This window comes from Coregonus lavaretus (genome assembly GCF_964263955.1).
Source record: "Coregonus lavaretus genome assembly, chromosome: 8".
Lineage (NCBI taxonomy): Eukaryota > Metazoa > Chordata > Actinopteri > Salmoniformes > Salmonidae > Coregonus > Coregonus lavaretus.
The window spans coordinates 32,838,499-32,982,677 of NC_139995.1; the positions used below are offsets into that span (position 1 = coordinate 32,838,499).

The 144,179-nt window shown below is 44.7% G+C and overlaps 1 protein-coding gene across 1 annotated transcript; it reads right to left on the bottom strand.

Moving 5' to 3' along the window:
• Positions 1–15,995: 15,995 nt before the first annotated feature.
• Positions 15,996–95,226, bottom strand: rad18 (RAD18 E3 ubiquitin protein ligase). Its single transcript, XM_084167986.1, has 12 exons — positions 95,028–95,226; positions 94,626–94,704; positions 94,446–94,507; positions 94,248–94,318; positions 80,380–80,813; positions 79,515–79,614; positions 73,834–74,021; positions 72,749–72,819; positions 72,499–72,559; positions 60,980–61,120; positions 52,687–52,858; positions 15,996–16,371 (listed from the first exon to the last, which is right to left on the bottom strand). Exons 1-12 carry the CDS (start codon positions 95,076–95,078, stop codon positions 16,272–16,274), a joined length of 1,530 nt encoding a protein of 509 aa, XP_084024112.1. The 5' UTR covers positions 95,079–95,226; the 3' UTR covers positions 15,996–16,271.
• Positions 95,227–144,179: the final 48,953 nt, after the last annotated feature.

Sequence of the window (144,179 nt, forward strand, 5' to 3'; positions counted from 1 at the left end):
CGTGCTCGTTAAAGGCGTTTTTGATCGCCAGCTGAAGCATGTGAATGGGGCATCTCAGATGTAAATTTGACAAAGTAAAGTACTGATTTATCATAGTTTCTTGGGGGGGTGTAGCCCGGTTGAGCTGCGCTGGCGAAGTGTTGCATCCCTTCACGTTCTCCTTTACTCAGCGGTTCATAGTCCATGAAAATAATTTCAAAAAATGCTACATCCAGCTCTCTTTTTCTCTCCCTTGTTATGGTTGGGCCTTTGCGTGCAGTGAATAAACTTTTGAATTCCTCAACCCTTTTCTCTTGTTGCTGCTGCTGCTCCTCTCGCTCTATAAAATACAAATTCATGGACGACACAAATTAAATTAAACAGATGGATTCTGGGTCAGGCTTGAGCATGCTTCAGACTCGTGGTGTGAGCGAGCGAAATTGGAGCGGGACATAGGGCGACGCTCCGTCCTTTTAAAAATGCCGCTCTGCGCTCTGTTCAAAATCCGTCCGCTCACGCTCCACGCTCGCTCCCGCTCCACTCCGCTCATATGCTCTGACCCCAACCTGTGCACTACGTTCTGCCACCTCTGTCTCTTGGCTCTCCCATCCCTACAGCAGGGCAGCTCCCGCTTAGACCAGTCCAAGCTCTTCTCTGTCCTGGCACTCCAATGGTGGAAGCAGCTTCCCCCTGAAGCTAGAACAGTAGATTCCCTGCCCATCTTCCGAAAACATCTAAAACTCTACCTCTTCAAAGAGTATCTTAAATAATCCCACAGCACAACCCCTCGCCCCACAAAAAATAATGCCTTGTGAACGAACACTCGCACTTGACTTTCTTCGCCCATTACTAGCTCTGACTTTGCTGATAGTAAGTACATTTTTCCTCAACAATGTAGCTATGACTGTGATATGTGGTTGTCCCACCTAAAATGGGGAAAAAAAGTATTTAGTCAGCCACCAATTGTGCAAGTTCTCCCACTTAAAAAGATGAGAGAGGCCTGTAATTTTCATCATAGGTACACGTCAACTATGACAGACAAATTGAGGAAAAAAAATCCAGAAAATCACATTGTAGGATTTATGAATTTATTTGCAAATTATGGTGGAAAATAAGTATTTGGTCACCTACAAACAAGCAAGATTTCTGGCTCTCACAGACCTGTAACTTCTTCTTTAAGAGGCTCCTCTGTCCTCCACTCGTTACCTGTATTAATGGCACCTGTTTGAACTTGTTATCAGTATAAAAGACACCTGTCCACAACCTCAAACAGTCACACTCCAAACTCCACTATGGCCAAGACCAAAGAGCTGTCAAAGGACACCAGAAACAAAATTGTAGACCTGCACCAGGCTGGGAAGACTGAATCTGCAATAGGTAAGCAGCTTGGTTTGAAGAAATCAACTGTGGGAGCAATTATTAGGAAATGGAAGAAATACAAGACCACTGATAATCTCCCTCTATCTGGGGCTCCACGCAAGATCTCACCCCGTGGGGTCAAAATGATCCCAAGAACGGTGAGCAAAAATCCCAGAACCACACGGGGGGACCTAGTGAATGATCTGCAGAGAGCTGGGACCAAAGTAACAAAGCCTACCATCAGTAACACACTACGCTGCCAGGGACTCAAATCCTGCAGTGCCAGACATGTCCCCCTGCTTAAGCCAGTAAATGTCCAGGCCCGTCTGATGTTTGCTAGAGTGCATTTGGATGATCCAGAAGAGGATTGGGAGAATGTCATATGGTCAGATGAAACCAAAATATAACTTTTTGGTAAAAACTCAACTCGTCGTGTTTGGAGGACAAAGAATGCTGAGTTGCATCCAAAGAACACCATACCTACTGTGAAGCATGGGGGTGGAAACATCATGCTTTGGGGCTGTTTTTCTGCAAAGGGACCAGGACGACTGATCCGTGTAAAGGAAAGAATGAATGGGGCCATGTATCATGAGATTTTGAGTGAAAACCTCCTTCCATCAGCAAGGGCATTGAAGATGAAACGTGGCTGGGTCTTTCAGCATGACAATGATCCCAAACACACCGCCCGGGCAACGAAGGAGTGGCTTCGTAAGAAGCATTTCAAGGTCCTGGAGTGGCCTAGCCAGTCTCCAGATCTCAACCCCATAGAAAATGTTTGGAAGGAGTTGAAAGTCCGTGTTGCCCAGCGACAGCCCCAAAACATCACTGCTCTAGAGGAGATCTGCATGGAGGAATGGGCCAAAATACCAGCAACAGTGTGTGAAAACCTTGTGAAGACTTACAGAAAACGTTTGACCTGTGTCATTGCCAACAAAGGGTATATAACAAAGTATTGAGAAACTTTTGTTATTGACCAAATACTTATTTTCCACAATAATTTGCAAATAAATTCATTAAAAATCCTACAATGTGATTTTCTGGATTTTTTTTCTGTTTGTCTGTCATAGTTGATGTGTACCTATGATGAAAATTATAGGCCTCTCTCATCTTTTTAAGTGGGAGAACTTGCACAATTGGTGGCTGACTAAATACTTGTTTTCCCCACTGTAGCTATCTTAAGATGAATGCACTAACTGTAAATCGCTCTGGATAAGAGCGTCTGCTAAATTACTCAAATGTAAATGTCTGTCCCCCCTCATGAAGTCGGAAAATTAGGCATTTTTCAAACACCTGAAACCACTTTTTCCTGTAATCTAGAGCCATAATCATTATGCCTAATTCTATGTCAAAAATGTATATTTTTCTGCATAGGTTATCTAAGCATACTGTGACGACCCTCCCACTCTGTCTGCCGTATTCTCTCTTTGCTCTTGTTTCCTTATTAGGATGCCGGTGGGCGGAGTTGGGAGGGTCGTCAGCTACATGGGAAACACCTGGGCCGGGTGTGTCCCAGCATAAATGGACCTCTTCCACATTCATTGAGGAGACTCTCTCCAGGCAGATACTTTGACTTTGGTTGTGGTATTTTTGTGGCCTTTTTGGTTGTTTGCTTTGGCACCTCAACACTTTTCCATATTACATTTATGCATGCAAACACTCACTTACACTACTGATTACTGATTACACACACCATTGTTATTTGATTTAGTTTACTTTAGTTAATAAATATATACTTTGAGTATTCCTTGTCTCCACGTGTCTCCCTTTTGTTACGAACTTGAGCCGGTTCGTGACAAGTGGGGGCTCGTCTGGGATCTTGAACTGGTTGTGTTTGGGAGAACGTGGAGTTAATGTCCAATTCTGTAGGGCCTTTCTTTGTAAATTTTGTTAGTTTGTTTGCGTTTGATAGGCCCAGTATTGGTTGCCTTTGGGTTGTGTACTGCGTTGGAGAGAGTACATTGGTTAGTTTCCAGTCCCTGCCCAGCCTGGAAACTCTTGCTCGACTCGCTGTTGGGACATCGGTCTGAGGAGGTGAGTACAATCGGCTGCGTACCTCAGTGGGAGATTGGGTAGGGTAGTGACATTTTCTACCCGGAGCTATAGCTTTTTCCCCTGATAGGCTTAGCGACGTGTTTTTGTTTTGGGATACGTTGGGCATGGTTAAATGTTTGTTATTTTTGTGTGGTGTCTGTGGACTGAGCAGTTGTCTCGGGGGCACATCTGTGGCTTGGGGGAATCTACCAGCGTGCTGGGGGGTTTAATTCCTTGCCAGCGGGCTACAGTGCGTAATTACCCACCGCGAATCTGCACGAAGACTAGGGTTGAGTTATTGTAGGTTTTGGGGAAGCTCCATATCCCAGCTCTCTTCTGTGGTACTCGGTGTGATTGTCATTTCTCTTGTGTCTGGTGTGCTCAGCAGATGGGTTGAGCAAGATTATTATGATATATATATATATTTTATTTTTTTTCCTGATTATGGCATCTAATGTAGACGAGTTCATTCGCTTTCCATCAGAAGAACTGTTAGAATTATGTACTAAAGAACAGCGGTTGAAGGTTGCTGAACACTACAAGGTTGAAATTAGTGATAAACGTCTAAAAAATTCTATTAGGTTAATATTGAAGGCCAATTTGATGGAGAGTGGTATTCTGGATGTTACCACTGGGGCAGCCTCTGCTGAGGACACGTTGTCTCCCCGATATGTTACAATGACCGCTCCATCGGTTAGTCATAGTAGTCTTCTTTTTGAACAGCAGAAAGAACTGCTTCTGTTACAGCTAGGGCATGATCGGGTAAAATATGAAAGGGAATTGGAATTTAAACAGGATATGGAGCGTGCTAAAATCAAGCTGCAACAAGAGCGACTAGAGTTGGTTAGGGAAGGAAAGCTCTCAGGGGAGAGTTTGCTCTGGGAAGGGGATCCAGAGTTACCTAGGGGTCGTTCCTCTTTTGGTCGTAATCCAGACACATTTGATATTGTTGGGAATTTACGGTTGTTGCCCCAGTTTAATGAAATGGACCCGGAGACATTATTTTCGTTGTTTGAGCGTGTTGCTGACGCTAGGAGTTGGCCTGATTCTGATCGCACTTTGATGTTGCAGTGTGTGCTGACTGGTAAAGCGCAAGAAGCATATTCAGCTCTTAGTGTAGCAGACAGTGTTAGTTATGAGAAGGTTAAAACGGCTGTGTTACAGAGTTACGAATTGGTCCCTGAGGCTTACCGCCAACGATTTAGAACTTTAAAAAGGGATGATCAGCAGACTCATGTTGAGTTTGCGCGAATATTATCTTCACAGTTCAATCGCTGGTGTTCCGCCTCTGCAGTTATGACTTTCCAAGGGCTGTGTGATCTGATTATGTTAGAACAATTTAAGGACACAATCCCTGATCGTATAGCGACGTACATTAACGAACGAAAAATAAAGACTGTCGCTGAAGCTGCGGTTTTGGCAGATGAATATGTGTTGACTCACAAAAATGTTTTTGCAGAACCCCGTATTCGGAGTGAGTGGGGGCGTTCGCAGAGATTTGGGCCTCGCTCGCCGAGATACTTCGGTTCCCGGGCAGAGTTTCATTCAACTAGGGTTGAGCCTGATACCCGTGGTAAAACTGACTTTGGTCAAGAGTGTCACTACTGTCAAGAATTAGGTCATTGGAAAAATGAATGTCCGATTCTTAGGTCTAGGGGTAAATTCAGTACAGGTGCTTATGGTAAATCGAGGCCTGCAGCGTTAGCAGCGCCTGTTCCACATCAGTTCACTCCTGACGCATTGTCTCATGCCCAGAGCCAGGTGAAGGGCTACATTGATCCCGACTATTTACCTTTCGTTACGGAGGGTTTTGTGTCTATGGTAGGAAGTAAGAACCTAGTGCCAGTAAAGATCCTAAGAGACACAGGTGCCTCTGAATCATTTGTGTTGGAATCTGTGTTACCCTTCTCTGCGGAGACTGATTCGGGGAATAGTGTTCTAATTAGGGGAATAGGTTTGAACACTCTGTCAGTTCCATTGCATAAACTGAGGTTGGATTGTGGACTGGTGAAAGGTGAGGTTGTTGTGGGGGTGCGTCCTTCATTGCCTATTGAGGGTATTGACGTGATCCTTGGAAATAACTTGGCTGGGGAGCGTGTGTGGCCTATCGCGTTTCCATCTTTAGGGGTTTCCACTAAGCTGTCAATTGTAGGGATTCCTGATGAGAGTGCGCAGAATTTCCCAGAGGTGTTTTCTGCGTGTGCAGTGACGCGTTCTATGATCCATGACGACCTGGTCACGGAACTGGCTAACGAGAATACCACAAAGAAGTCGGTTACTGTTTTCCCTGTTATCCCGTTATCTATATCCCGCTCCGATTTAATCGAGGCGCAACGGACTGACCCTACATTAGAAGAGTTGCGGGACCAAATTGTGCCTGTGGAACAGTTGGGAGATGTCGCACAGGGCTATTTTCTCCAAGAGGAGGTCCTGATGAGAAAGTGGATGTCTCATGGTAGTTGTTTTCTGGGGGAGGCGATTAGTCAGGTGGTGGTACCAGTTAAGCTTCGTGAGTTGGTGCTAACAACTTCTCACAATGACGTTGCTGGGCATATGGGTGTGAGAAAAACCTACAATCGTATATTACGACATTTCTTTTGGCCAAGATTAAAGAGGGATGTTTCTGATTCCATCAAAACTTGTCACACCTGTCAATTAACTGGTAAACCTAATCAAGCTATTAAGCCGGTACCACTGTTCCCTATTCCTGTACTCAGTAAACCTTTTGAGTATTTGATTATTGACTGTGTTGGTCCTCTGCCTCGTTCTAGAAAGGGTAGTAATTATTTGTTGACTGTGATGTGTCAGACCACTAGGTTTCCTGCTGCCTATCCTCTCCGGTCTATCACGACTAAGGCTGTGTTAAAAGCTTTGACTCAGTTTCTCTCACTGTTTGGAATCCCTAAAGTCATTCAAAGTGATCAAGGATCTAATTTCACCTCTAATCTCTTTGGTCAGGTTCTCCAACAACTCCATATTAAACACAACTTGTCTAGCGCCTATCATGCCCAAAGTCAAGGAGCACTGGAACGTTTCCATCAAACACTTAAGTCGTTGTTGAGAGCTTATTGTACTGAGATGGAAAAGGATTGGGAGGAGGGGTTGCCTTGGTTATTGTTAGCAGCTAGGGAGGTTTCACAGGAGAGCACGGGTTTTAGCCCAAATGACCTAGTGTTTGGACATCGGGTGCGTGGGCTTTTATCTGTTCTCCAGGATGATTGGAAGTCTCCCGAGCCTCCTCAGTCCCTGTTATCATATGTGGGTGATTTTCGGCGACGCTTGTATGCCGCTGGTGAAATGGCTAAAGAGAAGCTATCATCTTCACAAGACAGGATGAAGAGCATATATGATCGCCGAGCTGAGCCTCGTCACTTTAGTCCAGGTGATCAGGTTCTGGCTCTGCTGCCAATTGTTGGTTCTCCTTTTCAAGCCAAGTTTCAAGGTCCATATACAGTGGTGCGCCAGTACACTGAGCAAAATTATCTAGTTGCCACTCCAGAACGGAGGAAAGCAAACCAACTGTGCCATGTAAATTTGTTAAAACCCTATTATGCACGTTCCTCTGAGACTGAACAGGGGGAGTCTACAGAGGACGGTAAGGCTGTTATTTTGGCTGATACTGTTTATTCCCTGAGTTCTGGTCATGCTAGGTCTGTGCAGGAGCAGGAAGATGTTTCTGGTCCTGACGATTGCATACTGCAGGGTAGATTGAAAAATTCAGAGACACTGGAGATTTTAGATAGCCTTCTTACTCATCTACCTGTTGATGAGCGGAAAGAGATGGTTGGTTTGATTCTGAGATTTCCAGGGTTGTTTTCTGATACACCTACACGTACAAACTTAATAGAACATGATATTGACATTGGAGATGCTGACCCCATTCGTCAACGGTTCTATAGAGTTTCTTCAGAGAAACTGCGTTGTCTGGATGCTGAGGTCAGGTACATGCTGGAGAGTAAAATAGCCGAGCCTTCTTTCTCCAGTTGGGCTTCTCCCTGTATCTTGGTCAGTAAATCGGATGGAACAAATAGATTTTGTACGGACTACCGTAAGGTAAACGATGTCACTAAGCCGGATTCATTTCCTCTTCCTCGGATGGAGGACTGCGTTGATCAAGTCGGCGCAGCTAAGTTTGTGAGCAAATTTGACCTGTTAAAGGGGTATTGGCAGGTGCCACTGACGAGTAGGGCACGTGAAATCTCTGCCTTTATTACACCTTTTGGTCTGTACTCGTATTCGGTTATGAGTTTCGGACTGCGTAATGCGCCTGCCACTTTTCAGCGACTTATGAACAGGGTTGTCTCTGGTCTGGCCGGGTGCGCTGTTTATCTGGACGATGTAGTGATATATGCAGATACTTGGGAGGAACATCTGTCCCGTATTCAAGCCTTGTTCGGACGTCTGGCTGCGGGTCGCCTCACGATAAATTTGGCTAAATGTGAGTTTGCTCAGGCGACTGTTACATACCTTGGAAAGGTGGTTGGGCAGGGTGAAGTGCGTCCTGTTCGGGCTAAAGTGGTAGCTATTGATGCTTTTCCACTACCAACTACTAAAAAGGAACTGATGCGTTTCTTGGGAATGATTGGGTATTATCGTGGTTTTTGTAGGAACTTCTCTACTGTGGTCGCTCCCTTGACAGTATTGATGTGACCGACCATTGTTTGATTTTGTCATGTTCTATCTTTCCTGTTTGTCCCCTCCTAGTCTTGGGTTCTTCTTTCCTCTTAAAGGTTGCTTCCTGTGTAAAGGTTGCTGAGGTCTGGAGAGGAGGATGATGGGTGGGGCAAGTGGAGGTGTGAACATGTACAATTTGTCGGTTTGGGACGCAGGGGCTGGTACGTTGGTCCGGGGTCCTTGTTGGTCCCCGGTCTTATGGGGGGGGATGTGACGACCCTCCCACTCTGTCTGCCGTATTCTCTCTTTGCTCTTGTTTCCTTATTAGGATGCCGGTGGGCGGAGTTGGGAGGGTCGTCAGCTACATGGGAAACACCTGGGCCGGGTGTGTCCCAGCATAAATGGACCTCTTCCACATTCATTGAGGAGACTCTCTCCAGGCAGATACTTTGACTTTGGTTGTGGTATTTTTGTGGCCTTTTTGGTTGTTTGCTTTGGCACCTCTCAACACTTTTCCATATTACATTTATGCATGCAAACACTCACTTACACTACTGATTACTGATTACACACACCATTGTTATTTGATTTAGTTTACTTTAGTTAATAAATATATACTTTGAGTATTCCTTGTCTCCCTTTTGTTACGAACTTGAGCCGGTTCGTGACAATACCTCTTTATCTGTTAAAGAGATTCTCCGGTACTTTTGTATACTTTTTAGCCAGTAGTTCTGAAAGTAGCCATAAGTGGTCCCCAAAAATAGCGTACTACTGTGCATTCGGAAAGTTTTCAGACATTTACATTTACATTTTAGTCATTTAGCAGACGCTCTTATCCAGAGCGATTTACAGTTAGTGAGTGCATACATTTTTTATAATTTTTTCAAACCATACGCCATGGCCGTCTCAGTCACCAGATCTCAACCCAATTGAACACTTATGGGAGATTCTGGAGCGGCGCCTGAGACAGTGTTTTCCACCACCATCAACAAAACACCAAATTATGGAATTCCTTGTGGAAGAATGGTGTCGCATCCCTCCAATAGAGCTCTAGACACTTGTAGAATATATGCCAAGGTGCATTGAAGCTGTTCTGACTCGTGGTGGCCCTAATAAGACACTTTATGTTGGTGTGTCACGAATTCTGCCGAGACTGCTCCTCCTCCTTGCTCGGGCAGGCTTCGGCGTTCGTCGTCCCCGGAGTACTAGCTGCCACCGTTGAATGTTTCGATGTGCGTTTGGTTTGGTCTGTCTGTTACACCTGTGTCCGTTTGAGTCTGATTATGTGCCCTATAAGTTTCCTGTGTTTTCGTTAGTTTGTGTGTTATTGTCCGCCTGTCCGTTGGTGTAACCTGTGCAGTACTCTGGACTTTGTTTATTGTTACGCACTGTGTTGCGTTGTCGCTCGCCTCCTTTGTTGAGGCCCTTTATTTTTGGTACTGTTTTACAGTTAGTAAAGTCTTGTTTGACTCAGCCTATGCGTCCTGCGTCTGACTCCTCAACCGCATCCACATCAACACTGACATGGTGTTTCCTTTATTTAGGCAGTTACCTGTATGTCCAAATGAAGACTATGGCAAGGATTACACCTTGCCATGTTTAGCTGTGATGACTTTAAAGATGAACTTCCCCTTTTCCACATTTTGTTATGTTACAGCCTTATTCTAAAATATATGAAAGTATTTTTTTCCCTCATCAATCTACACACAATACCACATAATGACAAAGCGAAAACAGGTTTTTAGAAATGCTATTTACATAAGTATTCAGACCCTTTGCTATGAGACTCGAAATTGAGCTCAGGTGAATCCTATTTCCATTGATCATCCTTGAGATGTTTCTACAACTTCATTGGAGTCCACCTGTGGTAAATTCAATTCATTTGGAAAGGCACACATCTGTATATATAAGGTCCCACAGTTGACAGTGCATGTCAGAGCAAAAACCAAGCCATGAGGTCGAAGGAATTGTCCGTAGAGCTCCGAGACAGGATTATGTCGAGGCACAGATCTTGGGAAGGGTACCAAAAAATGTCTGCAGCATTGAAGGTCCCCAAGAACACAGTGGCCATCATTCTTAAACGGAAGAAGTTTGGAACCACCAAGACTCTTCCTAGAGCTGGCCGCCTGGCCAAACTGAGCAATCGGGAGAGAAGGGCCTTGGTCAGGGAGGTCACCAAGAACCGGATGGTAACTTTGACAGAGCTCCAGAGTTCCACTGTGGAGATGGGAGAACCTTCCAGAAGGACAACCATCTCTTCAGCACCCCACCAATCAGGCCTTTATGGTAGAGTGGCCAGACGGAAGCCACTCCTCAGTAAAAAGCACATGACAGCCAGCTAGGAGTTTGCCAAAAGGCATCTAAAGGACTCTCAGACAATGAGAAACAAGATTCTCTGGTCTGATAAAACCAAGATTTGGCCTGAATGCCAAGCATCACGTCTGGAGGAAACCTAACACCATCCTTACGGTGAAGCATGGTGGTGGCAGCATCATGCCGTGGGGATGTTTTTCAGCAGCAGGGACTGGGAGACTAGTCAGGATCGAGGGAAAGATGAATGGAGCAAAGTACAGAGAGATCCTTGATGAAAACCTGCTCCAGAGCACTCAGGACCTCAGACTGGGGCGAAGGTTCACCTTCCAACAGGACAACGACCCTAAGCACACAGCCAAGACAACGCAGGAGTGGCTTCGGGACAAGTCTCTGAATGTCCTTGATTGGCCCAGCCAGAGCCCGGACTTGAACCCGATCTAACATCTGGAGAGACCTGAAAATAGCTGTGCAGTGACGCTCCCCATCCAACCTGACAGAGCTTGAGAGGATCTGCAGAGAACAATGGGAGAAACTCCCCAAATACAGGTGTGCCAAGCTTGTAGCATCATACCCAAGAAGACTTGAGGCTGTAATCGCTGCCAAAGGTGCTTCGACAAAGTACTGAGTAAAGGGTAATACGTAAATGTAATATTTCTGTTTTTTTAACTGTTTTATACATTTGTTCTTCATGGTGTCGCCCCTTGCTTAGTGGTGTTGCAGACTCTGGGGCCTTTCAGAAAAGGTGTATATATATATATTTTTTTCATTTCACTTCACCGATTTGGAATATTTTGTGTATGTCCATTACATGAAATCCAAATAAAAATCAATTTAAAATTACAGGTTGTAATGCAACAAAATAGAAAAAACACCTAGGGGGATGAATACTTTTGCAAGGTACTGTAGCCCTTTTGCTTTACTGGTGTAGTTGAGGCTTGGATAGTGCAGTCATGCCATTGTGTTGTAAGCATCTCAAAGAGTGAGAGCGACAATCACACACATCTATAAGGTTGTTAAATGTCATTCAAATGTCATGCCTCTATTATAGACCAATGCACCCATAAATCCTTGATTAATTGAATATAGGCTAACAATGAATTCGAAAATAGTGAGACCAACATCAAGTACAGAACAAATGCCTTGTGATTGCAACCAACGCATTTCCAACAAATGAGTAGAATGTATAAGCCCCTTAGACCTAATACTTAACACCGGAACACTAAGCATATACAGTGGGGAGAACAAGTATTTGATACACTGCCGATTTCGCAGGTTTTCCTACTTACAAAGCATGTAGAGGTCTGTAATTTTTATCATAGGTACACTTCAACTGTGAGAGACAGAATCTAAAACAAACATCCAGAAAATCACATTGTATGATTTTTAAGCAATTAATTTGCATTTTATTGCATGACATAAGTATTTGATACATCAGAAAAGCAGAACTTAATATTTGGTACAGAAACCTTTGTTTGCAATTACAGAAATCATACGTTTCCTGTAGGTCTTGACCAGGTTTTCACACACTGCAGCAGGGATTATGGCCCACTCCTCCATACAGACCTTCTCCAGATCCTTCAGGTTTCGGGGCTGTCGCTGGGCAATACGGACTTTCAGCTCCCTCCAAAGATTTTCTATTGGGTTCAGGTCTGGAGACTGGCTAGGCCACTCCAGGACCTTGAGATGCTTCTTACGGAGCCACTCCTTAGTTGCCCTGGCTGTGTGTTTCGGGTCGTTGTCATGCTGGAAGACCCAGCCACGACCCATCTTCAATGCTCTTACTGAGGGAAGGAGGTTGTTGGCCAAGATCTCGCGATACATGGCCCCATCTACCCTCCCCTCAATACGGTGCAGTCGTCCTGTCCCCTTTGCAGAACAGCATCCCCAAAGAATGATGTTTCCACCTCCATGCTTCACGGTTGGGATGGTGTTCTTGGGGTTGTACTCATCCTTCTTCTTACTCCAAACACGGCGAGTGGAGTTTAGACTAAAAAGCTCTATTTTTGTCTCATCAGACCACATGACCTTCTCCCATTCCTCCTCTGGATCATCCAGATGGTCATTGGCAAACTTCAGACGGGCCTGGACATGCGCTGGCTTGAGCAGGGGGACCTTGCGTGCGCTGCAGGATTTTAATCCATGTCGACGTAGTGTGTTACTAATGGTTTTCTTTGAGACTGTGGTCCAAGCTCTCTTCAGGTCATCGACCAGGTCCTGCCGTGTAGTTCTGGGCTGATCCCTCACCTTCCTCATGATCATTGATGCCCCACGAGGTGAGTCTTGCATGGAGCCCCAGACCGAGGGTGATTGACCGTCATCTTGAACTTCTTCCATTTTCTAATAATTGCACCAACAGTTGTTGCCTTCTCACCAAGCTGCTTGCTTATTGTCCTGTAGCCCAGCCTTGTGCAGGTCTACAATTTTATCCCTGATGTCCTTACACAGCTCTCTGGTCTTGGCCATTGTGGAGAGGTTGGAGTCTGTTTGATTGAGTGTGTGGACAGGTGTCTTTTTATACAGGTAACGAGTTCAAACAGGTGCAGTTAATACAGGTAATGAGTGGAGAACATGAGGGCTTCTTATAGAAAAAATAACAGGTCTGTGAGAGCCGGAATTCTTACTGGTTGGTAGGTGATCAAATACTTATGTCATGCAATAAAATGCAAATTAATTACTAGATTTTTGTTTTAGATTCCGTCTCTCACAGTTGAAGTGTACCTATGATAAAAATTACAGACCTCTACATGCTTTGTAAGTAGGAAAACCTGCAAAATCGGCAGTGTATCAAATACTTGTTCTCCCCACTGTATAGTCTCTTGTGACAGACTTAACATTAGCTGGCCAGTGCGCACACAAGATTTGGTTCTGGGTGCCGAGATTATAATGTATAGTGAATAGTAATGCTGTCCTACATACTAACTCACCTGTCCTCCTGACCCAATCAATCTAACCTAAGCACATCTACACCAGCAGTTAAGAGGCAATTAGCATCTTTCATTGCCAAAATTAACCTGTCAGCACACACACTCTCTCAACACACTCACTCTCTGTTGGTGTTATGAAGGGATAAGGCACCAGACAAGCAGATTTAATTGATCTGTCTTCTACAACGCCAGTGTTAGGGCTGTTGAGCCCAGCTCCCCCCAGGGCAGTAAAGTTCCCACCATGTTTACTTTAACCTCAGCCTATGGCTTTATAATGAAGCACACACTGGGAGCACAGTATCCCTCACAGGGACTTAGCATGCAAAGCCTCCTCTATTTGTTTTTTATTATATGTAAATACTTCTGCATTAGTTTCATCTGAAATATTTATTACAAAGTTAATATGTATGTACACCCAACAGTACATGTAAAGTAAGAACACTTAGCATCTAGACCATGAAAAAATACAAAATTCTAAAAATAAATCAATACTTGGGTCATTCCACGAAATGAGTGCCTTTTGCGTCCTTTTGATATTTTAAGTAGAAATTGTGCACAAATATTGAATTTTAAAAGCCTATTATATTAAATGAAGTGCCCTTTAATATAGACCACATGGAAAATTCAATAAAACAGATTGCTACTCTGTGCATCATCTGTGACTTGGAAGATTTTAACCCACTTAATCCCAACATTTACCCAACTTTTCACCATCATTGTAAAGCCCTAGTTACTGTGTTGCTTTGATTAAGTCATTTCTGAAGATTATTATTTATTTTATGTGATTAGTGATTCATTAAGGTAAAAAAAAACGACCTGTCCCTCATTTAAAGGTCAATCCTGTTATGTGAATTGAACTCTCGTTTTAATATGGTGAAACTATTACTTAAAAAAAAAGATTTTCTTTGAAGAAACATCAAATAGTCAAATCACAATCATAATCATGTAAAAGCAGGTAGGTTGGTTCCATTTTCTGGTATTTTGTGGTAGAAAACTGAACAGGTGGAGCATAACACATCAACCTTGTTACCCATAGATGGATAGGCTTGAAATGTTAACAATAAAAAAATGTGTGAAGCTTGCATTCAATTGCACCCAAAAAGCTTCCATTCCCCGTCACAAGGGGATTTATGGATGATTTAAGACGAAGTCATCAACTCTGTTACAGCCAACCTGGTTACTTTATTTGGAACTTTAAAAAATAATACAATAAGTGCCTATTATTTAACCTTTTGAGATGGGAAAACATTATTTTTTATTAAGTTGAATACAGTGAGGGAAAAAAGTATTTGATCCCCTGCTGTTTTTGTACGTTTGCCCACTGACAAAGAAATTATCAGTCTATAATTTTAATGGTAGGTTTATTTGAACAGTGAGAGACAGAATAACAACAAAAAAATCCAGAAAGACGCATGTCAAAAATGTTATCAATTTATTTGCATTTTAATGAGGGAAATAAGTATTTGACCCCCTCTCAATCAGAACGATTTCTGGCTCCCAGGTGTCTTTTATACAGGTAGCGAGCTGAGATTAGGAGCACACTCTTAAAGGGAGTGCTCCTAATCTCAGCTTGTTACCTGTATAAAAGACACCTGTCCACAGAAGCAATCAATCAATCAGATTCCAAAATCTCCACCATGGCCAAGATCAAAGACCTCTCCAAGGATGTCAGGGACAAGATTGTAGACCTACACAAGGCTGGAATGGGCTACAAGACCATCGCCAAGCAGCTTGGTGAGAAGGTGACAACAGTTGGTGTGATTATTCGCAAATGGAAGAAACACAAAATAACTGTCAATCTCCCTCAGCCTGGGGCTCCATGCAAGATCTCACCTTGTGGAGTTGCAATGATCATGAGAATGGTGAGGAATCAGCCCAGAACTACACGGGAGGATCTTGTCATGATCTCAAGTCACCAAGAAAACAATTGCTAACACACTACGCCGTGAATGACTGAAATCCTGCAGTGCCCACAAGGTCCCCCTGCTCAAGAAAGCACATATACAGGGCCATCTGAAGTTTGCCAATGAACATCTGAATGATTCAGAGGAGAACTGGGTGAAAGTGTTGTGGTCAGATGAGACCAAAATCGAGCTCTTTGGCATCAACTCAACTCGCCGTGTTTGGAGGAGGAGGAATGCTGCCTATGACCCCAAGAACACCTTCCCCACCGTCAAACATGGAGGTGGAAACATTATGCTTTGGGGGTGTTTTTCTGCTAATGGGACAAGACAACTTCACCGCATCAAAGGGACGATGGACAGTGCCATGTACCGTCAAATCTTGGGTGAGAACCTCCTTCCCTCAGCCAGGGCATTGAAAATGGGTCGTGGATGGGTATTCCAGCATGACAATTACCCAAAACACACGGCCAAGGCAACAAAGGAGTGGCTCAAGAAGAAGCACATTAAGGTCCTGGAGTGGCCTAGCCAGTCTCCAGACCTTAATCCCCTAGAAAATCTGTGGAGGGAGCTGAAGGTTCGAGTTGCCAAACGTCAGCCTCGAAACCTTAATGACCTTAATGACTAGCCAACTACAAGAAACGTCTGACCTCTGTGATTGCCAACAAGGGTTTTGCCACCAAGTACTAAGTCATGTTTTGCAGAGGGGTCAAATACTTATTTCCCTCATTAAAATGCAAATCAATTTATAACATTTTTGACATGCGTTTTTCTGGATTTTTTTGTTGTTATTCTGTCTCTCACTGTTCAAATAAACCTACCATTAAAATTATAGACTGATCATGTCTTTGTCAGTGGGCAAACGTACAAAATCAGCAGGGGATCAAATACTTTTTTCCCTCACTGTATGTGCTCTTTATGACAGAATGTTAAATTAGGTAGATAAACTGGGTTTTTCTCCACCAAGTTACACTACTCAAAATGCATCTAATTGGTGGAACAACCCACTTATAAAATGACAAATATGTATAAAATGTATTGCGTAACTTGCCATATCCTGAAAATTAGCTTAACGTAATTAGATAGAAAGGTGAAGGCATTTAACAGAGTTCAGCTCGACTCCTTCCTGTCCTCTTCCCAGCATTCCTCCTCAGGTTTTCCGGGCTCGTTTTCCCAGGACAAGTGGCGGAGAAGAGTCTTCCTCCTTGGAGCAGGAAGCCCGCTTCCCACTCGAGGCGTTCTCCAAAACTCTGGGGAGAGAAATTCTCAGAAGTGAGTCTGGGGCCTTTGATCATATATCAAGCCCCAGGTTAATGGAGCACAAAGGCCAAATCACATTATTAGAAAATAATAAAGTAGGACAATTCATGACTTCTATGGAGATATTCTCTCACAGACAAATGGAACAGCAACAGGTGTCTATTTTAGCCGGATGAGTCCTGGTTCATGTGGTTGTTCCGGGGGAAAGAACAGTAGAACATTATGGTTCTCTCTCCCATCCCTATGTATATCACCACTAATGATATAGCTAGATTAAAGCACTACTTGACAACAGTGTGTTTCCAGGGAAACGGTGCTGATGTGTTGAAGTGTTGGTCATGGTGGTCTGGATGCAGTTTAGTGCAGATCCTAATTGACTGTCTACGGTCACTGCAGATGGCTAATAACATAAAGGATCTCTCTCTCTGTTCTCTTCTCACATTCCCCTTTGGCCACATACCCATGAACACAAACAGAAGGTCAAGTCTCTGCAGGGGGCAGCAGGTCACAGACCCCTCTACACTGTCAGGCTCAGTATGGCCCTGTGGGGTGCATATAAAAGCATCACTACATGTAAAGCAGGGATGGGCATCTGTGATTGGGTGGGGGCCACAGAAAAACGGAACTCATCATGAGGGGCCGCAGTGGCTCATGGGTCTGCGTACCCACATCCATACACCCCTCATGCAATTCAACACATTTTGCCATGGGGCAGAGAGAAGATTAGCAATTTTATAACACATTTCATGCAATTGTACTCAATTTGCCATGGGGCGAATATTTTTTTTGCAGTTTTACAGCTAATTTCCTGCAATTCTACACATTTTGCCATAGGGTGGATGCAAATGTTTGCAGTTTTTAATATGATAACTGATGATCAATGGGCTCCACCCCGGTTGGTAATTCAACCATTCTTGCTACAGGTTTACATAGCTGGCCGCTGGACTAACTTACCAATCTAAAATTGTTTTTCTGACATGGGCTAATTAAGTGACTGCTGATGCACAACCAAATTTCGAAATTGCACCTTGTGTATTCTATTATTTTAACTCTCAACAGTAAGTTATTAGTCCACAGGCCTACAAAAGGGGGGCCGCCAGTTGCCCATCCCTGATGTAAAGCATCGGCCTGGCAGGGTGCTGCAGGTCAAAGGGCACAGTCTCAATAAGAGCTATGGTGACCCTTCAGGTCACCCTCCTAGGATTATTTGTATTCTATTTCACCTTTATTTTAGCAGGGAGTCCAATTGAGACCAAGGCCTCTTTTTCAAGGGAGCCTTGCATGAACACAATATATAAAATGTACAACATACAAACATACAATGTAATAAAAGCATTCAATACTACAATCAATTTAAGAAGCAAACACATTCCTCAACAATGAGGTCCTCCATTATGAACTTCAACTGCCCTAAAGGCACCAGAGCATCAAGGTGCAGAGGAGCTCTGCAGATCATTCCATATACAGGGCGCAAAAGAACTATGCAGATATACTTAATTCCGAAGAGATCAACGGGACATCTAGAGTTAACCATCCCTGTGATCGGGTCTGCTGACTGGTATGTCTGTAATTTAACAAGAAGCCTTTGTGACCACTGCTATAAAAGAAGCCCATTTTAATTCTTAACTAACTCATCAATATGCTTTTTTCAAAGTTAGCTTTTCGTCAATCCAGATACCCAGATATTTATAAGCCGGGACATGAACAATGTGGGAACCATCCAAATTACATATGCATAAACCAGCTTTTAGGAAAATAACATATACTTAATTTTACCTGCATTAAGTACCTAGTCCAGTTCAACAAAGGCTTTCTGCAAAGCATAAAAGGGAGAATGTAGTTCTGAAAGAGCCTGGTCAACAGAAGGGCCAACAGAATACACAAAAGTATCATCCGCATACAAGGGGAGGTTACAATTTCTTACAGACAAACCAATATTGTTTATATAGATAGTAAAAGTACAGGGTCCAAAATCGACCATTGGGGGACACATTTAGGTAATATCAAGAAAACCTAATTTAACATCATCAGAAGAAACACATTGTGTCCTGTCTGTCAGGTAGTTGTGCTCCAGGGAGCACATGAGGAGCCTTCCAGACCCTAGGGATCACACCCGAAATACAGTCAGGTCCATAATTATTATGTCCAAGACCAAAGAGCTCTCCAAGGATGTCAGGGACAAGATTGTAGACCTACACAAGGCTGGAATGGGCTACAAGACCATCGCCAAGCAGCTTGGTGAGAAGGTGACAACAGTTGGTGCGATTATTCGCAAATGGAAGAAACACAAAAGAACTGTCAATCTCCCTCGGCCTGGGGCTCCATGCAAGATCTCACCTCGTGGAGTTGCAATGATCATGAGAACGGTGAGGAATCAGACCAGAACTACACGGGAGGATCTTGTCAATGATAAGGCAGCTGGGACCATAGTCACCAAGAAAACAATTGGTAACACACTACGCCGTGAAGGACTGAAATCCTGCAGCGCCCGCAAGGTCCACCTGCTCAAGAAAGCACATATACAGGCCCGTCTGAAGTTTGCCAATGAACATCTGAATGATTCAGAGGAGAACTGGGTGAAAGTGTTGTGGTCAGATGAGACCAAAATCGAGCTCTTTGGCATCAACTCAACTCGCCGTGTTTGGAGGAGGAGGAATGCTGCCTATGACCCCAAGAACACCATCCCCACCGTCAAACATGGAGATGGAAACATTATGCTTTGTGGTGTTTTTCTGCTAAGGGCACAGGACAACTTCACCGCATCAAAGGGACGATGGACGGGGCCATGTACTGTCAAATCTTGGGTGAGAACCACCTTCCCTCAGCCAGGGCATTGAAAATGGGTCGTGGATGGGTATTCCAGCATGACAATGACCCAAAACACACAACCAAGGCAACAAAGGAGTGGCTCAAGAAGAAGCACATTAAGGTCCTGGAGTGGCCTAGCCAGTCTCCAGACCTTAATCCCATAGAAAATATGTGGAGGGTGCTGAAGGTTCGTGTTGCCAAACGTCAGCCTCGAAAACCTTAATGACTTGGAGAAGATCTGCAAAGAGGAGTGGGACAAAATCCCTCCTGAGATGTGTGCAAACCTGGTGGCCAACTACAAGAAACATCTGACCTCTGTGATTGCCAACAAGGGTTTTGCCACCAAGTACTAAGTCATGTTTTGCAGAGGGGTCAAATACTTATTTCCCTCATTAAAATGCAAATCAATTTATAACATTTTTGACATGCGTTTTTCTGGATTTTTTTGTTGTTATTCTGTCTCTCAATGTTCAAATAAACCTACCATTAAAATTATAGACTGATCATGTCTTTGTAAGTGGGCACATCTTACAAAATCAGCAGGGGATCAAATACTTTTTCCCCTCACTGTATGTATGTATGTATATGTATATATACAGTGGGGAGAACAAGTATTTGATACACTGCCGATTTTGCAGGTTTTCCTACTTACAAAGCATGTAGAGGTCTGTAATATTTATCATAGGTACACTTCAACCGTGAGAGACGGAATCTAAAACAAAAATCCAGAAAATCACATTGTATGATTTTTAAGTAATTAATTTGCATTTTATTGCATGACATAAGTATTTGATCACCTACCAACCAGTAAGAATTCCGTCTCTCACAGACCTGTTAGTTTTTCTTTAAGAAGCCCTCCTGTTCTCCACTCATTACCTGTATTAACTGCACCTGTTTGAACTCGTTACCTGTATAAAAGACACCTGTCCACACACTCAATCAAACAGACTCCAACCTCTCCACAATGGCCAAGACCAGAGAGTTGTGTAAGGACATCAGGGATAAAATTGTAGACCTGCACAAGGCTGGGATGGGCTACAGGACAATAGGCAAGCAGCTTGGTGAGAAGGCAACAACTGTTGGTGCAATTATTAGAAAATGGAAGGAGTTCAAGATGACGGTCAATCACCCTCGGTCTGGGGCTCCATGCAAGATCTCACCTCGTGGGGCATCAATGATCATGAGGAAGGTGAGGGATCAGCCCAGAACTACACGGCAGGACCTGGTCGATGACCTGAAGAGAGCTTGGACCACAGTCTCAAAGAAAACCATTAGTAACACACTACGTCGACGTGGATTAAAATCCTGCAGCGCACGCAAGGTCCCCCTGCTCAAGCCAGCGCATGTCCAGGCCCGTCTGAAGTTTGCCAATGACCATCTGGATGATCCAGAGGAGGAATGGGAGAAGGTCATGTGGTCCGATGAGACAAAAATATAGCTTTTTTTTCTAAACTCCACTCGCCATGTTTGGAGGAAGAAGAAGGATGAGTACAACCCCAAGAACACCATCCCAACCATGAAGCATGGAGGTGGAAACATACTTTTTTGGGGATGCTTTTCTGCAAAGGGGACAGGACGACTGCACCGTATTGAGGGGAGGATGGATGGGGCCATGTATCGCGAGATCTTGGCCAACAACCTCCTTCCCTCAGTAAGAGCATTGAAGATGGGTTGTGGCTGGGTCTTCCAGCATGACAACGACCTGAAACACACTGCCAGGGCAACTAAGGAGTGGCTCCGTAAGAAGCATCTCAAGGTCCTGGAGTGGCCTAGCCAGTCTCCAGACCTGAACCCAATAGAAAATCTTTGGAGGGAGCTGATAGTCTGTATTGCCCAGCGACAGCCCCGAAACCTGAAGGATCTGGAGAAGGTCTGTATGGAGGAGTGGGCCAAAATCCCTGCTGCAGTGTGTGCAAACCTGGTCAAGACCTACAGGAAACGTATGATCTCTGTAATTACAAACAAAGGTTTCTGTACCAAATATTAAGTTCTGCTTTTCTGATGTATCAAATACTTATGTCATGCAATAAAATGCAAATTAATTACTTAAAAATCATACAATGTGATTTTCTGGATTTTTGTTTTAGATTCCGTCTCTCACAGTTGAAGTGTACCTATGATAAAAATTACAGACCTCTACATGCTTTGTAAGTAGGAAAACCTGAGAAATCGGCAGTGTATTAAATACTTGTTCTCCCCACTGTATGTATATATCTATACACAGTGGGGAGAACAAGTATTTGATACACTGCCGAATTTGCAGGTTTTCCTACTTACAAAGCATTCTTCCATTTTCTAATAACTGCGCCAAAAGTTGTTGCCTTCTCACCAAGCTGCTTGCCTATTGTCCTGTAGCCCATCCCAGCCTTGTGCATGTCTACAATTTTATCCCTGATGTCCTTACACAGCTCTCTGGTCTTGGCCATTGTGGAGAGGTTGGAGTCTGTTTGATTGAGTGTGTGGACAGGTGTCTTTTATACAGGTAACGAGTTCAAACAGGTGCAGTTAATACAGGTAATGAGTGGAGAACAGGAGGGCTTCTTAAAGAAAAACTAACAGGTCTGTGAGAGCCGGAATTCTTACTGGTTGGTAGGTGATCAAATACTTATGTCATGCAATAAAATGCAAATTAATTACTTAAAAATCATACAATGTGATTTTCTGGAATTTTGTTTTCGATTCAGTCTCTCACAGTTGAAGTGTACCTATGATAAAAATTACAGACCTCTACATGCTTTGTAAGTAGGAAAACCTGCAAAATCGGCAGTGTATCAAATACTTGTTCTCCCCACTGTGTGTGTGTGTGTGTGTATATATATATATATATATATATATATATATTATATATATATATATATATATATATATATATATATATATATATATATATATATATACACACACACACAGTGGGGGGAAAAAAAGTATTTAGTAAGCCACCAATTGTGCAAGTTCTCCCACTTAAAAAGATGAGAGAGGCCTGTAATTTTCATCATAGGTACACGTGAACTATGACAGACAAATTGAGAATTTTTTTCTCCAGAAAATCACATTGTAGAAGAAATCAACTGTGGGAGCAATTATTAGGATATGGAAGACATACAAGACCACTGATAATCTCCCTCGATCTGGGGCTCCACGCAAGATCTCACCCCGTGGGGTCAAAATGATCACAAGAACGGTGAGCAAAAATCCCAGAACCACACGGGGGGACCTAGTGAATGACCTGCAGAGAGCTGGGACCAAAGTAACAAAGCCTACCATCAGTAACACACTACGCCGCCAGGGACTCAAATCCTGCAGTGCCAGACGTGCCCCCCTGCTTAAGCCAGTACATGTCCAGGCCCGTCTGAAGTTTGCTAGAGTGCATTTGGATGATCCAGAAGAGGATTGGGAGAATGTCATATGGTCAGATGAAACCAAAATATAACTTTTTGGTAAAAACTCAACTCGTCGTGTTTGGAGGACAAAGAATGCTGAGTTGCATCCAAAGAACACCATACCTACTGTGAAGCATGGGGGTGGAAACATCATGCTTTGGGGCTGTTTTTCTGCAAAGGGACCAGGACGACTGATCCGTGTAAAGGAAAGAATGAATGGGGCCATGTATCGTGAGATTTTGAGTGAAAACCTCCTTCATCAGCAAGGGCATTGAAGATGAAACGTGGCTGGGTCTTTCAGCATGACAATGATCCCAAACACACCACCCGGGCAACGAAGGAGTGGCTTCGTAAGAAGCATTTCAAGGTCCTGGAGTGGCCTAGCCAGTCTCCAGATCTCAACCCCATAGAAAATCTTTGGAGGGAGTTGAAAGTCTGTGTTGCCCAGCGACAGCCCCAAAACATCACTGCTCTAGAGGAGATCTGCATGGAGGAATGGGCCAAAATACCAGCAACAGTGTGTGAAAACCTTGTGAAGACTTACAGAAAACGTTTGACCTGTGTCATTGCCAACAAAGGGTATATAACAAAGTATTGAGAAACTTTTGTTATTGACCAAATACTTATTTTCCACCATAATTTGCAAATAAATTCATAAAAAATCCTACAATGTGATTTTCTGGATTTTTTTCCCTAATTTTGTCTGTCATAGTTGACGTGTACCTATGATGAAAATTACAGGCCTCTCTCATCTTTTTAAGTAGGAGAACTTGCATAATTGGTGGCTGACTAAATACTTTTTTTTACCCCCACTGTATGTATGTATGTATGTATATAAATATATATATATATATATATATATATATATATACACACAGTGGGAAGAACAAGTATTTGATACACTGCCGATTTTGCAGGTTTTCCTACTTACAAAGCATGTAGAGGTCTGTAATTGTTATCATAGGTACACTTCAACTGTGAGAGACGGAATCTAAAACAAAAATACAGAAAATCACATTGTATGATTTTTAAGTAATTAATTTGCATTTTATTGCATGACATAAGTATTTGATCACCTACCAACCAGTAAGAATTCTGGCTCTCACAGACCTGTTAGTTTTTCTTTAAGAAGCCCTCCTGTTCTCCACTCATTACCTGTATTAACTGCACCTGTTTGAACTCGTTACCTGTATAAAAGACACCTGTCCACACACTCAATCAAACAGACTCCAACCTCTCCACAATGGCCAAGACCAGAGAGCTGTGTAAGGACATCAGGGATAAAATTGTAGACCTGCACAAGGCTGGGATGGGCTACAGGACAATAGGCAAGCAGCTTGGTGAGAAGGCAACAACTGTTGGCGCAATTATTAGAAAATGGAAGGAGTTCAAGATGACGGTCAATCACCCTCGGTCTGGGGCTCCATGCAAGATCTCACCTCGCGGGGCATCAATGAACATGAGGAAGGTGAGGGATCAGCCCAGAACTACACGGCAGGACCTGGTCAATGACCTGAAGAGAGCTGGGACCACAGTCTCAAAGAAAACCATTAGTAACACACTATGCCGTCATGGATTAAAATCCTGCAGCGCACGCAAGGTCCCCCTGCTCAAGCCAGCGCATGTCCAGGCCCGTCTGAAGTTTGCCAATGACCATCTGGATGATCCAGAGGAGGAATGGGAGAAGGTCATGTGGTCTGATGAGACAAAAATAGAGCTTTTTGGTCTAAACTCCACTCGCCGTGTTTGGAGAAAGAAGAAGGATGAGTACAACCCCAAGAACACCATCCCAACCGTGAAGCATGGAGGTGGAAACATCATTCTTTGGGGATGCTTTTCTGCAAAGGGGACAGGACGACTGCACCGTATTGAGGGGAGGATGGATGGGGCCATGTATCGCAAGATCTTGGCCAACAACCTCCTTCCCTCAGTAAGAGCATTGAAGATGGGTCGTGGCTGGGTCTTCCAGCATGACAACGACCCGAAACACACAGCCAGGGCAACTAAGGAGTGTCTCCGTAAGAAGCATCTCAAGGTCCTGGAGTGGCCTAGCCAGTCTCCAGACCTGAACCCAATAGAAAATCTTTGGAGGGAGCTGAAAGTCCGTATTGCCCAGCGACAGCCCCAAAACCTGAAGGATCTGGAGAAGGTCTGTATGGAGGAGTGGGCCAAAATCCCTGCTGCAGTGTGTGCAAACCTGGTCAAGACCTACAGGAAACGTATGATCTCTGTAATTGCAAACAATGGTTTCTGTACCAAATATTAAGTTCTGCTTTTCTGATGTATCAAATACTTATGTCATGCAATAAAATGCAAATTAATTACTTAAAAATCATACAATGTGATTTTTTGGATTTTTGTTTTAGATTCCGTCTCTCACAGTTGAAGTGTACCTATTATAAAAATGACAGACCTCCACATGCTTTGTAAGTAGGAAAACCTGCAAAATCGGCAGTGTATCAAATACTTGTTCTCCCCACTGTATATATATAAAACATGGGGGATTGGAAGTGATGCAGACAATTACATTGATGGAAGTTACAATCTATCTGCAATATTAAGCTGATCTTACCCACATCCCCCCCAAAAAAGAAAAAATAAATGATTAATTGGCCACAAAATGTACATTTTGAAATGGCCATCTCAGTCTGAAAACAGGGGTGTCAATACGTTTGACCCCTACCATTGAGGAAAAAAAAGATTACTTGTTAAACAAAATATTTTTCTCTTAGCAATTGTATTAGTATAAAATTGTACACTGTGTGTACAAACATTAAGAACACCTTCCTACTATTGAGTTGTACACTCAGTGTATAATTCCCAATTTTTTTAGCCTACAATATAGCTCATTATTTGAATAATTTATTTTATACAGTCATTTATGCTCATCTTTATCAAGGGTGTCAATAATTTTGGACCCCACTCTATCTGTGTTCCAGGTCTGAATGAAATCGCCCCACCTGACCTTCCAAGGCCTGATTTCAAATGATGAAATCTCAGAGACGGCGTGCATTTCCTATTGCTTTCTCCTGAACTTTCTCACCTCTTCCTCTCCATGTCTGCTCGGCCTCTTATCGCCAGGGTGATGTAGAGAAACCTGAGAAGCAGTCACACGATGTTCTCTCCGAGAAAAAACGCATTTAAATTAATTAACACCAAGGGTAAGCTGGTTTTCGGGTCGACAATCTGCCCAAATAATTTTCCACCATCTACGTTTCATGTGGAATAACCGGAATAGACTGTCGCCTCTAAGAAGAGAAGTTATGTGCTCCCCTCCCTCTCATAGCAACTTTGTTACAATGAGAGAGGACACTTGCCAGGAAAAACTCAAATTAATAGTTCATTTTGAACGCTGCCTAGTTTATCACATTTTGTAGGCCACCTCCTCATCATACCAATTATACAAAGTTTTACTCTTATACACCAACACAAACACACACTAGAGTCCTGCATCGTGTCGGATACCCACGGTTCCCTGCAGCCATATCTCAGACTGCCCATCTTAATGTTTTATTTTTATTGGCCAGTCTGAGATATGGCTTTTTCTTTGCAACTCTGCCTAGGTCAGCATCCCGGAGTCGCCTCTTCACTGTTGACGTTGAGACTGGTGATTTGCAGGTACTATTAAATGAAGCTGCCAGTTGAGGACCTGTGAGGTGTCTGTTTCTCAAACTAGACACTAATGTATTTGTCCTTTTGCTCAGTTGTGCACCGGGGCCTCCCACTCCTCATTCTATTCTGGTTAGAGCCAGTTTGTGCTGTTCTGTGAAGGGAGTAGTACACAGCGTTGTACGAGATCTTCAGTTTCTTGGCAATTTCTCGCATGGAAAAGCCTTAATTTCTCAGAACAAGAATAGACTGACGAGTTTCAGAAGAAAGTTATTTGTTTCTGGCCATTTTGAGCCTGTAATCGAACCCACAATTGCTGATGCTCCAGATACTCAACTAGTCTCAAGAAGGCTAGTTTTATTGCTTCTTTAATCAGCACAATAGTTTTCAGCTGTGCTAACATAATTGCAAAAGGGTTTTCTAATGATCAATTTGCCTTTTAAAACGATCAACTTGGATTAGCAAACACAACGTGCCATTGGAACACAGGACTGATGGTTGCTGATAATGGGCCTCTGTATGCCTACGTAGATATTCCATTAAAAATCAGCCGTTTCCAGCTACAATAGCCATTTACAACATTAACAATGTCTACACTGTATTTCTGATCAATTTTATGTTATTTTAATGGACAAAAAAATTGCTTTTCTTTCGTAAACAAGGAAATGTCTAAGGGATCCCAAACTTTTGAACGGTAGTGTATGTATATGTATATATATATATGTATATATATATATATATATATAGTTTTTTTAGGAACTCAGTCGGGGTGTCGACTTACTGTTGAGAGTTAGAATAGTAGAATGCACAAGGTGCAATTTCTAAATTTGGTTGTGCACAAGCAGTTTTTATCTTATGTCAGTCACTCAATTAGCCCATGTCAGTTAAAAAATTTTAGATTGGTAAATTCATCTAGCCAGCTACCTAAACTTGTAGTATTCATGGTTGAATTACCGACCGTGGGACCCCCATTGATTTAGTTAGTCCCTCTCACTCATATATGATTAAAAACCGCAAATAAAATCTTCACCCAAGGCAAAATGTGTACAATTGCAGGAAATTATCTGCAAAACTGCATTTTTTTTGCAACTGAATGAAATTTGTTATAAAATTCCAAAGAATCTTCTCTGCACCCCATGGCAAAATGTGTAGAATTAGAGCAAACTTGCTTTAAAATGCACAATTTTCTCTACACCCCATGGCAAAATGTGTAGAATTGCAGGAAATGAACTGTAATACTTCAAATATTTCCTCTGTGCTGTCAAGAGGGGGACCGCTAAAATGTTTTGCCCCAAAAGGCTAGGGCCGGCTCTGACTGCATGTGTGGGTATGCAGACCCGCGAGCCACTGCGGCCCCTCATGGTAAGTTCAGATTTTTTGTGGCCCCCACCCTAATCAAAGTTGCCATCCCTGAGCTAGATGGAAGGAGCTATTGATAGCATGCAGCAAAGACATGACGTATATAAACTTAAAAAAATACAACTATAGTGTAGCAGTTTGGTAATGGAAAAAGCATTCATTTGTGTCAAGTCAAGCGAGACAGCTGTCCTGGCAGATGCCTTAGTAATTTCACAAGGAGGCCTACAATTACCTGCTTTTGGTAATGGTAATTTCCCTGCATCAGCTAACTCCAAATGACAAAAACCCAGCAGAGTGAACTGAGCAGAAGAATGCATTTCTCCAACAGATGACAACAGTGGCAACATGGCTGGAGCTGACATGGATGATAATGATGATGAACATCAGGAGTGTGTTTTGTTATTAACTTTGTCTGAAGAGCAGTCACTTACTCAAAGCATCTGCCAGCGAAGATGTTGGAGACTGAGCTGAAAAAACAGAACATACCATTAATAAACTTCTCAGAGCATCAGTCAGTCATCACAGAAGAGCATCACTTCATTGGAACAAAGAGGTGAGAGAGCAAGCTAGCACCTGATAGCAACGCAGTACAAAAGTACCACTGAGAGAGAGAGAGAGAGACAGTCATTGGCACCAACACCACCAGGCTATAGGACCATAACACTCCTGAATCTGTCACTGATGTCTGTGGACTTTCACTTCTCTTAGCTCAGCATTTATCACACATCTCATCAGCAGCCCTCCCTTGCCATAGGAGGGTGGGGATGAATCAGCAGGTCCCTCACTGCAGCCGGCTGAAGACTGGGTCGGGCTGAGGAGGCAGAAGACCTATGCTCAGGCAGAGGTTGGGCTGGGCTCTGTGACCCAGTGGGCTGGGCTGAGGGATCAAGGCTCTCGGCTAGGTTGGCCTGTGAGATGATTGCTTTAATGAAAAGCCCAGGAATAATGAGCAGCAGCCCTGCGGTGGAAATTGGCAAGCTGGAGGCCGCATCCTAACGAGGTACAGCCTGCCACAGGGAACACTGTAAAACGTTGCTAAAAAAGTCATGCCTCTAAAGGCCATGGTGACTCACAGCTCTGGGTCTGGGAAAGAAAGGGCATAAGCTGTAGGATTTATACCAGCCAGGCTTCACATGGCTGACTGAACCTGGGGGATGATATGGGATTCAGAGATCAGTGAACCTGGGGGATGATATGGGATTCAGAGATCAGCATGGGGCACACAAACAAGATAAAAGGTCAACCCAGCTTTCAGGAAATGTTGGATCCTACGCAAACAAGAGGAAAGTGTAGGTACAAAGTAGATTTTCTTCCACTCTCTGGCATTCCTTATGGCCAGAGGTGATGACAAAAATCACACTTGGCGATGCTAACCCTTTCGATTTTATCATGTTGAGTTCAAATATCAGGAAAATGAAAGCACTTCACAGAGTAATTTCTTCCCTGGTTTCTGTAGAAGCACCTTTGGCAGCATTTACAGCTGTGTGTCTTTCTGGGTAAATCTCTAAGAGCTTTCCACACCTGGATTGTGCAATATTTGCCATTATTCTTTTCAAAATTCTTCAAGCTCTGTCAAATTGGTTGTTGATCATTGCTAGACAACCATTTTCAGGTCTTGACATACAGTTTTAACTTAAATCTACTTGAAAATCTAACTCGGCAGCTCAGGAACATTCACTGTCTTCTTGGTAAGCAAATTGTAGATTTGTCCTTGTGTTTTAGATTATTGTCCTGCTGAAAGATGAATTCATCTAACAGTGTCTGGGGGAAAGCAGACTGAACCAGGTTTTCATCTAAGATTTTGCCTGTGCAAAATTCAGTTTATTTTTTATCCTGAAAAACTCCCCAGTCCTTAACCATTACAAGCACACCCATAACATGATGTAGCCACCACCATTCTTGAAAATGTGGAGAGTGGTACTCAGAGTATTCCCCAAACATAACACTGTATTCAGGACAAAAAGTGAATTGCTTTGCCACATATTTTGCAGTATTACTTTAGTGCCTTGTTGCAAACAGGATGCATGTTTTGGAATATTCTGTACAGGCTTCGTTCTTTTCACTCTGTCAATTAGGTTAGTATTGTGGAGTAACTACAATGTTGTTGATCCATCCATCCACTAAACTCTGCAACTGTTTTAAAGTCACCATTGGCCTCACAGGGAAATCCCTGAGTGGTTTCCTTCCTCTCCGGCAACTGAGTTAGGAAGGACGCCTGCATTTTTGTAGTGACTGAGTGTATTGATACACCATCCAAAGTGTAATTAATAACTTACCCATGCTCAAATGGATATTCAATGTCTGCTTTTTTTTTACCCATCTACCAACAGGTGCCCTACTTTCCAAGGCATTGGAAAACCTCCCTGGTCTTTGTGGTTGAAATTCACTGCTTGACTGAGATACCTTAAAGATATTTGTATGTGGGGTACAGAGATGAGGTAGTCATTCAAAAATCATGTTAAACACTATTATTTTACACAGAGCGAGTCCATGCAACTTATTATGTAACTTGTTAAGTACATTTTTACTCCTGAACTTATTTAGGCTTGCCATAACAAAGGGGTTGAATACTTATTGACTGAAGACATTTCAGCTTTTCATTTTATTTAAATTGTAAAAAAAATTGAAGGGCATCCCGAGTGGCGCAGCGGTCTAAAGCAATGCATCACAGTGGTTGAGGCGTCACTACAGATCCGGGTTCGATCCCGGGCTGTGTTACAGCCGGCCGCGACCTGGAGACCCAGAAGGCGGTGCACAATTGGCCCAGTGTCGTCCGGGTCAGGGGAGGATTTGGCCGGCCGGAATGTCCTTGTCCCATCGTGCTCTAGCGACTCCTGTGGCGGGCCGGGCGCATGCACGCTAACACGGTTGGCAGTTGTACGGTGTTTCCTCTGACACATTGGTGCGGCTAGCTTCCGGGTTAAGTGAGCAGTGTGTCAAGAAGCAGTGCGGCTTGGCAGGGTCGTGTTTCGGAGGACGCATGGCTCTCGACCTCCGCCTCTCCCGAGTCCATACGGGAGTTGCAGCGATGGGAAAAGACTAACTACCAATTGGATACCAAAAAATTAGGGAGAAAAAGGGGTAAAAAATTAAAAACAATTTGACATTATGGGGTATTGTGTGTAGGCCAGTGACAAAGAATCTCGATTAAATTTTTCAGGATGTAAAAAGTCAAGGGGTGTGAATACTTTCTGAAGGCACCGTATATAAATACTAGTGCATTATGCCACATGGAAGACACACACTGAGTATACCAAACATTTGGAACACCTTCCAAATATTGACACACACCGGTGCGCCTGGCACCTACTACCATACCCTGTTCAAAGGCACTTAAATATTTTGTCTTGCCCATTGACCCTCAATGGCACACATACACAATCCATGTATCAATTGTCTCAAGGCTTAAAAATCCTTCTTTAACCTGTCTCCTCCCCTTAATCTACACTGATTTAAGTGGATTTAACAAGTGACATCAATAAGGGATCATAGCGTTCACCTGGTCAGTCTGTATAATGGCATGAACAGGTTTTCCTAATGTTGTGTATGGGAGTCATTTTGGACAGGAGGAATTTAAGGGCCAAGAGAAACCGAGCACCCCCCAGGCCAGACTTGAGGGTCTTTAGAATTGTACAGCTCCCAAATATTTATCAGGAGTGATCATTATGACGTACCCCAACATCAACACAGTATAGCCCGAGGCCCACATACAGTGCATTCGGAAAGTATTCAGACCCATTAACTTTTTCCACTTTGTTACGTTACAGCCTTACTCTAAAATGGATTAAAGATAAATACAGTACCTGTCAAAAGTTTGGACACACCAACTCATTCAAGGGTTTTTCTTTATTTTCACTATTTTTTATATTGTATAATAATAGTGAAGACATCAAAACTATGAAATAACACATATGGAATCATGTAGTAACAACAACAGTGTTAAACAAATCCAAATATATTTTATATTTGAGATTCTTCAAATAGCCACCCTTTGCCTTGATGACAGCTTTGCACACTCTTGGCATTCTCTCAACCAGCTTTATGAGGTAGTCACCTGGAATGCATTTCAATTAACAGGTGGTGCCTTCTTAAAAAAGTTAATTTGTGGAATTTCTTTCCTTCTTAATGCGTTTGAGACAATCAGTTGTGTGGGGGTGGGGGGGGGGGGGGGGGGGGGGTGGGGGGGGGTGTATACTGAAGATAGCCCTATTTGGTAAAATACCAAGTCTATATTATGGCAAGAAAAGCTCAAATAAGCAAAGAGAAATGACAGTCCATCATTATTTTAGGACATGAAGGTCAGTCAATACGGAACATTTCAAGAACTTTGAAAGTTTCTTCAAGTGCAGTCGCAAAAACGATCAAGCGCTATGATGAAACTGACTCTAATGAGGACCGCCACAGGAATGGAAGACCCAGAGTTACCTCTGCTGCAGAGAATGTTCAATAGAGTTACCAGCCTCAGAAATTGCAGCGCAAATAGATGCTTCACAGAGTTCAAGTAACAGACACATCTCAACATGTTCAGAGGAGACTGTGTGAATCAGGCCTTCATGAACGAATTGCTGCAAAGAAACCATTACTAAAGGACACCAATAAGAAGAAGAGACTTGCTTGGACCAGTTTAAATTTGTTCTTTGGTCTGGAGTCCAAATTTGAAATGTTTGGTTCCAACAGCTGTGTCTTTGTGAGACGCGCTGTGGGTGAACGGATGATCTCCGCATGTGTATTTCCCACCGTAAAGCATGGAGGAGGTGGTGTTATGGTGTGGGGGTGCTTTGCTGGTGACACGGTCTGTGATTTAATTAGAATTCAAGGCACACTTAACCAGCATGGCTACCACAGCATTCTGCAGCGATACGCCATCCCATCTGGTTTGGGCTTAGTGGGACTATCATTTGTTTTTCAACAGTACAATGACCCAACACACCTCCAGGCTGTGTAAGGGCTATTTTACGAAGAAGGAGATTGATGGAGTGCTGCATCAGATGATCTGGTCTCCACAATCCCCCGACCTCAACCCAATTGAGATGGTTTGGGATGAGTCAGACCGCAGAGTGAAGGTAAAGCAGCCAACAATTACTCAGAATATGTGGGAACTCCTTCAAGACTGTTGGAATGTCAAGAGTGTGCAAAGCTGTCATCAAGGGTGGATATTTGAAGAATCTCAAATATAAAATATATTTTGATTTGTTTAACACTTTTTTGATTAATACATGGTTCCATATGTGTTATTTCATAATTTTGATGTCTTCACTATTATTCTACAACATAGAAAATACTAAAAATTACTAAGCTAAGGATCTTGGACTAAACACCTCCCTCTGCAACTGGATCCTGGACTTCCTGACGGGCCGCCCCCAGGTGGTACGGTAGGTAACAACACTGCCACGCTGATCCACAACACGGGGGCCCCTCAGGGGTGCGTGCTCAGTCCCCCCCTGTACTCCCTGTTCACCCATGACTGCATGGTCAGGCACGACTCCAACACCATCATTAAGTTTGCTGACGACACAACAGTGGTAGGCCTGATCACCGACAACGATGAGACAGCCTATAGGGAAGAGGTATGAGACCTGGCCGTGTGGTGCCAGGATAACAACCTCTCCCTCAAAGTGATCAAGACAAAGGAGATGATTGTGGACTACAGGAAAAAAAGAGGACTGAGCACGCCCCCATTCTCATCAACAGGGCTGTAGTGGAACAGGTTGAGAGCTTCAAGTTCCTTGGTATCCACATCACCAACGAACTATCATGGTCCAAACACACACCAAGACAGTCGTGAAGAGGTCACGACAAAGCCTATTCCACCTCAGGAGACTGAAAAGATTTGGCATGGGTCCTCAGATCCTCAAAAAGTTCTACAGCTGCACCAGAGAGCATCCTGACTGGTTGCATCAACGCCTGGTATGGCAACTGCTCGGCTTCCGACCGCAAGGCACTACAGAGGGTGGTGCGTACGGCCCAGTACATCACTGGGGCCAAGCTTCCTGCAATCCAGGACCTCTATACCATGCGGTGTCAGAGGAAGGCCCTCAAAATTGTCAAAGACTCCAGCCACCCTAGTCATAGACTGTTCTCTCTGCTACTGCACGGCAAGCGGTACCGGAGTGCCAAGTCTAGGTCCAAAAGGCTTCTCAACAGCTTCTACCCGTACTATTTGCACTGCCCACCCACCCCCATCCCCCTCTTTTACGCTGCTGCTACTCTGTCTATTATTTATGCATGGTCACTTTAACTCTACCCACATGTACATATTACATCTTTAGTTATTTGCAAAACATTTTTTTACTTAACACTTCAAAAAAAACAAATCTTTAAAAAATACATTGCTGGTTAAGGGCTTGTAAGTAAGCATTTCACTGCAATGTCTACACCTGTTGTATTTGGCGCATGTGGCAAATTATTTGATTTGCTTTGATATAAAGAAAAACCATTGAATCAGTAGGTGTGTCCAAACTTTTGACTGGTACTGTATATTCTCATCAATCTACACACAATACCCCATAATGACGAAGCGAAAACAGGTTTTTATAAATTGTTGCAAATCTATTAAAAATAAAAAACAGAAATACCTTATTTTCATAAGCATTCAGGCCCTTCGCGATGAGACTCGAAATTGAGCTCAGGTGCATCCTGTTTCCATTGATCATCCTTGAGTTGTTTCTACAACTTAATTGGAGTTAATCTGTGGTAAATTCAATTGATTGGACATGATTTGGAAAGGCACACACCTGTCTATATAAGGTCCCACAGTTGACAGTGCCAAGAGGTCGAAGGAATTGACCGTAGAGCTCTGAGACAAGATTGTGTCGAGGCACATATCTGAGGAAGGGTACCAAAACATTTCTGCAGCGTTGAAGGTCCCCAAGAACAGAGTGGCCTTCATCATTCTTAAATGGAAAATGTTTGCAACCACCAAGACTCTTCCTAGAGCTGGCTGCCCGGCCAAACTGAGCAATCGGGGGAGATGGGCATTGGTCAGGGAGGTGACCAAGAACCCGATGGTCACTCTGACAGAGCTCCAGAGTTCCTCTGTGGCGATAGGAGAACCTTCCAGAAGGACAACCATCTCTGCAGCACTCCACCAATCAGGACATTATGGTGGAGTGGCCAGATGGAAGCTACTCCTCAGTAAAAGGCACATGATAGCCCGCTTGGAGTTTGCCAAAAGGCACCTAAAGGACTCTCAGATCATAAGAAATAAGATTCTCTGGTCTGATGAAACCAAGATTGAACTCTTTGGCCTGAATGCCAAGCATCACGTCTTGAGGAAAGCAGGCACCGCTCATACCATCCCTGCGGTGAAGCATGGTGGTGGCAGCATCATGCAGCAGGGACTGGGAGACTAGTCAGGATCGAGGGAAAGATGAACGGAGCAAAGTACAGAGAGATCTTTGATGAAAACCTGCTCCAGAGCACTCAGGACCTCAGACTTGGGGCAAAGGTTCACCTTTCAACAGGACAACGACCATAAGCACACAGCCAAGACAACGCAGGAGTGGATTCGGGACAAGTCTCTGAATGTCCTTGATTGGCCCAGCTAGAGCTCGGACTTGAACCCGATCGAACATCTCTGGAGAGACCTGAAAATAGCTGTGCAGTGACGCTCCCCATCCAACCTGACAGAGCTTGAGAGGATCTGCAGAGAAGAATGGGAGAAACTCCCCCAAATACAGGTGTGCCAAGCTTGTAGCGTCATACTCAAGAAGACTCAAGGCTGTAATCGCTGCCAAAGGTGCTTCAACAAAGTACTGAGTAAAAGTGATATTTCCGTTTTTTATTTGTTATAAATTTGCAAAAATTTATAAAAACCTGTTTTTGCTTTGTCATAAAAAAAAAAGATTTAATACATTTTACAATAACGCTGTAACGTAACAAATTGTGGAAAAAGCGAAGGGGTCTGAATACTTTCCGAATGCACTGTAAGTAATTGAGTAAGAGGGAGTTGCATGCACAGATCTGTTATCAAAGAAAATATTGACTGAAATGTTATTGGTCGCATACACATATTCTGCAGATGTTATCACAGGTGCGTCGAAATGCTTATGTTTCTAGCTCCAACCGTGAAGTAATACCTAACAATACAAAACAATACACACAAAATAATAAAGAAATGTCAGAAAGAGCAATGTCAGAAATATCAGAAAGAGCAATGTCAGAGTCAGGAATATAAATATATCAGTGGGCTGCTGAGGAATGGTATCAAACACATCAAACACGTGGTTTCCATGTGGTTGATACCACTCCATTGATTCCATTCCAGCCATTATTATGAGCTGTCCTCCGCTCAGCAGCTTCCACTGATGTATATGATGGTGTGTATAGACAGTATATGAATAGAAAAGTTGTGTACAGCAGTAGTTACAGTGAGGGAAAAAAGTATTTGATCCCCTGCTGATTTTGTACGTTTGCCCACTGACAAAGAAATGATCAGTCTATAATTTTAATGGTAGGTTTATTTGAACAGTGAGAGACAGAATAACAAACAAATAAATCCAGAAAAACGCATGTAGAAAATGTTATAAATTGATTTGCATTTTAATGAGGGAAATAAGTATTTGAACCCTCTGCAAAACATGACTTAGTACTTGGTGGCAAAACCCTTGTTGGCAATCATAGAGGTCAGACGTTTCTTGTAGTTGGCCACCAGGTTTGCACACATCTCAGGAGGGATTTTGTTCCACTCCTCTTTGCAGATCTTCTCCAAGTCATTAAGGTTTCGAGGCTGACGTTTGGCAACTCGAACCTTCAGCTCCCTCCACAGATTTTCTATGGGATTAAGGTCTGGAGACTGGCTAGGCCACTCCAGGACCTTAATGTGCTTCTTCTTGAGCCACTCCTTTGTTGCCTTGGCCGTGTGTTTTGGGTCATTGTCATACTGGAATACCCATCCACGACCCATTTTCAATGCCCTGGCTGAGGGAAGGAGGTTCTCACCCAAGATTTTACGGTACATGGCCCCGTCCATCGTCCCTTTGATGCGGTGAAGTTCAAGTACAATCTTGTCCCTGACATCCTTGGAGAGCTCTTTGGTCTTGGCCATAGTGGAGAGTTTGGAATCCGGTATGTAAACATTATTAAAGTGACCAGTGATCAATGACTATGTACATAGGGCAGCAGTCTCTAAGTGATAGCCGGCTAGTAACAGTGACTAAGTTTAAGGCAGGGTACTGGGCAGAGGCCGGCTAGTGGTGACTATTTAACAGTCAGATGACCTGGAGAAGCTGTTTTTCAGTCTCTCGGTCCCAGCTTTGATGCGCTTGTACAGCATGATCATTACACAGGTGGACCTTGTGCTGTAAAAGGCCACTTTAAAATGTGCAAGTTTAGTCACACAACACAATGCCACAGGTGTCTCAAGTTGAGGGAGCGTGCAATTGGCATGCTGACTGCAGGAATGTCCACCAGCGCTGTTGCCAGAGAATTTAATGTTCATATCTCTACCATAAGCCAAATCCAATGTCATTTTAGAGAATTTGGCAGTACATCCAACCGGCCTCACAACCGCAGACCACATGTAACCACACCAGCCCAGGACCTCCACATCCAGCTTCTTCATCTGCGGGATGATCTGAGACCAGCCACCCGGACAGCTGATGAAACTGTGGGTTTGCATAATCGAAGAATTTCAGCACAAACTGTCAGAAACTGTCTCAGGGAAGATCATCTGTGTGCTCGTCGTCCTCACCAGGGTCTTGACCTGACTGCAGTTCGACTTCGTAACCGACTCCAGTGGGCAAATGCTCACCTTTGATGGCCCTGGCACGCTGGAGAAGTGTGCCCTTCACAGATTAATCCCAGTTCAAACTGTACTGGGCAGATGGCAGACAGCGTGTATGGCGTTGTGTGGGCGAGCGGTTTGCTGATGTCAACGTTATGAACAGACAGCCCCATGGTGGCGGTGGGGTTATGGTATGGGCAGGCATAAGCTACGGACAACGAACACACTTGCATTTTATCAATGGCAATTTGAATGTGACGAGATCCTGAGGCCCATTGTTGTGCCATTGATCTGCCGTCATTACCTCATGTGTCAGCATGATAACGCACAGCCCCATGTCGCAAGGATCTGTACACAATTCCTGGAAGCTGAAAATGTCCCAGTTCTTCCATGGCCTGCATACTCACCAGACATCTCAACTATTGAGCATGTTTGGGATGCTCTGGATCGACAGCGTGTTCCAGTTCCCGCCAATATCCAGCTACTTTGCACAGCCATTGAAGAGGACTGGGACAACATCCCACAGGACACAATCAACAGCCTGATCAACTCTATGCGAAGGAGATGTGTCAAGCTGCATGAGGCAAATGGTGGTCACACCAGATAATGACTGGTTCTCTGATCCATGCCCCTACTTATTTTTTAAAGGTATCTGTGACCAACAGGTGCATATCTGTATTCCCAGTCATGTGAAATCCATAGATTAGGGCAGAATGAATTTATTTAAGTTTACATGGCATTTTAAAACAGCCCAGTAGGATCAAGCAGCAATTCATCAGGTCTATGCAGAGTGCCATAGGGCAGACTATTTGACTGGCTGCTGGCGTTGGTTTGTTTAGCTCATGACTATTCCTGATGATAATTATCGCCAATTGAGCGTCAGTCCCTCTCTGGAGAAGATCAGTGGCCTTTTAGCTTTATTGGATGGTCTTACATCTGCTGATCAGACATTACAGGGTGCAGTGCAGACTAGCTGCAGCGGCCCTCAGCTCATTTACATTTACATTTTAGTCATTTAGCAGACGCTCTTATCCAGAGCGACTTACATGAGCAATTAGGGTTAAGTGCCTTGCTTAAGGGCACATCGGCAGATGTTTCACCTAGTCGGCACAGGGATTAGAACCAGCGACCTTTCGGTTACTGGAACAACAGACATGGGGATGTTTATTTTCTCTGCAAAAGACCAGCTCCAGTCAATGGTAGTAAATAGCAAGAGGCATGGGCAATATGGATCCTAAATAGTTATATAAGGCAGCTATTACTCAAAGTGAAACACCACAGCTGCATAGAACAAGTAAAGCAGCAGCATTAAAGGGAGAATAATCACTCTAGCAAGTTTCTGCCACAATCCAATAAGATGTCTATTTCATTGGTCTGCTTTACTCATTACTCTCCACAGACAATTCAACGGTTGCCACTTATGGTAACCTTCTCACCTTTTGAGACAGAGGGGAAGGTGTATGGGCGCACATGCGTGTCTCCTGCAATTGTGTGTGGAAAAATCTAATTAAAAGATACAAACTAAGTAAAGCTAGTTGTCAAGGCTAGGACAATACAAGAAAGTAATGCAATCTTTTCCAGGGTGCACCTAAGTAGATGTAGATCAGATTTTTTATATTAAAACATTGCACTGTTTGTCTCTATGAGGTGACTCCTATATACTGTACACTCTCCAGCTCCGACAGACGGAGACCAATGATAGACGAGATGGCTAAACTGAAAGGAGCAGGTCTGAGCCTACTGTTTAGGCTCATTCAGTGTCGGGTCATCTCACTGGAACCCAGTATTTTCCATTAGCACCGGCTGACGACTAATCAGCCGGTTACAGACTCATTTTCAGACAGCTACTTTTTCCACTTCATATTAACTAGGCAACTTTTCATTTAAAAGTTTCAATTCGCTAGTTGGTCGAACCCTCTCCAGCTAGAATGAATGATATGCATCTTCTAGCGATTGATAGGATAGGTGCCTGTCAAAGCGAGTGATAACAGGGAAACACAGTGCGCTGTCTGTCCCGCCTCCTGGTACAATTTACGTGTGCTGTGGTTGGTTGCAGTCAAATTTCTTTAAAGAGAGATGCTCGTGAATTTGCACGTCCCATGTAATGTAAGTGTTAACGATGAGTTGAAATCCATGACTTAATTATTGTTTTCTGGCACATTCATTTATTTTATTTTGCGTGTTTCACATAGCCAACCACATGGAGTCGTGGCGCATAGTAGTCCATTTACTGTGCTTTGATTGATAACTGAACAGCAAGTGTTGACTAGTTTATAAAAGGGGTCGAACTGACTGAATAAAGTCGATCTCCTATATCCCTTTGTCATTCATAAATCATGCAACGTGGTTATATGTCCATAGTATAGCATCAGGACAAATAAACCAAAGGATTTCCTAAGTTTCCTTCCTAGGATGTCGGGGCTTGCCAGACAGTGACGCAAAGTGAGTGACTTGTCTGTCAGTGTCGCCGACCGAATCGCATTGGCTACCGGTAGGCCTTTTTGTCAATTATCTTCAGATAATTTATGAAAACATTTGATGAAGATGGTGAATCATCACTGCAGGAACAATAGGTAGTGGAGAGCCTCATTCTGGTCCAAATATGATAATTAGGGCCCTCACAGAATCCAGGCATTAAAACGGAATTCAACAATATAAAAAAATGTATTGACCTTAGTAGGGTATCAACTAAATGTATTGAAAATTAATTAATTAGCCCAAGTTTATCATAAGACATGAACATAATGCATCAGTGATTCGTATTTCCTGCAACTTTCTGAAGAGGCAATGTGAATGCCCCTGTCTGTGTGTGTGCGGTGCGCTACTTTGTGTAGCCATGAGCGATTATGCTAATTTAAACAGTCTTCTGGTAGATGTAAAGGCTTTCCCAAAAACCTTCTAAATTCAATGTTAACTAGAAAGTAGCCTTACTTGGCAGAATGATGTCATGATTATTTTCATAATACCAGTGGGTATTTGTTTAGCAAACTCTGCCATTACATGTGCGCTACAAAAACGCAGCTAAACAACAGCCTCTTGCTTGGTGCACACTTTAATTGAAGGGTAACTAAACCCAAAAATCTAAATTTCTCAGATTCAATATGTAACTTTTTGGGCGAACAGATCAAATTCATATAGAAATATGAGTTATAGATCTGTAATTCTCATTGAAAGCAAGTCTAACAAGCAGTATATATGTTCTATGTGCGCTATTTCTATGCTTCCCGTTCTTAAGTTTTGTTTTTGCGTCTTTTACATTCGGTTTTGTACACTCAAACAGCTGAAAATACAATATTTTTGGTTGTGGAAAAGACTTTTCGCAGCGGTTTGGACGGTACAATGATTCCCTACACTATACTTGCTTGTTTTATCACATATACTGAAATTAGGCGAACTACTCAAATTTTTGCAAACAGGAAATGGCAGAGCGATTTCTGCATAGTGCACCTTTAAGCATTGTTGTAGACTTAGAACATCCAATTTTGTTGTTATTCTATTTTAAAAAGTGTGATTTTGAGAGTGAAAACGGAAACCTGCCAAAAAAAAAAACTATTTGATTTTTCAAGATAGTGGTTTATTTACTTAATTTTTCTGTTTTAATAAAATACATAATTTGAAGAACAAACATCACAAATAATACTTTAATCTCAAGAGAAAACAGGTTAAAGGTTTCATGTTCTATTAGAAAATATCCAAAAATAACTAACAATAGACTGAATTCATACATTTGCTGCCATTTAAATTCTAAAGTCATGTCTTCCCACACAATATCACAACACATTTTTCCAATCTGGGAGGTAAACTCAATAAAGTATTCAATAATTTCTCTGTGTATTTTTGATGGAATCAAGGCATTAGAATGTACCAGAGGCCACCAAAATAGATCTCCTTCGGCAAAAATAGAGCACCCCCTGCCTGGCCACTTTTTCTATTTGGCTGGCTTCTCTATGTACTTGTGGAAAACACTGGGAACCCTAATGCAATTAGATATCTGGGCCATTTCTCACCACTCAGAACTTCAACCAGATTGAAAACGCCTATGTGACCCCCATCGACCTCAGAAACAAATGAGTTATATGCGTGTGGGGAATGTGCTGGGAGGAAAGTGACATCCAGCAGCAAACATATCAAAATGAAATCAAGCAAACAAAAACGAAGGAGAATAAAAATAAAAAAAACATTTTGGAATAAAATGACCTCCAGCGGTATGACAGTCTGTGTGTGGAAGGGGTGCGTTATAGAGTATGTGATATGATTTTTTTTCATGGTGCGCATCCAAAAGAGTTTCTGAGATCTTCCAAGGACACATGCCAACTGCGGACAGACAACCATATCCCATGGTCATCATATCAAGCAGATAGTTTTTGTCTGAATGAAATAGAAAAGCCGGGATGATGTGAGGTCCACTGAGTACTTTATCCCCAAACAGCAGCTGAAATGATGAATCGAACTTGGCCGTGGAACAGAGAGTGTGTGGCACGAGGCATAATCAAATATGACCCCTTATCTACTGAGATCAGTGTCTTGGAGCCACGGAGGGCCTGGGAGGCAGGTAAGGACAACCAAGGACTAGGAGCACGTCTGGGGATTTAAGCAAGTCTTTTTGAAGCTGGTTCCAGTGTCATTGGAAAGCTATTAATAATGAAAAGACCAGCGTGAATGCTTCGAGGCCATACATTTTTATTTATTTTATAAATGAACTAACAGAGAGGAACCTCTAGTGAACTACTGAGTGCTAATAAAGCACACTTCTTCAGGGGATTAACTCTGGCTTTGTAAAAACGACAAAGTCCCTCAGAGTCCATTAAATGAATGAGTCGTTATACTGGGATGGGAGGTGTTAACACATTTTGATTGCCTAATTCAAAGAAACCTAGGTGATTTGACATATACTGTATATTACATGCATATACTGTACACTCAATGGCCAGTTTATTAGATGCATCCAGCTAGTACCGGGTTGGACCCTCCTTTGTCTCCAGAACAGCCTGAATTCTTCAGGGCATGGAAACGTTGCTCAATTGGTATCAAGGGACCTACCATGTGCCAGTAAAACATTCCCCACACCATTACACCACCGCCACCAGCCTGTACCATTGACGCCAGGCAGGAAGGGGCCATGGACTCATGCTGCTTACGACAAATCCTAACTCTGCCATCAGCATGACACAACAGGAACTGGGATTCGTCGGACCAGGCAATGTTTTTCCACTCCTCAATTGTCCAGTGTTGGTGATTATGTGTACACTGGAGCCGCTTTGTCTTGTTTTTAGCTGATAGGAGTGGAACACGGTGTGGTCATCTGCTGCAATAGCTCATCCGTGACAAGGATCGACGAGTTGTCCATTCCGAGATACTGTTCTGCATCTGTTTGTGGCCCGCCTGCAAGCTTGCACGATTCTTGCCATTCTCGAACAGTAATTGAATGCCTTGATGCCTGTCTTCCTGCTTTATATAGCAAGCCACGGCCATGTGACTCACTGTCTGTAGGAGTGAACCATTTTCGTGAACGGGGTGGAGTACCTAATAAACTGGCCACTGAGTGTATTTCACTAAATTGTTGTTTGGTTTTATCTTCATACAGTGGTACATCCCTGAGAGAAATGTATCGGTAAAGTTAATCTTTATCTTACATTGTGTTGCCCATGCTGCTCATAAGTAGATTGAAGAGGAAGTCCTTGGCTTAAGCTGGCCTTTGAACTCAGTCATTACTCTCTCAACACTGAAGCGGTTTCGTCTTCATGTTTGATGAATGTGTTAGGCCCTCATTATAAACTCTTACCGAAGGCCAAAAGGCTAACATTTACACATTCTCTTTTATTTTAACTTTCAGTCTCCAAATGTTGTGGAAGAGACAGTCTAAACTTCCCTGTCATGCAGAGTGTAGCATGACCACAACCCTGATGGAAGACCTGACAGGATCCTACTGTAGTTGGTACCATGCTCTGTGGACCAGGTATCAGACAGACAGACAGAGTGAGAGTGGTGAAGAACATCAGGGTGTGTCTATCTGCTGTGACTGCAGGACATACACCTCCAAGCATGATGGCGTTCTGCCCTCCTGTGTGTTCCCTGCGGGCTGTGTCCTGATGTGACTGCTTAGACCCTGCTTGGATGCACTGCAGATATACTGAGAGCTGATGTAACACAATGACTGAGGGCTTAATACTGACTGTGGAAATAGTACTTTGCAGAAGCTTAAGCTGGCTATCTAAGTTCAAATGATTCCAGCTCTAAGTTGGCCTTATTCACCTGGCTATAATTGTTGAAGCCTATGCCTACTCACTGTTTGTGTTATTTTTGCATGCTCTTTGCTATATTACTCTCCTCTCTGCTCATGGAAGTAAATCAATGCATGTCTGGGGAGCGCAACTTAAAAGTAAAATCAATAAAGCAAATGTAGGCAGAAGAATCTGCAGTAGTGCCCAGAGGGAATGAGATTCACCAGAAAGAAAAACCGGAGAGAACCACAAAAAAGCAAATACATTGGATCAATCTATTCCTAACAGCTGCTGTGAGCATCCCTGATTTATCCCATAATGGGCAGAAAGCTGGAAGTAATGAGTCTCTCCTAAACATTCAATCAAAACCAAACAAGGCCCTGCTTTTAGTACGCTTAGTATGCACCTCCCTAAGATGGCCTTTCTATGATTAGAAGACTGCATTAAATGGTCTCTTCAGAGACACTCTAAACACCCAACACCTGCGGAGAGCTCAGTACCACTTCTATGGAAACTTCAACAAAACCCACCACCACTCCAAGCCTATGCATATTGAATAAATTAAAGGGATAACCCACTTCAGAAATGAACCCTCCTGGCAATTAGGTAATAGTCTATGTTCTATGAGTGGGTAAAATAACTATTTCAACCATGATTTAACTTCTAAGTGGTTTGTCTGTGAAATAAGGAAATCGTGTAGTAATGCGTCATCACATTAATGTTCTTGTCACTAGAGATAGGGAATAACAAACTATGACATTTCATAACGCTTTTAAAACAATTACCTGCATTCCAGATCGCCAAATCAACCAATAGATGGTATGGGCATACTTGTCTAGAACACATCCATCGGTCTACACTACCCGTCAAAAGTTTTAGAACACCTACTCATTAAATGTTTACTATTTTCTACATTGTAGAATAATAGTGAAGACATCAAAACTATGAAATAACACATATGGAATCATGTAATAACCAAACAAGTGTTAAACAAATCAAAATATATTTTAAATTTAGATTCTTCAAATAGCCACCCTTTGCCTTGATGACAGCTTTACACACTCCTGGCATTCTCTCGGCATTCTCTCAACCAGCTTCATGAGGTAGTCACCTGGAATGCATTTCAATTAACAGGTGTGCCTTGTTAAAAGGTCATTTGTGGAATTTATTTCCTTCTTAATGCGTTTGAGACAATCAGTTGTGTTGTGACAAGGTAGGGGGGTATACAGAAGATAGCCCTATTTGGTAAAAGACCAAGTCCATATTATGGCAAGAACAGCTCAAATAAGCAAAGAGAAACGACAGTCCATCATTACTTTAAGACATGAAGGTCAGTCAACACGGAACATTTCAAGAACTTTGAAAGTTTCTTCAAGTGTAGTCGCAAAAACCATCCGGCACTATGATGAAACTGGCTCTCTTGAGGACCCCCACAGGAATGGAAGACCCAGAGTTACCTCTACTGCAAAGGATAAGTTCATTAGAGTTACCAGCCTCAGAAATTGCAGGCCAAATAAATGCTTCACAGAGTTCAAGTAACAGACACATCTCAACATCAACTGTTCAGAGGAGACTGTGTGAATCAGGCCTTCATGGTTGAATTGCTGCAAAGAAAGCACTACTAAAGGACACCAATAAGAAGAAGAGACCTGCTTGGGCCAAGAAACACAAGCAATGGACATTAGACCGGTGGAAATGTGTCCTTTGGTCTGGAGTCCAAATTGGTTCCAACCGCCGTATCTTTGTGAGACGCAGTGTAGGTGAATGGATTATCTCCACATGTGTATTTCCCACCGTAAAGCATGGAGGATGAGGTGTTATGGTGTGGGGGTGCTTTGCTGGTGACACTGTCTGATTTATTTAGAATTCAAGGCACACTTAACCAGCATGGCTACCACAGCATTCTGCAGCAATACGCCATCCCATCTGGTTTGGGCTTAGTGGGACTATCGTTTGTTTTTCAACAGGACAATGACACAACACACCTCCAGGCTGTGTAAGGGCTATTTGACCAAGAATGAGAGTGATGGAGTGCTGCATGACCTGGCCTCCACAATCCCCTGACCTCAACTAAATTGACATGGTTTGGGATGAGTCGGACCGCAGAGTGAAGGAAAAGCAGCCAATAAGTGCTCAGCATATGTGGGAACTCCTTCAAGAATGTTGGAAAAGCATTCCAGGTGAACTCCTTCAAGACTGTTGGAAAAGCATTCCAGGTGAAGCTGGTTGAGAGAATGCCAAGAGTGTGCAAAGCTGTCATCAAGGCAAAGGGTGGCTATTTGAAGAATCTCAAATATAAATATATTTTCATTTGTTTAACACTTTTTGGGTTACTACATGATTCCATGTGACTTCACTGTTATTCTACAATGTAGAAAATAGTAAAAATAAAGAAAAACACTTGAATGAGTAGGTGTTCTAAAACTTTTGACCGGTAGTGTATATTATCATGACAAAGTATATAATGGGATGTCCCTACCCATTGAAGTTTAAAATGGTTAAGTCAGTGCTTAATTTGACCAGGATCCGGCACCTCTCTGTTTTGGACTGTTTTGTTCCGGAACCTATTTGGCCGGATCCGGTACCTCTCGTCACTTTTTGCAATGAAAAAATTCAAAATAAAAGCAATCAAAGTTCATTCAAGTTGCGTCTTCATTAATTCTCCTGCCGCCACAAAAAAAACATAATGTGAAAAAGTTGATTTTCAGCCCGGGCCTAATATTCTATTTCCTTGGAAAGATAACTGCCCTGTGCCTACTCCATTTAATTGAGACCACACCGCACCTGATCACGCACATACAGTGAGGGAAAAAAGTATTTGATCCCCTACTGATTTTGTACGTTTGCCCACTGACAAAGACATGATCAGTCTATAATTTTAATGGTAGGTTTATTTGAACAGTGAGAGACAGAATAACAACATAACATTTTTTATAAATTGATTTGCATTTTAATGAGGGAAATAAGTATTTGACCCCTCTGCAAAACATGACTTAGTACTTGGTGGCAAAACCCTTGTTGGCAATCACAGAGGTCAGACGTTTCTTGTAGTTGGCCACCAGGTTTGCACACATCTCAGGAGGGAATTTGTTCCACTCCTCTTTGCAGATCTTCTCCAAGTCATTATGGTTTCGAGGCTGACGTTTGGCAACTCGAACCTTCAGCTCCCTCCACAGATTTTCTATGGGATTAAGGTCTGGAGACTGGCTAGGCCACTCCAGGACCTTAATGTGCTTCTTCTTGAGCCACTCCTTTGTTGCCTTGGCAGTGTGTTTTGGGTCATTGTCATGCTGGAATACACATCCACGACCCATTTTCAATGCCCTGGCTGAGGGAAGGAGGTTCTCACCCAAGATTTGACGGTACATGGCCCCGTCCATCGTCCCTTTGATGCGGTGAAGATGTCCTGTCCCCTTAGCAGAAAAACACCCCGAAAGCATAATGTTTCCATCTCCATGTTTGACGGTATGGATGGTGTTCTTGGGGTCATAGGCAGCATTCCTCCTCCTCCAAACACGGCGAGTTGAGTTGATGCCAAAGAGCTCAATTTTGGTCTCATCTGACCACAACACTTTCACCCAGTTCTCCTCTAAATCATTCAGATATTCATTGGCAAACTTCAGACGGCCCTGTATATGTGCTTTCTTGAGCAGGGGGACCTTGCGGGCGCTGCAGGATTTCAGTCCTTCACGGCGTAGTGTGTTAGCAATTGTTTTCTTGGTGACTATGGTCCCAGCTGCCTTGAGATCATTGACAAGATCCTCCCGTATAGTTCTGGTCTGATTCCTCACCGTTCTCATGATCATTGCAACTCCACGAGGTGAGATCTTGCATGGAGCCCCAGGCCGAGGGAGATTGACAGTTCTTTTGTGTTTCTTCCATTTGCGAATAATCGCACCAACTGTTGTCACCTTCTCACCAAGCTGCTTGGCGATGGTCTTGTAGCCCATTCCAGCCTTGTGTAGGTCTACAATCTTGTCCCTGACATCCTTGGAGAGCTCTTTGGTCTTGGCCATGGTGGAGAGTTTGGAATCTGATTGATTAATTGCTTCTGTGGACAGGTGTCTTTTATACAGGTAACAAGCTGAGATTAGGAGCACTCCCTTTAAGAGTGTGCTCCTAATCTCAGCTCGTTACCTGTATAAAAGACACCTGGGAGCCAGAAATCTTTCTGATTGAGAGGGGGTCAAATACTTATTTCCCTCATTAAAATGCAAATCAATTTATAACATTTTTTACATGCGTTTTTCTGGATTTTTTGGTTGTTATTCTGTCTCTCACTGTTCAAATAAACCTACCATTAAAATTATAGACTGATAATTTCTTTGTCAGTGGGCAAACGAACAAAATCAGCAGGGGATCAAATACTTTTTTCCCTCACTGTATGGCTACTGAACTGGAAGCAGCAAGAATTATGAGATCGGACACTTGCACTTTCTCTTGAGCTACGTTTTGCATATAGGATATGGCCTACGTTTTAGGATTATTTGCAGGCAGAGACAAATAAATGGGTAATAAATATTTAATGAAAATCAAAATGCGCCACGCTCGCTCACCATGGTAGCCTATGCACGCGTTGCGCCTTTTCCTGTTCAATGATGATCACATTTTTTTATTGCACCTTGACTGACGTTGGTTGAGCGCCCTCCACTTTTTTCCATTATCCATATTTATTTACAGACACTGTAGTAAAATATAGTCAGCCTACTCTATTTTATTGAGACCACACTATTACTAGGCACACTTGATCTCACAAGCCCAACTAGGAAAGGAGAGGTAGGCTACTTAACTTCAAGCAGCAAATTCTGCAAGTGTGTGAATAATGTGACAAAGATGTGCTTTTAATACAATAAGTAGGCTAACACATACAATGCAGAAAGACGACCATTTCCAAATAATCTGCGGGACAACAAAAATATTTTAATCCCAAAATTGTCAGTCTGACTGCCCACTCCCAACCGCAGCATGAAAAATGTTGACCGTGCTGAAATGTTCCACGGGCATCCAGCGGGAATGCAGCCCTCTACCTCAGACCTTATTTTCGGCATTTATCCCAAAACCCTATTCTTTCCCATTCAATTGATTTCCCCATAGGAATCGCTGAACGAACCAGAGGTAACTTCATTTCAGTTTTTTTGTAAAGCAAACTCTTTGCCCAGTGAGAGAGCATTGCATTTTGGATTTTATAGGTCGACTTGAGGTGCAACAGATTTCCACATGTTGCTACCAACCTTATTATTTAACGACAAAATGAAACATGTTGAACAGAGTGGTATGTTCAACAAGTACAGTAACTTTAGTATTCAACTAGCCCACGTTGGAGCGTCTTTCTAAAGTAAAGTCAATTTGAACTATTCTGGGCTATAGTGCAGGCAGGCTGTGGGGGTATGATCCTGATATAACTATTTCCAGAGGCCCATGTTGAGCTGTGTGTGAGCACCAACAAAATACTCCTGCTGGGAGTCCAATTTAAGCTTCATTCAACATTTCTCAGTAATACTACGCACAGGACAGCTCTCCTGTTTTGAGAAGTGTGACGCACTGACACATAGAAACCCTGAAAAGACATGTAAAATGTCTGCTTGTTGAGGAGCGGAGCATCAGCTATTCAGCTTGCACAGGATAACGTTTCCCCAAGGTACAGATCTAGGATCAAATTCAGGATATCCTCCTAGGGCTGTGGCGGTCACAAAATTTTGTCAGCCGGTGATTGTCAAGCAAATAACTGGTCGATCTCACGGTAACTTACCATTCATTAACAAACACATTTAGCATCTCCTGGCTTCCACACCAAGCCACTGATGCAGACCTTTGGAACATCTACATTTTAAAAGTTTACTAAATCCATGTAATATAGCCTACACCTTAAAAATAAATCCATTATTTATTTTAGACAGGTCTAAAGAAACATGATATGAAGAAAATGTAGTCTATTTCAGAAGAACAGAATAGCATACTCTGAGTTGTCCTTATGTTAGGTCCTGATCTGGCTATGCCTTATGGCTGTGGGCTACACTAGTTCATTTAGCAGACAAGATTTGCTTAGAATTCTGTGGCATTATTTTATAGTATGAAGAATACAATTGAACAAAGCTGAATAAAATAGAAAGGATATTTTCTCCAAACGATTTGAGGGAGTGCGCACATGCGGCTATTCTGTGTTGAGCGGTTAACAAAGAAATAGGTACTCCTATATGCTTAATTTAGTTATTAATGTAACTTTAGATGAGTAGGCCTAACGAACAGCAAAAGCACTAGCCTATGTAAATCTACTTTCCCTCATAGTACAAAAGTTGACCTATTATATTCTGTGAGAAATAAATATTCCAATCATAGCCTGGGACAGTTGTGGGATGTGATAGATCCCAAATTAATACAACCATTAGCATCCCAAAAACTTTTTTTACGCAATGACGCTAACGCAACAGATCAGAATGTTTAGCTTAAAATGTTGATCAACTATTAGGCTATTTCTTCACATTATAAGTGCAGCAAAGCGCACACGGCAGTAGGCTATAAGCGCGAATGTTCCATTAGCGGGAAAACACCATTCTCAAAAGTGACCACAAAGGCGATTATGCATGTAATGCTTTTATCATAAAGGTGCATTTTTATGGTGAAAATTATCTTCCCCAAACTTGAAACTCAAGCGCTACTTATGTATGCCAGTTAGACTCTACACCCCTTGTAAAGCGGATTTTAAAAAGTTATTTGGCCACTTTAGTTGTGATACAAACCTTATCAAAACATATAGGCCTATGGGCTAGGCTACATGAGGTGTGCGACTATGATTCGAGATTTAATTTTTTTTTTTAATTGCATTGTTTCTTGCCTTAAGTTGGGCATCATTCACAAGTGATAATATATAATTCACAAGTGATAGGCTAATATTGTCACCCATCAGACTATTCTTGATTTAATCTTGTCTTTAAATATACTAAATAATATACAGTGGGGGGAAAAAGTATTTAGTCAGCCACCAATTGTGCAAGTTCTCCCACTTAAAAAGATGAGAGAGGCCTGTAATTTTCATTATAGGTACACGTCAACTATGACAGACAAAATGAGAAGGAAAAAAATCCAGAAAATCACATTGTAGGATTTTTAATGAATTTATTTGCAAATTATGGTGGAAATTAAGTATTTGGTCAATAACAAAAGTTTCTCAATAATTTGTTATATACCCTTTGTTGGCAATGACACAGGTCAAACGTTTTCTGTAAGTCTTCACAAGGTTTTCACACACTGTTGCTGGTATTTTGGCCCATTCCTCCATGCAGATCTCCTCTAGAGCAGTGATGTTTTGGGGCTGTCGCTGGGCAACACGGACTTTCAACTCCCTCCAAAGATTTTCTATGGGGTTGAGATCTGGAGACTGGTTAGGCCACTCCAGGACCTTGAAATGCTTCTTACGAAGCCACTCCTTCGTTGCCCGGGCGGTGTGTTTGGGATCATTGTCATGCTGAAAGACCCAGCCACGTTTCATCTTCAATGCCCTTGCTGATGGAAGGCGGTTTTCACTCAAAATCTCACGATACATGGCCCCATTCATTCTTTCCTTTACACGGATCAGTTGTCCTGGTCCCTTTGCAGAAAAACAGCCCCAAAGCATGATGTTTCCACCCCCATGCTTCACAGTAGGTATGGTGTTCTTTGGATGCAACTCAGCATTCTTTGTCCTACAAACACGACGAGTTGAGTTTTTACCAAAAAGTTCTATTTTGGTTTCATCTGACCATATGACATTCTCCCAATCCTCTTCTGGATCATCCAAATGCACTCTAGCAAACTTCAGACGGACATGTACTGGCTTAAGCAGGGGGACACGTCTGGCACTGCAGGATTCGAGTCCCTGGCGGCGTAGTGTGTTACTGATGGTAGGCTTTGTTACTCTGGTCCCAGCTCTCTGCAGGTCATTCACTAGGTCCCCCCGTGTGGTTCTGGGATTTTTGCTCACCGTTCTTGTGATCATTTTGACCCCACGGGGTGAGATCTTGCGTGGAGCCCCAGATCGAGGGAGATTAACAGTGGTCTTGTATGTCTTCAATTTCCTAATAATTGCTCCCACAGTTGATTTCTTCAAACCAAGCTGCTTACCTATTGCAGATTCAGTCTTCCCAGCCTGGTGCAGGTCTACAATTTTGTTTCTGGTGTCCTTTGACAGCTCTTTGGTCTTGGCCATACTGGAGTTTGGAGTGTGACTGTTTGAGGTTGTGGACAGGTGTCTTTTATACTGATAACAAGTTCAAACAGGTGCCATTAATACAGGTAACGAGTGGAGGACAGAGGAGCCTCTTAAAGAAGAAGTTACAGGTCTGTGAGAGCCAGAAATCTTGCTTGTTTGTAGGTGACCAAATACTTATTTTCCACCATAATTTGCAAATAAATTCATTAAAAATCCTACAATGTGATTATCTGGATTTTTTTTCTCAATTTGTCTGTCATAGTTGACGTGTACCTATGATGAAAATTACAGGCCTCTCTCATCTTTTTAAGTGGGAGAACTTGCACAATTGGTGGCTGACTAAATACTTTTTCCCCCCACTGTATGTGTGAAATTCGTTTTGATTTAGAATGGACCATTATCATGCACCTGTCTCGAAACAGGGGCAGGGGAAAAAATGCACGTCATCTCTGCACTTAAATAGCGAATGGAGGATGCTTTCCCTGTGGTTCATTTTCATGCCAGCCAGGTAGGCTATACTCCTGTTGTAAAGATAAGCAATGTGTTTAATATTAGGAAAGTTGAGAAATAAATATAGAAGGCCTAGCCTATAGAAAGCTGATGGGATCCTCCTCTTTTTAATAGAGGCCAACACTGTTTTCTCGCGCAATTGCATAGCCTATAGAAATGTTGCGCAACATGAGCTCATGGGCTTTCATGACGTGTTTGATTAGATTTTTGATTACATTTGCATTGATGTCAGAGTGATTAGAGGGACAATAGAGTGCTGAGTTCCAGGCAGTTAGCAAGTTTAGTAGGCTACTAATGACCATCAGCAGCATCAGAGCTTGGAGAAGCTAATTACCATGACTAAACGGTCACATGGAATTTGACTGACTTCATGACTCCATGACTCGTGAACGCCGGTGTGGCGGTAATACGGCCACCGCAACAGCCCTCCCCCAATCCTAACCTTAACCATTAGCGGGGAAAATGCAACTTCACCCTACTCAATTCTGCCATCTCCTGGGCTCCCTCACCTGCTGATGGACACGTCACTGAGACAGGGGCTGGGTGACCTGGAGATGACCTCTACAACAGAAGGCTGCTGCTGCTCCTCAGAGGGCTCCTCCACTGGTGATGTCATCAATACACAGCAGGCCTCTGAGTCACTGAGACTGGGATCACTCTGTTCCTGTTCTGCTGCCTTATCTACAGGAAGGAGGGAAAAGAACATGGACTGTACACACGATCAAGTCATAAAACTGATAGAAAATAATTTAGTGGTGAAAATGAGCTATGAGGAATATGTGCTGGGAAACTGTCCTTGACATCCATGTCATGGCTTTTAATCTGGATCGGTCCTGTTTTAACGTTGTACACATGATTTGAGCAGACTGTGTGATAGATGCTAAAGTCATCCATGTCAAATTATATCTTATCCCACAGCATGCTAGGTAGTGCTAGGTATCAACAGCCAATCCAGCCCAGGCAGGAAGCTATAGCGAGCCGCGATTAGTCAATCTTGCTTCCATATTGCCAATCATTTGCAACTTGAAGCCTGCACTGTTCATGCTCTGTTTGACGAGCTCCACTAGCTTCAATCACTTCGGCGCTGGTTTTGGCGCTAGGTCTTGCCTTCCATTGCAAATTACTAGGCACCATCATTTTGTGACCAAGTGTGACCTTTTTCAAGACATACTGGGCGTGAATCCCAATAGAGCTCTTGGGTGTGATGCATGTCAGCAAAAAATCATATACATAATAAATCATGTGGCAATATGTTCCCAAATGTTATGCAATGCATATGTTTATTTCTTTGCTTGCGTGCCAAAGATGAACAACACATGCAGAGGTAACAGTGTGTGTATTGTCTTTTATAATGAATTGTACTCTGGGGCTGTAATTCCCTGCACCACATGAAAAACAGGGCATGGGTATGGTGGTGTCATGAATCTTTAAAAGGGGTATGACTAATGCCCACATTGAGACAACACTATGACAAAACACGGATCAGAGCCAATATGAGAGGGCTGGCTGGGGTCATAGAGGTTCGAATAAGCTGCCTCCTAATAAAGAAGAAGCATTGGATTAAAACAAATCTATTGGCGCAAACAGCCTTGTGGCCATGCTGCAGGGTGTAATGTTGAACCCTGGCCCTGATTAGGGCTGTTGTGGTGATCGTATTACCAAAACACCGGCGGTCACGAGTCATGAAGGCAGTCAAATTCCACGCGACCGTTTAGTCAAGGTAATTCTCCAAGCTCTGATGCTGCTGATGGTCATTAGCAGCCTACCAAACTTGCTAACTGCCTGGTATTCAGCACCCTCTAATCACTCTGACATCAATGCAAATGTAATCGTAAATCTAATCAAACAATCATGAGAGACCATGAGCTCATGTTGCGCAACATTTCTATAGGCTATACAATTGCGTGAGAAAAAAGAGTGACGGTCTCTATCAAAAAGAGGAGAATCCCATCAGCTTTCTATAAGCTAGGCCTACTATATTTATTTCTCAACTTTCCTAATATTAAGCACATTGCTTCTCTTTACAACAGGAGTGGTTGTCATGAAAATTTACCACGGGAAAAGCGTCCTCCATTCGCTATTTCAGTGCATAGATTACATGTATTTTTTCCACTGCTCCTGTTTCGAGACAGGTGCATGATAATGGTTCATTCTAAATCAAAACAAATTTCACACATATATTATTTAGTATATGTAAAGACAAAATTAAATCAAGAATAGTCTGATGGGTGACAATATTAGCCTATCATTTGAGAATGATATACAGTGGGGAAAAAAAGTATTTAGTCAGCCACCAATTGTGCAAGTTCTCCCACTTAAAAAGATGAGAGAGGCCTGTAATTTTCATTATAGGTACACGTCAACTATGACAGACAAAATTATAATTTTCTTTCCAGAAAATCACATTGTAGAATTTTTTATGAATTTATTTGCAAATGATGGTGGAAAATAAGTATTGTCAATAACAAAAGTTTCTCAATACTTTGTTATACAGTGATCCCTCGCCACTTCGCGGTTCACTTATCGCGGATTCGCTATTTCGCGGATTTTCATAATGCATTTTTTTTTTTTTTTTGGTGCATTGTGCTCTGCATTCTGATTCGCTAAAAACTCACTCCCGCTTCTTGTATCAAAACATGCTACGAATTGTGCTATCATTTTGTCGTCTCGTGCAGTTATGTGTACGTACATAAAACAGCTTGGCAAATTTACATTAAGTTGGCCAAATTATCTTGTAATTTCGAACATCTTCTAAACCCATAATGTCGACGAAACGGCCTACACGTGAGTCACTGTATTTGTATACATGTAATAGTTGCTAATTGTAAAAAAAAAAAAGTTTTCTATTTCGCGGATTTCACTTATCGCGGGTCATTTTCGGAACGTAACCCCCGCGATAAACGAGGGATTACTGTATACCCTTTGTTGGCAATGACACAGGTCAAACGTTTTCTGTAAGGCTTCACAAGGTTTTCACACACTGTTGCTGGTATTTTGGCCCATTCCTCCATGCAGATCTCCTCTAGAGCAGTGATGTTTTGGGGCTGTCGCTGGGCAACACAGACTTTCAACTCCCTCCAAAGATTTTCTATGGGGTTGAGATCTGGAGACTGGCTAGGCCACTCCAGGACCATGAAATGCTGGTCTGTTACGAGCCAGAAAGTTACAGGTCTGTGAAGCCAGAAATCTTGCTTGTTTGTAGGTGACCAAATACTTATTTTCCACCATAATTTGCAAATAAATTCATAAAAAATCCTACAATGTGATTTTCTGGATTTTTTTCTCTCAATTTGTCTGTCATAGTTGACGTGTACGTATGATGAAAATTACAGGCCTCTCTCATCTTTTTAAGTGGGAGAACTTGCACAATTGGTGGCTGACTAAATACTTTTTCCCCCCACTGTATTGCCCAGCTTAAGGCAAGAATCAATGCTTTTTTTGTGTGACTTTTTCGAATCATAGTCGCACACCTCATGTAGCCTAGCCTATAGGCCTATATGTTTTGATAAGGTTTGTATCACAACTAAAGTGGCCAAATAAATTAAATTAAGCACATTAATCCGCTTTACAAGGGGTGTAGAGCCTAACTGGCATACATGCGCAGCACGTGAGTTTCAAGTTTGGGGAAGATAATTTCCACCATAAAAATGCACCTTTATGATAAAAGCATTACATGCATAATCACGTTTGCGGTCACTTTTGAGAATGGTGTTTTCCCGCTATTGGAACATTTGCGATTATATCTTACTGCCGTGTGCGCATTGCTGCGCTTATAATGTGAAGAAATAGCCTAATAGTTGATCAACATTTTAAGCTAAACATTCTGATCTGTTGCGTCAGCCTCATTAGGTAAAAAAGGTTTTTTGATTCTAGTGGTTGTATTAATTTGGGATCTATCGCATCCCACAACTGTCCCAAACTATGTTTGGAATATTTATTTCTCGCACAGAATAGGTCAACTTTTGTACTATGGGGGATAGTAGATTGACATAGGCTAGTGCTACTGTTGTTCGTTAGGCCTACTCATCTGGTTGGCTGACGAAAAGTAAAATGTGGACAGTTCTTCCAATAACTTCAATATGCACCTCGGAATTGGAGAAGGACGCGCGCAGTTGCGTCCCCGATGTGTCTGTCTTCACTTGTAGCCTGTGAGAAAGACCCGATCATGTGACGGAGAGCCATGTGAGCGAGAGGTACTTCAGAGCAAGCAGCACTCAGGGAATTATTATTATTATTATTATTATTATTATTATTATTATTATTATTATATTTAGCCCAAGGGCACAACGGCCACTGGCTGCAAAAGGCATGGATTTTTTTTGTGTGCATTACGGCCACACAAATGGGGATGCCGCTGGGAAATTCGAGGCATTATCAAGTGCTTGTCAAAATGTGAATAAGAGACTGATGAAGTGTGTGCAGCCTGCGCAAAAAAACAAAGCAGAGCTCATGCCTTTCAAGTTCCCACGGGGGGCCAGTATAAAAAATAAAAAATGTATTCACTAACTGTAAGTCGCTCTGGATAAGAGCGTCTGCTAAATGACTAAAACGTAAAATGTAAGTGACTTTTTTCAAATCATCATTAGAGTTGCATCATGCAGCCTTACAATGTTTTAAAAATCAAAACATATAGCCCAACTTTTGTAGAACAACTGAAGTTACATTAATAACTAAATTAAGAATATAGGAGTACCTATTTCTTTGTTAACCCCTCAACACAGAATAGCCGCATGTGCGCACTCCCTCAAATCGTATTTTCTATTTTATTCAGCTTTGTTCAATTGTTTTCTTCATACTATAAAAGAATGCCACAGAATTCAAAGCAAATCTTGTCTGCTAAATGAACTTGTGTAGCCCACAGCCATATGGCATAGCCAGATCGGGACCTAACATAAGGACAACTCAGAGTAGGCTATTCTGTTCTTCTGAAATAGACTACATAAAATAAATAATGGATTTATTGTGATGGTGTAGGCTATATTACATGGATGTATTAGACTTTTTTAAATGTAGATGTTCCAAAGGTCTGCATCAGCGGCTTGTAGGCTGTGTGTGGAAGCCAGGAGATGCTAAATGTCTCTATGTTAATTAACAGTAAATTCCCGTGAGACCAGCAGTTACAGTGAGGGAATAAAGTATTTGATCCCCTGCTGATTTGGTACGTTTGCCACTGACAAAGAAATGATCAGTCTATAATTTTAATGGTAGGTTTATTTGAAAAGTGAGAGACAATAACAACAAAAAAATCCAGAAAAACGCATGTAAATTTTTTTAGAAATTGATTTGCATTTTAAATGAGGGAAATAAGTATTTGACCCCCTCTCAATCAGAAAGATTTCTGGCTCCCAGGTGTCTTTTATACAGGTAACGAGCTGAGATTAGGAGCACACTCTTAAAGGGAGTGCTCCTAATCTCAGTTTGTTACCTGTATAATAGACACCTGTCCACAGAAGCAATCAATCAATCAGATTCCAAACTCTCCACCATGGCCAAGACCAAAGAGCTCTCCAAGGATGTCAGGGACAAGATTGTAGACCTACACAAGACTGGAATGGGCTAAAAGACCATCGCCAAGCAGCTTGGTGAGAAGGTGACAACAGTTGGTGCGATTATTCGCAAATGGAAGAAACACAAAAGAACTGTCAATCTCCCTCGGCCTGGGGCTGAATGCAAGATCTCACCTCGTGGAGTTGCAATGATCAGGAGAACGGTGAGGAATCAGACCAGAACTACACGGGAGGATCTTGTCAATGATAAGGCAGCTGGGACCATAGTCACCAAGAAAACAATTGGTAACACACTACGCCGTGAAGGACTGAAATCCTGCAGCGCCCGCAAGGTCCCCCTGCTCAAGAAAGCACATATACAGGGCCGTCTGAAGTTTGCCAATGAACAGCTGAATGATTCAGAGGAGAACTGGGTGAAAGTATTGTGGTCAGATGAGACCAAAATCGAGTTCTTTGGCATCAACTCAACTCGCCGTGTTTGGAGGAGGAGGAATGCTGCCTATGACCCCAAGAACACCATCCCCACCGTCAATCATGGAGGTGGAAACATTATGCTTTGGGGGTGTTTTTCTGCTAAGGGGACAGGACAACTTCACCGCATCAAAGGGACGATGGATGGGGCCATGTACCAACAAATCTTGGGTGAGAACCTCCTTCCCTCAGTCAGGGCATTGAAAATGGGTCGTGGATGGGTATTCCAGCATGACAATGAATCAAAAAACACATTTACATTTTACATTTTCGTCATTTAGCAGACGCACTTATACAGAGCGACTTACAAATTGGTTCATTCACCTTATGATAGCCAGTGGGACAACCACTTTACAATACACTTTATTTTATTTAAAAAAAAATTTGGGGGGGTGGGGTAGACCATGGCACACGGCCAAAGCAACAAAGGAGTGGCTCAAGAAGAAGCACATTAAGGTCCTGGAGTGGCCTAGCCAGTCTCCAGACCTTAATCACATAGAAAATCTGTGGAGGGAGCTGAAGGTTCGAATTGCCAAACGTCAGCCTCGAAACCTTAATGACTTGGAGAAAATCTGCAAAGAGGAGTGGGACAAAATCCCTCCTGAGATGTGTGCAAACCTGGTGGCCAACTACAAGAAACATTTGACCTCTGTGATTTCCAACAAGGGTTTTGCCACCAAGTACTAAGTCATGTTTTGCAGAGGGGTCAAATACCTATTTCCTTCATTAAAATGCAAATCAATTTATAACATTTTTGACATGCGTTTTTCTGGATTTTGTTGTTGTTATTCTGTCTCTCACTGTTCAAATAAACCTACCATTAAAATTATAGACTGATAATTTCTTTGTCAGTGGGCAAACGTACAAAATCAGCAGGGGATCAAATACTTTTTTCCCTCACTGTAGCTTGTGAACAAAACAACGTAAATAGCCAAGAAACACAACTTCAGTAGACTTTAGTTTCAAGTAAATTAGACCCAACTTTTATGCCTGTGCACAGTGCTTCTAAAATGGAATCTTTCACTCAGCTCTTCACTTGCGCACAGCCCCCAGTCAGGCAGTGTTGCAGCGCCAGGTGGAATAGGCTTAATAGGATTCGTAGTTCTTGGCCTTTTTTTGCGATTCATTTACCAGCTATGAAACAAAATGTTGGAAATACTTTGATAACAGCAACTGCAGCATTTATTTTACTATAAATGTGATCGGACTATTTGTATGAAATGCTCGTACTGTGGAGCCCTGACCACCCGCCAACGTGGCTGGTGAAATTGACATCTTACCCGCCAATGCTAAAATCTACCCGCGGGTGTTAATTTTAGGCTCTGATCCCTTCATTGATTTTATTTCACAATTTTAAAAAACAATACAAGCACAAATGTGGATACAATTCATTTAGACTTTTTTTTTTGAATAACAGAAGTTTAAAATGTATTTCCATTGTGGTCCTCATTCAAACATCAAACATGTTACACATTTACAGCTGACCCACATGAAAAAAAACTATAGTACACTATGGTCTAAATACTGTAGTATTACTATTTATATACTATAGTATTCGCTGCAGTGTTTTGCGGACTTTACTGTAATATTCACTATTGTTTTTGTGGACATGACTGTAGTATATTACAGTGATGCGAGAAAAATCGATAGTTACATATCGGGATATTCTTTTTGACGATATATCGTCTTATTTGGACAATATCCCAATATTATTTTTGCGCTAGATGGCTGTACCTGTACCAAAACTCCAGTATTTTTCCTTCATAGTTTGTTCTCCTTTTTAAATAGGGAGACTGATTAAAACTTGTTTTCTCATGGCTCTCTTGTCCCGCTGCAGCAGACATATGATGAGCAATTAATTTTTTTGGAACATCGAATCGCAATAAAATAAGTATCGAATAGCAAAACATATAGAATTGTGAGAATCGTAATAAATATCGTATCGGCACCTAAGAATCGTGATAATATTGTGAAGTCCCTGGCAATTCCCAGCACTAGTACACGATATAGTATTCACTGTAGTGTTTTTTGCAGACATGACTGTAGTATTCACTGTAGTGTTTTTTGTGGACATGACTGTAGTATTTACTGTAGTGTTTTCATGTACATGACTGTAGTATACTGTAATATTTACTGTAGTGTTTTTGCATACATGACTGTAGTATATTGACTTGGAGAAGATCTGCAAAGAGGAGAGGGACAAAATCCCTCCTGAGATGTGTGCAAACATGGTGGCCAACTACAAGAAACGTCTGACCTCTGATTGCCAACAAGGGTTTTGCCACCAAGTACTAAGTCATGTTTTGCAGAGGGGTCAAATACTTATTTCCCTCATTAAAATGCAAATCAATTTATAACATTTTTGACATGCGCTTTTCTGGATTTTTTTGTTGTTATTCTGTCTCTCACTGTTCAAATAAACCTACCATTAAAATTATAGACTGATCATTTCTTTGTCAGTGAGCAAACGTACAAAATCAGCAGGGGATCAAATACTTTTTTCCCCTCACTGTATTTGCTTGACAATCACCGGCTGACGAAATTTGGTGACCGCCACAGCCCTAATCAAGTGACTACCTGAAGAGGAGCCATCAGAGAGGTCTGGGGCTGAATGATGATGGGAAGGTTGTGATAGCAAATCCCCTGATCAGGAATACAGAGAGGGTACGACATACAGGAACCAGCCCTGCGCCTCTATTATTTTGCAAGTTGCTTATTGACTGAGCTCTTCTGAGAAGGCTGGGGGCTTTAAGATCTCCTGTGGTGACGGTGCTAACCCTCCTGTTTCATCCCCTCGGAATGCTAATAAGGGTTACGGTGGTACCTGCAGAGCTGGAGCCCACTCCCTGGTCCTCCTCTCCTCCCTCATCCCTCACTTCCTGCTTCATCTCACTCTTCTTCGCCGTCTCCAGGCGACCCCGGACCTGGGCGATAAGGCAGGAGAACTCACTGTTATGCAGCTTCCCTGCAAGACAGAGGAGAAGGAGGGGTGAGAAGCCAGGCCTGGCACAAAGAGTATAGACATGCACATACTCAGTCACACACCCAGGCAGACATATCCTGTTTCTGAACATTCCATAGCGGGAGACCTGCATTTCGATTCCCTTTTACACTCGAAGAAAAACACACAGATGATATGGCGCCGGAGGCGATGGCTGCAGTTTTACGGGCTCCTAACCAATTTTGCTACTGTGTGTGTTATTTTGCATTATTTGTATCTTATTTTGTACATAATGTTTCTGCCACCGTCTCTTATGACCTAAAAGAGCTTCTGGATATCAAGACAGCGATTACTCACCTCGTACTGGACAAAGATCTTTTCTTTAACGAGTCAGACGCAAAGGATTTTCTTCACACACCCGACAAGGCCCAAATTCCCGCCATTTGCATGAGAAAGAGACTGAGCTAAAAGCTCCCTGTCATCCAGGACCTCTATACCAGGCGGTGTCAGGCGGTGTCAGAGGAAGGCCCTACAAATTGTCAAAGACTCCAGCCACCCTAGTCATATACATTTTAGAATAAGGCTGTAACGTAACAAAATGTGGAAAAAGTAAATGGGTCTGAATACTTTCTGAATGCACTGTATATTATAACTAGAGGCATGTGCTCTGGAAGAGAGACAATGTTAATGTAAGTCCTGGTGGGAGTTAGAATTTAGGGGCCCTCTCTGTGTACATTGTTGAGAACAGCCCTATATCCAGTTGCAGTGATGGGGAAGGACAGTGTGTCATGGGAGGTTTGGGGGGAGGTTTTTGTTTTGAATAGCAAAAGACAAAGACACTCAGGGTTTTACTAATATGACATTTCAACTGACGAGGGAGAGCTCCATAAAAAGGCCTCTCCGAGAGCTTATCAGCCTACGCAGATTCGGTCAAATGATAACTCAAATCAAATCACAAGTTCCTGCTGGAGAAACAAACTCATCAAAACACTGGCTGATTTAGGCAGACAAAGCTATTGGATCAAGTTTGCAGAAGGGATTCAAGTAGAGGGCCAAAACAGATGGGTTCAGTTCAGCAGAACAAAAAAATAAAATATGGTGGGGGGGTAAAAAATACAATAATAGAACTGAGCACAAACTCCAGAGAATGTAAAACCAAGAGTATGGAATCGCAATTTCAGGGCTGTTATGGCGAAACAATGGATCTGAGAGAAACAAAAAAGGACAACATATTTCTGCTCAGACCTCATACCTGGTTCCAGATTTAACTGAAAGGACAGTGTTTCATTCCTATGCAAATTAAACTCCTCATACCATACGTGTCCTGTCAATACAACTTAGGCCCAAAGTAGTCCAGATCACACAGAGAACACGCACCGGGACAGAATTGCATTACAACCGCCTGTGTAGTTAAGTGATTTCAACATGAGATTCCCTTCCTCTGCCATGCCTGTTATAGCCGTATTCTGCAGGACATTGTGTTCTCTCAGCCAGAGCACAGCTGACCTCCACTCATATATTGTGATCTGACTATCTGACTAAAGCAGATCCTAATGATAACTGAAATAAAATCACAAGTTCCTGCTGGAGAAACAAACTCATCAAAACACTGGCCGATTTAGGCAGACAAAGCTATTGGATCAAGTTTGCAGAAGGGATTCAAGTAGAGGGCCAAAACAGATGGGTTCAGTTCAGCAGAACAAAAACATAAAATATGGTGGGGGGGTAAAAAATACAATAATAGAACTGAGCACAAACTCCAGAGAATGTAAAACCAAGAGTATGGAATCGCAATTTCAGGGCTGTTATGGCGAAACAATGGATCTGAGAGAAACAAAAAAGGACAACATATTTCTGCTCAGACCTCATACCTGGTTCCAGATTTAACTGAAAGGACAGTTTCATTCCTATGCAAACTAAACTCCTCATACCATACGTGTCCTGTCAATACAACTTAGGCCCAAAGTAGTCCAGATCACACAGAGAACACGCACCGGGACAGAATTGCATTACAACCGCCTGTGTAGTTAAGTGATTTCAACATGAGATTCCCTTCCTCTGCCATGCCTGTTATAGCCGTATTCTGCAGGACATTGTGTTCTCTCAGCCAGAGCACAGCTGACCTCCACTCATCTATTGTGATCTGACTATCTGACTAAAGCAGATCCTATGGATAGTAGTGATGGGGACAAAATCGATACAGTTACATATCGGGATATTATTTTTGACGATGTATCATTTTGACAATATCGCAATATTATTTTTGCGCTAGTTGGCTGTACCAGCAGCAAAACTCCAGTATTTTTCCTTCATAGCTTGTTCTCCATCTTCTTTTTAAATAGGTAGCCAATTTGTTTTCAGCACTTTTATTTCCATGACTGATAAGTTCTCATGGCTCTCTGCAGCATACATAAGGTGAGCAATAGTTTTGGATCATCACAGTATTGAATTGCAATACATATAGAATCGTGAGGACCGTGAGAATCGCAATACATATCGGCACCTAAGTATCTTGATTATATCGTATCATGAGGTCCTTGGCAATTCCTAGCCCTAATTCCTAACCCCCTGGAATCTGCTTTAAATAAAATCTCATTCTGATCTATATAACATCTTGTACTGTAAACCAGTCTCTAAAATAACTCTAATAAATCCCCATAAGACAAGACCAGACAAGAGATAAGAGTTCTCCCATCGAAGAACATAGTGGATAGATACTGCAGCTGCTTAGGCCATTCTTTCGGCACCAAACATTCCAGGATGGAATTGAGGAGTGTGCGTGCATGTGCCGCTGCATGGTCCGAATTAGGCCTCCATTTCACGCCGCCTCCTTTCCCCGAACCCTGACTCAGCAGTACTGTTCTGTTTGCACATGTACTGTACAGTAAATTAGATTCACCAGGCTCACCAACCTGGGATATTCAGCGGCAGAACACTGAAAAATTTTACCCGTTTGCTTGCTTATCAGCAGGACTTTACAAAGCAAGAACGAAGAGGGCTATCATTGTGTTTTGGATTCCGAGGTATAAATATTTATTACAAAAGACACTCATTTTTCTTTTTACTCAGATTAGGCCTACAAGACCAGTGGCTGAATCAAACTATTATTCTAAGGACTGTTTCTGACGTGGCTATGACAGGTTTCCACCTTGAAGAGTCTTGAGTGTGGCTACTGAATGAAGGTCAAAGAACCCAAGTTTTATTGGAAGGTCACTGTGGTCTGATTGCGTGTAATATTTGAATATCTTTGGAGGAATGAAAATAGACTTCAGTATATTACACCACCCAGTTAGAGCAGCATTCAGAAAGCCAAGGAGAATACACACAATTCATGGGTTGATTACTTACTTGCCCGTGACTAATCTCGTTTTGGCCAGAGCTTTTGCTCTATTTAGATGTCAATACAATTCCTGCTCATAGCTATTTGTTGGGTTTGAAATCAAGACATGCATATTTAATTCTGACATTCATTCTGCATATTAGTCTACATTAAGCAAATTATAGTTTAACTGAATTAACTTCCATCACTTGTTTGTTTCGTAGACAGGGACATTCTATGTACAGAGCGAACTCTAATGCGTGCAATGCCTGCTATCAAAGGTTTGTGCCAAAAAAAATCTGTTTCATATGCAGCCCCAGAGCGGCAAAGCACTTTCTTTGGCTGTAGTTCGAGTCTAAGCTGTAATGAAAAAATGACAGTTGCATGGACAAATACTGATCATTATCAAACCAGTAATTTACATCTAAACGAGCTCAAGACCTGTTATCTGTTCCAACTACTATCTGTGTGACATCCTGTCAGCATCTGTTGAAGACCCATACTGCTGCCTTGCTTTTTCCTGTAGACTAACTGACTCAAAGCGGAGTACATCTTCCTCAGTAGCAGGAGGACTGTCTCCAGGAAATGACATGTTTGACGTGGCTCCCAATATCGTGAGAGGATCAGCTGTTGCTTCAAACAGTAAAAAAGAAAAGGGATTTAAGCTGTACATGTCGAGTTACATCAACAACTACAAGGGTGAGTATTTACAGCTAGCTAGCTAGCTGCAAGCTCTGTCTCTGCTTGACTAACATTTGCAATTTATCTCACTAGCTATACTTTACATCATTTTCTTAGTTATCTATCTAGCGGGTTTAAAACTACCCATTTGTTGTTGTGTCAGTTCCCCTTGATTTTGATATTCAGTAATTTTTCTAAAAGGATAAGTTGTTTTATTTGTATTTCTCAGTTTCCAGCAAAGATCTTGTGACAGGAGAGATCAGTGTGAGGGCAACTTGTTACAGGTCAATGAGGAAATCCGAGAAGCCACACAGTTTGAGAGTAGGATGAATATAGCAAGCACAAAGCTCATCCTGGCCCACTGCCGCTGCTCCTGTGTTGCTAGGCCTAGTTTGTGTAACCTCACAGTTGCACTGCTCTACCAGACAGCACACTACTGTCAACTTGGGATTGGTGGGGTTACCCCTGTCCATAGTTGCACTGAGAGTGAGCAGAGGTGGCACAAGCCAAGAACAATGGTAAGGTTGTGTGAATGGTTATTGAAGGCTAATATGAATAATATAAATGAGTGATGTGAATGTGAGGATCTAAGTGCCCCTTGGTATTCCTAGGGTGTGAAGTCAGGCCCTGTTAACAGGATGGTGGTCCTGTCAGCAAGACCCAAAGAGAGGAGACTGGCTGAGGGAATGAGGTAAAATGTTGAGCATTTATCACAATCTGAGCTAATCTTTGACAAACACTTTAAAAATAAAAACATTTGTGTAGCCAATATGCCTCGATTACAAGAGATACAGTACATGAGATTATGCCAATCCAGAAACAATCCCTAGTGGTTCCTGAACTCTAGACACTTCTGTAGATCCAAAAGGGATAGGTAAAAGCAGCCAATCAATGGGCAAGGTGGAGTTATTAGCAAAACCCAAGGCTCCCAATTCACTGCATTATTGCCATCTTGCTTATACCTACAGTGGGGAGAACAAGTATTTGATACACTGCCGATTTTGCAGGTTTTCCTACTTACAAAGCATGTAGAGGTCTGTAATTTTTATCATAGGTACACTTCAACAGTGAGAGACGGAATCTAAAACAAAAATCCAGAAAATCACATTGTATGATTTCTAAGTAATTCATTTGCATTTTATTGCATGACATAAGTATTTGATACATCAGAAAAGCAGAACTTAATATTTGGTACAGAAACCTTTGTTTGCAACTACAGAGATCATACGTTTCCTGTAGGTCTTGACCAGGTTTGCACACACTGCAGCTGGGATTTTGGCCCAATCCTCCATACAGAACTTCTCCAGATCCTTCAGGTTTCGGGGCTGTCGCTGGGCAATACGGACTTTCAGCTCCCTCCAAAGATTTTCTATTGGGTTCAGGTCTGGAGACTGGCTAGGCCAGTCCAGGACCTTGAGATGCTTCTTACGGAGCCACTCCTTAGTTGCCCTGGCTGTGTGTTTCGGGTCGTTGTCATGCTGGAAGACCCAGCCACGACCCATCTTCAATGCTCTTACTGAGGGAAGGAGAATGTTGGCCAAGATCTCGCGATACATGGCCCCATCCATCCTCCCCTAAATACGGTGCAGTCGTCCTGTCCCCTTTGCAGAAAAGCATCCCCAAAGAATGATGTTTCCACCTCCATGCTTCACGGTTGGGATGGTGTTCTTGAGGTTGTACTCATCCTTCTTCTTACTCCAAACACGGCGAGTGGAGTTTAGACCAAAAAGCTCTATTTCTGTCTCATCAGACCACATGACCTTCTCCCATTCCTCCTCTGGATCATCCAGATGGTCATTGGCAAACTTCAGACGGGCCTGGACATGCGCTGGCTTGAGCAGGGGGACCTTGCGTGCGCTGCAGGATTTTAATCCATGACGGCGTAGTGTGTTACTAATGGTTTTCTTTGAGACTGTGGTCTCAGCTCTCTTCAGGTCATTGACCAGGTCCTGCCGTGTAGTTCTGGGCTGATCCCTCACCTTCCTCATGATCATTGATGCCCCATGAGGTGAGATCTTGCATGGAGCCCCAGACCGAGGGTGATTGACCGTCGTCTTGAACTTCTTCCATTTTCTAATAATTGCGCCAACAGTTGTTGCCTTCTCACCAAGCTGCTTGCCTATTGTCCTGTAGCCCATCCCAGCCTTGTGCAGGTCTAGATTCCGTCTCTCGCAGTTGAAGTGTACCTATGATAAAGATTACAGACCTCTACATGCTTTGTATGTAGGAAAACCTGCAAAATCGGCAGTGTATCAAATACTTGTTCTCCCCACTGTATATCCAATCCTTCTGAATCGCCACAAGTGTCTAGGCAGCAGGAACTAGGGGTTGTTTCCTGATAGGGCCTGACTGAAATGTTTTGTATTTATCACGAGTACCTTCTATAACACAGAGTTACTGTATCTCGTTAGCATGCTTCCTAGCCTGACTGCTACATCCCAAATAATAGTGTTTGAAACAATAACAGCCAAGTTTCATCTTAGCGACTGTCTTAAACAACAGACCAAACAACATGTAGGCCTGTTAGAAGAACACAACATTATGAAATGTACAGGCAAATCATTACGGAATCCTAGTCTCTCAGTCTGTATCTTTCGTGCTAACATTTGCCTGCTGCTACTGGGCAAAGGGTGACTACTTTGAAGAATCTCAAATATAAAATATATTTTGATTTGTTGAACACTTTTTTGGTTACTACATTATTCCGTATGTGTTATTTCATAGTTTTTATGTTTTCACTATTATTCTACAATGTAGAAAAGAGTAAAAATAAAGAAAAACCCTTGAATGAGTAGGTGTGTCCAAACTTTTGACTGGTACTGTATTTTTTACATTTCTTATATCTGCCACTGTACTATTTCCTTTAATGAGCATAGAACCTGTGTCTAACGTTTAGATGTTACAATTGTAATAAATATTTTATATTTTGTTAAGGTGTTGTCTGGTCCATTGCATTGCTCAGAACTGTTGACCCAACTCAATAGGTGGCCTGTTGCGAACCAGTGTTTTATGTTCTGGTTGAGGTGTTCCCCTCATTAAACAGTAACTGCCGTAGTCTGGTAGTTGTGCCTTTTTAACTAACCCTATTCAGCAGGTGTTACTACAATATACTAAAGTCATGTATGCAAAAACACTACAGTAAATACTACAGTCACGTCTGCAAAAAACACTACAGTGAATACTATATCGTGTACTAGTGCCGGAAATTGCCAGGGATTTCACAATATTATCACGATTCTTAGGTGCCGATACAATATTTATTACGATTCTCACAATTCTATATGTTTTGCTATTCGATACTTATTTTATTACGATTCGATGTTCCAAACAAATTAATTGCTCATCATATGTCTGCTGCAGCGGGACAAGAGAGCCATGAGAAAACGAGTTTTAATCAGTCTCCCTATTTAAAAAGGAGAACAATCTATGAAGGAAAAATACTGGAGTTTTGGTACAGGTACAGCCATCTAGCGCAAAAATAATATTGGGATATTGTCCAAATGATACGATATATTGTCAAAAAGAATATCCCGATATGTAACTATCGATTTTTCTCCCATCACTATAGTATACTACAGTCATGTCCACAAAAACAATAGTGAATATTACAGTAAAGTCTGCAAAACACTGCAGCAAATACTATAGTATATAAATAGTAATACTAAAGTATTTAGACCATAGTGTACTATAGTTTTTTTTCATGTGGGTCAGCTGTAAATGTGTAACATGTTTGATGTTTGAATGAGGACCACAATGGAAATACATTTTAAACTTCTGTTGTTATTAAAAAAAAAAAAAGTCTAAATGAATTGTCTCCACATTTGTGCTTGTATTGTTTTTTTAAATAGTCAAATGAAATCAATGAAGGGATCAGAGCCTAAAATTAACACCCGCAGGTAGATTTTAGCATTGGCGGGTAAGATGTCAATTTCACCAGCCACGTTGGCGGTGGTCAGGGCTCCAAAGTGCGAGCATTTCATACAAATAGTCAAGTACGATCACATTTATAGTAAAATAAATGCTGCAGTAGCTGTTATCAAAGTATTTCTAACGTTTTGTTTCATAGCTGGTAAATGAATCGCACAAAGTCAAAGAACTACGAATCCTATACAGCCTATTCCACCTGGCGCTGCAACACTGCCTGGCTGGGGGCTGTGCGCAAGTGAAGAGCTGAGTGAAAGATTCCATTTTAGAAGCATTGTGCACAGGCATAAAAGTTGGGTCTAATTTACTTGAAACTAAAGTCTACTGAAGTTGGGTTTCTTGGCTATTTACGTTGTTTTGTTCACAAGCTACAGTGAGGGAAAAAAGTATTTGATCCCCTGCTGATTTTGTACGTTTGCCCACTGACAAAGAAATGATCAGTCTATAATTTTAATGGTAGGTTTATTTGAACAGTGAGAGACAGAATAACAACAAAAAAATCCAGAAAAACGCATGTAAAAAATGTTATAAATTGATTTGCATTTTAATGAGGGAAATAAGTATTTGACCCCTCTGCAAAACATGACTTAGTACTTGGTGGCAAAACCCTTGTTGGCAATCACAGAGGTCAAATGTTTCTTGTAGTTGGCCACCAGGTTTGCACACATCTCAGGAGGGATTTTGTCCCACTCCTCTTTGCAGATTTTCTCCACGTTTGGCAACTCGAACCTTCAGCTCCCTCCACAGATTTTCTATGGGATTAAGGTCTGGAGACTGGCTAGGCCACTCCAGGACCTTAATGTGCTTCTTCTTGAGCCACTCCTTTGTTGCTTTGGCCGTGTGCCGTGGTCTACCCCCCCCCCCCCCCCAAAAAAAAAAAAGTAAAGTGTATTGTAAAGTGGTTGTCCCACTGGCTATCATAAGGTGAATGAACCAATTTGTAAGTCGCTCTGGATAAGAGCATCTGCTAAATGACAAAAAATGTAAATGTGTGTTTTGGGTCATTGTCATGCTGGAATACCCATCCACGACCCATTTTCAATGCTGAGGGAAGGAGGTTCTCACCCAAGATTTGACGGTACATGGCCCCATCCATCGTCCCTTTGATGCGGTGAAGTTGTCCTGTCCCCTTAGCAGAAAAACACCCCCAAAGCATAATGTTTCCACCTCCATGATTGACGGTGGGGATGGTGTTCTTGGGGTCATAGGCAGCATTCCTCCTCCTCCAAACACGGCGAGTTGATTGCTTCTGTGGACAGGTGTCTTTTATACAGGTAACAAGCTGAGATTAGGAGCACTCCCTTTAAGAGTGTGCTCCTAATCTCAGCTCGTTACCTGTATAAAAGACACCTGGGAGCCAGAAATCTTTCTGATTGAGAGGGGGTCAAATACTTATTTCCCTCATTTAAAATGCAAATCAATTAATAAAAAATTTTACATGCGTTTTTCTGGATGCGTTTTTCATTCTTAAATCTACCTGCCACAGTGGCTGGTGGACCAAAAAGTTAATTATATGCCCTGCAAGGGATACTACAGTGTGGAGTATAGTATACTACAGTATACTACAACATTCTATAGTAAGCACTACATGATCGAGATACTACAGTGTGTAATATAGAATTCTCCAGTATATTACATTTACATTTACATTTACATTTTACGTCATTTAGCAGACGCTCTTATCCAGAGCGACTTACAGTTAGTGAATACATATTTTTTTTTATACTGGCCCCCCGTGGGAATCGAACCCACAACCCTGGCGTTGCAAACGCCATGCTCTATCAACTGAGCTACATCCCTGCCGGCCATTCCCTCCCCGACGCTGGGCCAATTGTGCGCCGCCCATGAGTCTCCCGGTCGCGGCCGGCTGCGACAGAGCCTGGATTCGAACCAGGATCTCTAGTAGCACAGTTAGCACTGCGATGCAGTGCCTTAGACCACTGCGCCACTCAGTGTACGCACTATAGTACGCACTATACGATCGAGAGGGATACTACAGTTTGTAGTATAGTATTCTCCAGTATACAACAAAATTCTATAGTAATCAGTCCACAATCGAGGGATACTACAGTGTTTAGTATAGAATTCTCCTGTATCTTACAACATTCTATAGTAAGTACTACATGATCGAGAGGGATATTAGTGTGTAGCATAGTATTCTCCAGTTGGTACACAATTCTAAAGTAAGCACAACATGATCGAGGGATACTAGTGTGGAGTATAGGATTCTACAGTATACTACAGAATTCCATAGTAAGTACTTTAATATTCTATAGTAAACTGTAGTATTTTTTTATGTGGGAGGTTTACTATGCATGAATTCATGAATACTTTGCACCAGTGCTAATGCAAACAGAGTGAGAATACACTCAGAACCCAGTGATGCTGCTAAACTAAACTATTTCCATGCCAACCCCTCACTGGGGTAACGTCAGCTCTGACTCACCAGGAGAAATCATTCAGATTCACTGAGACAAAACAGGAATCCACGGTCAACTTAGTCAATATCACACACATCCATTGTAGACAACAATACACATCAGTGCTAAAGTCAATTGAGAAAATAAAATACCAAACACAGCGCTAAAGTCAATGGTGAAAAGGCTGTCAGAAAACAATTCTGAACTCACACAGCATGTTTCCATCCACAGTTTTTATGCGAGTCATTCTGTATAAAAAGAAATCACGACATCTGTGATGGAAACAGGACGTTTCGGTACAATTTTATAAGTGCTGACAGATACATTTGTTTGTTCGACATGCAGGGGATCTTTTTGTGTCTGTAAAATGTATTATGCGAGAAATGATGGAGGAAACACTTTTATGTGCAAATATTCATATAATAACCATCACATCGAAGTAAACTTGGAGTTACGCGATGATATGGAGTGTGATCCTCCCACTACGACTCGGGAAACCATCCAATTTCTTAGGCTACAGATGAAATAACTTATGATGAACTTCACAGGGTGGTGAAAGTGAACAGTGATCTTGATGCCTTATTACAATAAATATTGAGGGTCTTATTCTGGTGACATGATGATCGATGCTTGACTGCCGTTTGACAAATAAAAATATTCTCACTCTTATCCATAATAATCTCATCATGTAGACTAGCCTACCTACACTATATGCTGTTGGCTAGAGCAGGCACATTTGCTATTTAACGCAACAGTTTTTGTGACAGAACTATTGGTAGAGTTGAAAATGCGATGGAAACACATTGCACTTTAGATGTTTTATTTGGTACATGAAAACTTAAGGGGAAAAGTACATTTTGTGTGCACTACGTCATCACGCACTGATTTATATCCATAACAAGTCAGTTTGGTGGAAACACACCACTGGTGGGAAAATGCGAATATTTTCTTTATGCAGATTTTAGAATATTAGCATTAAAATCTGTTGCCAATTGGATAAAAACCTAGCTACTGACAACGGATCAATGGAGGAAGCGCACCAGTCAGACATGACTTACTGTAAGTTGAATGCATCTCATCGATTTCCCCCAGACTTTGGTTCTTAGAGAAGACCATGGCCTGCAACACAATTGGACAACAAAAAGACCATGTAGAGTGATCATTTGCACTTCAAGAACACACTAGACCAGGTTGTTTACGAGGGACAACACCTTTTATTGGACATACTGTCCTGTTGGGAACAACAGAAACTATCCGGTGGTCCTGTGGCGCTAGTCAATGATGCTTTGATCCTGTTTTGGTACGTACACATTTGGTTTTCCCCTGCAGTTGGTTCCTGGCCTTCTCATTGGCCTCCACTTCTTTGGCAATGTCTTTGGCTGTTGAAAGAGGATGAACAGAGACCTTTATGACCCTACGGATCACAGACATGGCTTGTTTATGTAAACTGTTGTTGTTACCACATTAAGGTCTCTGCACCGGAGACCACTACTGAGGAAATGAAGCATCCCCAGAGATGCACATTAACTATCAAGTGTTAAAACAGTTTTGGGTGATTTGCACACACACGTCTCCTGGGAATTTCATGTCTATTAGTCTGAGCAGGTGCTGTTGGATTGGAGGCCCTGTCCTCCGAGTTCAAAGATATAAAGTAGAGTGTTGTTAACAGCCTTTATCCTCTGAGATCTGTTATGCCCAACTACTGACTGGATAGTAGTACAGGCCAAGAGCTAGGAGGACATGTCATTATACACCTTGCATGATCATGTATCAAGGTCACTCACTGACATTCTTAGAGCATGTACAAGTACTGTAATAAACACCATCAAGACATCACAGAAGCATGGCTAAAATCATTTCAGCTCTAGCGAGTATTTCAAGTCTTGATAACAGTGGACTCTCAAATCATGTGCTAGGCTCAAAGCAGGCATTGGTGTTTCATTCAAACACTGCATCCCATCAGAGATGTGTCTTCTGTTCTGTTCTGTTCTGCTGAACCTCTGACCGTTCCATGCAGAGGCAGGTTCTGGGTCATCAGAGAGGACTTGGCAGGGCCGTGACATGGCCTGCAGTGCTCTCCCCAAACACAGCCGTCAGTGGGTCTGGCTCTGTACACACCACACTGGGCTGCTGTAAATTACCTCCGCTACACACGCACGCACAAACTGGAACTAGCAGGTGTGATTTCAAATTTTTCTTGTAATGGATGTCAATCGTGAATGATAGCTTGGAGTCAATAATGTCCAGAAATGTCTAAAGCTTTCTAACAGTTATACAATGATGGCTTTGAATGGAGGAAACTACATTTATGGTGGTCAGAAGATTTTTACCATGAGCCAAGGTTGACTCCCTGGCATCTTCATTATTTTTCACAGTGAAAATGGCGCTCTTACCTGATTTTGGTTCGAGGGCGTCACACTGGGCATTGTAGAAGTGTACAAAATCCTGGTGCCTCTTGACCAGCTGGTCTCTGGTACCCTGGGCAGAGAGGTGGCACTCCTTCAGCCTCCTCTTCAGCTCCTGCATGGACAGCAGCGTGTACACCAGCTTCCCCATCGGCCTCCTCTTGGCACCTACGGAGCTGTGACATATGAAGCCATAGAGAAGATCAGTTTACAACTTATAACATGGTCATTAGACTATTATTCATTCCATGATGAACTACAGTGAGGAAGTGTTGTTATTGCAGCACTCAAGACCTCTGGCTGGCCCAAAAAGAGTCCATCATAGGGAGGGCACCACAGAGGAAGACAACATTCATTTAATGGAGATGTCCGTTGTTAACCTTCCAAACTATATAAACTAGTGACCCGCAGTGTTTGTCATTATACCCTGATGAAGACAGCTTGTCTGTCGAAACCTTGGTTATTAAATGATTGCATCTGAGCTCTCCTTTTCTTTTTCATGGTTAACCTAAGGCCTGATATGCAGGGGGGAGCGAGTCTCTGTAATGAAATGATATTAGAGGCCGGAGTCACTCGGCTACCACTTGTAAGAACAGACACATATTTGGAGCCAGGCGTCTTGGCAGCAGCATATGGTATAAAGCTCTTCACTATCACTGACCCAGTGGTGTAAAGTACTTACGTAAAAATACTTTAAAGTACTACTTAAGTTGTTTTTTGGGGTATCTGTACTTTACTATTTCTATTTGACAACTTTCACTTCATTACATTCCTACAACATTTTACATTTACATTTTAGTCATTTAGCAGACGCTCTTATCCAGAGCGACTTACAGTTAGTGAGTGCATACATTATTTTTATTTTTCATACTGGCCCCCATGAGAATCGAACCCACAACCCTGGCGTTGCAAACGCCATGCTCTACCAACTGAGCTACATCCCTGCCGGCCATGCTCTCCCCTACCCTGGACGACGCTGGGCCAATTGTGCGCCACCCCATGGGTCTCCCGGTCGCGGCCGGCTACGACAGAGCCTGGATCTACAACAATGTACTTTTTACTCCATACATTTTTCCCTGACACCCAAAAGTACACGTTACATTTCAAATGCTTAGCAGGACAGGAAAATGGTCCAACTCACACACTTATCAAGAGAACATCACTGGTATTCCCTACTGCCTCTGATCTGGGGGACACCCTAACCACAAATGCTGAGTTTGTAAATAATGTCTGAGTGTTGGAGTGCCCCTGGCTATCCGTAAATAAAAGAAAAAAATAACATTGTGCTGTCAGGTTGGCATAATATAAGGAATGTGAAATTAGTTATAATTTAGTTTTACTTTTGGTACTTACGTATATTTTTGCAATTACATTTACTTTTGATACTTTGATAAAACCAAATACTTTTAGACTTTTACTCAAGTAGGATTTTACTGGGTGACTTTCACTTTTACTCAAGTTTGACAATTGGGGTTTTCCACCCCTGCGCTGACCACCCTGTAAGGCTAATACATCTATTGAGGTTTTAACTGGGCTTTCCAAGTAATTCTGTTTCAGTTCTGTTGTTGTTGTTCCCCTCTCCTACTAAGCATTATGTAGAGTAGACTTTCAAATATCTGCTTTTCAGATAGAAAGTCCATGAGGAAGATTCAGGACAGGACAAGGCTCTGCCCACATGGCATCTTTTCATCACCAAGATGCAATGCCTGTACAGTAGCATTGAAAACTCATCACCAGCTCCTATTCAGAGCTGTGTGGCAGGTCAAATGTGTTGATGAGTATAGAAACTTGTGTAATCCATCACTTTGACATCAAGGTCACGAATCAAGGGTTCCGTGCTGTCATGTACACTCCGCCTGTTTCTGATGGAGAATAAAATGGCTCAGGCCTACATTAATCATACTGTGGAACTTTGCATTAGATTTTTGCAGAAAGAACCATTTCCAGGTTGACTGCAAATTTGAAGGTAGAGTAGACAGTAATTTCAGCAGAGGAAGGGATATTACATCTCCCCAAACATAAATCTAAACATAATATACAACACAGAGACACGTCAAAATATATCAAAACATAAGTCATATACCTGGCCTAGTGCTAGCTTTACGTCAAGGTTAATATGGTGGACGTCAAGGTTAAAGGGGTGGAAAACCCCAATTGTCAATATGGTGGTTCACAACAATTCTGATTTCCAAAGGCGGAAGTTGGGAGAGTTTTTTCTTCGGGTGGTTCAGTGAAACAATTTTAGTTTCCGAGGTAGAAGTTTTGGTGAGGGAGGCCCTGCTCTCTCCACTCCCAGATGCTTAGCCCATTTCATTCCGATCTCCTCTGCATTTTTGTAGCCATTTGCTACAGCCTGTCAACTATGCCTCTGCCTATCCCTGTTCTCTCCTCTCTGCACAGGCTACACAAACGCACCACACCGCGTGGCTGCTGCCTCTCCAATCTGGTGGTCCCTGCACGCACCACCCACGTGGAGTTCCAGGTCGCAGGCAGCCTCTGGAACTGCCGTTCTGCTGCCAACAAAGCTGACTTCATCCCAGCCTATGCCAACCTCCAGTCCCTCGACTTCCTGGCGCTGACGGAAACATGGATCACCACTGAAAACACCGCTACTCCTACTGCTCTCTCCTCGTCTGACCATGTGTTCTCGCATACCCCGAGAGCATCTGGTCAGAGGGGTGGTGGTACAGGAATCCTCATCTCTCCCAAGTGGACATTCTCAATTTTTCCCCTAACCCATCTGTCTATCTCCTCATTTGAATTCCATGCTGTCACAGTCACTAGCCCATTTAAGCTTAATATCCTTGTCATCTATCGCCCTCCAGGTTCCCTTGGAGAGTTCATCAATGAGCTTGACGCCTTGATAAGTTCCTTCCCTGAGGATGGCTCACCCCTCACAGTTTTGGGGGATTTCAACCTCCCTATGTCCACATTTGACTCATTTCTCTCTGCCTCCTTCTTTCCACTCCTCTCCTCTTTTGACCTCACCCTCTCACCGTCCCCCCCTACTCACAAGGCAGGCAATACGCTTGACCTCATCTTCACTAGATGCTGCTCCTCTACTAATCTCACTGCAACTCCCCTCCAAGTCTCCGACCACTACTTTGTTTCCTTTTCTCTCTCACTCTCCTCCCACACTACTCACTCTGCCCCTACACAGATGGTAATGCGCCGCCGCAACCTTCGCTCTCTCTCTCCCACTACTCTCTCCTCTTCCATCCTATCATCTCTTCCCTCTGCTCAATCCTTCTCCCTCCAATCTCCTGATTCTGCCTCCTCAACCCTCCTCTCCTCCCTTTCTGCATCCTTTGACTCTCTGTGTCCCCTATCCTCCCGGCCGGCTCGGTCCTCCCCTCCAGCTCCGTGGCTTGATGACTCATTGCGAGCTCACAGAACAGAGCTCCGGGCAGCGGAGCGGAAATGGAAGAAAACTAAATTCCCTGCCGACCTGGCATCTTTTCACTCCCTCCTCTCTACATTTTCTTCATCTGTTTCTGCTGCTAAGGCCACCTTCTACCACTCTAAATTCCAAGCATCTGCCTCTAACCCTAGGAAGCTCTTTGCCACATTTTCCTCCCTCCTGAATCCTCCCTCCCCCCCCCCCCCTCCTCTCTCTCTGTGGATGACTTCGTCAACCACTTTGAAAAGAAGGTTGACGACATCCGATCCTTGTTTGTTAAGTCTAATGACACTGCTGGTCCTGCTCACACTGCCCTACCCTATGCTTTGACTTCTTTCTCCCCTCTCTCTCCAGATAAGATCCTGCGACTTGTGACTGCAGGCCGCCCAACAACCTGCCCGCTTGACCCCATCCCCTCCTCCCTTCTCCAGACCATCTCCGGTGACCTTCTCCCCTACCTCACCTCGCTGATCAACTCATCCTTGACCGCTGGCCATGTCCCTTCCGTCTTCAAGAGAGCGAGAGTTACTCCCCTTCTCAAAAAACCAACACTCGACCCCACTGATGTCAACAACTACAGACCAGTATCCCTTCTTTCTTTTCTTTCCAAAACTATTGAGCGTGCCGTCTTTAGCCAACTCTCTTGCTATCTCTCTCAGAATGACCTTCTTGATCCAAACCAATCAGGTTTCAGGACTGGTCATTCAACTGAGACTGCTCTTCTCTGTGTCACAGAGACTCTCCGCACTGCTAAAGCTAACTCTCTCTCCTCTGCTCTTGTCCTTCTAGACCTGTCTGCTGCCTTTGATACTGTGAACCATCAGATCCTCCTCTCCACCCTCTCCGAAATGGGCATCTCCGGCGCGGCTCACTCCTGGATTGCGTCCTACCTGACCGGTCGCTCCTACCAAGTGGCGTGGCGGGAAGCTGTCTCCGCACCACGTGCTCTCACCACTGGTGTCCCCCAGGGATCGGTTTTGGGCCCTCTCCTTTTCTCCCTATACACCAAGTCACTTGGCTCTGTCATATCCTCACATGGCCTTTCCTATCATTGCTACGCTGACGATACACAACTAATCTTCTCCTTTCCCCCTTCTGATAACCAGGTGGCGAATCGCATCTCTGCATGTCTGGCAGACATATCAGTATGGATGACGGATCACCACCTCAAGCTGAACCCTGGCAAGACGGAGCTGCTCTTCCTCCCGGGGAAGGACTGCCCGTTCCATGATCTCGCCATCACGGTAGACAACTCCGCTGTGTCCTCCTCCCAGAGTGCGAAGAGCCTAGGCGTGACCCTGGACAACACCCTGTCGTTCTCCGCCAACATCAAGGCGGTGACCCGCTCCTGCAGGTTCATGCTCTACAACATTCGGAGAGTGCGACCCTGCCTTACACAGGAAGCGGCGCAGGTCCTGGTCCAGGCACTTGTCATCTCCCGTCTGGACTACTGCAACTCGCTGTTGGCTGGGCTCCCTGCCTGTGCCATTAAACCCCTACAACTCATCCAGAATGCCGCAGCCCGTCTGGTGTTCAACCTTCCCAAGTTCTCTCACGTCACCCCCCTCCTCCGCACACTCCACTGGCTTCCAATTGAAGCTCGCATCCGCTACAAGACCATGGTGCTTGCCTTTGGAGCAGTGAGGGGAACGGCACCCCTGTACCTTCAGGCTCTGATCAGTCCCTACACCCAAACGAGGACATTGCGTTCATCCACCTCTGGCCTGCTGGCTCCCCTTCCTCTGCGGAAGCACAGCTCCCGCTCAGCCCAGTCAAAACTGTTCGCTGCTCTGGCACCCCAATGGTGGAACAAGCTCCCTCACGACGCCAGGACAGCGGAGTCACTCACCACCTTCCGGAGACATTTGAAACCCCACCTCTTTAAGGAATACCTGGGATAGGCTAAAGTATTCCTTCTAACCCCCCCCCCCCCCCCCCCCCCCCCTGGCTATAGGGTGAACGCACCAATTTGTGAGTCGCTCTGGCTAAGAACGTCTGCTAAATGACGTTAATGTGCCCTTGAGCAAGGCACTTAACCCTAATTGCTCCTGTAAGTCGCTCTGGTTAAGAGCGTCTGCTAAATGACTAAAATGTAAAATGTAAAATGTAATATAAAATGTTATGAGAATTATTTAAAGGGACCCTTTTTTGAAGTTTCAGCTTACTTCGGACGTCATTAGTGTTGTTGTTTCAGGGAAGCCGAAAATAAGTAGAAACCTCAAAAAAGTGAACTCTCTCGAACCCCTGTGAGATGTGTGTCCACTGGTACCTCCTAAGGCTCTCCTTCTTTTCCCCCTGGGTCAGACAGCTGTCCAGGTGCTTGTTGATGAACTGTTCAGGGATGCCCACAGAACACACAGGACACTCCACTGCAAAACACACACAGACAGGATTTATAGACAAACACACATATAGAAAAGGAGAGACACATTGTGAAATGGCCACAGTTCCATGTAGCATTGAAATCATCCATAATTTTTAAGGGATTATCCAGTATTTTTGTATGCTTTTTAGCCAGTAGTTCTGAAGGTAGTGCTCACGACCCAAAAGTGGTCCCCGAAAATTGGTTACTACATCACATACGTGCAGATATGTGCACCATGTCATTGCTCTCTCGCTCTGCTGTGTGTGTGTATCTTGCTAGCTGTCACTCAAATGGTGAGGGGCTGAAGCTCATTGGCTAGAACTCGAATTGCTAGGGGGCTGTCCCACATGGGGGAAAATGTAAGAAAAATGGTGCAGCACAGCTTCCAGAAAAACAGTCACTGTGGCTAATTGAGGTTAGACAGTAATTCTGCTCATAAATTATGCATGTATGAACTACACATCCCGCTCAAACTGGGAGGTTTAAGAAATACTTAGTAGTCACCAAAGGTCCGGAGCATGTCTTTAAAGGACAAGAATATTCTATGCAACTAGTAATATGAAAAACAGTACAACCAACATTGCTTTCCCTATGGAGGGCATTTCCATTTTAAGCATAGGCCCATACTGTATGCATTAGAAATACTGTATGTTTTGGCAGCCAAGTCTCTCAAATTCAAAATGTTCCAGTGGAAAATATAATTAGTGTCTCCACACACCACACACACTGAAGAATTCCTGGAGACAGTCAGTCAGCAGGCAGGCCTCACCTTTAACTAGAGGCTTCAGGTTCTGTGATGAGGACTGTGAATCAGCCAGGGGCGCCAGCCCTGTCACGGAGATGTCAATCTTCTCCATCTTCACAGACACCAGCACCTTGGCCGGTATGTCCTCAATGGGCTCCTCCTTCACAGAGACCTGATGATCAGGGTCTACTTTCACAGTCTGTGTATGACGAGGGCTCTCCTTCACAGTTTGAGTGCCAGACAGTCTATTTCTGCAGGGAATAGGCTGCTGTGCTGGCGGGGCCTCTGTAGTGAGAGACGTTGTGGAGGTGGTGGGCCCCTTTCGGAAAAAGTGACTGAGGATTGAGGCCTCCTTCTTGGTGCCCCTGGTCTGTCTGGGTGTTTTACACTTGACAGACAAGGCCGGGGTCTTCGGGGATATTGGAGGCGAGTCGAAATTAGCTTTTGACAACTGCTGTCTGGGATAAGAACATCAGAGCTTTAGTGTGAATAAATACAGTCAATCAGTCACAGCAGAGAAACAAGAGGACAGAGCTGACAAATCCTCCAGCTCCAAGTAGTCTGATAAAATTAATTCACAATTTCACACAAATATGTACAACCAAAAATTACACACACACACACACACACACACACACACACACACACACACACACACACACACACACACACACACACACACTGAAACAAACATTTTTAAAAAACAGTTGCATCTATTGAGGTGCAGGATTTCTTGAGGAGAGGTTTTGGGGCCCATTGGAAAGAGGAGAGGGTTATCTGCCAATGAATGCTGCTGACAGTAATGTGAGCCCCTTGACAGAAACTGCACATGTCCAATTATCTTGCACTTTCCTGCGAGCGAGAAAGAGTGGGCCAGTTGGCCACAATCTTGGAAATGTGGAGAGCAAACAAATACAGCTGGTGCCTGGTAGCTGCAGAGCCATTACTGGGCCATAAAGTGGAATCAATGAGGTGTGCAATGCTCTGCTTTCCATATTGAAACCCTTTTATTTGTCTTCGCTCTGAGCATTAGAGCAGGTCACAGCACACTCCTGCACACAGGGCAGCCAGCAACCTCACAGCACACACTATGTGGTGCAGGAAAAGCCATAAATCCCCCACTAGGACTGCTCACAGTACCGTACACCTTAGTTAAATACAATAGGGTTAGAGCCTTGGGCCAGTAACTAGTTCAAATCCCAGAGCCAACTAGGTAAAAAAATCTTTCAATCTGGCCTTGAGCAAGGCACTTAACCCTAATTGCTCCCAGGTCGCAGTCAATAATGGCTGATCCCATGTCGTGACCCCACTCTCCGAGGGTGTCTCAGGTGGAGTGGGATATGCAAAAAACGAATTTCCATTTCAATACACACTGTACAGGTTACACACGTGTACATGTGTGAAACAGGACAAATATAAGCACCCCCTATTTGACCTTTTTGACAAAGCCAGACACATGTAGTATTATGTACATCCAGTCTAAATGAAATGCACTAAATGAAGAGGTGGGGGGGGCTCGCTCCTTCAAATGCTCTCACGGTAAAAAAAAAAAACATCTAGTGGCACCAGTACCACCATTAGGTAAAACTGCCAGGGTATCAGGAGGGCATCTTGTGCTTTGAGGAACAGATGGCTTCACTCCAGAGACTACTGTGCAAAACAAAGTAGAGCCTTATTGAACGATACGTCTGTCTGTTCCCATTTCAGAAGCAGGGGAAAGCATACATAAACAATAAGCAGCAGTAGACTGGCCGTACAGACCATGCACAGACCAAACATATCAAACCAAAGACTGAATAAATAGAAGTAGGGAAGTGTTGAAACAGAGCCTTTAAGGTACCAAAGAAGGTCAAGGTGTTTACATCCTTTAGACATGATTGTGTCATGGTGGTTAAATAACTGCTTGCTAACTGTGCTAATGTGTTATTGTAATGGATGATATCTTACATTTCATGAAATAATTCCAATATTTAGGCCTAGGCTAATGCAATAGTTTAATAGAGGCTGACAATAAGGCTAAGTATTGACACACAAATGCAAAGCTTTTTTTCTAATTATGTTAGTTTTATTATGTACCCCTTTAAAACCAAAGCAGTAGCAGTATTGTTGTGTAAAAAGTATTGGTTACCATATCAATTTCAGTGATACTGAGCCCAACATTACTTGGTAGATATCAGATCAAAGTCAGAATTGGCAAAGTCCCATCCCTATTCAATAGTAGAAATGCCTCTCCATACAAAGAGCACAACATTGCCTGCTCTACCTAACCTCATTGAAAGCTAGTTCATCAAAATGCCAATTCTGGGGTTATGAGAGTCGATAAAACAGCATGCCACATCACAGGTAATGAGCATAGAGACCATTCAATGACTGCCTACCGCCTTCTAATCAGAGTTACATCCTAGAACTTTCGTCCACTACATTTAATACAGCACCCAATAGGAACATCGTAATACTTTGAAAAACCATTAGCTACACTTTTCAAAAGGTTGAAAGAGGCAGAGGTTGAAAGATAATCTGCCAAAGTAGAGAATAGTGAAGTTAATTGAACATTAAATAATCTCTTCCCTTTCTGCCTAAATACTGTTCATAGACTCTAAATGAATGTGTCTGTAATTAGAGGAGAGAGCCAATGAGTTATCGGTGTTATTAGCACAGTGAAACGCACACACACAGTAGAGTTGGGCGATGTCAACCTTTGTCCTATCGTGATTATGTACGTATAAAACATTGTGATATACGATAGTGTCAACCCCTATCAGCCAACCTCCCCCCCAAAAAATAAACGACCGTTGGGCTATAGAGCGAAATCGAATGCTACAACTGGACGAATCATGACGAAATAATGTTGTTGAAAGCATAGCAGGGCTCCAGACTGCAACCATTTAGTCGCATTTTGTGACCCTTTGAGTTACATTTCTAATTGGTCGCATCGATGCGAGAGGCACATTCTACATGGTCACTTCACTCAAAACGTCACATTTTTTAAGAGGCTAAAACCATGATTTGGTAAAACAGTAAAGAACATTATCCTCATGAAAGTGTCTGCCTGCCCCTGTAGGATACATGTTTTGTTGGGGCCTGCTGCTGTGTCTAGCAAGCCACACTCTTCTTCCGGGAGAAAAAAGGTATTCTGATTGTATAACATTTTAAAATCCAATTGCTGGCAAAACACAGCTATCATGTTGTCACAGTTGAAGAGAGGGTGTTCTCAGCTTTCTATATGTACAGTGCATTCGGAAAGTAGCGACGCTCCCCATCCAACCTGACAGAGCTTGAAAGGATCTGCAGAGAAGAATGGGATAAACTCCCCAAATACAGGTGTGCCAAGCTTGTAACGTCCTACCCAAGAAGATGCGAGGCTGTAATTGCTGCCAAAGGTGCTTCAACAAAGTACTGAGTAAAGGGTCTGAATACTTATGTAAATGTGATATTTTCGTTATTTAGTTGTAATACATTAGCAAAAAATTTACAAACCTGTTTTTGCTTTGTCATTATGGGGTATTGTGTGTAGATTGATGAGGGGAAAAAACAATTTAATCCATGTTAGAATAAGGCTGTAACGTAACAAAATGTGGAAAAAGCCAAAGGGGTCTGAATACTTTTTCGAATGCACTGTATAATTTTTATTTTTCAACTCTCAATTTTGTGCTCAATAGAAACGATTTTACAACCAAGATATTTGATGTGGATTTGAGATAGGGAGCGCGCAAAATGATAATTTGCATTGGCCATTGTGATAGCATAGGCCTCATTGGGCGGTATGCTACAACTGCAACGTCTTTTGGGCCATTACATTTACTGTTAGATTAATACATGTTACTAGCAGTGGATATTATACTTAGAGTTAGCGATCTCGCATATGTGTTTAGAGTTTCCATTTACTCAGGTGGTGAATTAGCCCCGAATAAATGATCCTATGATTTTTGTGCACATACAGTAAAGATGCAGGCAAATTCATCTCTACTGAACAAAAAAAACAATGACAATCACTGGGTTAGGTTGCACATTAAAATATTTAAAATCACAGGTTCTTCTCTGGATAAGAAAATGGGCTTAGGTGGTGGGCGTGGCAGGGGGCAGGGCAATGGGCCGGGTCAGCAGGTCTGAAGTTTAGAGAAAATTTAAGAGGCCCCCATCTTGGCGGTGTATGCAATTTTTAGCAAATGTTCTGCAATTCCAGACATTTTGCCATGGAGGTGAGAGAAAACGTTGCAGTTTTAAAGCTCATTTCCTTCAATTCTATGCATTTTGCCATGGCTAATGCTGTGATATTGTGCTCAAACATAATAACAAAATCAATACTACTAAATTAATTGTTTTAATTAAATTGTTTTCAATTCTCCCGGACTGTCTAGCTTTTATTTTGGTGTTAGCCTAGTGATTATAATATATACAGTGGGGAGAACAAGTATTTGATACACTGCCGATTTAGCAGGTCTTGACCAGGTTTGCACACACTGCAGCAGGGATTTTGGCCCACTCCTCCATACAGACCTTCTCCAGATCCTTCAGGTTTCGGGGCTGTCGCTGGGCAATACGGACTTTCAGCTCCCTCCAAAGATTTTCTATTGGGTTCAGGTCTGGAGACTGGCTAGGCACTCCAGGACCTTGAGATGCTTCTTACGGAGCCACTCCTTAGTTGCCCTGGCTGTGTGTTTCGGGTCGTTGTCATGCTGGAAGACCCAGCCACGACCCATCTTCAATGCTCTTACTGAGGGAAGGAGGTTGTTGGCCAAGATCTCGCGATACATGGCCCCATCCATCCTCCCCTCAATACGGTGCAGTCGTCATGTCTCCTTTGCAGAAAAGCATCCCCAAAGAATGATGTTTCCACCTCCATGCTTCACGGTTGGGATGGTGTTCTTGAGGTTGTACTCATCCTTCTTCTTCCTCCAAACACAGCGAGTGGAGTTTAGACCAAAAAGCTCTATGTTTGTCTCATCAGACCACATGACCTTCTCCCATTCCTCCTCTGGATCATCCAGATGGTCATTGGCAAACTTCAGACGGGCCTGGACATGCGCTGGCTTGAGCAGGGGGACCTTGCGTGCGCTGCAGGATTTTAATCCATGACGGCGTAGTGTGTTACTAATGGTTTTCTTTGAGACTGTGGTCCCAGCTCTCTTCAGGTCATTGGCCAGGTCCTGCCGTGTAGTTCTGGGCTGATCCCTCACCTTCCTTATGATCATTGATGCCCCACGAGGTGAGATCTTGCATGGAGCCCCAGACTGAGGGTGATTGACCGTCATCTTGAACTTCTTCCATTCCCTAATTATTGCGCCAACAGTTGTTGCCTTCTCACCAAGCTGCTTGCCTATTGTCCTGTAGCCCATCCCAGCCTTGTGCAGGTCTACAATTTTATCCCTGATGTCCTTACACAGCTCTCTGGTATTAGCCATTGTGGATAGGTTAGAGTCTTTGATTGAGTGTGTGGACAGGTGTATTTTATACAGGTAACGAGTTCAAACAGGTGCAGTTAATACAGGTAATGAGTGGAGAACAGGAGGGCTTCTTAAAGAAAAACTAACAGGTCTGTGAGAGCCGGAATTCTTACTGGTTGGTAGGTCATCAAATACTTATGTCATGCAATAAAATGCAAATTAATTACTTAAAAATCATACAATGTGATTTTCTGGATTTTTGTTTTAGATTCCGTCTCTCACAGTTGAAGTGTACCTATGATAAAAATTACAGACCTCTACATGCTTTGTAAGTAGGAAAACCTGCAAAATCGGCAGTGTATCAAATACTTGTTCTCCCCACTGTAGGTCTATTACCTCTTCTACATACTTTAGATTGTTCAAGTTAACACTGAAATCATTTTTCCATCCGAAAAAGATATACAAGTCGGAAGTTTACATACACCTTAGCCAAATACATTTAAACTCAGTTTTTCACAATTCCTGACATTTAATCCTAGTAAAATTTCCCTGTCTTAGGTCAGTTAGGATCACCACTTTATTTGAAGAATGTGAAATGTCAGAATAATAGTAGAGATAATTATTTATTTCAGCTTTTATTTCTTTCATCACATTCCCAGTGGGTCAGAAGTTTACATACACTCAATTAGTATTTGGTAGCATTGTCTTTAAATTGTTTAACTTGGGTCAAAGATTTTTGGGTAGCCTTCCACAAGCTTCCCACAATAAGTTGGATGAATTTTGGCCCATTTCTCCTGACAGAGCTGTGTAACTGAGTCAGGTTTGTAGGCCAACTTGCTCGCACATGCCTTTTCAGTTCTGCCCACAAATGTTCTATAGGATTGAGGTCAGGGCTTTGTGATGGCCACTCCAATACCTTGACTTTGTTGTCCTTAAGCCATTTTGCCACAACTTTGGAAGTATGTCCATTTGGAAAACCCATTTGTGACCAAGCTTTAACTTCCTGACTGATGTCTTGAGATGTTGCTTCAATATATCCACATAATTTTCCTTCCTAATGATGCCATCTATTTTGTGAAGTGCACCAGTCCCTCCTGCAGCAAAGCACCCCCACAGCATGATGCTGCCACCCCCGTTCTTCACGGTTGGGATGGTGTTCTTCGGCTTGCAAGCAACCCCCTTTTTCCTCCAAACACAACAATGGTCATTATGGCCAAACAGTTCTATTTTTGTTTCATCAGACCAGAGGACATTTCTCCAAAAAGTACGATCTTTGTCCCCATGTGCAGTTGCAAACCGTAGTCTGTCTTTTTTATGGCGGTTTTGGAGCAGTGGCTTCTTCCTTGCTGAGCGGCCTTTCAGGTTTGGAAATTGCTCCCAAGGATGAACCAGACTTGTGGAGGTCTACACATATTTTCCTGAGGTCTTGGCTGATTTCTTTTGATTTTCCCATGATGTCAAGCAAAGAGGCACTGAGTTTGAAGGTAGGCCTTGAAATACATTCACAGGTACACCTCCAATTAACTCAAATTATGTCAATTAGCCTATCAGAAGCTTCTAAAGCCATGACATCATTTTCTGGAATTTTCCAAACTGTTTAAAGGCACAGTCAACTTAGTGTATGTAAACTTCTGACCCACTGGAATTGTGATACAGTTAATTATAATTGAAATAATCTGTCTGTAAACAATTGTTGGAAAAATTACTTGTGTCATGCACAAAGTAGATGTCCTAACCGACTTGCCAAAACTATAGTTTGTTAACAAGAAATTTGTGGAGTGGTTGAAAAACAAGTTTTAATGACTCCAACCTAAGAGCATGTAAACTTCCGACTTCAACTGTATGTGTGAAATTTGTTTTGATTTAGAATGGACTATTATCATGCACCTGTCTCGAAACAGGAGCAGGGGGAAAAAACACTTAATCTATGCATTTAAATAGCGAATGGAGGACGCTTTTCCCGTGGTTCCTTTTCTTGCCAGCCAGGTAGGCTATACTCCTGTTGTAAAGAAAAGTGCTTAATATTAGGAAAGTTAAGAAATAAATATATTGGGCCTAGCCTATAGAAAGCTGATGGGATCCTCCTCTTTTTAATAGAGGCCATCACTCTGTTTTCTCACGCAATTGCATAGCCTATAGAAATGTCGTGCAACATGAGCTCATTGGCTTTCATTAAGTGTTTGATTATATTTTCGATCACATTTGCATTGATGTCAGAGTGATTAGAGGGACAATAGAGTGCGGGGTACCAGGCAGTTAGCAAGTTTGGTAGGCTACTAATGACCATCAGCAGCATCAGAGCTTGGAGAAACCTAATTACCGTGACTAAACGGTCATGTGGAATTTGACTGTGGTCATGACTCGTGACCGCTGGTGTGGCAGTGAGTAATATGGTCACCGTAATAGCCCTAGTCATGCCCCTCCCTACACACTGCCTGCCCTCCAGGACATCTACAGCACCTGGTGTCGCAGGAAGGCCAAGAAGATCAAAGACCTCAGCCATCCGAGCCACGGCCTGTTCAACCCGAAGGCGGAGACAGTACAGGTGCATCAAAGCTGGGACCGAGAGACTGAAAACAGCTTCAATCTCCAGGCCATCGGACTGTTAAACAGTCATCACTAGCCTGCCTCCGCCCAATACTCTGCCCTGAACCGTAGAGACTGCTGCTCTATGTACATAGTCATTGAACACTGTACAGTATATATTGTATTATAGTCATGGCTAATTCTATACAACTTTTTTTTCTTTCTGGATTATGTGTGTATTGTTTCGTTGTTTTGCTATGTATAACTGCACTGTTGGAGCTAGAAACACAAGCATTTCACTGCACCTGCGATAACATCTGCAAATCTGTGGACATGACCAATAAACTTTGATTTGATGATGGAGGAGTGACAGTCTGATGAGGAATGGGCTCTTACCGTAGTGAGTTTGTTTCTATCAGCCAATGATGTATAACCTGTCTACCGTCTTCAGAACTGGAAAATAATTGCTTTATTTGCCTCAAAATAATGCTGTTTGTTCTATCACTTAGTTTAGTTTATTAATTTGACCATTTTAAAAAACAAGCACACAGAAAACTTGAAAAGCCATACATGCACATGAGTAAAATCATGGAGGATAACACACAATAAAGTCTGAGACTTATTTCCATTGTGGTCCTCGAGACAAGATGGCTAGGCAAGATCCAACACGGTTGCAAACAGTATGACAGCGAGATAATAAAACATAAAAACAAAGAAGAAGAACATCTATCTCATCATTGCAGTTATATCGTAAGGTACATTCAAATGAGCACAGAAGACAAACAGTTTTTTTTACTGTATTTTTAAAGCTGCTCCGAGAGGACGTATTTTTTATGGGCAGAGGCAACACATTCCACTCTGAAGCTCCAGCATACAAGAAAGTACCTTTCCCAGCATTACTCCTGAACCTGTACAGTGAGGGAAAAAAGTATTTGATCCCCTGCTGATTTTGCACGTTTGCCCATTGACAAAGAAATGATCAGTCTATAATTTTAATGGTAGGTTTATTTGAACAGTGAGAGACAGAATAACAACAAAAACATCCAGAAAAACACATGTCAAAAATGTTATTAATTGATTTGCATTTTAATGAGGGAAATAAGTATTTAACCCCTCTGCAAAACATGACTTAGTACTTGGTGGCAAAACCCCTGTTGGCAATCACAGAGGTCAGACGTTTCTTGTAGTTGGCCATCAGGTTTGCACACATCTCAGGAGGGATTTTGTCCCACTCCTCTTTGCAGATCTTCTCCAAGTCATTAAGGTTTCGAGGCTGACGTTTGGCAAGTCGAACCTTCAGCTCCCTCCACAGATTTTCTATGGGAATAAGGTCTGGAGACTGCCTAGGCCACTCCAGGACCTTAATGTGCTTCTTCTTGAGCCACTCCTTTGTTGCCTTGGCCGTGTGTTTTGGGTCTTGTCATGCTGGAATACCCATCCACAACCCATTTTCAATGCTCTGGCTGAGGGAAGGAGGTTCTCACCCAAGATTTGACAGTACATGGCCCCGTCCATCGTCCCTTTGATGCGGCGAAGTTGTCCTGTCCCCTTAGCAGAAAAACACCCCCAAAGCATAATGTTTCCACCTCCGTGTTTGACGGTGGGGATGGTGTTCTTGGGGTCATAGGCAGCATTCCTCCTCCTCCAAACACAGTGAGTTGAGTTGATGCCAAAGAGCTCCATTTTGGTCTCATCTGACCACAACACTTTCACCCAGTTTTCCTCTGAATCATTCAGATGTTCATTGGCAAACTGCAGACGGGCATATATATGTGCTTTCTTGAGCAGGGGGACCTTGCGGGCGCTGCAGGATTTCAGTCCTTCACGGCGTAGTGTGTTACCAATTGTTTTCTTGGTGACTATGGTCCCAGCTGCCTTGAGATCATTGACAAGATCCTCCCGTGTAGTTCTGGGCTGATTCCTCACCGTTCTCATGATCATTGCAACTCCACGAGGTGAGATCTTGCATGGAGCCCCAGGCCGAGGGAGATTGACAGTTCTTTTGTGTTTCTTCCATTTGCTAATAATCACACCAACTGTTGTCACCTTCTCACCAAGCTGCTTGGCAATGGTCTTGTAGCCCATTCCAGCCTTGTGTAGGTCTACAATCTTGTCCCTGACATCCTTGGAGAGCTCTTTGGTCTTGGCCATGGTGGAGAGATTGGAATCTGATTGATTGATTGCTTCTGTGGACAGGTGTCTTTTATACAGGTAACAAGCTGAGATTAGGAGCACTCCCTTTAAGAGTGTACTCCTAATCTCAGCTCTTTACCTGTATAAAATACACCTGGGAGCCAGAAATCATTCTGATTGAGAGGGGGTCAAATACTTATTTCCCTCATTAAAATGGAAATCAATTTATAAAAATTTTGACAAAATCCCTCCTGAGATGTGTGCAAACCTGGTGGCCAACTACAAGAAACGTCTGACCTCTGTGATTGCCAACAAGGGTTTTGCCACCAAGTACTAAGTCATGTTTTGCAGAGGGGTCAAATACTTATTTCCCTCATTAAAATGCAAATCAATTTATAACATTTTTGACATGCGTTTTTCTGGATTTTTTTGTTGTTATGCTGTCTCTCACTGTTCAAATAAACCTACCATTAAAATTATAGACTGATCATTTCTTTGTCAGTGGGCAAACATACAAAATCAGCAGGGGATCAAATACTTTTTTCCCCTCACTGTATAAGCACACATTAGTGACACCTGATCTGGTGCTGTGATTGTGTGCGTCCCTAACATGGGGAAAGTAATCAGTTAGATATGTGCGCAGAACCATACATACTCCTGTAAACCAAACCCAGTCTAATCTGGGAAACGCTAAACAGGCAGCCAGTTGAGTTCCTGAAAGCAGCTCCTGCCTATGCGAGTATGTGGACTCACCTTCAATACTACCCTGATCAGCTTATTCTGGGCTATCTGGATCTTCCCCTTCAGAAGCATAGATAAGCCCCCAAACCAGGAAGTACTAGCGTAGTCAAAATGGCATTGAATGAGGGCAGTGGCTAGCACTCTAATGGAGTCCTTATCAAGCAGATTGTACTTTCTAACCAAAAACTTAGTCCTTGCATTAACCTTCACTAGCACTTTAGTGGCCATGCTCACACCTCCCAAGCTTCCATCAAGGACGCATCCCAGGTTGCTAACAGAGGTTTTAGTAGTCAGCACCTCACCCCCTAACTCCACTCTGATTTCAGAGGACCTACATAAAGCTGTGATTGAGAATAGCCTAGGCTATAGACTTTCATTCTTGTTATTTTTGAAAGCGGCAACTTCAGGACAACACCTTCTTAGGCTAGAATATTTGGTAAATAAGATACTGTTCATTACTTTAACTTGTCTTAAAGCTTATGATAGGAATCGTAGGTAGTGATGTGCAGTTGATTAGTCATGATTCGAGAGTCATGAGAGTCATGATTTAGTACTTGGGAGTCTCGAGAGTCATGATTCGTTTTACTGAGTGACTCGTTCATTTTAGTTGTTCGTTTGACCTGCGATTGCTGGCCACAAGGAGTCCTACAGCAAGATTAATACACACTCCTTCAGCTCAGCGGCTCCAGAGACGTGCGCCGACCACCAACTGTGTCATATGCGTGCAGGAAAATAGATCATGAGCATAGAGAAGAAAAATACATGTTTAAAACTGATAATTGATCACATGGTGCAAGAATGACTGCAATTCATTGATTATTGAATGTTATGATGGACACAACTCGAGAAGAGACCGAATCGTTTGGAGGGCTGCAGTTAGCCAACGACTGTGCTTATCACCGTCAAGGCAGTCAAGCAATGTATTCCGCCAAGAATCGTTCACAATCTAGTCCGGTAGCAGCCACAACTAGACCTCGTTTAAAATGTATCAAGAAAATCTTATTTGTATAATTGTATGCCTTGCAATCAACAAAATGTAGGCCTACATTGTTTAAAGCACATGTTTACAAGTCTCAGTCACAAATGACAGCTCCAATAACCCAACTATGATGAACGACATGTGAACGAGAGGCTCGTAGAATCATATTCCCATCCTCCTCCACCTGGGCTCAACCCATGCCAAAGCACTTCGTGGGAGAAAATTATAAATCTACAGTGTCCTCCGTCTCCTCGCTCTTCACAAGAGGGCATAGGGGTACATAATGTGTGTGTGTTAGGGGTTGGGCAATATTAGGATAGCATCGTCTATCGACTATGATTGACAGCTGTCGTTGATGGTGACGACATCGTGATGTGACAGACGATGGTTTAGCCTATTTGAACTTGACTGGCGCCGCGCAGTAAAGAACAGAGTCTCACAGCGCACGTGACATTCAGCACACGTGACATTCATATTCTACGAGCCTCTCGTTCACATGTCGTTTTTTTTTTAACAGCTAGTGTCCTTTATAAAAAAACAACATGTTTTATAGGTTTAGGCTATAGCCTAAGGCCCATGCATCTGACAGAGAGAGAGAGAAAAACAATGTTTTCTGACTGCCCATTTTGTGCTGCTTTGGTGGAATTCTCCATTCTGTCTGGCCTACATCCCTCTCTTGCGTTCTGAATATAACATATTTACTGAATTAGGCAAATTACTCAGAATGTCACGTGTGCTGCCCTGCTGTGCGCTGCGAGACTCCGTTCTTTACTGCGTGGCGGCAGTCAAGTTCAAATAGGCTAAACCATCGTCTGTCACATCGTCACCATCAATGACAGCTGTCAATCATCGTCGATAGACGATGCTATCCTAATATTGCCCAACCCCTAACACACACACATTAAGTACCCCTATGCCCTCTTGTGAAGAGCGAGGAGACGGAGGACACTGTAGATTTATAATTTTCCCCCACGAGGTGTGCTTTGGCATGGGTTGAGCCCAGGTGGAGGAGGATGGGTTGGAGATGATCTAAGCCTACATTACAATTTGATTTGATTGCCTGCCTGATTTACTATTCAGACGCACAGAGTCCAGGCCAGTTCCATTGTGAATAACGGGGAGGAATGCAGAGCCATGGTTTTAGAGGAGGCATGAATCACCCAGTTCCCAGAGGAAAGGGCATACTGATGGTCACATTCACAACATCCATATAGGAAGGGAAATACATTACCCTAAAGGCCAAAGTAAAGTATTCCACGCTTTTTGCTTTTTTTTGTTGTAATTTTATTGACATAACGCTATGCAACTGTTACACAAAGTGTTAGAGAAATGGTATTAACAGTGGGCTTTAGATTAATGAGCTGACAAATCGCAGGCAAGGTGAAGCCTCCAGAGGGAAAGGGATCTGTGTTATCATTCCTTCCACTTTATCCTCAGTATAATCCTTCTAACATGACAAATTGTAATTGCATCCCTAAACATCGGAACAAAACGTATATTTAGAATATTTATGTAAATGTGATATTTCCGATTGTATTTTAATATAAATTTGCAACAATTTCTAAAACCTGTTTTTGCTTTGTCATTATGGGGTATTGTGTGTAGATTGATGAAGGGGGAAAAACAATTTCATCAATTTTAGAATACGGCTGTAACGTAACGAAATGTGGAAAAGGTCAAGGGGTCTGAATACTTTCCGAATACACTTTTTCAGTCTATGTCCTGGAAAGAGCAGGTGTTCTTAATGTTTTGTACACTCAGTGCATAATACACATGTTTTGAAAATAATATGCACTTTTCAAAGACAAAGATTTAAAGCAAAGATTGTCCTTTTCTACTGAGAAAGAAACTAATGAAACCTGGCAGTTGGGCGTATGGTATCAGGCATTGTTTCAACCTTGAGACACTGAGCGTCGTGGCCTTTTCAAAATACAAAGTGTTGTGGTTTCTCTATTATGAATTGGCAGTTCATCTATGGTATCGGTAGGCACAGTTATCAGGGCTCAGTTGAGCTACATGTTGCCTGAATAGATATTTCAAGAAATAGGCTAGATACATTATGGATTTTTTCTCAATTTCTCTGTTTTTCTACCAGCATATCATGCAAGTATTTAATACACAATAGGTACCTTGCAGATTTAAAGTTTGTGACCAGGTCATCCAGTATCCGGTTGTTTCTTAGGTCCTGTTCTGTTGTAGCCTAAAATAGAGAAAAAGACATGCTTGTCTGATTTTGACATGTTCAAGCCACCTAAACAGATTCAATTTGAAAGATAGCTTTATTGTCGTGATGCAGTGCATTCAGTGCCACCATGCATCTTACTTACGGAATTGCATACTGGACATTGCAATTTGTAGGACAGAAATTTTCTTATGCACAAAGAGCAGACTGTAATGAGAAATGCACATAATCAGTTGTTATGAGACAAGTGTTGTCATCTTCTATAGCCTACTCCTAACGGTAAGGATAGTTTGTGTTTGGTGACGACAATATCCGTGTAACTTACAGTTGTGAGAGCATCTGGTCATCATTGCGATACTCAGGAATTCGAAACAAATGGGACATCGGAGAATGGTATCAACATTCTGCATACAGAAAGAATACTGTCAGGTAGGCTAAATTAGTATGATAGCTACATGGTGAGCATCACATTAACAAACTGCTTTTAGTAACGCGTTGTTAAAAGCATCTAGCTACACATTGACATTATTGTTATACACACTGCTGGGCTAACTAGCTAGCTGTATGCATCATGTTTAAAAAGGCAAAACAATAAAAGCAAGTAAATTAGCTAGCTAACTGGCTGACACATATGTTAAACTCGGGTTTAGACTATTTTGCGAAAATAGTTAGCTAGCTAACTAGCGTTAGCTTGTCGGTGTGGGAGTTGTTTTGAACCAGCACTTACTTTGAGGCAAGTCAGATTTGGTGGTAAATCTGCTTCATTCAAATTGGCCATGATGACAGTTCTCGATAAGCAGTAGTTAGTTTCTTACAGTTTTGGTTAGCTAAACCAAAGTGAGGAAAGAAATAAGAAACTCTGTGACGATTAGCTATGTTTCGTTGAATAATCCCGCGTAGATGTATTTTCCTACCAAATGCACACTTCCGGGAGGATGTTCTTCTTCGATTAGGTTTAACGGCGGTTGGCATCAAATTCATGTTGCATTACCGCCACCTATTAGACTGGAGAATAACTCCCTTATACTTTGCGTGAAAAAAACATAAATAGACAAATACCCTACCGTCTAACACTACACTCAGAAAATAATAAATATATATACACTACCGGTCAAAAGTATTAGAACACCTACTCATTCAAGGGTTTTTCTTTATTTTTACTATTTTCTACATTGTAGAATAATAGTGAAGACATTAACACTATGAAATAACACATATGGAATCATGTAGTAACCAAAAAAGTGTTAAACAACTCAAAATATATTTTATATTTGAGATTCTTCAAATAGCCACCCTTTGCCTTGATGACAGCTTTGCGCACTCTTGGCATTCTCTCAACCAGCTTCATGAGGTAGTCACCTGGAATGCATTTCATCTAACAGGTGTGCCTTCTTAAAAGTTAATTTGTGCAATTAGTTTCCTTCTTCATGCGTTTTAGCCAATCAGTTGTTTTGTGACAAGGTGGGGGGGTATACAGAAGATAGCACTATTTCGTAAAATACCAAGTCCATATTATGGCAAGAACAGTTCAAATAAGCAAAGAGAAACGAAAGTCCATCATTACTTTACGACATGAAGGTCAGTCAATACGGAACATTTCAAGAACTTTGAACGTTTCTTCAAGTGCACTCGCAAAAACCATCAAGCGCTATGATGAAACTGGCTGTCATGAGTACCGCCACAGGAATGGAAGACCCAGAGTTACCTCTGCTGCAGAGGATAAGTTCATTAGAGTTACCAGCTTCAGAACTTGCAGCCCAAATAAATACTTCACAGAGTTCAAGTAACAGACTCATCTCAACATCAACTGTTCAGAGGATACTGTGTGAATCAGGCCTTCATGGTCAAACTGCCACAAAGAAACCACAACTTAAGGACACCAATAAGAAGAAGAGACTTGCTTGGGCCAAGAAACACGAGCAATGGACATTAGACCGGTGGAAATGTGTCCTTTGGTCTGATGAGTCCAAATTTGAGATTTTTGGTTCCAACCGTTGTGTCTTTGTGAGACACGGTGTGGGTGAACGGATGATCTTCACATGTATATTTCCCACCGTAAAGCATGGAGGAGGAGGTATTATGGTGTGGGGGTGCTTTGCTGGTGACACTGTCTGTGATTTATTTAGAATTCAAGGCACAACTAACCAGCATGGCTACCACAGCATTCTGCTGCGATAAGCCATCCCATCTGGTTTGGGCTTAGTGGGACTATCATTTGTTTTTCAACTGGACAATGACCCAACACACCTCCAGGCTGTGTAAGGTCTATTTTACAAATAAGGAGAGTGATGGAGTGCTGCATCAGATGACCTGGCCTCCACAATCCCCCGACCTCAACCAAATTGAGATGGTTTGGGATGAGTCGGACAGCAGAGTGAAGAAAAAGCAGCATATGTGGGAACTCCTTCAAGACTGTTGGAAAAGCATTCCAGGTGAAGCTGGTTGAGAGAATGCCAAGAGTGTGCAAAGCAGTCATCAAGAGAGAATTGCACCACCATCTAACCTTGCACCACAGGAGGTTGGTGGCACCTTAATTGGGGAGAATGGGCTGGTGGTAATGGCTGGAGCGGACTAGTGGAATGGTATCAAATACATCAAACACATGGTTTCCATGTGTCTGATGCCATCCCATTCGCGCCGTTCCAGCCATTATTATGAGCCGTCCTCCCCTCAGCAGCCTCCACTGCCCTGCACCTATACACCATCTCTCAAAACTTCCTTTAGATCTTCTGCACTAAAATCTCTCACACACAAATATTTCTCTGCTGCTGCAACTACCAAATCTATCTTCTGTGATTTCCACTCCATCAGTGCAGTGCAGTTGATCACCATGGCTATAAACGCAATAAATCATCCTCTCTGGCTCTCTCTCTTCAGGCCTACTCACTGGCGGGCTCCCAGACCACTCACTCAACCTCACAGAATAGCTAATATAACCTAACCTGACCTTATCAGGAAGAAACTCTGTGTCTAAGCTCAAGACAGACAGGGTATTCTCAGTCTCGACATTGCCACCGGTCCTACGTCTCGCCAAACGGCGAGCATCACAAACACTAGGAATATTCCTTTTCATTTGATCCACCTCTACACTCAACACTACCCCACTGATCACCCCTTTTAGCGGCGCCCTGTTCTGGAGAGCAAAGCACACCACAGGTTGAGCCCCAAGCTACGTGACTCAAAGCGCCTGCTTCGTCTGGATACACAAAAAATCTAAACAATTCCACTTCTTGAAACTTTCACAGATGTAACCATTCCCAGGTGTATAGGTCTATAGGCTACAATGAACAAATAGTTATATTGACTACATCCGTCCTAGCTCGCTCATTAATGTCTTAATCGAAATTACAGATTGCCTCTTATCCGCTCGTCGTCCCCTTATGCCATAGTTTGTACATCTCAATTGTCAGTAGAAACCACATTTGTTTAAGTGGACAATGGCGCCGGAGGGGATGGCTGCCGTTTTACGGGCTCCTAACCAACTGTGCTATTTTGTGTGTTTTTGCGCATTGTTTGTAACTTATTTTGTACATAATGTTGCTGCTACCGTCTCGTATGACCGAAAAGAGCTTCTGGATATCAGAACAGCAATTACTCACCTCGAACTGGACAAAGATTTTTTATTTAATGAGTCCGACGCGAAATATATACTGCTTCTCCGAGACCAGGCTCAAATCCCTGTCATTCGCATTAAGAAAATACGGAAATACAGAGGGCGGAGATCGTGGTGCCTTGTGAGAATTCGTCGGAGAGTGGGTAACCCCCTCTACCATCCGTTCTATTGGCCAACGTGCAATCACTGGAGAATAAACTGGATGATCTCCGTTCGAAACTATCCTACCAACGGGACATTAAAAACTGTAATATCTGATGTTTCACCGAGTTGTGGCTGAACGACGACACGGATAATATACAGTTGGCTGGGTTTTCCATGCATTGGCAGGATGGAACAGCTACGTCTGGTAAGACGAGGGGTGGGGGTGTGTGTCTATTTGTCAATAACAGCTGGTGCGCAATGTATAATATTAAGGAAGTCTCGAGGTATTGCTCGCCTGAGGTAGAGTACCTCATGATAAGATGTAGACCACGCTATCTACCAAGAGAGTTTTAATCTATATTTTTCATAGCTGTCTATTTACCACCACAAACCGATGCTGGCACTAAGACCACAGTCAATGAGCTGTATAAGGCCATAAGCAAACAAGAAAATGCTCATCCAGAAGTGGCGCTCCTAGTGGCCGGGGACTTTAATGCAGGCAAACTTAAATCCGTTTTACCTAATTTCTACCAGCATGTCAAATGTGCAACCAGAGGAAAAAAAAACTCTAGACCACCTTTACTCCACACGCAGAGACACATACAAAGCTCTCCCTCGCCCTCCAATTGGCAAATCTGACCATAATTCTATCGTTCTGATTCCTGCTTATAAGCAAAAACTAAAGCAGGAAGTACCAGTGACTCGCTCAATACGGAAGTGGTCAGATGACGCAGATGCTACGCTACAGGACTGTTTTGCTAGCACAGAATGGAATATGTTCCGGGATTCATCCAATGGCAGTGAGGAGTATACCACCTCAGTCAACGGCTTCATCAATAAGTGCATCGACGACGTCGTCCCCACAGTGGATTAAAGTCAACATCCGCACCGAGCTAAAGGCTAGAGCTGCCGCTTTCAAGGAGCGGGACACTAATCCGGACGCTTATAAGAAATCCAGCTATGCCCTCAGATGAACCATCAAACAGGCAAAGCGTCAATATAGGACTAAGATTGAATCGTACTACACCGGCTCTGACGCTCGTCGGATGTGGCAGGGCTTGCAAACTATTACGGACTACAAAGGGAAACCCAGCCACGAGCTGCCCAGTGACGCAAGTTAAATGCCTTTTATGCTCGCTTCGAGGCAAGCAACACTTAAGCATGCATGAGAGCACCAGCTGTTCTGGACAACTGTGTGATCACGCTCTCCGTAGCCGATGTGAGCAAGACCTTTAAACAGGTCAACATTCACAAGGCCAGACGGATTACCAGGATGTGTACTCACAGCATGCGCAGACCAACTGGCAAGTGTCTTCACCCTACATTTTCAACCTTTCCCTGACCGACTCTGTAATACCTACACGTTTCAAGCAGATCACCATAGTCCCTGTGCCCAAGAAAGCGAAGGTAACCTGCCTAAATGACTACCGCCCCGTAGCACTCATGTCGGTAGCCATGAAGTGCTTTGAAAGGCTGGTCATGGCTCACATCAACACCATCATCCCGGAAACCCTAGATCCACTCCAATTCGCAAACCGCCCCAACAGATCCACAGATTACGCAATCTCAATCGCACTCCACACTGCCCTTTCCCACCTGGACAAAAGGAACACCTATGAAAGAATGCTGTTCATTGACTACAGCTCAGCGTTCAACAACATGGTGCCCACAAAGCTCATCACTAAGCTAAGGACCCTGGGATTAAACACCTCCTTCTGTAACTGGATCCTGGACTTCCTGAAGGGCCGCCCCCAGGTGGTAAGGGTTGGCAACAACACATCTGCCACGCTGATCCTCAACACGGGGGCCCCTCAGAGTGCGTGCTTAGTCCCCTCCTGTACTTCCTGTTCTCCCAGCTTTTATTTATTTCATCACATTCCCAGTGGGTCAGAAGTTTACATACACTCAATTAGTATTTGGTAGCCTTTAAATTGTTTAACTTGGGTTAAACGTTTCGGGAAGCCTTCCACAAGCTTCCCACAATAAGTTGGGTGAATTTTGGCCCATTCCTCCTGACAGAGCTGGTGTAACTGAGTCAGGTTTGTAGGCCTCCTTGCTCGCACACGCTTTTTCAGTTCTGCCCACACATTTTCTATAGGATTGAGGTCAGGGCTTTGTGATGGCCACTCCAATACCTTGACTTTGTCGTCTTTAAGCCATTTTGCCACAACTTTGGAAGTATGCTTGGGGTCATTGTCCATTTGGAAGACCCATTTGTGACCAAGCTTTAACTTCCTGACTTATGTCTTGAGATGTTGCTTCAATATATCCACATAATTTTCCTTCCTCATGATGCCATCTATTTTGTGAATTGCACCAGTCCCTCCTGCTGCAAAGCACCCCCACAGCATGATGCTGCCACCCCGTGCTTCATGTTTGGGATGGTGTTATTCGGCTTGCAAGCAACCCCCTTTTTCCTCCAAACGTAACAATGGTTGAGATGTTGCTTCAATATATCCACATAATTTTCCTTCCTCATGATGCCATCTATTTTGTGAATTGCACCAGTCCCTCCTGCTGCAAAGCACCCCCACAGCATGATGCTGCCACCCCCGTGCTTCACGTTTGGGACTGAAGGAAGTAGTTGCAGAGTTCAGTGGAGATGTGTAAAGAAGGTGTCATCAAAGGGCAGAAGTAGTTTGCTGACAGTGGAGAACAGAGTCCGGGAGTTCTTTGAGGAGCTGTTGATGATGTTGGAGAAGTAGGTGGAGCTGGCAGCACGGAAGGCGTCTCTGTAGACAGTGAGACCAGACTTCCTCCTCAGGCGCTCCAGGCGGCCAGCTTGCTTCAGGGCACGGCGCTCAGGGTAAATCAAGGGGAGGAGAAGGAGTTTGGAGGGGGGCCAGAGAGTTGAGGGAGACAGATAGAGCAGTATTGAATTGGGCAGCTAGTTCATCAGGTGAGTTGGGGGCGCAGTCAAGGGGCAGGGCAGAGGAGATGGCATCAGAGAGTTGGAGGGGGTCAACAGCTTTGATGTTGTGGAAGGAGATGTCAGTGTTGTCAGTGTTGTGGGCTGAGTATGAGGTAAGAGAGAAATTAAGGATCTTGTGGTCAGACAGTGGGAACAGGGAGGGGTAAATATGAGTTAGGTTGAGGCCAACAGAGCACACAAGGTTAAGTATGTGTCCCTTGATGTGAGTGGGAAAATTGACATGTTAGGTCATATTGAAACTGTCTAGAACAGCAATGAAATCAGAGGCAAGTTTTGAGTTTTTTGAGTCCACGTGAATATTAATATCGCCAAGCAACAGTAAGCGGGTGGAGACTGGGACAGCAATGGTGAGTAGTTCAGATAGTTCAGACAGGAATGATTCATTATCTTTAGGAGGACGGTACACAAGTATAGTGGTCATGGAGCAAGATGATTTGTAAGCAATGTATTCAAATGAGGTGATTAGTTATTTCAGTTATTTAGATTTGAGAGTTTACAGTGAGACAGGGGTGACACAGGTAGCCATAACCAGCAGGAGTAGCTTGGTTAAGAGAAAATGAATCATCAGGAATAAAATTTCAGGTAGGAGGAGGAAGGGGGCTTTGTTGTTCATTGATCGAGTGTTGAGGAGAGTTAATATTGCAACCAGTAGTACAGTGCATTAGGAAAGTATTCAGACCCCTTGACTTTTTCCACATTTTGTTATCTTACAGCCTTATTCTAAAATGGATTAAATAGTTTTTTCCCTCATCAATCTACACACAATACCCCATAATGTCAAAGCAAAAATAGGTTTTTAGAAATTTTTGCAAATGTATTACAAATAAAAAACTGAAATATCACATTTACATAAGTATTCAGACTCTTTACTCAGTACTTTGTTGAAACACCTTTGGCATCGATTAAAGCCTCAAGTCTTCTTGGGTATGACACTACAAGCTTGGCACACCTGTATTTGGGGAGCTTCTCCCATTCTTCTCTTCTCTATCAGGTTGGATCCTCTCAAGCTCTGTCAGGTTGGATCCTCTCAAGCTCTATCAGGTTGGATCCTCTCAAGCTCTATCATGTTGGATCCTCTCAAGCTCTATCAGGTTGGATGGGGAGCGTTTCAGTTCCTTGACGAAGGATGACTACCACAGTGAGGACCTGGTAGCAATGGCCAAGCAATACAGAACAATGAAAGCAACTCATCAAGGCTGGTGTCTTCAATGCATTGCTTCGGCAAAGCCCATGTCAGCCCAGCTGAGTCTGTAGCAATGAATTGTTCACACCAGAAGTGAGGAGTTAGTTGTTAGTTTATATGTGGTTGCTTCAAGTTGTCTATTTATGGTGTTTGATATTCTGTTGTCATAAACTCCGGCAGGAGAGCATGCGTGGTTTGATGTTCGTACTAGCCATTGAAGATAGGCATGTACAGTGAGGGAAAAAAGTATTTGATCCCCTGCTGATTTTGTACATTTGCCCATTGACAAAGACATGATCAGTCTATAATTTTAATGGTAGGTTTATTTGAACAGTAAGAGACAGAATAACAACAAAAAGATCCAGAAAAACGCATGTAAAAAATGTTATACATTGATTTGCATTTTAATGAGGGAAATAAGTATTTGACCCCTCTGCAAAACATGACTTAGTACTTGGTGGCAAAACCCTTGTTGGCAATCACAGAGGTCAGACGTTTCTTGTAGTTGGCCACCAGGTTTGCACACATCTCAGGAGGGATTTTGTCCCACTCCTCTTTGCAGATCTTCTCCAAGTCATTAAGGTTTCGAGGCTGACGTTTGGCAACTCGAACCTTCAGCTCCCTCCACAGATTTTCTATGGGATTAAGGTCTGGAGACTGGCTAGGCCACTCCAGGACCTTAATGTGCTTCCTCTTGAGCCACTCCTTTGTTGCCTTGGCCGTGTGTTTTGGGTCATTGTCATGCTGGAATACCCATCCACGACCCATTTTCAATGCCCTAGCTGAGGGAAAGAGGTTCTCACCCAAGATTTGACGGTACATGGCCCCATCCATCGTCCCTTTGAAGTTGTCCTGTCCCCTTAGCAGAAAAACACCCCCAAAGCATAATGTTTCCACCTCCATGTTTGACGGTGGGGATGGTGTTCTTGGGGTCATAGGCAGCATTCCTCCTCCTCCAAACACAGTGAGTTGAGTTGATGCCAAAGAGCTCGATTTTGGTCTCATCTTACCACAACACTTTCACCCAGTTCTCCTCTGAATCATTCAGATGTTCATTGGCAAACTTCAGACGGGCCTGTATATGTGCTTTCTTGAGCAGGGGGACCTTGCGGGCGCTGCAGGATTTCAGTCCTTCACGGCGTAGTGTGTTACCTATTGTTTTCTTGGTGACTATGGTCCCAGCTGTCTTGAGATCATTGACAAGATCCTCCCGTGTAGTTCTGGGCTGATTCCTCACCGTTCTCATGATCATTGCAACTCCACGAGGTGAGATCTTGCATGGAGCCCCAGGCCGAGGGAGATTGACAGTTCTTTTGTGTTTCTTCCATTTGCGAATAATCGCACCAACTGTTGTCACCTTCTCACCAAGCTGCTTGGCGATGGTCTTGTAGCCCATTCCAGCCTTGTGTAGGTCTACAATCTTGTCCCTGACATCCTTGGAGAGCTCTTTGGTCTTGGCCATGGTGGAGAGATTGGAATCTGATTGATTGATTGCTTCTATGGACAGGTGTCTTTTATACAGGTAACAAGCTGAGATTAGGAGCACTCCCTTTAAGAGTGTGCTCCTAATCTCAGCTCGTTACATGTATAAAAGACACCTGGGAGCCAGAAATCATTCTGATTGAGAGGGGGTCAAATAATTATTTCCCTCATTAAAATGCAAATCAATTTATAACATTTTTTACATGCGTTTTTCTTGATTTTGTTGTTGTTATTCTGTCTCTCACTGTTCAAATAAACCTACCATTAAAATTATAGACTGATCATGTCTTTGTCAGTGGGCAAACGTCCAAAATCAGCAGGGGATCAAATACTTTTTTCCCTCACTGTATAACTAGCTGTATAACATTTAGCCACCTTGCAAGTTATTTGCCGACCCGTACCTGTGCCTGTTTGGCGTCGTTTTTTCCACGTCGGAGAGTATATCTGTGGTTGGTGGGCGGTTCTGATAAGGAATGCACCGTTTGCGTTGCCGGGCGATGCCCAAGAAAGAATGAAATCCAATTGTTAGATGCTACCACCACCCTCCAAATCAAAACTAAACATGGATGTCAATGTTTGCACGCGCACACGCTTCATTCTTCTTTCTGATGTGGTAAAAACGTTGTCAAATAGGCACAGGTCGGCAAATATCTCGCAAGGCAGAACCTGGCTGTGAGCCCACTCTCCCAGGGTGTCTCAGGGAGAGTGGGATATGAAAAAAAACACATTTCCAATTCCAATACACACTTGTACATGTGTTAAATAGAACAAATAAGCACCCACCAAATTAGTATAATAGAGTCAAAGTTTAATACAAATCATGCATAATATCAACTATCTTACCTCACAGTACCGTGTTTGAAGCATACAAAATGTAGTTTTGAGAGCAAGTTCGGCAAGCCACTATGCTTAAAGAAAGTTTTGCAAATACGTTTTTCAAGCCTGTAATGAACAGTTACCATGCATGAATTATGTTTGTACATTTCCCAACAATAATAAGCCAAATTAAAAGCTAAAACATCTAGTGAACAAAAATTGGGGTACTTCAATGAGTTCAATCACATTTTCTCCTGTATTTTGATGGTCCCCATGAGTTTACCAGTCAAATTGCCAGGGTTAGAGGCAGTGGTGTAGTGCAATTTTTTTAGGCGAGGGTGCACAAAAATATGACGTCATAATTTTCTGTACGGACAGATGTAGCCTATTGAATAGCCTATCATTAAAGGGCTCCCCAACCCTGTTCCTGGAGTGCTACCGTCTTGTAGGGTTTCACTCCAACCCCAGTTGTAACTAAGCTGATTCATCTTATAAACCAGCTAATTATTGGAATCAAGTGCGCTAGATTAGGGTTGGAATAAAAACCTACAGGATGGAACAGGGTTGGAGAGCCCTGTTATAGAATATGCATAAAATGCATCCTCCAATTGCAATGTCTGCCTATGGCCACACATATTGTCTCAAGAATATTGTCTATTTTCAATACCCTCAAACACCAAGATAGGCATACCTAATTTCAAAATAGGCCATCATCACTGTCAATGGTGAATGATAATTCTTCACGTTTTACCGGTGAAACTGCATCTGCATCTGCATGCCAACCAGTTTCATGGGAATAGCCAATGCATTTCGATCTTCTTGAATTACTGTTTCGAGAGCGAATTAGAGCAGATGGTGTTATCAAACTACTAGCCTTTCTTGTATTTTGTTTAAATCAAAGCAAATATCCTGCCTAGTGGCTTGTTACAGGAGGGGGTCACAGTTCCGGAGCGATCCACTAGGTGTCCTCCTCCGACAACCTTAGGCACCTCCTCACTCACAGTCGGGACTAATCATCATCCTATTGGTGTCACCTTTGTCTACATGTTCACCTGTGTATTTATGCCCTCACTTCCCTGTGTTCCCTTGCTCAGTTTTCTCTGCTAGTTTCACTATGCCAAGCAGTACTAATCAGTGTCTGATCGCGAGACGTATGGACAAGTACTTGAGAAGTGTTCTCCCTGTTTCTTTATTATTTCAGTCATAGTTAGTATTTCGTATTTTGGCTGTCAGCCTGTTTTTGGAGTCTTATTTGCTCCGCCTTTCTTTTTCGTGATAAGTCCATTCTTTTGTATCCTTGCTTCGAGACCACCAGTAAAGATCCTTGTTTCACCATCTCTGCCTACTGCCTACTGTCTACATCACACCAACGCTTACAGTGGCTCTGTTGAGTTTTGGCGCATGATAATTTTTACTATTCAGCTTCAATAGGCCCCTCTCAAAAAGTACCGGGTAAGAGGTAGAGACAATCCCTGGTTTATATGATTTGATCCATAAACGAAATACACAATGGCAGGAACAGGCCGGGCCGGGCTGGCGACGCGCACCACTGGCTTGGTGCGAGGGACAGGAACAGGCCGGACAGGGCTGGCGACGCGCACCACTGTCTTGGTGCGAGGGACAGAAACAGGTCGGGCCGGGCTGGCGACGCGCACCACTGGCTTGGTGCGAGGGACAGGAACAGGCCGGACCAGGCTGGCGACGCGCACCATTGGCTTGGTGCGAGGGGCAGGAACAGGCCGGGCCGGGCCGGGCTGGCGACGCGCACCACTAGCTTGGTGCGAGGGGCAGGAACAGGCCGGACCGGGCTGGCGACGCGCACCACTGGCTTGGTGCGAGGGACAGGAACAAGCCGGGCCGGACTGGCGACGCGCAAAACACTGGCTTGGTGCGAGGGGCAGGAACAGGCCGGGCCGGGCTGGCGACGCGCACCACTTGCTTGGTGCGAGAAGCAGGAACAGGCCGGGCCGGGCTGGCGACGCGCACCACTGGCCTGGTGCGGGGAGCAGGAACAGGCCGGGCCGGGCAGGCGACGCGCACCACTGGCTTGGAGCGAGGGTCAGGAACAGGCCGGACCGGGATGGCGATGCGCACCACTGGCTTGGTGCGAGGGGCAGGAACAGGCCGGGCCGGGCTGGCGACGCGCACCACTGGTTTGGTGCGAGGGTTAGGAACACGCCGGGCCTGGCTGGCGACGCGCACCACTGGCTTGGGGCGAGGAGCAGGAACGGGTCGGGCCGTACAGGGAACACGCACCACTGGCTTAGTGCGGGGAGCAGGAACGGGCCGGACCGGGCTGGCGACGCGCACCACTGGCTTGGTGCGAGGGGCAGGAACAGGCCGGGCCGGGCTGGCAATGCGCACTACTGGCTTGGTGCGAGGAGCAGGAACAGGCCGGACCGGGCTGGCGACGCGCACCACTGGCTTGGTGCGAGGGACAGGAACAAGCCGGGCCGGACTGGTGACGCGCACCACTGGCTTGGTGCGAGGGGCAGGAACAGGCCGGGCCAGGCCGGGCTGGCGACGCTCACCACTGGCTTGGTGCGAGGGGCAGGAACAGGCCGGGCCGGGCCGGGCTGGCGACGCTCACCACTGGCTTGGTGCGAGGGGCAGGAACAGGCCGGACCGGACTGGCGACACGCACCACTTGCTTGGTGCGAGGAGCGGGACTGGGTTCCTTTATTAACCCCCGCTCCTTCTGCTGTCTAACCAGCTCCTCTCACCATGCCTCTACACTTTCCTTCTCCCTTTTAGCCTCCTGTAGCGCCTCCCTCTGACCGAATAACTCCTGCTCCCTCTGAACCAATAGCCCCCGTAACATGGTGGCCTCCTCTCCTAACCTGCAGATTCGCCCTTCCACAGCCTCCTGCTGCCTCGTCATCCACCCCGTGTGCCCCCCCCCCCAAAAAAAATTATTGGGGTTGCCTCTCGGTTCTCCGACGTCGGCACGGTTGGCGCCGTTTCTCCTCTCCTGCCTGGGCATCTACTTTCGCCCATGGCCCTTTCCCCGCAAATATCTCCTCCCATGACCACCATTTGCCCACCTGTGACATGGCTATTCGCTCCTCCTGGGCACGCTGCTTGGTCCTCGTTTGGTGGGATCACGTTCGTTGATTGACGGGACGGACCAAGGCGCAGTGTGATATGCATACTTTTATTTGAAACGAATAAACAACGACAAAACAACAAACTAAACGAAACATAAAGTCCAAGGTACACAAACAACATACCTCACACGGAACAAGATCCCACAACCCACTAGTGCCAATAGGCTGCCTAAGTATTGGCCCCAATCAGAGACAACGAGCGACAGCTGCCTCTGATTGGGAACCACACCGGCCAACATAGATCTAGACATACTAGATCCTACAACATAAAACAAACACAACAAGGAATATACACACCCTGACTCAACATATAAGCGTCCCCTGAGTCAGGGCGTGACACTGGTGGAGTTATGTCGCACATGCAGCTAACAAAAACATATGGAAACGTCTGCTCTACCTAAAATTACAACCAAATAATTGCAGCCTTTCCGCAAAAATGGAAGAGGAAAGTGGAAGGAGGAGAAAGTAAGGAACTTGTCTGTCGGCCTTGCATTAAAGTACATAATTGGTTAAGGAAAACTGTGATAAATAAAAAGGTATATCAGTTTCATTTAAGGACCAAAGGATTGACAGCCGTCCCATATAGATTGCAAAATAGTTGGGAAGAGATTTTTGACGCACCGATCCCATGGCACAGTGTTTATGAACTGATAAGCAAAACGACACCGGATTCAAAACTTAGAATCTTTCAATTTAAATTATTATATAAAATTCTTGCTACCAATAGAATGTTATTTATATGGGGGATACAATCTTCCCAGCTCTGCAGATTTTGCTGCGAAGAGACAGAATCATTAGATCATTTGTTTTGGTACTGTCCATTTGTAGCTTGTTTTTGGACACAGGTCCAGGAATGGCTAAAGGATTGCAATATTTACCTCGAGCTAACCCTGCAGATAGCACTACTGGGTGATCTGAAAAGTCATAGTCAATCGATCAATAACATAATAATACTATTAGCAAAAATGTTTATTTTCAATTCACAATCTGTAGAAACAATGAGAATAGAAAGGTTCAGAACTTTTGTAAGACATCACAGTACAGTTGAAATATATATGGCAAATAGAAATCCTATATGGATGGTGTTAAAAGATAGATGGGAGGTGTTGAATGGAATTGAAGGATGGGACTAATAACAACTAACAACAAACAATAACAAGATAACTAATAATGTAGGCACGCTGTGTCCATAATAAGTGTATGGGTTGTAGATTGGGAGCTTTTGTGAAGGAGCACAGTTAGAAAGATATGGCATATAGAAGCAAACCGGATGGACATCATGAAAATGATCGGAGAGGTTGAGAGTAGAATAAGTTCAGGAGAAAGAACAAACTAAATGTAATTACTGTAAAATTGACTGTGTCCATAAAATGTAGATAGTATGGGCTGGAAGTAGAGGCCTAGGTGTTGTTGTTCACTAGTTTACTCCAAGTGGGGAAAGGGTGGCGGGGTTGTAAAGTAATAAATGGGAATATATATATTTTTTAAAGGATATGTATGTGTATGTATGTATGTATGTGTGTGTATGTGTGTATATGTGTATATGTGTATGTATGTGTATGTGTATGTACAGTGGGGAGAACAAGTATTTGATACACTGCCGATTTTGCAGGTTTTCCTACTTACAAAGCATGTAGAGGTCTGTAATTTTTATCATAGGTACACTTCCAGAAAATCCAGAAAATCACATTGTATGATTTTTAAGTAATTAATTTGCATTTTATTGCATGATATAAGTATTTGATCACCTACCAACCAGTAAGAATTCCGGCTCTCACAGACCTGTAATTTTTTCTATAAGAAGCCCTCATGTTCTCCACTCATTACCTGTATTAACTGCACCTGTTTGAACTCGTTACCTGTATAAAAAGACAACTGTCCACACACTCAATCAAACAGACTCCAACCTCTCCACAATGGCCAAGACCAGAGAGCTGTGTAAGGACATCAGGGATAAAATTGTAGACCTGCACAAGGCTGGGATGGGCTACAGGACAATAGGCAAGCAGCTTGGTGAGAAGGCAACAACTGTTGGTGCAATTATTAGAAAATGGAAGAAGTTCAAGATGACGGTCAATCACCCTCGGTCTGGGGCTCCATGCAAGATCTCACCTCGTGGGGCATCAATGATCATGAGGAAGGTGAGGGATCAGCCCAGAACTACACGGCAGGACCTGGTCGATGACCTGAAGAGAGCTTGGACCACAGTCTCAAAGAAAACCATTAGTAACACACTACGCCGTCATGGATTAAAATCCTGCAGCGCACGCAAGGTCCCCCTGCTCAAGCCAGCGCATGTCCAGGCCCGTCTGAAGTTTGCCAATGACCATCTGGATGATCCAGAGGAGGAATGGGAGAAGGTCATGTGGTCTGATGAGACAAAAATAGAGCTTTTTGGTCTAAACTCCACTCGCCGTGTTTGGAGTAAGAAGAAGGATGAGTACAACCCCAAGAACACCATCCCAACCGTGAAGCATGGAGGTGGAAACATCATTCTTTGGGGATGCTGTTCTGCAAAGGGGACAGGACGACTGCACCGTATTGAGGGGAGGATGGATGGGGCCATGTATCGCGAGATCTTGGCCAACAACCTCCTTCCCTCAGTAAGAGCATTGAAGATGGGTCATGGCTGGGTCTTCCAGCATGACAACGACCCGAAACACACAGCCAGGGCAACTAAGGAGTGGCTCCGTAAGAAGCATCTCAAGGTCCTGGAGTGGCCTAGCCAGTCTCCAGACCTGAACCCAATAGAAAATCTTTGGAGGGAGCTGAAAGTCCGTATTGACCAGCGACAGCCCCGAAACCTGAAGGATCTGGAGAAGGTCTGTATGGAGGAGTGGGCCATAATCCCTGCTGCAGTGTGTGCAAACCTGGTCAAGACCTACAGGAAACGTATGATCTCTGTAATTGCAAACAAAGGTTTCTGTACCAAATATTAAGTTCTGCTTTTCTGATGTATCAAATACTTATGTCATGCAATAAAATGCAAATTAATTGCTTAAAAATCATACAATGTGATTTTCTGGATTTTTGTTTTAGATTCCGTCTCTCACAGTTGAAGTGTACCTATGATAAAAATTACAGACCTCTACATGCTTTGTAAGTAGGAAAACCTGCTAAATCGGCAGTGTATCAAATACTTGTTCTCCCCACTGTATATATTATAATCACTAGGCTAACACCAAAATAAAAGCTAGACAGTCCGGGAGAATTGAAAACAATTTAATTAAAACAATTAATTTAGTAGTATTGATTTTGTTATTATGTTTGAGCATAATATCACAGCATTAGCCATGGCAAAATGCATAGAATTGAAGGAAATGAGCTTTAAAACTGCAACGTTTTCTCTCACCTCCATGGCAAAATGTCTGGAATTGCAGAACATTTGCAAAAAATTGCATACACCGCCAAGATGGGGGCCTCTTGTCACGATCGTCGTTCAGAGAGGAGGACCAAGGCGCAGCGTGATGAACGAACATGTTTATTTATTATTAGCGATAAACACGGACAGTAAACAACAACAACAAACGACTCGTAACGTCCTAGGTAACATAGACCAACACGGAACAAGAACCCACAAACACAAAGGGAAAAACAGACAGTTTAAATATGGCTCCCAATCAGAGACAACCAGCCACAGCTGACACTCGTTGCCTCTGATTGGGAGTCACTCAGGCCAACATAGAAATAACCAAACTAGAACTCCCAACATAGACATACACCACATAGAAAGAAACACACCCTGGCTCAACATATAGAGTCCCAGAGCCAGGGTGTTACAGTACCCCCCCCAAAGGCGCGGACTGCGACCGCGCCTCCACTAGAGCAAAACAGGGGAGGGCTGGGTGGGCATTCCTCCTCGGCGGCGGTTCTGGCTCCGGTCTTGCCCACCACCCTCCAATAAACCCCCCATAGTGCCCCTGGTCCGGTCTGGCCCCGCTGGCTGGAGCTGAACTGGACTTAGCAGGAGCGGTTAGCTTCAGCTCCGTAGTGGAGCAGTTGACCGGTACCTTACCAGGCACCGGTGACCCAGGCACGGGTTGTGCGGGACTGACGACGCGCACCCCTGGCTTGGTGCGTGGAGTAGGAACGGGCCGGACCGGGCTGACGATGCGCACCCCTGGCTTGGTGCGTGGAGTAGGAACGGAACGGACCGGGCTGACGATGCGCACCCCTGGCTTGGTGCGTGGAGTAGGAACGGGCCGGACCGGGCTTACGATGCGCACCCCTGGCTTGGTGCGTGGAGTAGGAACGGGCCGGACCGGGCTGACGATGCGCACCCCTGGCTTGGTGCGTGGAGTAGGAACGGGCCGGACCGGGCTGATGATGCGCACCCCTGGCTTGGTGCGTGGAGTAGGAACGGGCCGGACGGGGCTGACGATGCGCACCCCTGGCTTGGTGCATGGAGCAGCAACGGGCCGGACCGGGCTGACGATGCGCACCCCTGGCCTGGTGCGTGGAGCAGGGACAGGCCGGACCGGACTGGCGACGCACACCGTAGGCTTGGTGCGAGGAGCAGGGACAGGCCGGACCGGGCTGGCGACGCACACCGTAGGCTTGGTGCGAGGAGCAGGGACAGGCCGGACCGGGCTGGCGACGCACACCGTAGGCTTGGTGCGAGGAGCAGGGACAGGCCGGACCGGGCTGGCGACGCACACCGTAGGCTTTGTGCGTGGAGCAGGGACAGGCCGGACCGGGCTGGCGACACACACCGTAGGCTTGGTGCGAGGAGCAGGGACAGGCCGGACCGGGCTGGCGACGCACACCGTAGGCTTGGTGCGTGAAGCAGGGACAGGCCGGACCGGGCTGGCGACGCACACCGTAGGCTTGGTGCGTGGTGCAGGGACAGGCCGGACCGGGCTGGCGACGCACACCGTAGGCTTGGTGCGAGGAGCAGGGACAGGCCGGACCGGGCTGTGGAGACGGATAGGAGACCTGGAGTGAAGAGCTGCCACAACCCGTCCTGGCTGAATGCCTACCTTCACACACTCTGTGTGAGGCATCAGCACAGGACGTACAGGGCTGTGTACCCGTACTGGCATAACAGCACGTGACACTGGCGCAGGATATCCGGGACCGAGGAGAGGCACTGGAGGCCACGAGCGCTGAGCCGGCACACTCCGTCCTGGCTGCATGCCCACCTTCGCACAACACGTGCGGGGTGCTCGCACAGGACGTACCGGACTATGCCGGACCACTCGTGGCACAGTGCGCAGCTCCGCATACCGCGGAACCTGCCCAGTCTCATGCTGCCATGCCTGAGTACGGGGAGTTGGCTCTGCTCTCCATCCAGGCTCCGCCAACCTGCCTTCTGGCCCCCAAAACCCGGTGGCCTCCTCTCCAAATCGCCCTGTGGCAGCCTCCTGCTGCCCAGCCGCCCATGCCGTGTGCCCCCCCCCCCAACATTTTTTTGGGGGTTGCCTCTCGTCCGTCCGACGATGACACTGCTGACGCCGCTGCTCCTCTCTCACCAGGGCCTTAATCCTAGCCCATGGCCCTTTGCCCCCGAGCATGTCCTCCCAGGACCACGATTTGCCCACCTGGGCCATCGCCAGCCTCTCCATCTCCTTTCCCGGCGCTTCCTCCCATGTCCAGTCTGCCTGCTCCTGGACACGCTGCTTGGTCCTTGTATGGTGGGTTCTTCTGTCACGTTCGTCGTTCAGAGAGGAGGACCAAGGCGCAGCGTGATGAACGAACATGTTTATTTATTATTAGCGATAAACACGGACAGTAAACAAAAACAACAAACGACTCGTAACGTCCTAGGTAACATAGACCAACACGGAACAAGAACCCACAAACACAAAGGGAAAAACAGACAGTTTAAATATGGCTCCCAATCAGAGACAACCAGCCACAGCTGACACTCGTTGCCTCTGATTGGGAGTCACTCAGGCCAACATAGAAATAACCAAACTAGAACTCCCAACATAGACATACACCACATAGAAAGAAACACACCCTGGCTCAACATATAGAGTCCCAGAGCCAGGGTGTTACACCTCTTAAATTTCGGCAGTGTATCAAATACTTGTTCTCCCCACTGTATATATATATATATATATATATATATATATATATATATATATATATATATATATATATATATATGTATGTATGTATGTATGTATGTATGTATGTATATATATTACAAAAAAGATGGGGGATTGGAAGTGATGCAGACAATTACATTGATGGAAGTTACAATCTATCTGCAATATTAAGCTGATCTACCACCAAACAAAAAAAAAAAGAAACAAAAAAGCGACTGGCCCGGATTAATTGAACCATTATTTTCAAAAAGAAATGGTGCAGAGATCATTGCTGCCCCTCTCACTCATATATTACATATTTCATTGGCGAGTAATACCATTCCAAAAGTCTGGAAAGCAGCCTACGCCATGCCTTTACATAAGGGTGGTGATCCGTCCCAGTTGGATAACTATCGTCCTATATCTAAACTGTCTGCACAGTTGAAAGACTTTCTTTATAATAACTCAGTTATATCGCAATTCCAGTCGGGTTTTTAGAGCCAAGCATAGTACAATTACTGCAGTAAGTAAGGTTGTAGATTATATTCTAGATGCTCAGGACAAGAACAATGACTGTGTTTCACTTTTTATTGACTTATCGAAGGCCTTCGACACTGTTGACCATGCCCTGCTGTTGTATAGACTAAAAAAGGTTGGTTTAAGTGTTGATGCATTGGATTGGTTCTAAAACTACCTTTCTGACAGGAGGGCATGAAATCTGAGTTTCGAAGGCTTACAAAAGGAGTTCCCCAGTGCTTAATTTTAGGTCTGATCCTTTTTACACTACCGTTCAAAAGTTTGGGGTCACTTAGAAATGTTATTGTTTTCGAAAGAAAAGCTATTTGTCCATTAAAATAACATCAAATTGATCAGAAATACAGTGTAGACATTGTTAATGTTGTAAATGGCTATTGTAGCTGGAAACGTACAGAGGCCCATTATCAGAAACCATCAGTCCTGTGTTCCAATGGCACGTTGTGTTTGCTAATCCAAGTTTATCATTTTAAAAGGCTAATTGATCATTAGAAAACCATTTTTCAATTATGTTAACACAGCTGAAAACTGTTGTGCTTATTAAATAAGCAATACAACTGGCCTTATTGAGACTAGTTGAGTATCTGGAGCATCAGCAAGTGTGGGTTCGATTACAGAATCAAAATGGCCAGAAACAAATAACTTTCTTCTGAAACTCGTCAGTCTATTCTTGTTCTGAGAAATGAAGGCTATTCCATGCGAGAAATTGCCAAGAAACTGAAGATCTCATACAACGCTGTGTACTACTCTCTTCACAGAACAGCGCAAACTGGCTCTAACCAGAATAGAAAGAGGAGTGGGAGGCCCCGGTGCACAACTGAGCAAGAGGACAAATACATTAGAGTGTCTAGTTTGAGAAACAGACGCCTCACAGGTCCTCAACTGGCAGCTTCATTAAATAGTACCCGCAAAACACCAGTCTCAACGTCAACAGTGAAGAGGCGACTCCGGGATGCTGACCTTCTAGGCAGAGTTGCAAAAAAAAAGGCATATCTCAGACTGGCCAATAAAAAGATTAAGATGGGCAGTCTGAAAAATTGCTTTTTGAATTGAAACTTGTGCTTAATGCAAGGAAAACAAAATGCATGGTTTTCTCTTCTCTGAAAGTAGACAGATGGAGTCACTTGCAGATTTTAACTATAAAAGGCCAGCAAATTGATAGGGTCACCTCCTGTAAGTATCTTGGGATTTGGTTAGATGAAAAGCTGAATTTTAAACAGAACATTGATAACTTCACCAAGAAACTGAAGTTGAAATTGGGTTTCTATTTTAGGAACAAATCTTGCTTTTCAATGTTGGTCAGAAAGGATCTTGTTGAAAGCACTTTTTTTTATCAATGCTGGATTATGGTGACATTGTCCTAATGGAGGCCTCAGTGTATCATGGTGCTTTAAGATTTAATCATCAAATCAATTGACCAGGTTGTGAACATAAATCATTACTATGTAGAATTGCAGGAGATTATGTTTAAAACAGCCATAAATCAAGCTTTTGGTGTGGTGTATTCATGCAGCTCAATAAACCATAACCTAAATGCATTATTACCTACAACTTGGCTCAATTCATATTTCACATTTCCCACCCTGACATACCAAGCTAGAACGGGCCCTGCGTCTCAACCCATAGGCTAAATATCCCAAGCAGGGCTACAGCAACTTCCAGAGGGTTTGCGGTGGCCACTCTGGTTTGGCTGTCCTCGGCAGAAAGGTGTTGCTGTAACCAAGTGGTCCCATATCGTTCTGGGTTCCACTGTGCAAGAGGGGGTCAGTGGAGTTTTATGAACAAAACATTCTGCAGCATTGAAAGTCCTCAAGAACACAGTGGCCTCCATCATTCTTAAATGGAATACGTTTTGAACGACCAAGACTTTTCCTAGAGCTGGCCGCCCGGCCAAACTGAGCAATCGGGGGAGAAGGTCCTTGGTCAGGGAGGTGACCAAGAACCCGATGGTCACTCTGACAGAGCTCCAGAGTTCCTCTGTGGAGATAGGAGAACCTTCCAGAAGGACAAACATCTCTGCAGCACTCCTTTTGGTGCATTTTTTGCAGCACGTGGCCAGACGGAAGCCGCTCCTCAGTAAAAGGCACTTGACAGCCCGTTGGAGTTTGCAAAAAATGCACCAAAAGGACTCTCAGACCATGAGAAACAAGATTCTTGGGTCTGATGAAACCAAGATTGAACTCTTTGGCCTGAATGCCAAGCGTCACGTCAAGAAGAAACCTGGCACCATCCCTACGGTGAAGCATGGTGGTGGCAGCATCATGCTGTGGGGATGTTTTTCAGCGGCAGGGAGACTAGTCAGGCTCGAGGGAAAGATGAATGGAGCAAAGTACAGAGAGATCCTTGATGAAAACCTGCTCCAGAGCGCTCAAGAACTCAGGCTGGGGGGCGAAGGTTCACCTTCCAACAGGACAACGACCCTAAGCACACAGCCAACACAACGCAGGAGTGGCTTGGGGACAAGTCTCTGAATGTCTTTGAGTGGCCCAGCAAGAGCCCGGACTTGAACCCGTTCTAATATCTCTGGAGAAACCTGAAAATAGCTGTGCTGCGACGCTCCCCATCCAACCTGACAGAGCTTGAGAGGATCTGCAGAGAACAATGGGAGAAACTCCCCAAATACAGGTGTGCCGAGCTTGCAGCGTCATACCCAAGAAGACTCGAGGCTGTAATCGCTGCCAAAGGTGCTTCAACAAAATACTGAGTAAAGGGTCTGAATACTTATGTAAATGTGATATATATATTTTTTTACATTTACAAAAATGTATACAAACCTGTGTTTGCTTTGTCATTATGGGGTATTGTGTGGAGATTAATGAGAAATAAAATCATTTTAATCAATTTTAGAATAAGGCTGTAACGTAACACAATGTGGAAAAAGTCATGGGGTCTGAATACTTTCCGAATGCACTGTAGAAGTACATGTTTCTTTGTTAACCGCTCAACACAGAATAGCTGCATATGTGCGCTCACTCAAATCGTTTGGAGAAAATATCCTTTCTATTTATTCAGCTAGGTTCAATTATTTTCTTCATACTATAAAATAAAATAAAATAATGTCACGTTTATTTTAAATTTTTACATACACTGCTCAAAAAAATAAAGGGAACACTTAAACAACACATCATAGATCTGAATGAATGAAATAATCTTATTAAATACTTTTTTCTTTACATAGTTGAATGTGCTGACAACAAAATCACACAAAAATGATCAATGGAAATCAAATGTATCAACCCATGGAGGTCTGGATTTGGAGTCACCCTCAAAATTAAAGTGGAAAACCACACTACAGGCTGATCCAACTTTGATGTAATGTCCTTAAAACAAGTCAAAATGAGGCTCAGTAGTGTGTGTGGCCTCCATGTGCCTGTATGACCTCCCTACAACGCCTGGGCATGCTCCTGATGAGGTGGCGGATGGTCTCCTGAGGGATCTCCTCCCAGACCTGGACTAAAGCATCCGCCAACTCCTGGACAGTCTGTGGTGCAACGTGGCGTTGGTGGATGGAGCGAGACATGATGTCCCAGATGTGCTCAATTGGATTCAGGTCTGGGGAATGGGCGGTCCATAGCATCAATGCCTTCCTCTTGCAGGAACTGCTGACACACTCCAGCCACATGAGGTCTAGCATTGTCTTGCATTAGGAGGAACCCAGGGTCAACCGCACCAGCATATGGTCTCACAAGGGGTCTGAGGATCTCATCTCGGTACCTAATGGCAGTCAGGCTACCTCTGGCGATCACATGGAGGGCTGTGCGGCCCCCCAAAGAAATGCCACCCCACACCATGACTGACCCACTGCCAAACCGGTCATGCTGGAGGATGTTGCAGGTAGCAGAACGTTCTCCACGGCGTCTCCAGACTCTGTCACATCTGTCACATGTGCTCAGTGTGAACCTGCTTTCATCTGTGAAGAGCACAGGGCGCCAGTGGCGAATTTGCCAATCTTGGTGTTCTCTGGCAAATGCCAAACGTCCTGCACGGTGTTGGGCTGTAAGCACAACCCCCACCTGTGGATGTCGGGCCCTCATACCACCCTCATGGAGTTTGTTTCTGACCGTTTGAGCAGACACATGCACATTTCAAATCAAATCAAATCAAATTTTATTGGTCACATGCGCCGAATACAACAGGTGCAGACATTACAGTGAAATGCTTACTTACAGCCCTTAACCAACAGTGCATTTATTTTAAACAAAAAAGTAAGAATAAAACAACAACAAAAAAGTGTTGAGAAAAAAAGAGCAGAAGTAAAAAATAAAGTGACAGTAGGGAGGCTATATATACAATAGAATAAAGTGACAGTAGGGAGCCTGCTGGAGGTTTGTGGCCTGCTGGAGGTCATTTTGCAGGGCTCTGGCAGTGCTCCTCCTGCTCTTTCTTGCACAAAGGCAGAGGTAGCAGTCCTGCTGCTGGGTTGTTGCCTTCCTACGGCCTCCTCCACGTCTCCTGATGTACTGGCCTGTCTCCTGGTAGCGCCTCCATGCTCTGGACACTACGCTGACAGACACAGCAAACCTTCTTGCCACAGCTCGCATTGATGTGCCATCCTGGATGAGCTGCACTACCTGAGCCACTTGTGTGGGTTGTAGACTCCGTCTCATGCTACCACTAGTGTGAAAGCACCGCCAGCATTCAAAAGTGACCAAAACATCAGCCAGGAAGCATAGGAACTGAGAAGTGGTCTGTGGTCACCACCTGCAAAACCAGTCCTTTATTGGGGGTGTCTTGCTAATTGCCTATAATTTCCACCTGTTGTCTATTCCATTTGCACAACAGCATGTGAAATGTATTGTCAATCAGTGTTGCTTCCGAAGTGGACAGTTTGATTTCACAGAAGTGTGATTGACTTGGAGTTACATTGTGTTGTTTAAGTGTTCCCTTTATTTTTTTGAGCAGTGTATATATATATATATATATATATTTTTTTTTTTTGTATTTTACCCCTTTTTCTCCCCAGTTTCGATCTTGTCTCATCGCTGCAATTCCCCAACGTTCTTGGGAGGCGAAGGTCGAGTCATGCGTCCTCCGAAACATGACCCACAAAACCGCGCTTCTTAACACCTGCCCGCTTAACCTGGAAGCCAGCCGCACCAATGTGTCGGAGGAAACACCGTTTACCTGAAGACCGAGGTCAGTCTGCAGGCGCCCTGCCCGCCACAAGGAGTCGCTAGAGCGCGATGAGCCAAGTAAATCCCCCCGGCCAAACCCTCCCCTAACACGGACGACGCTGGGCCAATTGTGCGCCGCCCTATGGGACTCCCGATCACGGCCAGTTGTGATACAGCCCGGGATCAAATCTGGTTCTGTAGTGACGCCTCTAGCACTGCGATGCAGTGCCTTAGACCACTGCGCCACTCGGGAGGCTTGCCACAGAATTCTAAGCAAATCTTGTCTGCTAAATGAACTAGTGTAGCCCACAGCCATATGGCATAGCCAGATCAGGGCCTAACATAAGGACTAGTATAACTCAGAGTATGCTATTCTGTTCTTCTGAAATAGACTACATTTTCTTCATATCATGTTTCTTTAGACCTGTCTAAAATAAATAATGGATTTATTGTGATGGTGTAGGCTATATTAAATGGATTTCTTAGACTTTTTAAAATGTAGATGTTCCAAAAGTCTGCATCAGTGGTTTGTAGGCTATGCATGGAAGCCAGGAGATGCTTAATGTGTTTCTGTTAATTACCGGTCAATTACCGTGAGACCGGCAGTTATTTGCTTGACAATCACCAGCTGACGAAATGGCATGACCGCCACAGCCCTAATCATGTCTCCATTATGTGTCTCTAACGTCTAAACAAAATGCATCTTGTCAACTGACTTTACAAACAGTGATGGTTAATTATGTTGGGCTCTTTCTCTCTACCACACCTTAGCATGCCAAAACCACATTATCCATATGTTCTTATGGCCAGCAGAATACTGCCCTAAAGCACACTTAGGTGATTATTTGTTTTCTCTCTCAATAGACCCACTGCATCGCAATAAAGAATGTTAGTCAAATAAGACAGCTGCTGCATTGTGCCAAAACTGTCACCTCATCCCCTCCACCTCATCCCCTCCTGCTCCTCTTCCCTTTCCTCCTCCTTAAAGGTCTTATCTTTGCTGGGCAAAAGCCAGGTCTACCTCTCTCTATCTATATTCACCAGATAGTCAAGAGAGGAAAGTTAATGTGGCCCGAGCAAACAAAACGATCTTCTCTTTAAACCACCTGTAGGACAAGAACTAACAATCGTGGGAAACTCATATCTCAGCTGTGTCTAATATGCAACATAATGACAAATGATAGCCGTGAAATCAGTGAATGTTATTTTCCCTCTCACTTTCGCTCATCACTATTATAGAGTTAAGCTCAGGAGACATATACTACAAAATAAAACTGCATTCACATAAACCCTGTCTAAACCATTATGGGATTGATGCATATCATACATGACATACACAGAGAGAGAGAGAGAGAGAGAGAGAGAGAGAGAGAGAGAGAGAGAGAGAGAGAGAGATGGAGAGAGAGAGAGAGGGTCCGAATACAGGTGGATTGATTACTTTCTGTAGGAGTAAGGACTGGATGGAGACGGATAACTATTTATCAGCTTTAATGGTCAAACCACATTGACACCATCAACCACCACACAATAACTGTCTGTCACTTCCTCTATCAATAAAGCTTAACCCTACACAATTAAAGCACTGGCTAATAGGAAAACAGATAATTAGTTACCACGTAAAGAAATAGGTAAAAACAGTTATTTCCTGGAACACAGAATCACCACATATCAGCAATGTGTATAACTGCCATATAAATGAAATAATTACTCAGGAAATAATCCTACATATGCTTAGAGGGTTAAACCCAGGTGGTAATAAGTCAGGATAGTCAGCATATAGACCCCCCATCCCCCCACCCTCCCTGAATGCAGCAGCTGTAGTGGAATATCTGTACCAGTGGAGGCTGCTGAGAGGAGGACGGCTCATAATAATGGCTGGAACGGAGCAAATGGAATGGCATCAAACCATGTGCTTGAGGTATTTGATACCATTCCATCCATTCCGCTCCATGACCTCGTCCTCCCCAAATAAGGTGCGGCCAACCTCCTGTGATATGTACAATAAAGCTTGACTTTTTCCACATTTTGTTGTGTTACAGCCTGAATTTAAAATGGATTAAATTCAGATTTTGTGTCACTGGCCTACACACAATACCCCATAATGTGAAAGTGGAATTATGTTTTTAGAAATGTCTTGTGTCAATAAGTATTCAACCCCTTTGTTGTGTCAAGCCTAAATAAGTTCAGGCGTAAAAGTGTGCTTAACAAGTCACATAATAAGTTGCATGAACTCACTCTGTGTGCAATAATAGTGTTAAACATGATTTTTTAATGACTACCTCATCTCTGTAACCCACACATACAAAAATCTGAGGTGGCACAAATATGCTTCTCTGCATCTCTGCTAAGTTATGGGTTAAAGATTGAAAGGAATATGAGTCTTATTCAGTCAATTTAGTAATTGCTTGATTTTCTAAAGTCTACCAACCTTGCCAGCAGGCATGCCAGCTAAGATAGTTTGACAAGCTAGCTACTCTAACTTGATTGATAGCCTGAAATGGTTTCTTGGTATCTCGTTATGAGGTTGGGAGATTGGGAACCTATCTGGGCTAGCTAAAGCCAACTTCATAAAATTGCTAGGTAGCTAGTACAGATATTTTTGTTATAATAATAATTTACAAATATATATATATATTTTTAACAAGACAAATCTGAGGGGGCACACGCCCCTGTGAAGTCTCTGGTGGGCAGGAGGAACTGTCACGTTCGTTTACAGACGGGACGGACCAAGGCGCAGCGTGATATGCGTACATGTTTATTAAATATCAAACACAACGACAAAATAACAAACAAAACAAAACGTGAAGTCCAAAGCAGCACAACACAACATACCTTAACACGGAACAAGATCCCACAACCCACTAGTGCCAATAGGCTGCCTAAGTATGGTCCCCAATCAGAGACAACGAGCGACAGCCGCCTCTGATTGGGAACCACACCGGCCAACATAGATCTAGACATAATAGAAACTACAACATAGAAATACACAACATAGAAACTACACACCCTGACTCAACATATACGAGTCCCCTGAGTCAGGGCGTGACAGTACCCCCCCCCCAAAGGTGCGGACTCCGACCGCGCAACATAAACATAACAGGGTAGGGGCCGGGTGGGCATTCTGCCTCGGAGGCGGATCCGGCTCAGGGCGTGACGACCTCTCACTCTTCGCCTCCCTGTTGCGCCCCTGGTCTGGTCTAGACCTCGGCGCGTTGCTTCCCCTCTCCTTCCTCCCACGGAGTACCAAGCCCTGTCTGGACCCTGGTGTGGGAGACCCCAAACCTGGAGAGGGGCTGACGTCTGTGTCTGGACTGGAGCCGCTGACCGGAGCTGGAACGGGCACCGGTGGAGCGGACTGAACAGGCTCCGGACTGGAGCCGCTGACCGGAGCTGGACTTGGCACCGGTGGAGTGGACTGCTCTGGCTCCGGAGTGGAGCCGCTGACCGGATCTGGACTGGACCCCGGTGGAGCGGACTGCTCTGGCTCCGGAGTGGAGCAGCTGACTGGAGCTGGATCAGGCACCGGTGGAGCGGACTGCTCTGGCTCCGGAGTGGAGCCGCTGACTGGAGCTGGACTGGACCCCGGTGAAGCGGATTGCTCTGGCTCCGGAGTGAAGCAGCTGACCGGAGCTGAACTGGGCACCGGTGGAGCGGACTGCTCTGGCTCCGGAGTGGAGCAGCTGACCGGTGCCGGACCAGGCACCGGTGGAACAGGCACGGGCCGTGCCGGACTGGACACACGCACCACTGGCTTGGTGCGGGGAGCAGGAACAGGCCGGACCGGGCTGGCGACGCGCACCACTGGCTTGGTGCGAGGGACAGGAACAGGCCGGGCCGGGCTGGCGACGCGCACCACTGGCTTGGTGCGAGGGACAGGAACAGGACGGACCGGGCTGTTTACGCGCACCACTGGCTTGGTGCGAGGGACAGGAATAGGCCGGGCCGGGCTGGCGACGAGCACCACTGGCTTGGTGCGAGGGGCAGGAACAGGCCGGGCCGGGCTGGCGACGCGCACCACTGGCTTGGTGCGAGGGGCAGGAACAGGCCGGGCCGGGCTGGCGACGCGCACCACTGGCTTGGTGCGAGGGGCAGGAACAGGCCGGGCCGGGCTGGCGACGCGCACCACTGGCTTGGTGCGAGGGGCAGGAACAGGCCGGGCCGGGCTGGCGACGCGCACCACTGGCTTGGTGCGAGGGGCAGGAACAGGCCGGGCCGGGCTGGCGACGCGCACCACTGACTTGGTGCGAGGGGCAGGAACAGGCGGGACCGGGCTGGCGACGCGCACCACTGGCTTGGTGCGAGGGACAGGAATAGGCCGGGCCGGGCTGGCGACGAGCACCACTGGCTTGGTGCGAGGGGCAGGAACAGGCCGGGCCGGGCTGGCGACGCGCACCACTGGCTTGGTGCGAGGGGCAGGAACAGGCCGGGCCGGGCTGGCGACGCGCACCACTGGCTTGGTGCGAGGGGCAGGAACAGGCCGGGCTGGCGACGCGCACCACTGGCTTGGTGCGAGGGGCAGGAACAGGCCGGGCCGGGCTGGCGACGCGCACCACTGGCTTGGTGCGAGGGGCAGGAACAGGCCGGACCGGGCTGGCGACGTGCACCACTAGCTTGGTGCGAGGGGCAGGAACAGGCCGGATCGGGCTGGCGACACGCACCACTGGCTTGGTGCGAGGGGCAGGAACAGGCCGGGCCGGGCTGGCGACCCGCACCACTGGCTTGGTGCGAGGGGCAGGAATAGGCCGGGCCGGGCTGGCGACGCGCACCACTGGCTTGGTGCGAGGGACAGGAACGGGTCGGGCCGTACTGGGAACACGCACCACTGGCTTAGTGCGGGAAGCAGGAACGGGCCGGACCGGACTGGCGACACGCACCACTTGCTTGGTGCGAGGAGCGGGACTGGGTTCCTTTATTAACCCCCGCTCCTTCTGCTGCCTAACCAGCTCCTCTCGCCGTGCCTCTACACTTTCCTTCTCCCTTTTAGCCTCCTGTAGCACCTCCCTCTGACCGAATAACTCCTGCTCCCTCTGAACCAATAGCCCCCGTAACATGGTGGCCTCCTCTCCTAACCTGCAGATCCGCCCTTTAACGGCCTCCTGCTGCCTCGTCGTCCACACCGTGTGCCCCCCATAAATTTTTTCTTGGGGTTGCCTCTCGGGTCTCCGTCGTCGGCACTGTTGCCGCCGTTTCTCCTCTCCTACCTGGGCATCCTCCTTCATCGCCTTCCGATAACGGACGGCCTCCTCCTCCGTAATTCTCCCCCAACCGAGGAGGACATCTACTAATGTAATCTCCTGTTGAATTCCAGGCGTTTGCTCCTGAACACACTGCTTGGTCCTCGTTTGGTGGGATCTTCTGTCACGTTCGTTTACAGACGGGACGGACCAAGGCGCAGTGTGATATGCGTACATGTTTATTAAATATCAAACACAACGACAAAATAACAAACAAAACGAAACGTGAAGTCCAAGGCAGCACAACACAACATACCTTAACACGGAACAAGATCCCACAACCCACTAGTGCCAATAGGCTGCCTAAGTATGGTCCCCAATCAGAGACAACGAGCGACAGCTGCCTCTGATTGGGAACCACACCGGCCAACATAGATCTAGACATAATAGAAACTACAACATAGAAATACACAACATAGAAACTACACACCCTGACTCAACATATACGAGTCCCCTGAGTCAGGGCGTGACAGGAACAACCATCACACGCATGTCCGCGCGCACACAGCGGCCAGACTAGGGCTAGACATATATCCCCCCCACCACCACCTTCACTATACACCCACTCCTCTCATCCAATTTGATTCCCACCATATGAAGAAAATTATCCAGAGTCCAATGTACTGTACTGTTCCTGCTTGGGTCTCCTGGGTGAAGTTACCCTGTTTATCTGTTCATTGTGTGTGAAAAATGTGGTGTTGTGCTAAATACGTGAATGAAAATGAGAGGAAACCATGAGCGCTAGACATGGTTTAGGTTACATTTTTTGTTAGTTCTGTTAGAGCAAGACTTCCCTCACTGAATCATCATCCCCACTCTAGACTTTCAACTTTTAAAGGTAGTCAGCCATTATATTACCCAGTAGAGAGGAATAAATCACAGCCCATCATGTCATCCCATTAACCTTGGGACACTGCCACCGGAAGTCACTCACAGCTCTGTGCCACAGACAGACAGACACACTGCTTTACAGGCCCATAAAGAACTGATGTGTGGCTCTATCTACTGTGACCACAACGTCCTCAGCTGGCCATTTCCCCAGCCTGCAGCAGGAGCTGTCCGCTTGCCGAGATCGAATTTACAGCTTAAAAGGCGTAAAATATTCCAGCACTTGCCCTTAACAAGTAAACAAGTCAATGTTCCAGAGGAGTTGTCCCTTTGTGTTTGCAAGAATAATGAGAGTAGGGAGCCAAAGGCTGTTCATAACCAAACAACAAGGATATTTAGGGTCATCTGTCATCTAAACCTATACTTCCTGACAGCTCTCAGGTCTCTATCAGCCAGATCAACTTGATATTACACAAGCCAGGCCAAGCTCTTCTACTTAGTAGGGAAGGTAATTGACTGTGGAATTAAACCGCAATTACTCCATTGGGGGAATGGTGTAATGGTAAATAATTGCTCAGCGTGCTTTGGTTTGCAAGCAGCATTATCTTTACACTAAATTAACCCTGGACAAATGTTGTTAATATCTTTTTGTTTTTCACATCACAAACTCAATCCATTACTTGAATCCAAACATAGAGAACATTTCTGCAATATTAGGTGGTTCCACTCAGGGAGAAAACAGTCTCATACGTAAGCAGATGTTTATATTGGTAAAATGGGACCTTATTTACCTGCACTGGGTCATTACACAACACTTAGATGGGGCTGTAGTGGAGAGGGTCTAGAGCTTCAAAATCCTCGGTGTCCACATCACTAAGGAATTATCATGGTCCACACACACCAACACAGTTGTGAAGAATTCACGTTAATGCCTCTTCCCCCTCAGGAGGCTGAAAAGAGTTGGCATGGTACCTCAGATCCTCAAACAGTTATACAGCTGCACCATTGAGAGTATCTTGACTGGCTGCTTGGCATCTAACCGTAAGGCGCTACAGAGGGTAGTGCGTATGGCCTAGTACATCACTGGGGCCGAGCTCCCTGCCATGCAGGACCTCTATACCAGGCAGTCAGAGGAAGGCCTAAAAATGGTCAGACTCCAGTCACGCAAGTCATAGACTGCTCTCTTTGCTACCACATGGCAAGTGGTACTGATGGACCAAGTCTGGAACCAACAGGACCCTGAACAGCTTCTACCCCAAGCCATAAGACTGCTTAATATAGTTAAATAGTTAACCAATAGCTACCTGGACTATCTGCATTGACACTTTTTGCACTAACTCTTTAGACTCATTACATACATTGCTGCAACTGTTTATTATACATCCTGTTGCCTAGTCACTTTATCCCTACCTACAGTATATGCACATATCTACCTCAATTACCTTGTACCACTGCACATTGACTCGGTACTGGTACCCCGTGTATATACAGTATCCAAGTTATTGTTACTCGTTGTGTATTTTTTCTTCTCTGCATTGTTGGGAAGCATTTCACTGTTAGTCTACACCTGTTGTTTACAAAGCATGTAACAAATAAAATATCATTTGATTTGAGATTATCTGCTTTCTAGGAACTACAGAAGTAGCAATAAACATGCAACAATTTCCATATCTACAAATAACCCCTAGACTAAGCTGAAGTGAATTTAGTTTTTAACAACATTAAACATCAGTTTGTTTCCAGTAGAGACATCAGTATTAAATCATAAAGCAAGCCTAAAGACAATATTTAGGTGAAGGAGAAATGTTGGTGTAACTAGATGAACAGTGTTGATGAGAGAGCACCTGTCTCCTGGTCCCTCTGGGTGCCCTCAGCCCTCCCGCAACAGCTTGCCATCACTGCTACTCAACCACTCTACATCAAAGGTCCATCTTGTTAACCACTAGGCCACATTTGGCTAAGTGTTAATAGTAACCAGGCAGGAGATAATATACAGGGGATATTACCAGCTGTCTGTCTGTACTGATCTGGGGAGTGAGTGTGTGGAGGGCACTGCCAAGACAACCATCTGCCAGACTGGATTAATATGGGCTGATTACAAGGCCCTATCTGCCTGTCACAACACAGCACAGAACAGCACCACACGAAAGACAAGACACAGCACCACACAACACAACACAGCACCAGACAATACAGCACCACACAACACAGCACAGCACCACACAACACAGCACAGCACAACACAGCACAGCACAACACAGTACAACACAGCACAACACAGCACAGCACAACACAGTACAACACAGCACAACAGATGTGTGACTGCACCTGGAGTTGCATAAGGAAAGCATGGGTACTGCTGAAGCCTGATAGGAAAACATAAATCATATATAAACTTCCGGCAGTACATTGCCTTGCCTTTAATCATCAATGGAAGCATGTCTCATATAGCAAGTGAACGCCTCCTATAGAATGCTTTGCTGTTCGGTATCAGTATGCTTGTGTAGACATTTTGGTATTTCTCTCTGTCTCTCTGGGTATTTATACCAACAGTTTAATCAATCCCAATTTAAAAACCTTTTTGATGGTGTCATGTGCAAGTTTGTTGCAGAATCTATAATGCAATTGAGTACAGTCAGAACCTCTGTTTTAGGGGTTGTGTCAAGAACAACATAAAAGACAGCCATATTTACAGTTTTTCACAATTGTTTACACACTAAAACTGGTCCATGAGGCACACTGACCCAAATCTGTCACTCATTTAGCAGAACCATACACCAAATCTGCAATACTTCTGGCACATGTTTTGCTTTATGCTCAGATTGCAATTCTATAACAAACATTTGGCAAAACACAACACACAATTCTCTACCTTTGGCACAACCTTCACAACTAAAATCTCTGTGCAAATTAAAATCAACACTGTTCAACAAGCTAAGCTCACTTACCAATTGATCACTTTCACTCTTCACATGTGCAAACACTAATTGCGTAAATGTTCACTTTGCAATCAGACCTTTGGTATGGATGCAAAGGCCACAGGTGAGTACTCCTGTGTTTGGAGAACAATGGAAGCAAACTTGGCAGAGAAAGGTAGCGGTAGAGGTAGAGGTGGAGGTAGAGGTAGAGGTAGAGCTGGAGGTAGAGGTAGAGGTAGAGGTAGAGGTAGAGGTAGAGGTAGAGGTGGTGGAGGTGGAGGTGGAGGAAGAGGCAGAGTTGGAGGTAGAGGTAGAGGTGGAGGAAGAGGTAGAGGTAGAGGTAGCAGTGGAGGTGGAGGTGGAGGTGGAGGAAGAGGAAGAGGAAGAGGTAGAGGTAGAGGTGGAGGAAGAGGTAGAGGTAGAGGTGGAGGTGGAGGAAGAGGTAGAGATAGAGGTGGAGGAAGAGGTAGAGGTGGAGGTGAAGGTGGAAGAAGAGGTAGAGGTAGAGGTAGAGGTAGAGGTGGAGGAAGAGGTAGAGGTAGAGGTAGCGGTGGAGGTGGAGGTAGAGGTGGAGGAAGAGGTAGAGGTAGAGGAAGGGGTAGAGGTAGAGGTAGAGGTAGAGGTAGAGGTGGAGGTGGAGGTGGAGGAAGACCAACAAGGAGAATAATCTCTGATTGAAATTCGGGTGACTGTGGTGGACCATGTGGTCAACCATGGTTTGACCTTGAGAGAGGCTGGGCAGAGAGTGCAGCACAATCTGAGCCGCTTCACCGTAGCATTCATCATCCAGACATTCCAAAATGAGAATAGGTATGTACTGCAGACATTGGACCTATCTACTACTTTTACTACTTGACAGTAGTACTACATAAAGCACTGTAAAGACTGTAGATTCCAATACATGTAAGGGGAAACTAAGTCAATGTTTCATGTATTACTGTATGTATGAAATTGAGAGCTATAATACCTTGTAACATGTTTATCTTGTATACTGTATTACTGTAGTGTTTACTGTACTGTATGCAATTTTGATTTTGTAGAACTGAAAGACGACGACCACGTGGTGGTAGAACGCGTCTATTTACAGACGAACAGGAGGCTGCCATTGTGTAAATGGTAGTTGAAAGTAATGCCATAAGACTGCGGGAAATCCAACAACAGATAATTGAAAACCCTGCCATCTTGCATAACATCAGAGTGAGTGCATCAACCATAGCCCGCATCCTTAAGAAACACCATCTCCGGATGAAGCAAATCTACAGAGTCCCATTTGAAAGGAATTCCCAAAGAGTGAAGGATAAACGGTACGAATATGTGCAAGTAAGTAATGGACCGCTGGTCCTGCTCACACTGCCCTACCCTATGCTTTGACTTCTTTCTCCCTTCTCTCTCCAGATGAAATCTTGCAACTTGTGACGGCCGGCCGCCCAACAACCTGCCCGCTTGACCCTATCCCCTCCTCTCTTCTCCAGACCATTTCCGGAGACCTTCTCCCTTACCTCACCTCGCTCATCAACTCATCCTTGACCGCTGGCCATGTCCCTTCCGTCTTCAAGAGAGCGAGAGTTGCACCCCTCCTCAAAAAACCTACACTCGATCCCTCCGATGTCAACAACTACAGACCAGTATCCCTTCTTTCTTTTCTCTCCAAAACTCTTGAGCGTGCCGTCTCTAGCCAACTCTCCTGCTATCTCTCTCAGAATGACCTTCTTGATCCAAACCAGTCAGGTTTCAAGACTGGTCATTCAACTGAGACTGCTCTTCTCTGTGTCACGGAGGCTCTCCGCACTGCTAAAGCTAACTCTCTCTCCTCTGCTCTTATCCTTCTAGACCTATCCGCTGCCTTTGATACTGTGAACCATCAGATCCTCCTCTCCACCCTCTCCGAGTTGGGCATCTCCGGTGCTGCTCACTCTTGGATTGCGTCCTACCTGACAGGTCGCTCCTACCAGGTGGCGTGGCGAGAATCTGTCTCCGCACCACACGCTCTCACCACTGGTGTCCCCCAGGGCTCAGTTCTAGGCCCTCTCCTATTCTCTCTATACACCAAGTCACTCGGCTCTGTCATATCCTCACATGGTCTCTCCTATCATTGCTATGCAGACTACACACAATTATATTTTTTGATAACCAGGTGGCGAATCGCATCTCTGCATGTCTGGCAGACATATCAGTGTGGATGTCGGATCACCACCTCAAGCTGAACCTCGGCAAGACGGAGCTGCTCTTCCTCCCGGGGAAGGACTGCCCACTCCATGATCTCGCCATCATGGTTGACAACTCCATTGTGTCCTCCTCCCAGAGTGCAAAGAACCTTGGCGTGACCCTGGACAACACCTTGTCGTTCTCCACTAACATCAAAGCGGTGACCCGATCCTGCAGGTTCATGCTCTACAACATTCGGAGAGTACGACCCTACCTTACACAGAAAGCGGCACAGGTCCTAATCCAGGCACTTGTCATCTCCCGTCTGGATTACTGCAACTCGCTGTTGGCTGGGCTCCCTGCCTGTGCCATTAAACCCCTACAACTTATCCAGAACGCTGCAGCCCGTCTGGTGTTCGACCTTCCCAAGTTCTCTCATGTCACCCCGCTTCTCCGCACACTCCACTGGCTTCCAGTTGATGCTCGCATCTACTACAAGACCATGGTGCTTGCCTACGGAGCTGTGAGGGGAATGGCACCTCCTTACCTTCAGGCTCTGATCAGACCCTACACCCAAACGAGGGCACTACTTTCATCCACCTCTGGCCTGCTAGCTCCCCTACCTCTATGGAAGCACAGTTCCCACTCAGCCCAGTCAAAGCTATTTGCTGCTCTGGCACCCCAATGGTGGAACAAGCTCCCCCACGACGCCAGGACAGCGGAGTCACTGACCACCTTCCGGAGACACTTGAAACCCTACCTCTTTAAGGAATACCTGGAATAGTATAGAGTAATCCTCCTACCTCCCCCACCCCCCAATTAAAAAATAAAGAAGAAAAAAAGTGGTTGTCCCACTGGCTATCATAAGTTGAATGCACCAATTTGTAAGTCGCTCTGGATAAGAGCGTCTGCTAAATGATGTAAATGTAAATGTAAATGTAATGTACTAGTATTACACTCTTGAAACATTAGAGACTCATTGATGTCGCCTGTGAACTTTACTATACAGCAATTACAGTATTTACTGTCATTTCAGAGAATCATGGAGTTGGATGCAAGTCCCATCCCCCAGGAACTGATATTCATAGATGAGGCTGGATTCAATTTAGCAAAGACGAGGAGGAGACGAAGGAAAATCAATGGTCAACGCGCTATCATTGAGGTACCTGGCCAGCGTGGGGGAAATGTCACCATATGCGCAGCTATGAGTCACAATGGGGTCCTCCACCACCATGCCACCCTTGGACCATACAACACTGCCCATCTCCTTCATTTCCTGAACACCTTACATTACAATCTTTTCCAGCCAGAGCAGAGAGGGACAGGTGATCCTGAGCAGCAAATGTGTGTTCTAATTTGGGACAGCGTGAGTTTCCATCGGGCTGCTCAGGTCCGCAACTGGTTCAATGACCATCCCAGGTTTACAATTCTTTATCTCCCACCATATTCCCCATTTCTCAACCCCATTGAGGAGTTGTTTTCAGCATGGCGGTGGAAGGTGTATGATCGCAAACCCCATGAATGTATGGCCCTTCTCCAGGCAATGGATGAGGCCTGTGGTGACATTCCAGTCCTGTCAGGGGTGGATGAGTCATGCCAGAAGATATTTCCCCCACTGTCTGGCCAAGGAGAATATCGCCTGTGATGTTGATGAAAATCTGTGGCCGAACCAAAACAACATACATGACTAATTTTGTTTTCGCAATGGATTATTTGTTTCTTGATTTATGATTTGGATTTTACTGTATTTTGACAGTTTCTTTATCTATTCCGTACAATTGATCTAACATACAGTACAGTAGTACAAATAGGCCTATTTTTCTTCCTTTGCATATGCAAAATATATTTCCTGTTTGCATTTTTACTCTGTGTGCTTACAGTATGCTGTTTGACGTGTATTGAGTCATGTTGAAATATAAAACTTAAATTTTTGCATTTGTGTTCCTCTCTTGTTTGAGTACACACAAACAATATACAGTATATCAACAAAATCTTAGTCTTTACACTGAAATAGGTTCTGATAGTAGTGTTTTGAATATGTCACATTAGTGTGATCTCGGTTGTCACTAAGTTAGATCAATTTGATGTGTGTGTGTCTCATTTGTATGCAGAGTTTCATTTTGAGCAGGGAGTACATGATTTTGATTGCTGTGTTTCATTTAGCAAGATGGCTGTAGGGTTTGGGGAAATTGGCTAACTGTTTTGTGTTTTATGTTTAGAGTTTTGAGTACCTGAGATGTAGATTCAGCAAATGTGTGTTAACAATTGGGAAAAACTGTAATATTTACTGTAGACATCCATAAAGAATATGTAAAGTATTTTGAAGGGGCCTCTGCTGAGCTCTGATCCACTTAAAGATGTTTAACGGAACAAGGACAACAACAACATCTTAATCTTGTCCCGTACTCACCACCGAGGAGGACAGAGCACTAGCAGAAGATGATGAGCACTTGCCAGTTGGAACCTGTTGTGGAGAACATCAGACATTAAAATGAAGTAAAATCCCATTTGGGAAATGACCTCATTGTCACCTGAAAGTGGCCACGTAAGTAAACAACAGCCTCCCTCTCCCTCCCAGTGTTAGGCAGAATCCTAATTCTCCACCCTTTTCCCAACTTCCCATCATGGATTTAACTATGGTGGAAACTCCCTCTAGCCAATGATTACACAAATCCGATGCTTTTGAATCTATGACGGGAATTATGAAAGTGCATACTTTGGGAGAAGGGTGGAGAATCGAGATGCAGCCTTAGAATGTAATATGGTGTGTCTTATTGACTGATATGATAAGAATGTTTTCACAACCTCTTGAGGGATATCACACAGTTATTATATCTGGCAGGTTTGTTCTAACTTCAAGCACAAATGAACATCATTCATCACTTCTGTCTCTGATTCTGCCCACAACAACACATTTACACACATTTCTTTATTTAACCTTTATTTAACTAGGCAAGTCAGTTAAGAACAAATTCTTATTTACAATGATGGATGACACTGTGCCAATTGTGCGCCGCCCTATGTGTGATGAGGTGTGAATGACGGAGTCAGGCTGTCACGCCCTGACTCAGGGGACTCGTATATGTTGAGTCAGGGTGTGTATATTCTTTGTTGTGTGTATTCTATGTTGTCGATCTAGTATGTGTGGATCTATGTTGGCCGGTGTGGTTCCCAATCAGAGGCAGCTGTCGCTCGTTGTCTCTGATTGGGGATCATACTTAGGCAGCCTATTGGCACTAGTGTGTGATGGGATCTTGTTCCGTGTAAGGTATGTTGTGTGTTCTACCTTGGATTTCACATTTCGTTTGTTGTTTTGTCGTGGTGTTTATAAGTTAATAAACATGTACGTATATCACGCTGCGCCTTGGTCTGACCCGTCATTGAACGAACGTGACAGAAGATCCCACCAAACAAGGACCAAGCAGCGTGCCGAGAAGGAGCAAACGCCTGGGACTCAATAGGAGGTTACATTAGTAGATGTCCTCCTCGGTTGGGGGAGAATTACAGAGGAGGCTGTCCGTTATCGGAAGGCGATGAAGGAGGAAGCCCGGGTAGGAGAGGAGAAACGGCACCAACAGTGCCGACAACGGAGACCCGAGAGGCAACCCCAATAAAAAAATTTGGGGGGGGGCACACGGTGTGGACGACGAGGCAGCAGGAGGCTGTGAAAGGGCGGATCTGCAGGTTAGGAGAGGAGGCCACCATGTTACGGGGACTGTTGGCTCAGAGGGAGCAGGAGTTATTCGGTCAGAGGGAGGCGCTACAGGAGGCTAAAAGGGAGAAGGAAAAAGTAGAGGCACGGCGAGAGGAGCTGGTTAGGCAGCAGAAGGAGCGGGGGTTAATAAAGGAACCCAGTCCTACTCCTCGCACCAAGCAAGTGTGGCGTGTCGCCAGTCGGGTCCGGCCCGTTCCTGCTCCCCGCACCAAGCCAGTGGTGCGTTCCCAGTCCGGCCCGGCCCGTTCCTGCTCCTCGCACCAAGCCAGTGGTGCACGTCGCCAGTCCGGCCCGGCCTATTCCTGCTCCTCGCACCAAGCCTGTGGTGCGCGTCGCCAGTCCGGCCCGGCCTGTTCCTGCTCCTCGCACCAAGCCTGTGGTGCGCGTCGCCAGTCCGACCCGGACGGTTCCTGCTCCTTGCACCAAGCCTGTGGTGCGCGTCGCCAGCCCGGCCCGGCCTGTTCCTGCTCCTCGCACCAAGCCTGTGGTGCGCGTCGCCAGTCCGGCCCGGCCTGTTCCTGCTCCTCGCACCAAGCCTGTGGTGCGCGTCGCCAGTCCGGCCCGGCCCGTTCCTGCTCCTCGCACCAAGCCTGTGGTGCGCGTCGCCAGTCCGGCCCGGCCCGTTCCTGCTCCTCGCACAAAGCCTGTGGTGCGCGTCGCCAGTCCGGCCCGGCCTGTTCCTGCTCCTCGCACCAAGCCTGTGGTGCACGTCGCCAGTCCGGCCCGGCCTGTTCCTGTTCCTCGCACCAAGCTAGTGGTGCGCGTCGCCAGCCCGGGCCGGCCTGTTCCTACACCTCGCACAAAGACAGTGGTGTGCGTCGCCAGCCCGGCCCGGCCTGTTCCTGCTCCTCGCACCAAGCCAGTGGTGCGCGTCACCAGCCCGGCCTGTTCCTGCTCCTCGCACCAAGCCAGTGGTGCGCGTCACCAGCCCGGCCCGGCCTGTTCCTGCTCCTCGCACCAAGCCAGTGGTGCGCGTCGCCAGTCCGGCCCGGCCTGTTCCTGCTCCTCGCACCAAGCCTGTGGTGCGCGTCGCCAGTCCGGCCCGGCCTGTTCCTGCTCCTCGCACCAAGCCTGTGGTGCGCGTCGCCAGTCCGGCCCGGCCTGTTCCTGCTCCTCGCACCAAGCCTGTGCTGCGCGTCGCCAGTCCGGCCGGCCTGTTCCTGCTCCTCGCACCAAGCCAGTGGTGCGCGTCACCAGCCCGGCCTGTTCCTGCTCCTCGCACCAAGCCAGTGGTGCGCGTCGCCAGCCCGGCCCGGCCTGTTCCTGCTCCTCGCACCAAGCCAGTGGTGCGCGTCGCCAGTCCGGCCCGGCCTGTTCCTGCTCTTCGCACCAAGCCAGTTGTGCGCATCGCCAGTCCGGCCGGCCTGTTCCTGCTCCTCGCACCAAACCAGTGGTGCGCGTCGCCAGTCCGGCCCGGCACGTTCCTACTCCTCGCACCAAGCCAGTGGTGCGCGTCGCCAGCCCGGCCCGGCCTGTTCCTGCCCCTCGCACCAAGCCAGTGGTGCGTGTTCCTAGTCAGGTCCGGCCCGTGCCTGCTCCTTGCACCAGACCAGTGGTGCATTTGTCCAGTCCGGCACGGCCCGTGCCCGTTCCACCGGTACCTGGTCCGGCACCGGTCAGCTGCTCCACTCCGGAGCCAGAGCAGTCCGCTCCACCGGTGCCTGATCCAGTTCCGTTCAGCTGCGCCACTCCGGAGCCAGAGCAGTCCGCTCCACCGGGGTCTAGTCCAGCTCCGGTCAGCGGCTCCATTCCGGAGCCAGAGTAGTCCGCTCCACCGGTGCCTGAACCAGGTCCGGCCAAATATGGCTGTCATGAAGGATACACTAGTGATACATGTCAAATGAATACTATTGACATGACAGGAGCATATTAAAAGTGAAGTACTGACGGGCTGGCCGATTCAATTGTTAAACATTTACACAGACATTTATTAATAATACAAGCTACTTGAAATGTGGACCACAAAGACAATAGGACATCCAGATGTCAGGTTAACCTATATATCCAGATTGGATTAGAATCAAGATGCAGATGAATTATGTATTGCACATCACTTCAGTCCTCAAGGGGATTCAGCTAACAGAGTAATCACTTGGCAGTTCATCTCTTCAACGTGGTAACGCTGAAGACAGAGGATGGTTCAGGTTGGAGGGGATAATTACAATAATGTTGTCCTGTTCTGACGTACACAAAGAAAATTATACATAATTTAATATCTTGCTTTCGTTTGCTCACTAATTGTTATGGAATATATGCCAAATTAGGCCTTTGGAGAGTTCTTACTTACACAACCTGTTTTTCTAGCTTTTCCAGATTTGGCCAGTCTTGTCAGAAGTATTAATGATTCTTTCTTTACTTTCAAGATTGAGCAGGTTTAATTCAAACAGGGGTGAGGGGAAATTCTGAACAAGGCACATTGCATCTCAAAGTAAACCATGACGGTTCTTTATCAGCAGAATCCCACAGATATTCCAAAACCTTATCACCTTCATTCAAATTACAGAAACTTTGAGGAAAGTAGAGGTAGAAGTTAATACAAAGCAAACTTGTTTAAAGAATGCAAAGAACTAGCTCTGAAGTTCAGTCTCTATCTAGAGTGCATTTTAGGGGTTTAAACACAAGGCTCTGAAAAACAGAGATAAACCTAAGGTGAAAGTCTGAGAATTTGCCTTCCTTTGTATGCCTGTGTGGGACCACAAACAGTTTGATAGAAATGCACTGTGACAGGAAAATGGGCTTTGCAGGATCTATCGACACTGCCCTCAGTAAACTGTGTCAATCTACTGTCTGCCTTCTTATCTTCCTAATCATTCTGATGTATTTACCTGTACTCCCTGCCTTTCCTATACACATTCTATTCATGTAGGTGGGATTGATGTTTGTTTTCCTACAGTATTGGGGATGTTATTTCTCTCTAATCTCTCCCGAATCCTCTTTCTCTAGTCTCTACCCCCTGCAGTGAGAGAGGGTATAAGGGAACAACTCAGTATGATTTGTGACCTGAGTTTATTTGTCCCCTTTTCACCGATCTGGGCTTTTGAACATCCGCTATCCTGTGGAGCCATTCTCTTTCCATGCACAGTAGGCGGTCACACTGAAGTTGGCTCATCTGGTAAGCATGTGTCACTGCTGCATCCATGGGGCTTTGTCTGATAACAAGCTATCTCCTCCTTGATCTCTTTGTCTGTCTCTCTCTCTCAACCCTAATTGCCAAATGAAGAAGATAATTAGCCCACAATATATCACATTTTGATCTGACTTAATTGGGTTGTTTTGTGAATGGATGTCAATTTGCCTGGCAGAAAGGATCAGATAGGGAATTTAAGTTGTAAGGTTGAATTTTTATTACCTTTTTCTCTCTGACTTCAAAGCGAGCAGAGTGCTGCACATCCTGGTGCTGCACTTGTCACACTGAGCGCTGTGAACACCAATATTTCTGGAGAGAGATGGCTACATTACTTTACTCCAGGCTTTGAACACTTCTGCTGCAGACATCCACTCCTAGTTTGTGTCTTATCACCCACTTCCCCTGGGTTTCAACTCCCTCATCTCAACAAGCTCTGGCGCTTTTGCAGAGCATTCACAGTCCAAAGCCTCAGATTCGAGCTCTTTCTCTCTCTGAGACTTCTAAATATAATAATGATGTCTATCAAAGTGTGTACCGGTAATTTGTATAATTATAAAACATAATTTGTGTGTTTATTAGTACCTTTTTCATTAATTTCATTAACATTCATTGGTTCCGATGTTTGCAGATGAAAACCACAGTCAGAGCTACATAGTGAGATTAATCAAGAATGCAGTCTGGCAGAACATGATGAACATAACAACTAGGACTAACAATGTCCATCCAACTGACTGACATGATTAGAATACATAACTGTAAAAAGAATACAGCCGCAACAACTAATAGATACCAAATACCTAAAGCCACTTAAAACTATTTCATAACTTGGTGATAGGGCGGCAGGTAGCCTAGCGGTTAGAGCATTGGGCCAGTAACCGAAACTGGTTTGAATACCCAAGCCAACAAGGTGAAAAATCTGTCAATGTGCCCTTGAGCAAGGCACTTAACCATCATTTGCTCCAGGGGCACCGTAATACTATAGGCTGACCGTGTAAAACAGCACATTTCACTGTACCTATCCAGTCTATGTGACAATATAACTTTTGGGGGGTTGATGAGTGGCAGGTTGTAATGAATTTAATAAAAAATAAAAAAGCATAAATAGCTTAAGTCAACAACACACTTCCAATAGGTGGACAAAAATAGTGTCACTTCCTCAGTGCTCTGATGTGAGCATCATTGTATATGTTTGTCTTGTGTCTGATGATTAAAAGGCTCTGGGTTGGAACAAATTGAATTCTGTGCGTCTTCTATTCATGCGTGTGCATGGTGGGTTGTTTACTGATAAACCGGAGCTTGCCACTAATAGAATCCCAGGTTATTTCTAGAGACAGTCAACAGGAAATGATACAGATATCTTAGGTGTCACAATAATACACTAGTAATATCGCTAACATAACTTATTTCTTTCATATTTTTCCACACATAATAAATCAACCTCAAAGGTCACATACTTTGTACTAATTGTATAGCATACCCTACATGCAATAGTGATTGTTCTCAAATATCTGCTCACTCTACGATCTCCTCTCTCTCTCAATGGACATTGTGCCTACAAGTAACACAGCAGTATATTTGTGCCGCAGTTTCTCCATCATGTGGCCTTAGATGGAGCTGCAGTCTCAGTCACAAGAAGTTTGGGGCTTGAGCTCCCTGTATAGAGATAGCTGAGCTAGATAGCTGGACTTTTCACACAGACCCTGTAAGATAACCTGGTGTCTAAGATAGCTGAGCATTATATGGCACAGTATTCCAAAATGGCAGAATTGGTTAGGTATTGCCCGTCTATTAGCCTGTCAATTCATAGAGATTCATGAGCGTCTGCAGATACCAAGGTAATTGGTGAACTAGGCTAAGGCAAGGTGTCAGGTGCGACGTGTATGCGGCGAGTGAAGTCAAGCGCAGGACACAGAGATACTAGCAGACTTACTTTACTAATAGTAAAGAACAAAACAAAAACCTCAGAACCAGGAGGGAAAAACACCATACACGTAATATGAATACAGTGATGCCGATGCCGCCTAGACACAAAACAATAACACACAAATACCAAACGTGAGACAAGGGTAATTATAGGATATACAATCAAACATAATAGACAACAGGTGTAACTACTCAAGACAAAACAAGACAAACAGCGAAACATCGATCGGCAGTAGCTAGTACTCCAGGGACGACGAACGCCGAAGCCTGCCCGAGCAAGGAGGAGGAGCAGCCTCGGCAGAATCCGTGACAGTACCCCCCCCTTGACGCGTGGCTCCAGCCGTGCGCCGACCCCGGCCTCGGGGACGGCCAGGAGGACGCGGAGCAGGGCGAGTCGGATGACTCCGGTGGAACTGCGTCAAGAGGGAGGGATCTATGATGTCCCTTCTAGGGACCCAGCACCGTTCCTCCGGACCGTACCCCTCCCACTCCACGAGATACTGCAGACCCCCCATCCGACGTCTCGAATCCACGATGGAACGGACTGAGTACGCCGGAGACCCCTCGATGTCCAGTGGGGGCGGAGGAGCCTCTCGTATCTCATTCTCCTGGAGTGGACCAGCTACCACCGGCCTGAGGAGAGACACATGGAACGAGGGGTTAATGCGGTAATTTATGGGCAGTTGTAGCCTATAACATACCTCGTTCAATCTCCTCAGGACTTTAAATGGCCCCACAAACCGCCGACCCAGCTTCCGGCAGGGCAGGCGAAGGGGCAGGTTTCGAGTCGAGAGTCAGACTCGATCTCCAGGTGCATAAACTGGACCCTCACTGCGGTGGCGATAGGCGCTCGCCTTATGCCCGCTGCAGATGGACATGCGCAGCGTTCCATGTCTCCTCCGAGCGCCAAAACCACTCATCTACCGCAGGAGCCTCGATCTGGCTCTGATGCCAGGGTGCCAGGACCGGCTGATACCCCAACACACACTGAAAAGGAGTAAGATTAGTGGAGGAGTGGCGAAGTGAGTTTTGGGCTATCTCTGCCCAGGGGATATACCCCGACCACTCCTCCTGCCGGTCCTGGCAATAGGGCCTCAGAAACCTACCCACATCCTGGTTTACTCTCTCCACCTGCCCATTACTCTCAGGGTGAAAACCCGAGGTAAGGCTAATCGAGACCCCCAAACGTTCCATAAACGCCTTCCAGACTCTAGAGGTGAACTGGGGACCCCGATCAGACACTATATCCTCAGGCACCCCGTAGTGCCGGAAGACGTGTGTAAACAGGACCTCAGCAGTTTGTAGGGCAGTAGGGAGACCTGGCATTGGAATAAGACGGCAGGCCTTAGAAAACCAATCCACAACGACCAAGATCGTGGTATTCCCCTGGGAGGGGGGAAGGTCCGTGACAAAGTCCACCGATAGGTGAGACCACGGCCGTTGTGGAACGGGTAGAGGTTGTAACTTCCCTCTGGGCAGGTGTCTAGGCGCCTTACACTGAGCGCACACCGAACAGGAAGAAACGTAAACCCTCACGTCCTTTGCCAAGGTGGGCCACCAGTACTTCCCGCTAAGGCAGTGCACCGTTCGACCTATACCCGGATGACAAGAGGAGGGTGACGTGTGAGCCCAATATATCAGTCGATCACGGATCTCGAGCGGCACGTACTTCCGCCCCTCTGGACACTCAGGAGGAGTAGGGTCTGTACGTAACGCCCGCTCGATCTCCGCAACGACCTCCCACACCACCGGTGCCACCAGACAAGACTCCGGAAGTATGGGAGTGGGCTCAATGGACCTCTCCTCTGTGTCATATTGCCGGGACAGGGCGTCTGCCTTCACGTTCTGTGACCCTGGTATATACGTGAGCTTAAATACAAACCGGGCAAGAAACATGGCCCACCTAGCCTGACGAGGGTTCAGTCTCCTCGCTGCCTGGATGTACTCCAGGTTACGATGGTCAGTCAGAATGAGGAAAGGGTGTTTAGCCCCCTCAAGCCAATGCCTCCACACCTTCAGGGCTTGAACCACCGCTAGCAGCTCCCTGTCCCCCACGTCATAATTTCGTTCCGCCGGACTGAGCTTCTTAGAATAAAAGGCACAGGGACGGAGTTTAGGAGGCATGCCCGAGCGTTGAGACAGTACAGCACCAATCCCCGCCTCGGACGCATCCACCTCCACTTGGAACGCCAAAGAGGTGTCCGGATGTGCCAGCACCGGAACCGAGGTGAACAGGTCCTTCAGATGCCTAAACGACCACTGCCGACCACTGCAAACGCACCGGGCCCCCCTTTAGCAGGGAGGTGATGGGAGCTGCTACCTGTCCAAAACCCCGGATAAACCTCCGGTAGTAATTGGCAAAACCCAAAAACCGCTGCACCTCCTTAACCGTGGTGGGAGTCTGCCAATTACGCACGGCTGAAACGCAGTCAATCTCCATCTCCACCCCTGACGCGGACAACCGATGTCCCAGGAAGGAGATGGACTCCTGGAAAAACAGGCATTTCTCCGCCTTCACATACAAGTCATGCTCCAACAGCCTACCCAACACCCGACGCACCAGGGACACATGCTCGGCTCGTGTAGCGGAGTATATTAGAATGTCATCAATATACACCACTACACCCTGTCCATGCAAATCCCGGAAAATCTCGTCCACAAATGATTGGAAGACTGAAGGAGCATTCATTAACCCATATGGCATGACGAGATACTCATAGTTGTCACAAAAGTCAGGGAGAGACCAAGGCGCAGCGTTGAATGCGAACATTATATATTTATTTAGAATGATCACACGATCAAAACAACAACGATAACGTGACGTCTACAGTATCGTTGTTGTTTTGATCGTGTGATCATTCTAAATAAATATATAATGTTCGCATTCAACGCTGCGCCTTGGTCTCTCCCTGACGATCGTGACAGAAGAAACCACCAAAACCAGACCAAGCAGCGTGTCCAGGAGCCATCGCTAGCAGATCTCCGTGGCAACCTCGACTGGGTCAAGCCTAGTGAGGAGCAGAGAGGGTGGACTTGGGACCAGTTGAGGAAGAGCTTCGACTGGGTCAAGCCCATTGAGGAGCTGAATGGCGGGAGTTGGAGACAGAGGAGCGAGAGTTGGGCGAGAACGATGGAGGCCTGGCCCACGGGGAGGAGAGACCCCCAGAAAATTTTTAGGGGGGGGCTCACGACGTCGGGGCAGCAGGAGGCCGCGATAGAGCGGTCCAGCGGGTTGGCAGAGGAGGCCGCCAGGTTACGGGAGTCACTGGTCACCAGGGGGAAGGAGGTTGTAGAGGCACGGCGAGAGGTACTGGCGTGTGTTGCCAGTCCGGTCCGGCCTGTTCCTGATCCCCACGTAGGGCCAGTGGTGTGTGTTCCCAGTACGGTCCGGCCTGTTCCTGCCACTCCCACCAAGTCAGTGGTGCGTTTCGTCAGCCCGGCGCGGCCCGTTCCTGCTCCCCGCACCAAGTCAGTGGTGCGCGTCGTCAGCCCGGTCTGGCCCATTCCTGCTCCCCGCACCAAGTCAGTGGTGCGCGTCGTCAGCCCGGTCCGGCCCATTCCTGCTCCCCGCACCAAGTCAGTGGTGCGCGTCGTCAGCCCGGTCCGGCCCATTCCTGCTCCCCGCACCAAGTCAGGGGTGCGCTTCGTCAGCCCGGTCCGGCCCATTCCTGCTCCCCGCACCAAGACAGGGGTGCGCTTCGTCAGCCCGGTCCGGCCCATTCCTGCTCCCCGCACCAAGGCTGCGCTTCGTCAGCCCGGCTCGGCCCGTTCCTGCTCCCCGCACCAAGTCAGTGGTGTGCTTCGTCAGCCCAGTCCGGCCTGTCCCTGCTCCACGCACCAAGCCTACGGTGTGCGTCGTCAGCCTGGTAAGGCCCGTTCCTCCTCCACGCACCAAGCCAGGGGTGCGCGTCGTCAGTCCAGCACAACCCGTGCCTGGGTCATGTCCGGAGCCGGATCCGCCGCCGAGGCGGAGTGCCCACCCGGTCCCTCCCCTGTTGTGGTTGGTTGGCGCGGTCGGAGTCCGCGCCTTTGGGGGGGGGTACTGTCACGCCCTGGCTCTGGGGACTCTCGTATGTTGAGCCAGGGTGTTTATTTTGTTTAGGTTCTAGTCGTTGTCTATCTATGTTGGCCTGAGTGACTCCCAATCAGAGGCAACGAGTGTCAGCTGGTTGTCTCTGATTGGGAGCCATATTTAACTGTCTGTCTTTCACTTTGTGTTTGTGGTTTCTTGTTCTGATTTGGTTTGTGTTATACTGTAGACGTCACGTTATCGTTGTTGTTTTGATCGTGTGATCATTCTAAATAAATATATAATGTTCGCATTCAACACTGCGCCTTGGTCTCTCCCTGACGATCGTGACAATAGTGACCCGAGGTGGTACTAAATGCTGTTTTCCATTCATCTCCCTCCCTAATGCGCACCAGGTTGTAAGCGCTCCTGAGATCCAATTTTGTGAAGAATCGCGCCCCGTGTAATGACTCCGTCATACTCGCAATCAGAGGGAGAGGATAACTGTATTTAATGGTAATCTGATTGAGACCACGGTAATCAATACACGGGCGTAAACCCCCATCCTTCTTCTTCATAAAAAAGAAACTAGAGGACGCAGGAGAAGTGGATGGCCGTATGTATCCCTGTCCCAGAGATTCGGTGACGTATGTCTCCATAGCCGCCGTCTCCTCTTGAGACAGAGGATACACATGACTACGCGGAAGTGCAGCGCCTGCCTGGAGGTCTATCGCACAATCTCCCTGTCTATGAGGTGGTAATTGAGTCGCCCTCTTCTTACTGAAGACGAGTGCCAAATCTGTATACTCAGGAGGAATGTGCAGTGCGGGCATTTGGTTCGGACTTTCCACCGTTGTTGCCCCTATGGAAACACCTATACACCGCCCGACACACTGATCAGACCATTCCCTGAGAGCCCTCTGTTGCCATGAAATGTTGGGGTCATGAGATATTAACCAGGGAAGCCCCAACACCACGGGAAACGCAGGAGTCAATCAAATACAACTGTATAATCTCCTCATG

Bases quoted from the DNA above. Each gene is read 5' to 3' on its own strand.
- rad18 (XM_084167986.1), bottom strand. From the start codon at position 95,078: ATGGCCAATTTGAATGAAGCAGATTTACCACCAAATCTGACTTGCCTC. The intron at 94,508-94,625 runs GTAAGTTACACG...TTCTCATTACAG, and splicing joins GACCAGATGCTCTCACAACT to TCTGCTCTTTGTGCATAAGA. The intron at 16,372-52,686 runs GTGAGGGAGCCC...TTCTCTCCCCAG, and splicing joins AGTGACGTGTCCATCAGCAG to AGTTTTGGAGAACGCCTCGA.